Genomic DNA, 120203 nt, shown 5'->3' on the forward strand with positions numbered 1-120203 from the left:
ACAAACAGCCACACTCACAATCACACCTAGGGGCAATTTAGAGTGTCCAATTAATGTGTGTCACCGTGCCGCCTTTTTAAAAACATATTTCTTTTTTTTTTTTAATTTATCTGTTATATTAAATATTGCCCTGGGGGCTGAAACAGTGCCAGAAATTGACACAAAAGCATGGACACTGGAAGTGCTTCATCTTCAAGTGTTATTTTTTCAAAATTCCAGTGTTTTAGCTTCAAGTTTCTTTTTGTTTATATTTTTTGGCACAAACAAGAAAATGAAGGTGCGATGTGACCTGGAGACACGGTGTCGGAACTGGTTAGAGCATTGGTCTCACAGTTCTGAGGACTGGTGTTCAAATCCTGGCCCTGGCTGTGTGAAGTTTGCATGTTCTCCCCGTGCCTGCGTGGGTTTTCTCCAGGCAATCCAGTTTCCTCTCACATCCCAAAAACATGCAACATTAATTGGAGACTTGACTGTTGTCTGTCTTCATGTAAACTGTAATTGGCAAGCAACCAGTTCAGGGTGTGCCCCTCGCCTGATGACAGCTGGGATTGGCTCCAGCACTCCCGTGAGCCTAATGAGGATAAGCGGCTCAGAAAATGGATGTGACCTGGAGTGAAGTGGTTCTGCAGGTGGTGAACACAGATCATTTTTCTGTTCTCATCCTATCTGCTTTTTTGGGGTGGGGGTGGGGGGTCACTTTTGCCCACACACTTAGAGGTAGCCTGAGTTGGTTTCTTCAACCCACAGAAGGCCCTCAGGTAGTGCAGCTTATCCAGGATACAAGTACGCCAGAAGACATGGAGGGGGCTGTAGGAGGCCAACAACCCAGCAGCAGGTGCGATACTTGCTCCTTTGTGCAAGGAAGTACAAGACTAATAACCTCCAGCAGCTGACTAATGTACATGTTTCTGCTCAAACTGTCAGAAATGGATTCTGTGATGTGATGTATGAGGGCCCAACACCTACAAGTGGGGCCTGTGGTTATAGCCTAACACTGAGGAGGCCGATTGGCATTTGTCAGAGAACACCAAGATTGGTTAAATTGCTATTGGCACCTTGTACTCTTCACAAATGAGAGCAGACTCACACTGTGATGGGCTTGATAGAATCTGGAGACACCATGGACAATGTTCTGCTGCAGCCAACATCAATTGGGCGGTCGGACAGCCCTGCATGTGTGGGCCAGAGGTATCCTGACTGCCATTAGGTAATAGGTTGATATACTCAGACCCGTTATGAGACCATATGGAGGTGGAGTTAACCCTGGATTCCTTCTGATGCATGACAGTGCTAGAGCTCACGTGGCTGGAGTCTGTCAGCTGTGAATAGATGATGAAGGCATTGATGCCGTGGCGTTTCTTGCCCATTGCCCACACCTCAATCCAACTGAGCAGATCCAGGGCGCCATGTCTCATTCCATCCTCTGACCCCATGTTCCACCACAGACTGTCCAGAACAGATGCTTTAACCTAGATCTGATACCAGATCCCTCGGGAGAAATTTCCACTGAAGTTGGATCAGCCTGTGATAAAATTATCCACTTTTATTTCACGATAGATTTCAAGTCTAGACCCTCATTATATAATGATTTTAGTTTACATTTTTTATTTTAATGCAATTTTCTCCTCAACGTATTCCACTACGTAATAAATAAATATTTTCAACTGAAATGAAAAGCATCCTAGGCTGGTTTGCTCCGTGAACGCGCGTGCGTATGGGATGACAGCGGGGGCGTGCGCCTCGGTGGTCACATGATCAGGCACTGAGCAGCTGTGCTGCTTCTTCGGCCAGTAAACGGGAGTCGCAGGCGCTGAGCACACACAATCTCGCAGCCAGTTCAAAAGTGTCCGGTGAAAGGGTGCTAAATAAAGGAGCATCGTTTCCGCGAAACGACATGGGGGATCGAGTAGTTTTCATGCTGCTAGCCGTGGTGGCGTCGGCTCTGACTATCGAGGTAAGACGCGTTTTTATAACGTTATAACAACGTGCTGGACATGATTCCGCTGTAATGCGGCTATAATTGCAACCAAGCTTGCGGACGTTAGGTACAGCAGGACCGGACCAAAAACGTCCGAGCCTTTCACAATCATATAAACTGGATCGCAAGGGAACTCCGAAACTGGATTTTTAAAAGCCGTTGAATGGCAAACGGTTGAAATTAAATTTATGTTAAATTTACCCAAGAACGTGTTTAGCCAATATAGGATGGCGAAAATGCAATTTGGGATTTCACATTTACTTTTCTGGGAAAGAACCGGAAGTGTAGCGTTAGTAATAGTTTCTCCAAACAGACATCCATTGTTGAAATGCGATTTTAATACTTCACTAAGTATATGTCGCATTGCAAATTGTTATCAAGCGGCAGATGTGTGATATATGTCCGTTCCGTTTGATACGATGTTGTAGTGTATCGGTTTTCATACATTCTTAGTGGTGAAAAGCGTAAGGGCAAGTCTTGGCAACTGATTTTTTTTTTCTTTGAGACCATTCCCATGGATGGAGCGTTTTGATTTTCATCCTTTTTTTTTAACTTGGATTTTTTTTTCCGTAATATAAGTTAAGTAACACCCTGTTATCGCTGTATGGAGACTGATCAACAAAAACACGGTGCCGTTTCTGTTGTTTACAGCGAATACGCAGCCAAGATAAAAAGCGTTTTGTCTCCTTGTCCAGGAGCCGATGGCTAATTTTAGGGCGAGTGGGCGTGTTTGCCAGTGAAACTAGGCGACAACACGACATACGTATATTGTGTAAAAGATACCTGCGGCTTGAAGACGCCAAGTAAGGTCCCTGCGACGCGAACAACAAAGTAACATATTTCGGTCGTTTGCAAGAGAAAAGCCAAGTAAGATGGCGGCGGTGCATTGCAGTATCGAGAGAAAGGGGAAGGGAAGCAAATGATGCTACTGTTGCATTCCTGCTCTTTCCTCCTTTTCTTTTTAAACTACAACATGTGTTTGTTTAAATACTTTCCCCCTTAACATACAAAATGCAGTTTACGTGTTGAAGAAAATGACACATTTTTCCCTGCTTTGTTGACGCACACATGAATGTGAACAAAAGTCGGATCTCTCCCATCTACACTGTAAAAGTCATAATTTGAGTACATATTTATACCAAGTGCACTTCAAAGCCATAACAGCACGAAACAATCAAATGAAGAACATTAAAGTGAGACTATCATCATAAATATTCTAAAATAGATATTGTAATGAAAAGTACATATAACAGTATTCACTTCAATGTCTATACGAAAAAAAAAAGTGAGCAGAGAGAGCGCGTCATCCATGCACAAAGTTGCGCAATTGAGTGTCCCTCGACATCCAAGTGGTCGCCATATTAGTCGTGTCCTCTGTCCTTGAGGTCATCGTCACTTCCGCCTTTGAAAATGCGCAGTGGCTGCTACTATAGAAGCTGAACAACAGAGATATTCGTATTTTTCCGACGCCCCTTCTGAAACCGAAGCTCTTTTCGAAAAGGACAACACCACACAACCGAGTGAAGTTACTGGGGCAATATTACACTATTTTTTTCAGGCTCTCAGGGCTATATTACACTATTGTTTCAAGCCATATTCAGATGATATCCGATCAAGGCCAAACCGCATCCCGTCCGATCCACTTCCGCGGCGGAGATGAGCCATCGCAGCCGGCCGGTGTGGCTTATGACAGAACCGAGCGGTGCTGCTTTAGGGGGGTGTTCACAGTCGAGCTGGGGAGCTTTATGCGCGCACGCGACTGAGTAACGCATTCTCGGCTGGGTTCTTCGCAAAACCCGACGCGCAGCCTTCGCAGAAGCTGTGACCACCAAACGCGGCGCCTCACCCGGTGTGGCTCATTTTCGGCGCCGTGGTGGCATATAATGGAGCCGAGGCATGCTGCTTTTAGAGGGTTGTTCACAGCCACCGCAGTACCCAATGAACACTATCGAGACGAAGCTGAGTGAGACATTGTTGGCTGGGCGACGCGCACATGGAAACATTTCATATGCGGATTTTTTGTTACGTTATGAGAGAGACCGATTACGGGGTCCGCCCCAAACTATTATTTTTTTTGAGTAGCTGTATACACGCCTACCTTTTATGTGGAACCCACGAAGCGCTCGTCCTCTTAACCCGTGCAATCCATTTTTCACAACGAACAGGGTCTCTTTCAAACTTATAAAGGGTAATTCCATTCTCCCGAGTGTTCAAGCAATGTCCAGCAATGCAATGAGCTGGCATTTTGGCTAACATCAAGGAACAACGTGCTACCTTCCCGGAGGTAAAACTAGTGGAAACAAACAACTCCACGAGGGGGCGCCGCTGTCATTTACATCACTTCCTGCTTCTTCTCGAAAACAAATCCCTGAGAGGATTTACATGGCGGGAGTTACAAAAAGCTGTATACGTCAAAATCATGTTTTGTGGTGAAAGAACACATGGGACCATATTGCCTGTGGGTTTTTCATTAATAATATACCAAAAATCATCCATTTCATGACAGGCCCACTTTAAGTATACGGCTAAAACTGGGCATGCCTTTTGCCGCATAGCGTCGTATCTGTTGTGCGCCACATGTCTTTCTTAAAAAGTCAAGTGTCGGCACCGCTGTGTAACAAGTACATCCAAAAATGAATCCGTTCTGAAGAGTTTCACTGTAGCCTCTTATTCGGACATATGTCACTGGACTTACTCATGACAGGAATGAGTGAATAAGAAAGTCCCCTTTTATTGAACAGGAGGCAGAATATTTTCATTTGTCAGTTCATCTTTAGTTTGTAGGATTCTGCAAAAACTGCAAATACACTTTCCAGAAAAAAATGTAAAGGACCAAGAAATGTCTCACGGAATCAAGGATTTCAAATGGAATTTTACCTGGTAGGCCACATTCATCCGAATTTTCTCAAATTTTCCAGAACAGTATAAATAGCTATCCCAAATGTTACATTCAGAAAATATTCAGGTTTTTGATCATCTGTGACCTTTGAGTAAAAAAATATATATATATTTCCTAAAAACGACTGCAGTTCCAATACAAAGCGGTACTGAAAATGGATAAACATAGGCCGGCCCTAGCCAATGTAGCGCCCAAGGCAAGAATTTATACAGTTCCCACGGTCATCAGTGATTTATATAGGCTTTCAAAAAAAGTTGAATAACTAGTTTCTACCGTTGCCTCTAATTTATAAGATAACATGCCACATGTTCTCCCTATGCATGTGCGGGTTTCCTCCCACATCCACAAAACGTGGAACAGTGATTGGAGACTATAAATTGCCCCTAGGTGTGATTATGAGTTCAACTGTTGTCTGTCTCCATATGCCCTGCGGTTGGCTGGCAACCAGCTCCGGGTGTCCCCCACCACCTGCCCGATGATGGCTGGTATTGGCTCCAGCACTCACACTAACATCGTAAGGATAAGCAGCTCAGAAAATGGATGGAAATTTTCAGGTGCACCGCCATTTTCGCAAGTCACATGACTGATGTGCGCGGATGTGACGTGTACCGTGCTGCAACAAAGACTCGATGACATGGGACACAATTTATGCCCAGCGCTGATTTCTCAGATTTATCCTCATCTGATGAAGAAATAGCAATATTGGTTGGTCGGGAAGACAGAGGAATGCTTCCATACAGATTTGAACCTGTGGCTGTAAATGATGTTGAATATCCGGATGGTTCTTCAGGCGGAATGATGCAGAGTCTGACGAGCGAGGTCCGCCGAGTGGCGGAGCAGTGAGCTCACTCCCATGTGAGAGCTTATTATCAAGACAGAGTAGATATTACATGACCTATTGGATACATTGTTACTCCAAACCATCGGAATTTTCCTTTAAGTTTCATCCCTTACTATAAGGTGCTTGAGGACGTTGGCATCTGTGTTTTGATTGTACTCAGGATTTTGAGAACTATCTCGGAAAATGACGGAATGTTATTTTGAATAAGTCGTTATGAGAACGATATTACACAATTTTGTCATTTTTATGTCACGTTATAGCTCAAGATTTACTCTTTTTATTTCATTTTTATCCACAGCGATGTGGTCACTGTTATTTTAACTTTATTTTTTATTTCAACATTAACTTATTCAGCTTTTTTTTCCTTTAACCCTTTTAAGTTTTTCTAAATAAGATTATTATTGTCTAGTTGTGATTCATTCATTCATTACCAATAGACTAATCTTTACACATGCTCAAGTAATTATTGAAATTGGTCACTTAATGGGGCCATAGTTGAACAACTGGTTAAAGCATCTGCCTCACAGGTGGGACGATGGTTCAAATCCAAGCCCCACCTGTGCAGAGTTTGTATGTTGTCCCGTGCCCGTGTGGGTTTTTCCGGGCACTCCGGTTTCCTCCTACATCCCAAAAACACGCATTGATCGGGGACTCTAAATTGCCCTTAGATGTGACTGCTAATGGTTGGTTGTTTCTGTCTGTCTTGTGATTGGCTGGCAACCAGTTCAGGGTATACTCCGTCTCCTGCTCAAAGAATGATGGGATACGCTCCAGTACTTCCGTGACCCTTGTGAGGATTAGCAGCTCAGATAATAGATGGATGGTCACTTACAGTAATTACAGCATTAGCCGCAGTAACAACAACAACAACCAAGACTTCAAAATGAAGGCTCAATGGTGGTTTATTGTGAGAAAACATTTTGTTTCTTGTAAATTAAATTTTTTTTTTAATTATTGCTGCTTATTCCCTAAAGTTACATGCAAATTGGAGGAAGAAGAATTTTACTCTACAGTGGTAACTCTACTTACAAACGTATCAAGTAACAAAAAGTTTAGGTTACGAAATGCCTCCTTGGAAAAACATTGTTCCTAGTTACGAAGGACATTCAGGATGTGAAAGGAAAGAATAGGCGCTGGATTCCCCAAATTACACTGGACGTAAACATCCTGTATCTTGGTTTGTGTGGCGTGATAGATCTACTCCCACATTGGCTATCGCCAGAGCATTTTCCTGGAATCCCATTGGCTAGGAGGGTGGTCAAATCTTTCCCTATGATGCACTTCCTCTATCTTGGTTTGTGTGGCATGATAGAACTGCTCTCCTATTGGCTATCACGTGGCAGCTTCCTGGCATCCCATTGGCTAGGAGAGACGTCAATCTTTATCCATGATGTACTTCCTGTATCTTGGTTTGTGTGGCATGATAGAGCTGCTCTCTTGGACACTTGACTGTCACTGACTCATGTTAGTGCAGTCACAAGCTAACGCACATTGGAAAAGTGCAACTTTTTTGTTTGTTTTTGCAACTTTATTAATCTTTTTTCACCATCGGCCTCAAGAAACCTTAGTGGAATCAAGTTGTGTGGGCGTGTATGTTCGTACGTATGTTTTCTCTCATCTGTCAAAGTTTCCAATCCTCTGTCCACCATATGCCTTTTGGTTGTCACTCACCCTTCTCTTCGCATAGTCGGACAACGCCAATGGTAAATGAGCATACATTTTTTTTATTATTCTTTAAATTGTGTACTTTGAATGCTTATTTTTGGCGGTGGGGTTGGGTGTCATGGGGCTTGGAACAGATTACGCTATTTAGATGTAAAATGCGCTTCTACTTACGAAAAAAATGAGGTTACGAAACGATTTCCGGAACGAATTAATTTCAGAAGATACCCCTATACTTTATCTTGATCTTGAATTTCCCAAATTGTAACTTTGTAGTTTAAGGTAAACATGAAAATTCAAACTCTTTCCAGGTAAATAGTCAGATAATATGATCATATCTTAAATGAAGGACAAAGTAAGTCTAAATTACAAAAGTATGTGTGTGTGTGTGTGTGTGTGTGTGTTGAGGGGCATATTTCTGCCTTCAGTGCTTAAATGACTAATTAAGGGCCTGGTTCAAGGCGGGTGAGGGGGTGGCGGAATGTACATTGATAACGAGGCAGCCAGCTATCTGTGAGAAATGTGTCTGGTAAAAAATATTAACAGTGATAGTAATAGCTCGATACATCATCCCCTTGGGAACAGTTTATAGTTCACTCTTCATTATTTTTTTGTCAACTTACATGTGCCACATGCATCTTTGTTTCTACCAAGCAAGGTGGTAAGTGAAAGGGGAGCAAAGCTGGCCAGGATTGCACAATACACAGGTGTTTTTTTTTCTTTTCCTGTTTCTTTCTCCACTGTTCTCCACTTCGATATCCTTACGCCTACACCCCACTTGTAATCATTTCACATGGAATGAATCATTTGGGTTGCACCTTACACAGAGAAGTGTCTTTGTTCGTAATCCTTTGCCTACATGACTCATGACTGTTTTTACCCTCTGAGCCATGAAAACCTCAAGGGTCGAAATGAGGGAATCACGAGTAAGCCAGACTTCAAAAGATGTGGCCTTCTTAAAAACCTTGTTTAGGATTGTATGTGCTTTGAAAAAAACAAAAACAAACTACTGAAAGGAACTCTCGCGGTAGGCCCACCCTATATACAGGAGCCATGTACATCATGGGAGTTGGATGCTTGTCATTGTGTGTGTTGCAATGGGGAACTCAATGTGTTTCTACGTTAAAAACAAAAATCTTTCCTACATTTTGACAACAACATGAAATGTTTCAGGTCAACACTGGACAAATTACTTTGAGACATAATTGCCACAGTTTATAAATTATGTTGCAAATAATGGGTTGATCATTTCAAACAGCATCAGGGTTGCTTCTACAATGACTCATCACCATCCTAACTAACCCCACCCCCATGAGTTCCCTTTGTCCGTATGAGGATAAATCATTTCTAAGCTTTTCCATAACAAAATAAACAAAACACTGATAGCTGTGCCACCTGTACCTGGTACATAATTTGATATTTTAGGAATCTGACGGAATGTAATCCAAGAATAAATTTATCAGAAAAGAACCAAACCGCGGAACGGTGGATCAGCTGGTAAAGCGTTGGCCTCACAGTTCAGAGGACCCAGGTTCGATCCCGGCGCCACCTGTGTGGAATTTGCATTTTCTCCCCGTGCCTGCGTGGGTTGTCTCTGGGAACTCCGGTCTCCTCCCACATCCTAAAAACATTCAACATTAATTGGACACTCTAAATTGCTCCTAGGTGTTATTGTGAGTGTGGCTGTTTGTTTCTATGTGCCCTGCGATTGGCTGGCAACCAGTTCAGAGTGTACTCCAGCTCCTGCCCGTTGACATCTGGGATAGGCTCCAGCACTCCCCGGGACCCTCGTGAGGAAAAGCGTCAAAGAAAATTGATAAATGACTTTCTCCAAATAAAGCACAAATCCACTCATGGTAGTTACCCTGCATTTTTGACACATTTATCACTGTGATATCCTTGTCGTTCCTTATTTTTTGTCCCATACACGTGGACTTTTTGTTTTCATTTTGTTGGGTGTCATTCCCACCCCAAATGGAATGCTGTCTCTTTTAATTATGACTGAACTGAGTAAGTCGATTTCTGTTATACCTACTGTGTTTCTTTCGGCTTGTCCCTTTTGGGGTCGCCACACCGTGTCATCTTAGAATTTTTACGCCGGATGCCCTTCTTGACGCAACCCTTCTCAGTGAGTGGAGGCCCCAGTGGGATACGAACCCACAAACGCTGGTTTACCAAACCAGTGCTCTAACCACTGAGCTACGGGGCCAACTTTCTGTTATACCTACTGTTGTTGATTATTGTTCTCTGATTAATATCACCTGATCAATTTTTTCTAACATTTCATACAATAAAATGAGTAGATTATTGATGATTATTAGGTGGCATGGTTGACAACTGGTTAAAGCGTCTGCCTCACAATTCTGAGGATTGCGTTTCAAGTGCCAGCCCCACCTGTGTTGAGTTTGCATTTGCCAGTATGACTATTCTCCGGGGGTTTTCTCCCACATCCCAAAACATGCATTAACTGGAGACTAAATCAGTGGTTCCCAAAGTCAATCTGGGTCCGTACCCCAGTGAGTCGTTCAAAAAGCTCCTGGAACCCCGACCTCAACTTTCGCCAATAATGTAGTGCTGAACACAGCTATGCCATTCTGGTACAAAGAAATACTCAGTTTTAGTGTTTCACGTGCTCTTGCTTTTTATTTTCGCACAATAAATCAAAACGTGGTTCAATGCTGGAAAAGACAATTCTCACATCATGATTAGCTTCCAGACAATTTCCTTTTTTTGTCTTCACATCTAATAGAGTTGAAAACCCCGCCTCACACTTGTACGTAGTAACGAAGGGAACATAAAATTCCACGGCTGATTTGGCGAGTTTTGGGAACAGTTCCAACCCCTCGCACCAAAAGGTGCTGTTTGACTTGTTCTCAAATTGTTGACGGTGTCATGATCCTGGATTCCAGCCAGGGCTGGGCGTGGCCGTCTAATCGGAAGGGTCACACCTGCGCCTCATGACCTCCGATTAGACCCAGTACATATAGGACCCGGGGGACGACAGAGACTCTGCTAGATCGTTGCCTCTCATGCCTCGTTCCCGCACTACCGTACTCCTGACGTCTACCTCCCGTGTACCGACCAACGCCTGTCTCCCGACCTACCCCGTAAGCCTGCCGTTACTGATCTTGTTGCTTGTTTGGACTGACTCCCTGGTAACCGACATTGGAACGAATAAAGGCTTATTCCGCACTGCTTACCTCTCACCTGAGTCGTGCATTTGGGTCCACCCCCGAGTCTCGTCCGTGACAGAACGATCTAGCCAAGAACATGGACCCAGCCGACTCTGAAGCCATTCGCCGTGCGCTGCAAGTGCAGGGCAAACGCCTGGGTGAGCAAGAGGCTGCTCTCCAGGGTATGACTCACCAGATCCAGGAGCTCTGCACCCAGCTGCAACCGTGGCTAGCCTCCCAAGCTAGCGCGGCCACTCCTGTGCCTCCCCGTGCCACCATCACTCCGCTCTCTCGACCAGAGCGGTTCTCATGCGACTCCGGTAACGTCAAGCCCTTCCTGGCGCAGTGCGATCTCCACTTTGAGCTGCAAGCTTCCGCTTTTCCCACGGACCGCTCCCGGATCGCCTTCGTCATTTCCCACATGACAGGGAGGGCGGAGGCATGGGCCACCGCCGAGTGGAGCCGTAACTCGGAGACCTGCCGCTCATGGGCGAGCTTCGTCTGCGCGCTCACCCAGGTGTTCCAGTATGCGGCTCCGGAACGCCAGGCGGCGTCGTCACTCATGACAATTCGCCAGGGGCGTCGCCGCGTGTCCGACTACGCCATCGAGTTCCGGATTCGGGCTGCCGAGAGCCGCTGGAATGAGGAAGCCCTCCATGACGCGTTTTACGAGGGACTGTCCCCACAGATCCGTGGTCACCTCGTGGCCATGGATCTTCCGCCTTCGCTTAACTCCCTCATCGCATTGGCCCTCAAGGTGGACCAGTGCCTCACCGTGCAGAGACAGATGGAGGGCCTGAGGGAGGAGGAGAGGGAGAGTCGCAGTCCGGTTGTTTCCGCTTCCCGGCCACCCGTGTTGTCCGCTTCACCGGAAGCCATGCAAGTGGAGAGGCTTGGCAGCTCAGCGGAGGAGCGCTTACGTCGGCGACGAGAGGGACGCTGTTTTTACTGCGGGCGTTTGGGACACTTGATCGCCCGTTGCCAGACTCGACCAGGGCATTCTGACATCAGGATCGCTACTCCGGTGAGTGTGCGGTACACCGCAACGGGGTCAGGGAGGTCCCTTCTTCACCTCACCTTGGGAACGGACTCCCGTTCATGCTCTGTGACGGCTTTCATAGATTCTGGGTCGGAAGCAAACCTGATAAATCCCCGCGTGGTCGAGGAGCTGGGGGCAGCAACCTTTCCCACGCAACGTTTTCGTCACGCCTATGCCGCCAACGGCAAGTTCCTTTGTCGGGTTACACATCGCACTCAGACGCTACGTATGAGCTTTCCGGACGCTCACTCGGAGCGTATTAGCTTTCATGTCTTCGACGCACGTAGTAGCGACATCATCTTGGGCAGCCCGTGGCTCAAAGAACATAATCCCCACATAGATTGGACCACGGGTCAGATCAAGACTTGGGGAGAGGACTGTCTCAGTCGCTGTGTCGCTGTCCGGAGAGACAGGGGTATTCAAGTTGTGCCGGTTCGGCTAACAGAACCTACTACCGCCCTGGACCTGACCGCAGTGCCCTCCTGCTACCATGACCTACGGGAGGTCTTCTCTGAATCTAAAGCAAAGTCTCTGCCGCCACATCGGTCATACGACTGCGCGATTGAACTCCTGCCAGGCACCTCTCCTCCCAGAGGGAAACTGTTCTCTTTAACCGGACCAGAGCATCAAGCCATGAGGGACTACATCGAGGACTCGCTGGCAGCCGGACTCATTCGCCCCTCATCCTCACCAGCCGGTGCGGGGTTTTTTTTTGTCAAGAAGAAGGACTCCACGCTGCGACCCTGCATCGACTACCGAGGCCTGAACGACATCACAGTCAAGAACAGGTACCCTTTGCCGCTTATCTCTACAGCATTCAAACTCCTCCAGGGAGCCCGGATCTTCACCAAGCTCGACTTGCGCAGCGCTTACCATCTGGTGCGGATTCGGGAAGGGGATGAGTGGAAGACGGCGTTCAACACCCCCACAGGGCACTATGAGTATCTGGTGATGCCCTTTGGACTGACAAACGCTCCGGCCGTCTTTCAGAACTTCATTAACGACGTGCTTCGGGAGTTCCTGAACAGATCTGTCTTTGTTTATCTGGATGATATTCTCATCTTTTCAGCAGACCTAACCTCTCACATTCAACAAGTCAGAGAGGTGCTCCGGCGTCTGCAGCAGCACCAATTATACGTGAATATGGAGAAGTGTGAGTTCCATCGGGCATCCGTGTCCTTCCTGGGCTTCGTCCTGGCTGAGGGAGAGATACGGATGGATCCCGGGAAGGTCGACGCGGTGCTGCGGTGGCCTACCCCCACCAACAGGAGGGACGTACAGAGGTTTCTGGGATTTGCCAATTTCTATAGGAAATTCATAAGGAACTTCAGTTCCGTGGCCGCTCCTCTGCATTCGCTCACCTCGCCACATACCCTCTTCGACTGGTCTGGGACCTGCCAGGAGGCCTTCAGCAGGCTCAAGGCAAGTTTCACTACTGCGCCCGTTCTCATTATTCCGGACCCAGATAACCAGTTTGTGGTGGAGGTGGATGCATCGAATTCAGGAATCGGAGCAGTCTTGTCGCAGAGGAGTCCCAGGTATGGAAGGATCCACCCGTGCGCGTTCCTGTCTAGAAAGTTGACCCCGGCAGAGAGGAACTACGACGTGGGAGATAGGGAACTGCTGGCGGTCAAGAGCGCGTTGGAGGAGTGGCGGCACTGGCTGGAGGGCTCGCAAGTACCGTTCGTTGTCTTCACGGACCATAAGAACCTTGAATACCTGAAGTCTGCGAAGAGGTTGAACGCCCATCAGGCCAGGTGGGCCCTATTTTTCACCCGCTTCCACTTTAAGGTGTGTTTCCGCCCAGGCTCCAAAAACGGCAAGCCGGATGCACTCTCGCGGATCCACGAGGGAGCGCGCACCGATTCAGACGCCGCTACTATCCTGCCAGCGGGGTGCTTCGTGGCCGGTTTCACCTGGGCGATCGAGTCGTGGGTGAAGGAGGCTCTGGGAGAGACACCGTCACCTGCGGATTGTCCGTCGGGCCGCCTGTTCGTCATCCCATCTCTGCGGGGAGACGTCATCAACTGGGCCCATACCAACAAGACGGTCTGCCACCCGGGTATGGCGAAGACACGTTCAGTGGTCGAACAAAGGTTCTGGTGGCCTAACCTCAGCAAGGACGTAAGGGAGTTCGTCAACGCCTGCCCGGTGTGTGCTGCCAATAAGACTTCCCGCCTACGGCCTGTTGGTGAGTTGCAACCCCTGTCCATCCCCTTTCGTCCGTGGTCACACATCGCGCTGGACTTCGTCACCGGCCTGCCGCCTTCTCAAGGGAACACAGTGGTGCTGTCCATAGTGGACCGTTTTTCCAAGATGGTCCACTTCGTGCCGCTTCCGAAGATCCCGTCGGCCAAGCAGACAGCCCAGTTGGTATTAGACGAGGTCGTCCGTTACCACGGCCTACCCCAGGACATCGTTTCGGACAGGGGTCCGCAATTCAGCGCCCGTTTCTGGAAGGAGTTCTGCAACCTCATCGGCGCTTCAGCAAGTCGGACATCGGGTCATCACCCAGAGTCTAACGGCCAGACTGAGAGGATTAACCAGGAATTAGAGACCGGTCTTCGATGTCTGGCATCCAGGGACCAGAGCACATGGAGCCAGCACATCAAGTGGGTGGACTATGCCCACAATTCTCTACCCTCCGCTTCAACAGGTATGCCTCCACTCCATGTCGTGCATGGGTATCCACCGTCCCTGTTTCCTCCACTGGTCACAGAATCCACAGTTCCGTCGGCCCTGGCCGTGGTGCGACGCTGCAAACGGACCTGGGAAGCAGCTCGGAGGACACTGCTGCGCATGAGCAGCGCCTACAAGGCCGCAGCAGACCGCAAGAGGAGGGCTGCACCAGAGCTCAGAGTGGGACAGCGAGTGTGGCTCTCCACCAAAGATCTCCCGCTGCGGACGGAATCCCGCAAACTTGCTCCCAGGTTCGTTGGCCCGTTCCCTGTTTCCAAGGTTATTAACCCGGTCGCCGTCTCGTTGAAACTGCCCAGGTCGATGAGGGTGCACCCGACGTTCCACGTCAGCAGACTTCACCCGAATCGCACGTCGTCGCTGGCTCCTCCGCTCAAGTCCCCCCCCGCCCCCCCGCATGGTCGACGGTGGGTTGGTGTACACCGTGCGCCGGTTGCTGTCTTCCCGCCGCAGAGGGAGGGGGGTCCAGTACCTGGTGGACTGGGAGGGATATGGCCCGGAGGAGCGCTCTTGGATCCCCTCCCGCTTCGTCGTGGACCGCTCCCTCATCAGGGACTTTCACGCGGCTCACCCTGATGCGCCTGGGCCGTCCAGAGCCGGCCGTTGAGGGGGGGGTACTGTCATGATCCTGGATTCCACCCAGGGCTGGGCGTGGCCGTCTAATCGGAAGGGTCACACCTGCGCCTCATGACCTCCGATTAGACCCAGTACATATAGGACCCGGGGGACGACAGAGACTCTGCTAGATCGTTGCCTCTCATGCCTCGTTCCCGCACTACCGTACTCCTGACGTCTACCTCCCGTGTACCGACCAACGCCTGTCTCCCGACCTACCCCGTAAGCCTGCCGTTACTGATCTTGCTGCTTGTTTGGACTGACTCCCTGGTAACCGACATTGGAACGAATAAAGGCTTATTCCGCACTGCTTACCTCTCACCTGAGTCGTGCATTTGGGTCCACCCCCGAGTCTCGTCCGTGACAGACGGATGGCTTCTGAATGACGGATCAAATCATGACTGACATTGCTGATGACAAGCCTTCAGGAAGAGTCTTCATCACAAGAGCTTGCCTGTGTAATATGCAACGGGTGACGCTGACATGCAGAGCAACTTTTTTCCGCTAAGCTACCGGCACTGTAGGGATGGGGCGTGGCGCTGCTTGAATCACTCATCTGGGCTGGGCTCAAAATAGGATAGCTAGGAGGTGAGACATAGCGAGACAGAAGAAAACAAATTTTGTTTGTTCTTTTCTTCAGAAAAATGTTTTATTATTACTCTGTCTCAGACATCGTATAGTGGACCCCCTGGAAAGACGTTTTTCACCCCCTGGGGGTCTGTAGGCCCCAGTTTGGGAACCACTGCTCTACATTGTCCTTTAATGTGAGCGTGAGTCTGAATGGTTGTTCATGTCTTTGATCTCTGTGATTGGCTGGCAACCAGTTTAGGCTCGAGTACTGCCGTGACTCTTTGAGGATAAGCGGCTCAGATAATAGATGAATGTATGTATGATTATTCCTGTAATGATATCGATAAGAGCCAAATCTCAATGCTGTAAACTGTATTGAATCAGAAGTGGTAATGTTGGGTTGGGGCATTCCTATCAAAAGACTGTTGAGGGCGGACGAGAGGGTCCTTTTGCAAATAAAAATGTTTTTGTATAGTTCACATTTAAAAGCTTTTCTGAAACCTGATTCTGTTTGTTGCTCTGTAAAATGTGAACTTCAGTGTAACGTGCTATGCTTTTTTTTTTAACTTACTGGAACAAATGCAGGGATAGTTGGCTAAAAAATGTGCTCTATTTGGTCCAAAATGTACACTACATCCTGCGTATTCTCTGCAAGTGGCATCATTCATCACTGTCTGCGTTTGACACCCACCTGTAAATGTCAGCAGTGTACTGCCAGAGCATGCCCTTCATTTCACAGCTGGTGAGTAGGCAGCTGTTAGGGCCGGATTTGATTCATAATTGTGAACTGATTTGCACTGATCTGCCTCCTTACTCGGTACAGGCATGTTCGATGCACAGTCATGCGTATTCTGTCATTTCACGTCGCAATGAAGATGCCACCATACTGACTCTCACTCTGCTCTCATCAAGGCATATGTCGTGCCTTCCCTCTTTGAGGTCATTGAAATCAAATCAAATAATCCCTCTGGCCACATATACATCACTATAAATAACTGTGAGGAGGGTTTTTCCTGTTCCAAAGTGAGGTTGAGGGGGTGCCATACTGATCATTTGTATGCACATGCTGCAGACATAAGTTATATAGATATTTCTGTAACTATTCTTGTATAGCTGTGATTGGCTGTCAACCAGTTCAGGGTATACTCTGCCTTGCCCATTGATAGCTGGGAGAGACTCCAGCACTCCCACAACCCTTGTGAAGATAAGTGGATCAGAAAATAGATGGATGGATATTCTTGTGTGGTGTGTTCACTTGTGTAGCTGCTCCATTTGTATTAAAGTATCAGTTTTTAAGGGTGTATAGTTTCCACAATATCCAAATCTCAGCGCATCTACGGCGTTGCAAATTTTGTTAGGATTAAGACATCCAACTTTCATCAGATGAGATTTTGTGTTTCATTTTTACCATATTTAAATGTACAATGTTGAATTGACTTTTGTTGCATGTGGCAGTTTGACCGTATACTTTAACTGGGAGCTACAAATAAGCAAGAATACTGTGCCTATTATTTGGAGAAGTGCTCACTTAACTGCATGTAGGTTAAGGAATAGGGTGTAATGCTAGTTTAAGATATTCAAATTGACCTTGAACTTTGTCTCTGTAAATGCAGACATGCTTGATTGAGAAAAAAGTTATTTACTTTGATAATCCGTGAAATGCAATTGTTTGGTATTTATTCACAGTGACTTTTTTTTTGATGGTTTTAGGACCGACTTCAAACTGTTGAGTATACAGCCTCACTCTGAAGGAATGCTGTTATGCTAAAATTGCAATTATAAATAATATTGGTTATATAATAATTTTCATAATGTCAAAGCTTATCAGGCGGAGGTCACCCATGCAGGGTATGAGGGAGAGATGGAAGTACAGAGACCAACAGATACTCACAGGGCAATAGTTATTCAGTTGTCTGTGTGAGTAACTTACTGTATGCAAATTGCTAAACTACCAATGAACGTCTTAGCATTTCTTGAAAAAAAAGTTACACCAGTAAAGGTATGTTTTAATGTGTTTGGTGTCATCATGTTAGAGGGTGAGTGGACAATTTTGACACGCTCCAAAACTTTGTAGCATGTCTTGCCAAATGAGTGGAAGCTATCCTTTCAGAATACTTTCTTCCAGTACTATGTTCAACCCTAAATTACAAGTTGGACATGACCATTCACATGTATATGTGTGTATTCATAACTGCATCCATCAGTTTCTGAATTTTTTTCACATTTTAGTCTTTTAACAATGGAGTTGAACCTCCTCTGTGTGCGTGTGTTTATGTGCGTTTTTGACAAGCAAAGCTGTTTTGTAGTTAACCTCCTGCACCTGAGTTTAAAACTGGAAAGTTGGATTTTTGAACAAGAGGCGGTGAACACAATTTCCTATCGAATGCAGTTGTCTTGGTGTGAGCAAGTATGTTTCCATCCTGATTGTGCACTAGCAATCAGCTGCATGAGTCAGCAACTCAAACACTGACACATTAGACTTTTTATATAATGCATGCATCATTTGGATTCGTGCAGGTTACACACACAGACCCATAATGATGAAATTCATGCTTCCAGGTATTGTGAGTAAAGATGTTGTTTTGGTTGCCATGGTGATGATAGCAGAGAGAGGAAAGAGCTGTTAGTTTCCCAATGGTAGGGAGGGTGAATGAGTGCAGCCTCAGTCTCTATGGCAATTAACTCGTAGTGCCTCCATCCTATGGAGACAAATGCAGTTGGAAATGTTAAAGCACGCATCTAATCAAATTTCACGCACTTTTACAGTGCCATGGAAATGTATTTGTCCCCCTCCTAATTTCTGTTTTTGTTTTTTGCATATCTATCACACACAAAGGTCTCAAATTATCAAACTTATTATTACATCACGACGCGACATCACAAGTTAATACAAAATGCAGTTTTCAAATGACAATCCCAACTATTAAGGCAGAAAAAAAATCCAAACCTTTCTGACCCTCTGTGAAAAAGTAATGAACACTGTCATGAACGTTGACCTTAACTGAGGCCAGCAAGCCCTGCAGGTCTTTACATGTTGTTCGAGGTTCTTTTGTGACCCCCTGGATGAGTCATCGTCACACTTTTGGAGTAATTTTAATTGGTCGTCCTCTTCTGGGGTAGTTTGCCACTGTTCCCAGTTTTCTTCAGTTGTGAATAATGACTGGCAGTGGTTTGCTGGAGCCCCTAAGCCTTGGACATGCCTTTGTAACCTTTTACAGACTGTAGAATTTCATTTGATCATGGCATGATGCATTGGTTGACGAGATCTTGTAACCTACGAAATGTTCTCTGACAGAATCTATTTAAGTGATTTCTTGATTCCACAAGTGTGGTAGTAATCAGGTTTGGGTGTGGTTTGTGAAATTTAACTCACCTTTCCCAAAGTTGTGGTTGATCACAGTGACTTTGTGATTTAAACACGTAGTGGCAACTGCTATGGGAGAGGAACAACAGAGATTTTCAGATTTTTCCAACGTCTCTTTTGACATGGAAGGTCTTTTCGAAGAAGAGAACATCTCACAATCGTGTGAAGTGACCGGGGCAATATTACCTTATCGTTTCGAGCCATATTTACATGATATGCGGATCACTTCTAACTAACAACAGACTCCCCGACAGTATGACAGTATGTAGTGTACTCAGCCGCGAGCGACGGCAACAACGAGCGTATCACGGCTTCGGCTGGGGTGGCTCATCGCAGCGCTGAGGTGGCTCATCACAGTGCCGAGCTGGGCCGCTTTACGCCGTTGTCGTTGCTCGGGGTTGAGAGCGCCATCGTCGGTGGTGTTGGTTATTGTTGCCGCCGTCGGCAATGAGCCACCTCGGCGCCGTGATAAGCCACCCCGGCCGAAGCTGTGATCGGCGGACACAGTGCCGACGCATACATCGACACATTTAGCACCCGTGACTTACCTACGCAGATCTTTTGTTACATTCTGAGAGCCTCGACGAAAACGGGCAAACTCGGCTTTGAACTTTTCCGCAGCAGCCTGGTCTAAACTTGCAGCCTCCCTGTGACGAACACGGGAGTGTAACCAACTTCTTTTGCAGAATTTTTCAAACCATCCTCGACTTGCTTTGAATTCAAAGCCTTCAGGAACTAGACTAGGGTCTTTTCTTTTTAAATCTGTCGACAGCTTTCTAGCTTTCGTGCAAATCCCTTCTTCGCCAACACTATCCCCAGCTAACTGCTGCTCGTTTACAAAAATAAGAAACAATTTTTTGACTATCTCCAAGATCTGTGGCCTCTGCTTGGTCATCACGGTTGCTACTTTAGCAACATCACTTGCTTTGAGGGCATCCTTGTGTTTCAGAATGGTGCTGATCCTCAATTGTGCTATGCCATACTTCTTCGATAGCTCAGAAACACGCACACATATTTGTATTCAGTTATCAAATCCTTCTTGAAGTCGACCGTTTTATGCACCATTTTCCTTTTTTCAGCACCAGCAATTCCACTTGCCTTATTTGGAGCCATGATTGGAGGTTAATATTGCTCAATTGGAAGAATAAGTCACTACCGGTACACGACCGCGTGCAGGGGAGTGTTCGATAAAAAATCGTAGAGGGTCAGATGGTCGGGGCGTTCGAATACCGATTTTCGTTCGAAAACCAAATAAAAAATATCCCGAAATTTTCGTTTGAAAACCGACTTGTACAAAAACAGAGACGTTTGAAAACCGAGGTACCACTGTACGTCAAAATCATGTTTTGTGGTGAAACAACGGATGGGTCCATTCCAGCTGCCTTTTTTTTTTTCAAATTAAAAACATACTTAAAAATCATGCATTTCATGTCAGTGGAGCTTTAATGTTAGGTGAGTACAAAAATGTCAGATTATTTGCGTGCACTTCAGAGAGACCCCCAGACTTCCACCCTCGGATGGGAGTTAAAAAAACAAAAACGAAAAAAATAGCCAACAGCCCCTCCCATAACCTTACTCTGCTTCCTATGGCAGGCATGGGTTACACTGATAAGGCCACACAATTAATAGTACAGCAAGACTAAAGCACTAAAAGGGCGTGGTTGGAGTTGGGAACACTTCAGAGACTGTGTGCTGGCTTAGTTTGTTCTTATCATGCCCATGGATATATATTAAACCTTTTTAAGGCCGATGTGTGAGGAAGATGATGCATTGCGTGTACTAGGGATCGCAAAAAAACGCTTACTTTCATAACCGGGTTTAACCGGGCAGCTGTATAAAAAAAACGATTAACCGGTTTTAAATCCTGTACCATTGTGGTGTTTACATAATTCACCCGAGGGACCACGAGTTGGGGTGCGGGGTTCCGCACGGACTGTTTTTGTTGTTGCTCTTCCGAAGTGACGAGTTCACAGAGTTCCCCCCGTTATCCGAGTAGTGTTTTGATGTCTGCCAATAAAACAAGTTTTGTTCCTGTGTCCGACACTACGCCTCCGACTCCTTTTCTCCGGTGCTACACCATCGATCGTTAATTTACTCCGCGGTAATGGGGTATTTACATATTTAGATTTCTCTGAATAAATTCAGAATTGACCCCTCCGTGGATGTTGCCCAATCCGTGTCACTGACCAATCAGAGGCCAGAGATCTGCATAATCTCAGACTCAAATCTCAGACAACGCTGGCTGGATGGTCCAGTATAGCTTCTGTTCGCGTTTTATCGCGTATTTGGGTTCTTTAACAATAGATATGGTTAAGAGGTGAAGTCACGGACTTTGTAATAGTGACGACAGGTATCCTGAAAGGCTAGTTGGTGGAGTTCAATTCGTACCCTTTCCAAAACCGAAGACCCAGTGCGAAAAATGTCTTTGATGGATCAAACTTTGTGTAAGACCGCATCATCAACTGAATCCATCTCAAATCAACCGGAACAAAAGAACGAGTACGAAAAATGTCTTTGATGGATAAAACTTTGTGTAAGATCGCATCATCAACTGAATCCATCTCAAATCAACCGGAACAGAAGAACGAGTACGAAAAATGTCTTTGATGGATAAAACTTTGAGGAAGACCACATCATCAACTGAATCCATCAACCGGAACAGATATGTTTGCACGAAGGTAAACCCTAAATTTGCTTTTCAATACATGTCTCATATAAATGAATTAGCAGTTCTTCGCTTGCATAACATAGCTAAGTGTGAATGATTGACACACTTGATCTGTGTTGAGCGATACTTTGCGAGGACCTGACTGCACAAACGTGTCTCTTTCTTGGCGACTAGCGAGCTAAGCTAAACCGGACTAGCGAGTCCTAAAAGCCTTCGACGTTCACCGAGACACCAAGACTGAAGGAAGGATGTTTGAGGACACTAAAGTAGTGATTGTCGTACTCGGTCGGGACTTGCGCAGGTTCGGCACTAATTCAAGAATAATTATTGAGGGGAGCGCGTGACGTTACACAAAGAAAACGAGAGAAACAACTCGTAAATCAAGCCTCGCCTTCCTTTCCTTCGTACGGTGGTTCACAAACGGCTATACAGATACATATACAGATTCTGCACACAAGTGTGATATGTAACACGAAAATGGGAAACTGTCAATGACGAATTCGTCTTTGGGTTATAATATATTATATTATGTGGCTTCTCGGTCTTCCTCTGACTCTGGAAAGATCTCGCGCTAATATCAATGGTTTCTCCGTCGATATGCATGTAAATACCATTGAAATACCGCTCGCTGAAATACTTGAAGACCTGCTGTATGCTTTTCAACGATATTTCACTGTTAGCTAAGAAAGCGAGTGAGAAATCAGCCAGTAAATCGGACAGTTTCGCTCTATTCCTTTCTTGCTGGGCCGATATTTTTCCTAATTGTTTGTCTGACGTCAGCGCGCGTGGCGTGACGTCACTTCAGGAGGCGTGGTTAAGTGCCCTGTATTAGCAATTGACCCCTCTGTACAAGGCACTTAACCATGCCTCCTGAAGTGACGTCACCCCACGCTTGCTAACATCAGACAAACAATTAGCAAAAATGGCGTCGCAGGAAGAAAAGACGAGAGCGAAATTGTCCGATTTACCATCTGATTTTTCACTCTCATTCTTACCGAATAGTGAAATATCGTTGAAGAGCAGACAGGAGGGCTTCAAGTATTTCAGCGAGGGGTATTTCAATGGTATTTCCATGCATATCGACGGAGAAACCATCGATATTAGCGCGAGATCTTTCCGGAGTCAGAGGAAGACCGAGAAGCCACATAATATAATATATAATAACCCAAAGACGAATTCGTCATTGAGAGTTTCCTATTTTCATGTTACCTAATCTGTATGTGTATCTGTATAGCCGTTTGTGAACCGCCGTATGAAGGAAAAGAAGAAGGCGAGGCTTGATTTACGAGTTGTTTCTCTCGTTTTCTTTGAGTAACGTCACGCGCTCCCCTCAATAATTATTCTTGAATTAGTGCCAAACCTCCCTAGGTCCCGACCGCGTACGACAATCACTACTTTAGTGTCCTCAAACATCCTTCCTTCAGTCTTGGTGTCTCAGTGCACGTCGAAGGCTTTTAGGACTCGCTAGTCCGGTTTAGCTTAGCTCGCTAGCCGCCAAGAAAGAGACACGTTTGTGCAGTCAGGTCCTCGCAAAGTATCGCTCAACACAGATCAAGTGTGTCAATCATTCACACTTAGCTATGTTATGCAAGCGAAGAACTGCTAATTCATTTATATGAGACATGTATTGAAAAGCAAATTTAGGGTTTACCTTCGTGCAAACATATCTGTTCCGGTTGATGGATTCAGTTGATCATGCGGTCTTCCACAAAGTTTGATCCATCGAAGACATTTTTCGTACTCGGTCTTCGGTTTTGGAAAGGGTACGAATTGAACTCCACCAACTAGCCTATCAGGATACCTGTCAGTATTACAAAGTCCGTGACTACACCTCTTAACCATATCTATTGTTAAGGAACCCAAATACGTGATAAAACGCTAACAAAAGCTATACTGGACCTTGCGACTTTGTCTGAGGTAACGGCGGATGCCAACAAGGGGCGTAGTTTATGCAGATCTCTGGCCTCTGATTGATCAGCGACGTGGATGGCGCAATTTCTACGGAGTAGTCAATTGCACTCAAGGACAAGCCGTCCACAGCTGCTAACTTTGAGACTTCTTCGGTCATTGATTTTTTTCAGTAGATATTTATCAATATTACACGCACCCTTAACTCTTGCAACTTTTGAGTCTTTATCATCACACAACTTCAAGCCATGTACCTTCTCGACATGAGCAGCCATGGAGGACGTCAATCCCCCTGCACACTTGATAAGCTTCTTACATAAATTGCATTCACTTTCATCTTTCGATTCTTTACTTCTTGCAAAGTACTCCCATACTTTGGAGTGTTTCCTCGATGCCATGTTTGATGTTTCTTTGATTTAACTGAATGTTCTTTTGAGTCCAACTTTACTCTAACAGCGAAACTTGAAAAAACTGGAAATGATGTTGAAAAAATAGCGCAATTTGTAGTACAGGAACCGGAAGAAATGATTGGAAATTTTAACCGATTTCGAAAGTCCGATTACGGTTTTGGTTTTAAAAAAAACGAAAACCGGTTATAACCGGTTATTTGTAACCGGTTGCGATCCCTAGCGTGTACCCTTGCTAGTTGCTACAGGGTTATATTGTGATGCACCAATTCTCAAAAATCCTTCTATGTTTGAATGATTCCGAACCATATCTCCATCCTTACTTAAGGAAGCAGGGGAAGCTGTAAATAGACGCAAAATAACTAAAATATTTTTCCTACAAGTAAAAACTAATAGATTAGAAAGCAAATTGGAGATAAAAAATTAAATAAATACAGAAGAAAATACAATAAATCTGTCGGGGCTACTTAGCAAACCACTTTATTAGGCTAAATAAGAACTGAGTAGCATATTATCAAAAAAATAACAATGCTGCTTCTACAGCAACATGGACTAATTTTGAGCCCAATAATTAGCAATATTTCTTGCAAACTAACTAAAACATAAAGAAAAAACTAATTACAACCGTACAAGATTCAAATGGCAAATTTAGTCAATTGACACAAAATACATAAATTCTACAACTAGTATCTTATGTTCATCTCCCATTTATCTGATTAAAAATGACATTGAAACAATTATCAATAATCTAAACATCCCTCAATTAACTTCAGAAAGTAAAGTCTTTAGGCGCCCCATTGTCCCTCACGGAATTGGATAAGGCCTGAGGCAGTATGCCAAGATGTAGAGCTTTAGGCCATGATGGATGTTCCACAGAGTTTTATAAACATTTCTGATCTGGGACAGAGCTAAAAGAAAAAGGTCTAATAAGAAGTTAATAATAAATGGCAGTAAGCGGTATGATAAACAAGGCTTAAATACACAACATAATCATGGGACAACAATGTGCAAGAAGTGGTACACAGCCATGTTGTAAAATTATAACAATAAAAGTATTAAATATGAAATAATAAAAATATTAAAATGACATATAGAATTGGCTCATATTCATCTTTTAAGGTCAAACTTTAATGTTTCAGCAAAAATAAAGGAATTGACCACTAATTTTGAAATGGGTTGGAAACCGTTTTGTTTAGTGTCTGCTTTTGAGGCATCATGTATAATTTGAACTGCAGGAGAATTTGCAGGCCTTGCAGTTACGTGCCTGGAGTTTCTGCTGACTTTAACGGAACTATTTTCTCCAGGTCAAGCTCATATAACATCAGTCCAAATTCCCCCGGCTTATTCCCTGCAGATATTGCAACATATCTCATGCCGGATTAAGACTAAAGTCAGATATTCCTCCCAATTGGGCTGCTGTCCTAATCCTCAGTACCCAGAGTACCACACCCCCACACTTCCTTGTCCTGCTGGATGACAGCATTGAGAAGCAGCGCTGGAAGAGGATAAAAAAAAACCATATTCCTACAACAACAACCATTTATACTTTGTCATTTTCAAGTTGTTTTTTTGATTGGTTCTGATTTGAAGTGCACTCACTCAGTGTCACACCTCACTAGAATTTTTAATACAATTTTTGTGCACCTTTCCATATATTATTTGTTTGTTTATGCAGTGGGGATGTTTGAATCTCGGTTGGATGCAAGACATTCGCTTAGTCTTCTGAGTGCATCGTACATTTTTCCAGCGTTTAGCCGTCTGCTCACGATTGATGTCTAAGTACTCTTGGTTTTCTGTCATTACAGTTACTGTTGTCTCGCCACACATTCCCGACTCAGCTTTCATCCTGAAAAACTCATATATAAGTTTGCGAATGAAAGGTTTGGCCATCGCTTCTTTCTTCCACCTCCCGTAGAATCAGTAAAGTACAAACAGCAGTTGAGAAGCAGGAGGAAGACGATGGGCATGAATATTATATAGGGGCTTGAACAGGATGACACAAACAATTGTAATGTCAGTTAGCGGGTTGGCAAAGGGCTCTGTACCTGTGAGAGGCCAGAGGCAATGTGGATAAGGTAACCATGACAAATGAGTGATATGGATGAAAGGACATATCAAAGTTTCAGATGAAAATGACTTATAGTGATGAAAATAAGTATTTGAACACCCTGCTATATTTCAAGTTCTCCCACTTAGAAATCATGGAGGGGTCTGAAACTTTCATCATAGGTGCATGTTCACTGTGAGAGAGATAATCTCTTTTTTCTTTCGGCTTGTCCCGTTAGGGGTCGCCACAGCGTGTCATCTCAGACGAACGCTCATATTTGTTTGGAACAGATGCCCTTCCTGAGGAAAGACCTCTTGGGGAGTGGGGGCCCCAGCGAGAAACAAACTCACGACCCCTGGTTTACCAAACTAATGCTCTAACCACTGAGCTACGGGGCCCTGTGAGAGAGAGATAATCCAAAATGAAAAATCCTGAAATCACAATATATGATTTTTTTATGATTTGTGTGATACAGATGCAAATAAGTATTTGAACACCTGTATATCAGCTACAATTCTGACCCTCAAAGACCTGTTAGTCCGCCATTAAAAGTCCACATCCACTCCATGTATTATCCTGAATGAAATGCACCTGTGTGAGGTCGTTAGCTGCATGAAGACAGCTGTCCAACCCATACAATCAGTAAGACTCAAACTTGTAACATGGCCATGACCAAAGAGCTGTCTAAAGACACCAGAGACAAAATTCTACAACTCCTCATGGCTGGAAAGGGCTACGGAGAAATTGCCAAGCAGCTTGGTGAAAAAAGGTCCACTGTTGGAGCAATCATTAGAAAATGGAAGAAGCTAAACATGACGGTCAATGTCAATTGAAGTGGACCCCCATGCAAGATATCACCTTGTGGGGTCTCAATGATTCTTAGAAAGGTGAGGAATCAGCTCAGGACTACACGAAAGAACTTGGTCAATGACCTGAAAAGAGCTGGGACCTCTGTTTCCAAGGCATCATGGTTTGAAATCATGCATAGCACGGAAGGTTCCCCTGCTTAGACCTGCACATATCAAGGCCCATCTTAAGTTTGCCAATGACCATTTGGATGAAACAGAGGAGTCATGGGAGAAAGTTTTGTGGTCGGGTGAGGCCAAAATGGAAACCTTTGGTCACAATTCCACTAACCGTGTTTGGAGGAAGACGAATGATGAGTTCTATCCCAAGAACACCATCCTTACTGTGAAGTATGGGGGTGGTAGCATCATGCTTTGTGGGTGTTTTTCTGCACATGGCACAGGAAGACTGCAGGGTATTAAGGAGAGGATGCCATGGACCGTAGCCATGTATTGTGAGATTTTGGGGAACAACTTCTTTCCCTCAGTCAGAGCATTGAAGATGGGTCGTGCCTGGGTCTTTCAACATGACAATGACCCAAAGCACACAGCCAGGAAAACCAAGGAGTGGCTCCATTTTTCTTTTTAGATTATCTCTCTCACAGTGGACATGCACCTACGATGAAAATGTCCGACCCCTCCATGATTTCCAAGTGGGAGAACTTGCAATATGCCAGGGTGTCCAAACTGCACACCAAAAAAGATTTGGAGAAAATAAATGACTGCATTTGATCCTTTGGACACCTAACATTCAGACAGCAGCTCTCGAACCAGAAAAGCAGAAGTGTCAAATAACCCTGTGTTGTTCAGGTGGCTTTGTGTCAAAATTGTGGAGTCAGGTTGCCATGTTTTCCAGCAGAGGAGCACTTGACACCCTGTGAATAAGCAGTATTATCTACGTAGTTTAAGGGCACATTTTTTACCTAGAACTGGAACCTGTTCCATGCACCAGTAAAATGATTGCTTCCATCCATCCATTATCTGAACCTGTCATCCTCAAAAGAGTTGCTGGAGTGCTGGAGCCTATCCCAGCTGTCATCTGGCAGGAGACCTGGTACACCCTGAACTGGTTGTCAGCCAATTCCAGGGAACATATAAACAACTATTCACACTCACCTCACAAACCCATGCAGGTACAGGGAGAGCATACAAACATCATACAAGTGGGGGTGAAGGGGGGCAGGATTTCAACCCCGGTCCTCAGAACTTTGAGGCAGACACTCTAGCCAGTTGTCCTCCATGCTGCCATGATTGCTTCCATTAATTTCAAGTAAGCATAAAAAGTTGGAAAAAAAAAGCTTCACACACTTATTATACCATGCAGTCCATCCTCATTTGTTAAGGAGACTTTGTGCCTCAGACTGCTGTGTGTGAATCAGTCTACTGGGTGAAAAGAAGGCTCTCCATCTTGTAAAACATTTGTTCGCCTGCCAGGGGCTTGAAAACCATTAACAAGATTAGGGAGAGCACAATGGCACTGGTCCTTCACTTCTCTGTCCCACCCTTCAGTATTTGCTCTGATTTTGTTCAAACTGATTTGGAAGTACAATGCCAACAATGTTTTTTCTGAAATGTGCACACAAGCCTAAAAAGAAATTGCAAGTGATTCAATTCAAGCAGTCCTCTGTTCCAGCTCACGCACACCATTACATTGCTCTTGAAATGAGAGAGAAATTTCCCAGAACACGGTTCAACAGAGAGCTCACAGGAGAGGAACAACATGAAAAAGCCTGCAAGGGACAGAGGATGTAAGCTGGTATTAATGTTGTAATAGGTTGAGACTCTCCAGCCAGTTGTCATTGGAAATTGTCTTGCATGATTAAATCATTCCTATGTTTGAAAGTTGTCAAGTTGCCATTTTATTTGTATGTTTGCATTCCACAACAGAAGGCTTGAAGCACTTTACCCTTTGAACAGGTCAAGGACCATACCGGTCAGCCATTCTCTCGAGAGACGAGAGATGAGTCGCAGATAGATAGGAGTCAGAGATGAGAGATCGCAGCTCTCTCTCTCTCTCTATCTCTCTCTCTCTCTATCTCTCTCTCTCTATCTCTCTCTCTCTCTATCTCTCTCTCTCTCTCGCTCTCTCTCTCTCTCGTCTCTCTCCAGCTCCATCCATCCATTTTCTTAGCTGCTTATCCTCACTAGGGTCGCAGGGATTGCTGTAGCCTATCCCAGCTGTAAACGGGCAGGAAGCGGGGTACACCCTAAACTGGTTGCCAGCCAATTGCAGGGCACATCGAGACAAACAGCCCCACTCACAATCACACCTAGGGGCAATTTTGAGTGTCCAATTAATGTTGCATCTTTCTGGGATGTGGGAGGAAACCGGAGTGCCCAGAGAAAACCCACACAGGGACAGGGAGAAGATCCAAACTCCACACAGGCAGGGCCGGGATCGAACCCGGGTCTTCAGAACTGTGAGCCTAACGCTTTTCCAGCTGATCCACCATGCTGCCGTGTGTGTATAGATAGATAGATAGATAGATAGATAGATAGAAACAAAACACATCAAAAACAATAAGATAACCGTAATTAACCGTGTAACAAACAAAGCAAACGAGTCGATAAACAAAGCAACTGAGGCAAATAAAGTGGACGCGAGTCCTGACATGTCCTCCATTGATGCGCCGAACATTTGGAACGGATTCCGGCGACACAAACACTTTATAATATTTGTAGCATCAAGCTAGGACCTAGACAAGTGAAACAAATATATTATCCTCTATACATACTACAAAGTGCGAATACTCCTCAACAACGATGTAGCTTACCACAACGTATATCGGCGAATAGGGGAGGGGTGAAGACGGTCGCAGTACTTGGTACGGGAGGGTGTTTCCCCTCTAAGTGTACGTGGGTATGCATGGGCTTCATTGGAACATTCCACTCAGGGTTAATATGTCAGGCAACTATTTACAAATTTTGTGTGATTATAAAAATAGTAAAAAATGTACTTTTAACTTTGTTCCACATGTGACTATTTTCTCATATCGGGAGACTTAAACATTCATGTTAACAATAACATGGAAAAAACATCCATAGAACTTTCCGCCATACTAGACACCTTTCACCTCTTGCAACATTAAGAATCCAACTCACACTCAAGGTCACATCTTAGACCTGGTCATCTCTAAGGATGTCAAAATTCTATCGATTGACATGAAGGATATGGCTATTTCTGACCATTTTGGGGTTATTTTTTAATTAGAGATTCTTCCAAAAGTTCAGACAGCCTCGATGCCTTTTAAGAAAAGTTACATAAATGGAGACTGTAGCTGTGCCAAAGACTGTGAATGCGGACACAAGTTGATGAACTTTTGGACAATTTCAGCTCGTAAATCTCAAATGCCTTGAATGCTGTCGCACCTGTTAAAACGAAGAACATCCTGAGGTGACCCAGAACACCATGGACGAACATATTGATGGTCAAGTGTTCTAAATCAGGGGTCCCAAACTCAATTTACCTCAGGGCCGCTGGAGCTGGCGTCCGGCTGAGGTTGGGGCGCAGTGTTGGTGCACATCGTCTCGCTGCCAATTTAAATTGGAAATTTAAAAGAAAATTCAATCTTTTCTAGTATCTTATTTTTAAAAAAAAGTTAAACACATTAAGATAAACTAGGAGGCAGCACAGGGGTGCAACTAGTTAGACTGTTGGTCTCACAGTTCTGAGGTCCGGGATTCAAATCTCGGCCCCTTCTGTATGGAGTATGCATGTTCTCCCCGTGACTACATGGGTTTTCTCCGGGCATTCTGGTTTCCTCCCACATCCCCAAAAACATGCATTAATTAGAGACTCTAAATTGTTCTTACGTGTGATTGTGAGTGCGACTGTTGTCTGTCTATGTTCCCTGCGATTGGCTGACAACCAATTTAGAGTGTACCCCACTTCTTACCCAATGATACCTGGGATTGGCACCAGCGCCACCGTGACCCTGGTGAGGATAAGCGGCTCGGAAAATGAATGAATAAAAAACATAAACAAAGATGCTTGTGTCAACAAGTTGTGTACAAAACTACTATTAAAACGCAACATGGCAACGCTGCTGTAATTTTCACTCAGAAAAATATTTCTCTGCTTGCACGTGTCCAACAGCCATATACCCCACCATGATTGATTGGCTTTGCACACATCACTGTAAAAGTGTCATTCATGAAAAACTCGAGGGCCGCACTAACATTAAACTTTCATATTTAGGTCGGGATTACAAAATAGCAGGTTGCAAATGGCCCACAGGTCGCCAGTTTGAGACCACTGTACTGAATCAAACTGGAGGAAAGCAGAACGCAAGTGGAGAAAAATTAAACTAAAAATTGACCATGACCTCAACCGAAAGTGTCTTTGCAATTTTGACGAATTTAGTCAGGTCAAGCCAGCAAAACTTTTCTAAAATCATCTGTAAGAACCTCAAGAATACTTGCACTCTGTTTGCTGCAGTTGACAAGCTCACGACCACCCAAATCAAATAGCTCCAGAACTCAAAACAGCTGATAAATGCAATGAGTTTGCCTGTTATTTTAGTGAAAAATACACTCCATCAGGTTAGATATCAGCACAAATTAGCAAAATGATCCAATGATACTAAAACTGAAGTCACCCAGGGAAAGCTCTATTACCATGTCAGAATTTGATACAATTGACTTATTTTAATTTAAATGGTCGTTTGAACACATTTCGATCAGATTAGCCAACTCATCACAGTACAGAATCTGCTCTTATCAAAGTGTTAAATGAAGGTTGAATACTGACGCAAGAAAGGTGTCGATTTTTGTCTTGTTGGATCTCAGTGTGGATTTCGGCACAGTAGATCATAATAAACTGCTGAACAGGTCAAAAATTTGTGTAGGACTAAATGGAAAAGTCATTCAATGGTTCTGGTCCTACCTGGAGGAAAGGAGCTACTTTCTAACCATTGGAAGTCCTCAATCTCAACAAATGGCAATGACGTATGTGGTTCCTCAAGGGCCAGTTCTCCCCTAAGGTCAAATTTTTCAAAATGACACACTGCTGTATTTAGAATTGTCTCCGGATGACTATAGTTCTATTTAGGTGTTGGGCCACTGTTTAAAGCAGATAACTGGATGAGCCAAAATTTTCTTCAACTAAACCACAACAAAACTGAGACTGTTTTTGGCAATAAAGAAAAGAGAATTGGTGTTAGTAAATACCAGGACTCACTATCTTTAAAAACCAAAGACCAAGTCCGAATCCTTGGTGGTCTGATAGATTCCGACCTGACTTTTAAGTCATATCAAATCGATCACAAAAACTACCTTATACCATCTGAGAGTGAAGGCTTGTACGTGTCAAGCAGACCAGGAAAAGCTCATCCATGCTTTTATCTCAAGTAGACTTCACAACTCTAATGGTTTTCTGACTGGACTCTCCAAAAAGAGCATTAAACAGCTGCAGCTTATTCAGAATGCTGGAGCTCGGGTTCCGACCAGAACAAATAGGTCAGAGCATATAAGTCCAATATTTATGTCCTGACACTGGCTTCCAGTCAGCTTTAGAATAGATTTTAAAGGTCTGCTGCTGGTCCATAAATCACTAAAACTGATTTTCTACCTCTCTTTCTCACCTCATTACTTCCCCCTTTGTACTGTAGTGTTTCTGAGCATTTTCACTTCCTCCTCCAATCATTAGTTATTGTTTGTTTTATCTAAGAGTGATGCCTGCCCCTACATTATTCTAAAAAATGAGATTTAACTGCTTCCATTTGCTAAAAACATCTCTTTAAACCCCCTCTCACTCTACAGGTGCCCACAGATGGTTCAATGGGACTCTTGGCTGAGCCCCAGGTTGCCATGTTCTGCGGTAAACTCAACATGCATGTCAATGTGCAGAGTGGCAAATGGGAACCAGACCCTTCAGGCACCAAGAGCTGTGTTGGTACCAAGGAGGGCATCCTGCAATATTGCCAGGAAGTAAGAGGCTCTAAATCTGTGTTTCCTATTTGTGTGGGTAATATTGAAGGAAATGTGGAGGTGGGTGGGTAAAGGGTCGTTGCTAGATGAGCAGAGAAGTAATTTCCTTACAGGGCATTTTCATCATCTTCCCCTTTGATCCATTCAATACTTGATCTACGTTTAGCCTGTTGTTACTGTTATAACATGGTTATTTTTGTTGGAGTTGGCAAAAAAAGAAAAAAGATGATAAGTTTCCATTTACCTAGCTAATATAAGACACATTTTGCTTCAAATTGTACTTGTCTGTGTGTGTGTGTGTGTGTGTGTGTGTGTATGTGTGTGTGTGTGTGTGTGTGTGTGTGTGTGTGTGTGTGTGTGTGTGTGTGTGGTGTGTGTGTGTGTGTGTGTGTGTGTGTGTGTGTGTGCATACAGTTTATCACACCATATATACGCGCGCGTGTGTATGTACAGTTTTTACTGCCTTTCCTTTTGTTTAGGGCAGACATGTACTAAAGTGTCTTTTTGTGTTCGTCCATTTTGCCCAGCAAACAATCTGCTTAAATTTATGTAACTTCACTCCACTGGTTTAGTATTAAAACTGACAACCAAACAAACCCTTGTTAACCAGTACAAAAGATCATATTATCATATCACTATAGGGTTGTTGTTGGACTTTCATGGAACAGAACTTTTTTTTTTTTTTAACTTTTAGCCCATCTGTCACGACCCATCGGAACGGGAATAGGACCCAAATGCAGGATTCGGACGATGCAAGGTAGTTCGGGGAGAAACGTTTATAATTTCGTGGTCGGAGATCGGGCAGGCAGTCAGGTGCAGCAGCGGTAGTTGGGACGTCGGGCGGAGAGAGCAGGTGAGTGGGCAGGCACGAGTCGGTACACAGGAGAATGATCAAAGCAGACAGAAGTGCCAAAGGAGTCAGGCTTACGGGGTTGGTCGGAGAACAGGCGAAGGTCGGTACACACGGGTTGTCGATCAGGGATACGGGAGTACTCGAACGGGACATGAAGCTCAACGAACTGGCGCCGACCAGTCGTCATCCCATGAGGCGCAGGTGTGCGCCTCCCAATCAGCACAACCGTGCGGGCACCCACACAGCCGGGGCTGGAGCGGCAGGATCATGACACCAACAGGTTAATTTTCAGGAAAAACGAAGGATCGTGTCAAACCGCCATATGATGGAGACATGTCACAGAGTGAAAAAAGGGTGTTTAGAGAGATGACACTCGCATCTACAGTAGATAAACACTAAGTGTTCTATCAAGGCACCACACTAATACCTACAGCATTTCAAAAGTTCCATCATGATAAGGTTGCTTTCATAAGTCAACAGTGTGATAAACTGTGTCTGGAATAGAGCAGATTAATAAAACTCCTCACATGTGCAGGTTTATCCAGAGCTCCAGATTACCAATGTAGTGGAGGCCAACCAGCCCGTTAGCATCCAGAACTGGTGCAAGAAGGGTCGCAAGGAGTGTCGCAGTCACATGCACATCGTAGTGCCCTACCGCTGCTTGGGTGAGTTGAATTTAGTTTTTTACACTGACTCCCATAGATTTTTTTTCAATTTTTTCATTTGAAACTAGGGTTGGCAGACGGAAAGCAATTTGGATTGTGTATAAATCTCCTCGATTGTGTTTTACCAATAAGTTAAAAGCATTTTTCTGTGAAAAATGGAAAATGTTATGTTACTAGGCAACTGAAACTCATGATTCATTCATGGTTAAAGTACTTGGTTCAGTCACTTTTGGTAAGTGAACTTGTTTGAAATTGACCTTACATGTTTATGGTTGTTGGAGTAAGCTCAAGTACCTGGGAAAAACATGCAGATATGTGGAGAACATGCAAACCTTCATGGCCCTAAAAATTTAAGCGTGGGCAAACCTAGAATTGAACTTGAGACCTTGCTGTGGGGTAGCGGTGCTAAACACTCCTTCACCATGGTGAAAAACCTTATTTGAGGTGCCAATGAAGCAGTTTGTTAAACATAAGACAAAGTTTGTTTCGCTCCAAAAGGGCACAACACAATACACAGGTACAGTGATACCTCTGCTTATGAAAGTGTCGAGTAATTAAAAATTCAGGTTACAAAAGGCCTCCTTGGAAAAATATTGTTTCTAGTTACGAAGGAAATTCAGGATACGAAAGGAAAAAATAGGCGCTGGATTCCCCAAATTCCACCAAATGTAAACATTCTGTATCTTGGTTTGTGTGGCACAATAGAGCTGCTCTCCCATTGGCTATTGCCGTAGCATCTTCCTGGCATCTCAATAGGTAGGAGGGACATCAGTCTTTACCCATGATGCTTTTTGATTCCCTCAGACACTCGACTATCACCAACTCACCCAAGCGCTGTTACAAGCTAACTGGAAAAGTCCAACTTTTTCATTTGATTTTTGGACGTTTATTCATCTTTCTTCACCATGGGCCCCAAGAAACTTTGGTGGAATTAAGTTGTGTGCATGCATGCGTTCGCACATGTTCTCTCGGCTGTCAAAAGTTTGCCTCATCCTTTGTCCACCACGATGCCTTTGAACATTTTTTTGGGGTGAAGGTCTTGGAACAGATTACGTTATTTGCATGTTAAATGCCCTTCTGACTTTGCAAAACGACTTTGGGAATGGATTCATTTTGTAAGTAGAGGTACCACTGTACAGTGGAAAACCTTTTTAATGAGACTGAGCACAAAACATGGATAAATAGGGCTATTATTTTTTCTGCAGTGGGAGAATTTGTTAGCGACGCCTTACTGGTTCCTGATAAGTGCAAGTTCTTGCATCAGGAGCGCATGGACCAGTGTGAGAGTCACCTACACTGGCATACGGTGGCCAAGGAAGTAAGGACAGAGACACATACTATCCCCACTGAATCGGAGAGTAAAAATAGACCTTTGCTCTCTCACTTTTTAATTCTTAACAATTCTATAGTCCTGTACAGACCGGACCATGAATCTCCACGACTACGGGATGCTTCTTCCATGCGGTATTGACCGTTTCCGAGGGGTGGAGTTTGTGTGCTGCCCGACAGAGGCTGAGCGTGATGCTGACAGTGCTGAGCAGGATGGTGATGATTCTGATGTTTGGTGGGGTGGAGCGGAAGCTGACTATTCTGAGAACAGGTACATGAGGTATTAACAAAACGTTATGATTCTTGTATGAAAACCGAGCTGGGTAACTGAAAGATAATAATAGTGTGATTGATGCCCTGTAACTGTTTCAGGAAATGTTTAATACACACAGGTGATATAAGTGCACGTCCTAACCTGGTACCTTTACTCATGACTGGACTAACCCTAATAAAAGGAGGAAATGATAGTGATCCAGAAATACATTTAATTCCACAAAAAAATCTATACATCCATGCGTCCATTTTCTGTACTGATTATCCTCACTAGGGTCGCGTGCTGAAGCCTTACCTAGCTATCTTCAGGCAAGAGGAGGTGTACACCCTGAAGTACTCGCCAGCCAATGACAAGGAACATAGAAACAAACACCCACTCACACTCACATTCACATCTATGGGCAATTTAGAGTCTTCAATTAACCTACCACGGGTATTTTTAGGATGTGGGAGGAAACCAGAGTATCCGGAGAAAATCCACGCAGGCACGGGCGGAACATGCTAACTCTGCACAGGCGAATCCCGGACTTCAAAACTGTGAGGGAGATGTGCCAACCAGTCGGTCATTCTGCCACAAGGAAATTTGTTTAGTAAATAAACTCTGATGGAAATCTCCATCCTACCGCATTAAAGCTATAATCTGGAAATTCTCTCACCTCTTAGGCTGGAATTCAGCATCTCAGAAACTATTACTTCTAAATAATGTCAGTTGGCCCATTATATGTGTGTAAAATATTCTAAGATTTTATTATGTTTTGAAGGACAACTAGTGTGAGGGGCGTGGGGCGTAAATATGAATTATTTGGAATAGGCAGTTGGAAATTCACTAAACAGCTCCGTTTTATGTATTCATTGCTAAGATGTTCCTCAACTTGGTTTATTTTGCATCAGGCACTTTGTTTGCCAGCTAAGATGTTGGGAAGTGTTAATAAGTACTTGCTAATGTGCCCTGGCACAGTGTTTGGGAACCACTGCCTTAGTACACCAGTACACCAGTTCACTGAACAAATCACTTAGTTCACTAAAATCCCTCCGCCAGCTCCACGGTGCTGCCTGCCGCTGGCTGCTCATCGGTCATTTGCTGAAGATTCAGAAGTCACAGAACGCTTCAACAGTTCCTTTTCCGCAAGTACACATGTCGCTCGTTCCACGGCGATGGGGGGGGCAGCTGAGCAAAATGGAAAAAAAAAAATTTCATCAATTGATTCGGTTCAGTTTGTTCACGAAACAGATTCCTTCTCTCAGTAAATCGTTTGCGAAAGAAACAACGTCGAAGCTTGTCTGTATTTGTAATGAAGATACCAGATCGAAATATCTCTGCCAGTACAATGCAGACAGAGTGAGTTATTCCCTGTTATTTCTGCGTCTGTGCATCCTTTGTTCAGTGCGTATATTTTACATCAGCCTCGCTTGTTGGGAAGCTAAGCCTCATCAGAAAGTGTTTTTGTTTGTTTGTTGCCATTATTATTGTTTTCATTTGTACCGTAATTATTGTAGTTATTTTCTACTCAAGAAATGCAAAATTTTGTTCAATGACCTTTTCCCAAAATAAAAAAGGCTGCCCTCTGGCCGTTGCCGAGTCAGACAGGTTAATTCAATGTCGTCATTCTTGGTACAGCAGAAAGAAGACCAGCACAGGAAATTGATTGGGTATTCAGTCAATGTAAATAAATCAAACAATGAAAAATACAATTAGCTGTTAGCAAAGTTGATCAGCTGACCCAATAGCATTATGCCATCCCCTCTAGTTCTGTCTTGGTTGAATTTATTCATCCAGCCATCCATTTTCTTTGCCGCTTATCCTTACAAGGGTCGCGGGGAGTGCTGGAGCCTATCGCCAGGAGGCGGGGTACACCCTGAACTGGTTGCCAGCCAATCGCAGGGCACATTGAGACAAGCAGCCGCACTCACAATCACACCCAGAGGCAATTTAGAGTGTCCAATTAATGTTGCATGTTTTTGGAATGTGGAATGAAGCCCACGCAGGCACGGGGAGAACTTGCAAACTCCACACAGGCGGGTCCGGGGGTAAACCCAGGACCTCAGAATTGTGAGGCCAATGCTTTACCAACTAAGCCACCATGCCGCATGAATTTATTCTTTTTTTTTTTTTAAATACGTACTTCTGGTTTGAAGTGAGAAATCTCGGTAATTTGGGGCTCTTGATTAATTTTTGTTATTCTTTTTCCAACGTGGAATACTCAGAGTAGTGAGTTTTCAAAACGAGAATTGGTGGTTATAGACTGTACATACATATTTAGATATAAAAATATATTCAACCAAATCTTTTGGTGTGGGCATGAATGTTCTAGAACATCTTTTAACTTGATGTTAAAGCCCTAATCCAAGCCCTATTAACTTCTCATTGGAAGTGATTCTGATTTGTTTTTGTCCTCATCGTCAAGGTTCTCTGTTTCCTGTTTCATTATCTTTCATGTTCGTTCTTTTTCCTTCCTCATTTTCCATTCCCCTCCATCTCTCCTCATTGCACTTCTTCTCCTAGTATGGTGCAGGAGCCAGAGCCAGCAGAGCAGCAAGAAGAAACCAAGCAATCTGTGGTAGAGGAGGAGGCGGTAGAGGAAGATGATGAGGAAGAGGACATGCTGGACAACGATCAAGATGGGTATGGGTATGGGGAGGAGGAGGAAGAGGATAAAGAGGAGGAGGAAGACATTGACACACTTGATGACAATGATGACGAGCCAGCCACCAATGTTGCCATGACAACAACAACCACCACCACCACCACCACTGAATCAGTCGAGGAGGTCGTCAGGGGTGAGTTTGCTTTTATCTAGCTCATTTTCTTTCAGGAACGTGTGTTGTAGTCTTGTCTCATCTGGAAAGTTGTGAAGGGTATTGATGTTGGACTCAGATGAGCACCACAAATATTATTTTCTTGAATGTAGAATATTCTTCTCAATGTGTTTTTAATTCAGTTCCACCTACTTGGGTTATTATTTTTCTTTTCAAAAACTGGTTCAGAATTCAAGTGATAATGTCACTGATGAGCTGATGCAATTGGTGTGCATGATGACAGAATTGTTTGTGTGTGTGTGTGTGTGTGTGTGTATATGTGTGTACTCTCCAAGATGTGTGCTGGGCCAGTGCAGAGACTGGTCCGTGCCGGGCCATGCTGCCCCGCTGGTACTTTGACCGCCGGGACGGCCGGTGTGTTCAGTTTATCTATGGCGGCTGTGGAGGCAACAGGAATAACTTTGAGTCCGAGGAATACTGCGTGTCTGTCTGCAGAAGCGTCAGTAAGTTTTGCCAGCAGCAGATGACCCTCTTATCCAGAGTGCCACTTGTGTGACTAACCTCCTGCAAGATGCTAGCTGCTCCTTCTCAACATTCCCTGCCCCCTCCTTTGCTAATATTTAACCTTTCTTACCTTATGTATTTTTAATAGATTGTCCTTCATTCGACCTCATCTGACATTCATCTTCATGCTGCTGGAACTTATTTGAAGGTGCTTTGTCAGATCATTTGGTTGCAAGGACGTCAAAGTGTTACTCAAAGTTTGTTTTATCCAACTACCAGGAAGCTTTGTTATATGAGGACCTAATTTCAGTGCCTGCATGCTGTGTCTTGTCACAGTGACTCCTCTACTCATATCTTAGTTAGAGTGATTTAGTGAGTGTTGTGAGTGTAGTTCAAATGAAGAGTTTACTGCAATAGTCTATTCGTGCTAATATTCACATGGGTGTGCCAAGACTCTAAACATGTCTTGAATTGTTGTAGCTTGCCATGAATATGCTGGTGAAATCTTTTTTTTTTAATGGACGCGATGTTTTTGTAGCCGTTTTGGCACTTGACACCCATGAAAGTGAAAGGGCTCCTTTAGTTTTCTGGTGTGGAAATGGACTCTCAGGTGACAACCAATTTTAATTGATGTCTAACCTTCATGCCTAGTAAACACACACAAACACACACAGCAATAGCCACTTTTTGATTGGTCTTTCTAAAGATAATGAACTCTGCTGATTAATTCTGGTTTCATGCCATGTGTCTTGGCCAAAAGTTAACATTCAAGGCTGCTGACTGAGTTTGACCTCCGTGTTATCAAATGAGAGATACTCCACCCTGTCATTTAAAACTCTACGGGGAAAGGATATTAAGGTCATTATACAAAGGATGACAAGAGGCACCCATGAGGTGTTTGCTTTGTTTGTCTCCTTTTCTACTGTTTGTGTTTTCATTTCCCATCATGTTTTCTTCCTCTCTTGACCTATTTCGAGCTCTCTTTGTCCTCAAGCAGCCTAATTGGACAATACAGGGAGATTTTCTTGTAATCCCATCCTCATGTCATCTTGTCTTTCCTCTTTGTTGACACAGTCCCGACAGCCATACCCGGTTTTCCTGATGCTGTGGACCACTACCTGGAGACACCTGCTGATGAGAACGAGCACACTCATTTCCAGAAGGCTAAAGACAGTCTGGAGGCCAAGCACCGGGAAAGGATGTCCCAGGTATGAATGGAGAAGGATGCAAAAATATATGCATAAAATAAGATTAGGGCTTTTTTATACATTATTATTCAGTAGATACTTCCAGTAGAACAGTCAATAAAGTACATGAATAAATGATATTGTTGTGTAAAAACAAGAGAAAGATTGAAGCTGTGAGAATGTTCAATGTTATTGTTTTTGAATAGGAAAATGAGGGCAGCAAAGTTTGGGGGAAAAAAAGATAACTGCATCTGTTAATCCTCCCCTGGGTCGGATGCCTGAACCGATTCTATTTTAATTGCATTCCTTAATGAAGTGATTTGCAGCACAGTGTTCACAGCAACAGCTTCAAAGCTGTAGACGGGGAGACTTTGTGCAGAACTTGGAATGGCATTTCCTTGCGCTGGAGCTTGTTTCAGTCTGCTTTAGGTTGACTGGCTTCAGACCCTTATCATCAGGTTTTTCACAGTTGACTTCCCCTTTACAGACACTGCTATTTGTTGGATACAGTCCTGAGCTCATCCAGAGTTGAATCAGAGAGGATGCAAGAGAAGCGCAATATTACTTTTGAATCCATGCTTGCAGCCAGGAGTGGAACATTTGTATAATTTTCTGACTCCTTAGAGACACTCATGCCTACAAGTGCTGTTAGTACTGTATTACTTCATTTTATTATTCTTCCACTTGTCTCTCCAGACGTAAATTTGCAGCATAATTCATCATTACTTTTCCCTGTCCAAACACGTATTGCTTCAAATTGATGAGCTCACAGGTAGAAAAGCAGTAGTGCAGCAACAATGTTATCACTACAGCCGTGCTCCTAGGGCATATTTGCATGCAAATTTTGGATAGCAGTGATGGATATATTTGCTGAAATGCGTTATTTAATGTTAAACCCATTGTTTTCTCTCAGCTCATTAGTTGCATCTTTCAGCAGTTTTACAATTTCTCAGTTAATTGCATTATGTAGTCAATCGAGCGTATGTCTCGCGGTTTTGTTTTGAGGTGATGCGAGAGTGGGAAGAGGCTGAGAGGGAAGCAAAGAATCTTCCACACGCAGACAAGAAAGCAGTCATTCAGGTAACATGCGTTTTCTCATTTGAACATTTCAAATGATGGCTAAGGAGATTCTTGTACTAACATTACTCGAAATATTTCGACTGTGCATTAAGCATTTCCAAGAGAAGGTAGAAGCATTGGAGCAGGAAGCAGCCAGTGAACGCCAGCAGCTGGTAGAGACTCACATGGCCCGAGTGGAAGCTCTACACAATGACCGACGCCGCCTGGCACTGGAGAGCTACCTGACCGCCCTGCAGATAGACCCCCCCAGGGTAAACAATAGTAAATCCACTATTTGAAGTGTCACATTTCAGTGTTTTGTTCCCATAGCCCCTCTCACTTTTTTTCTTCTGTCTGAGGTTTTCTATGTCTTGTATATTTACAAGTGACATATTTTGAGTGCCTGAATATTCTTGTTACGATTTTAAGTATATTGTGTGTATTGTCCTCTCTCACTGATCTCCCTCAAAATGTCCCTATCTCCTGTGTCACTGAGACTGTGACAAGGCAAAAGTGCTAATGCAAAAGTTTGTGACTAATTCAGAAGCCTCAATTTCACAGTTCACAAATCGTCATTTCAGCCATCACGTCTTCCGTTATGATGTCCTGACTCTGCACCTCAATATCTGTCTTCTTGTGCCTGTTGCAGCCTCGTCACGTCTTCGGTCTGTTGAAGAAGTACGTACGTGCCGAGCAAAAGGACAGGCAGCACACCCTTAAACACTTTGAACATGTCCGTATGGTGGACTCAAAGAAGGCAGCCCAAATCAGGCCTCAGGTATCACACACAACAACAGAAAAAGTTGATATTCTCAAGCCATTTATTTACAGTGGACCTGCAATGCAGTGATTCCTAACCAGGTTGCTGTGATAGATCATCACCGATGCCACTGGAACTTATCCATTCGTCAATGCATTTGTCCAAATATTAGTCATTACAAATAAATATGTGTTCGTTTAACGATGCCTGTGAAGTATAGTGAAAGGCAGAACTTTTAAATGCTCTTCATTAAATGGCACATAGCACAAGAAACCTGTGTATCCACTTGTCGCCATTCAAACACAGTAAAGTCACAGCTTCTTGCCTTTATGTCAGCTTTGTATTCCATTAAACAGATCTAGATTTTACTCTGACTTACTTAAATGTTGTCATAAATTGAGAAATTACTGTTTTTAACATTTACATTTGGGATTGTGAGCTACTGAAAGATTTTTCTCACAATGCACTTTGTGTGCGTGCATGTGTGTGTGTGTGTGTGTGTGTGTGTGTGTGTGTGTGTGTGTGTGGGTGGGTGTGGGTGTGTGTGTGCGTGTGTGTCTATGTGTATGATATAGGTGCTGACCCACTTGCGTGTCATTGAAGAGCGCATGAACCAGTCACTCGGACTTCTCTACAAGGTCCCTGGTGTGGCAGACAACATTCAGGACCAAGTTGGTAAGTTTAATTTCATTCTGTCCTCGACTGTGTCATTCCCTCAGTGTTTCTTCCGAAATGTGACATTTAAATGTTTTTACAAAGTTCCTTGAGTTGTGTTGTTTCCTCACAAATTTCCAACCTCATGAGACAGATGTGACATGAGATGCTGATTGTGTTACTCCTAACAACAGTGGCATTGAAAGCTCTAAATTATTTTTTTACAGATAAGGACATTGGAGCTATTTGACCCAATTCTTTAGGACATTCAAATTAAACTGTTTGTTAGGAAGATAAATCTGCCATGCTGTCCCTCCGTTTTTCTTTTTTTCCTGTTTATTGGAGTTGCATGCGTCACACAACCATCTGTGTCTCTGAGACGGACAGTCTGTACTGCACTGTGGCTGATGCACACAAACATTAGCGAGAGGATAAAGCAATAATCAATGCTGAGCTAAAAAATATTAATGCATTCTGAGAACCTTGTATGGGTGTTATTATGTTGGATGCATTTCTTTAAAAGTTTCAGCAGTTTTACCAGCACAGGAGCGATCATGTGGATGCTAATTATTTTGTGAAAATTATCCAATAAGATAATACTAAAAAAAAGAAGATTGACACCCTTGGCCAATTTCTTTGTGATTTCTCCCCTCATCAGAGCTTCTGCAGAGGGAGCAAGCTGAGATGGCGCAACAGCTGGCCAACCTGCAGACAGACGTGAGGGTGAGCTACGGTAATGATGCCCTGATGCCTGACCAGGAGCTGGGAGATGGCCAAACTGAGCTCCTGACTCAGGAAGATACCCTGGGCTTGGGAGGAATCGGCTTTATCCACCCCGAGAGCTTCAACCAGCCCAACACTGACAACCAAGGTGATTACACCAGCATTTGGTCATTGCTGATATTCAAGGCAATGAGTAAAGGCTCTATCAAAATCTGTCCTTTAAAAACAAAATGTTGTCTTCCTTCCTCCAGTTGAGCCCGTCGACTCCCGCCCCAGTCTTGATAGAGGTGTCCCCACACGGCCAGGTGGGTCTCTCTGCATGACAGACTTCTCCCACTGTTGTTTTGGGAGTATTCCTTGTGGGCAGTAGTAGTGGACTCACACTTATTTGTGATAACCTGTCTCTTCATGAAACTTGCTCAACACTGAAGACCATAATGGCGCTGACAAATGGCACGTGGCTGACGACTGATGTCTTACCCTTGTTCTGTTGGTCCTCGAAGCTCGTTTGACCGGTGCACGGTGACTCACGGTCCAACTTGCAATCAGTGAACCGCCTGTCAATTTTGATAGCAAGGGCTATATGAGCGTGTCCAAGTCGGTGGGAAGATCTAAAGGGAGCAAGTGATCCTTTATAGCTGGAGATGGTCCTTGAAAAAAACGCATCAAATATCGCCCCGTTGTTCCACTGACTCTCAGCCTGTCGGATACGGAATTATATGACAATCTGACACCCTGAGCTTACCTTGCTGCAATGTGATTTAGTGATTTAATTCGCAGCCTTACGCTCGAGCATGGAATACTGGAAAATATGCTCCATCTTCTTCACAAACAGTGAAGTCCAAGAGTGACGAGTTGCAGCTCCATTCTGCAGTAGCCCACTCCTCCACACGGCCAGTCAGGTGAGAGATGATGAGCCCTATCTTCGCCCACTCAGTGAGGAATGGTGCTGCCTGCAGCTCAAAATTGAGTTCACACTCTCCAATGAACAGTTTAATAATCTCCCAAGAGTTTCTCCAGACGAGAAAGCTGTAGCCAAGCAGCAGCGGCAGTGGTAGTCTGCGGCAGGGCGGCTGGCTCGCGAGGGGATGGTGGTGGCATAGTGGTGTCGGGCGTTGTGCCGGCAACCTCCTTCTTCTGCATCATACCGATGAGCATATCGAACTGTGTGGTCAACTGTCTCATCACAATGTCTTGTTAATTGCAATAGTCCTTTAAGATGAAGAATAGACAGCAGCAAGTTGTTCCTCCTACTGCGCGATTTGTCATCCCTGCACTTGAAGGGCTTTTCGCACTGGATCTGAGTCTGCTGGGTCCATGTTCTGGCTAGTTCATTCTCTCGAGGTCAGAAGATGGGCGATGACCTAAATGCACAACTCGAGAACAAGATGCAGTTCAACAAGATGGTTTAATGGCAGGCAAAGGTCAGTACACAGCCACACAGTCCAGAAGGCAAGAGTTTCCAAATCGTGAGGCAAAAGGCAAAGTCAAAAATACAAGGCAAGATCAGATTACTATGACTGAAAAACGCGGAACAAGAAATGACAACGTGGCACAACAAACTAGTAATGAACATCGTTAGACATGACAAAAAGGACAAATCCAAATCAACAAAACAATAGTTTGACCAGAAGAAGGTTGAGGTTTTGGAATGGCCCATCCCAAGTCCAGACCTCAATATGATGGAACGTGTGGGGTGATCTGAAGATGGCTTTGCTCAGATGACATCCTTGCAATGTAACAGATTAGTAGCGTAATTGAAAAGAGTGGGCAGATATTGCCACCTACTCTCAAAGACTGTGCTGTCATTAAAGTTTAATGTGCTGCATCAAAGTATTTGAGAGTGTGCGTCACAACCCATCGGAACTGAGGTAGGACCCAAATGCAGGACTTGGGAGATGCAAGGTAGTTCGGGGAAAAATGTTTATTATTAGAAGGTCGGGGATCGGGCAGGCAGTCAGGTGCAACAGCAGTAGTTGGGACGTTGGGCGTAGAGAGCAGGTCAGCGGGCAGGCAGGAGTCGGTAGACGGGAGATCGATCAAAGCAGGCAAGAGCATCAAAGGAGTCAGGCTTACGGGGTTGGTCGGAGAAGAGGCGAAGGTCGGTACACACGGGTTGTCGATCAGGGATACGAGAGTGCTGGAATGGGACATGAACCTCAACAATCTGGCGGAGAACCAGGGGATAATCAGCCCGCATGAGGCGCAGGTGTGTGCCTCCCAATTAGCGCAGCTGCACGGGCACCTGCACAGCCTAGGCTGGAGCGGCAGGATCATGAAACAACAAGGATATTTTTATTATTATTATTTTTGTTTTTTCATTTGTGTTGTATAGGTTCTAGGTTACATTTATGAAAAATAAAAACATTTTTGTAATTTGTCTTGGTTTTGTTGTTTTACAACGCAAAAACCTGCCATTTGAACAGGGATGCGGAGTTTTTGTAGCCACTGTAGGTATGCAAAGCGCATGAATATCACCATCCATAATAAGGTGGTACTTTCCTTCCCTTGCCAGTGACTGGGATGAAGATGGAGTCAATTCCTGAACTCCGAATCGAGAAGGGAGACAGACAGAGTACTGAATATGAAGTTCACCACCAGAAACTGGTAAGCAAATGTACTCGTGAGACACTCACAGTACATTAATGTAATGTTATTTAAGAACCAAGGAAAAGATCCATTCACTGACAAGCTTGCCCTCCTTTGTGTTAAAAGTGAACAGGACAGTTTTGAAAAATAAAATAAAATGATTTTTTTTTTTTAAATCCCAGTCTTTTTAAAATCTAATTTAACATCCGAATGAGAGAATATTTGAAAAAACAATAACTTTCACCAGCTTGTTCATTATATTTCTTGTTTTGAAATGTAGTCAAGTGAATGTAGGTGGAAAAGGATTTGAAAAGCATTGAATTCTGTTTTTATTTACATTTTACACAACATTCCATCTTAATTTGGGTAGAAATGGGGTTTGCACACTGGACTTATCAATTTTGTCTCCCACAGGTCTTTTTTGCTGAGGATGTAGGCTCCAACAAGGGTGCCATCATTGGGCTGATGGTCGGTGGCGTTGTCATAGCGACAGTGATCGTCATCACTTTGGTGATGCTTAGGAAGAAGCAGTACACCTCAATCCACCATGGAGTCATCGAGGTCAGAAGCAGCTTACGCATGTGGTGGGCTTTCTGTGATGATCCCTGTTTTGTGCACGTGTGTAACCACAGTCTTTCTCTGACTCCACTCCAGGTGGATGCCGCAGTTACCCCTGAGGAGCGCCACCTGTCGAAAATGCAGCAGAATGGCTATGAGAACCCAACGTACAAGTTCTTTGAACAGATGCAGAACTGAGGGGGATGTTGTATCTGTGTACAGACACACACACACACAAACTCGCATCTCATTCCACACCTTAAGCACCTTCCTTCCCCCACCATCTTCCCAGAGTAGAGTGATGTCTGCAGTATGGCATGAACCAACCAGTGATGACGTATATGGAGCGTTTGTGTAGACATGTATTTTTTTCCCCACTACTGCCTGGCGAGTGGACAATGTGGCTGAGCAGGTTTGCACCACATTTGTTTACCTTACTGGCATAACATGCCTTTTAATTGGAGAGCATTTTAGTGTTGCCCGATTCGGGCCTGCTGATGTATGGAAGTGGCCATACATAGTGAAAGCCATCTCACAATTAATGGAAGAAGTCTAGTCTCTACATACTGATCCAGGGTCACTACGCCAAGTTTTCTTAGCTTTTAGCGAATTTAGGTATGAACAGGCAAATCTGGCCTCTGATCAGCACTGTTTCCTGGCTCCATGGGCTTCACATATCCCATATTTAATGAGCGGGAAAAACATGACCTTTTTTAGTTTTTAATAAATTGCAGCTTTAAGTAAATTAGCTTATTTCAGAAATGAGGCCCAGTCTCTATTTTTTTTTGCCCCTTCCTGTACAAATGCTGCGCTCTACCCTCCACGCCGCAGAATAAATATCCTAACTACCACCCCTGCCTTCCCCCACCCTCTCTCCATTCTCTTTTCTCTGTGCATTCTTATGACAGCTGGGCTGTGTTAAGTCACACACAGCTCTTAAGGCTAAATACCGTATACGGAGATGATAACGAATATGTCGATGACGATGCTAGTAATTATGTATTCTGAATGAGCTTTTTTTATTTTAGTTTTCTCTATGGGGTGTTTTGTTTTTCACAAAAGAAAGAAAACCCTAAAAAATGTTTCGTCATTTTTTTCAAACTTGTGTGTGATGTACTGAAGTAATGCTGAAGTTGTAGTCGTTCCTATGTAGTGCATGACAAAAATGACGCCAGGATTTTGAAGAAAAAAATAGTATCTTAACACTCAAAGTCTCTCACATAGATTATGCTAGCAAGATTGTACATATCGTATCCGCTCGTGATTGCGTGACTTCAAACGATGAAAAAATATATGTCTAGATAAACAAGTTCTGCTTTGATATCCAATACATCCTTAGAGATCTGTTTTCTAATTTTGGGAAAAGTAAGAGCTTTTCTTTGTTCTTTTCATAATTTGTTAAACATTCCAAGATTTCCTGAATTAAGTGGAGGAGCTGGCTTCATGGGTATATTATTTTTCATTTAATTCAATATTGTATAGTGAAAAAGTCCTTGTTGGTAGGCAATCACTCTTTTTTAATATTTGTTTTGGAGTTTGACACTTTTTGGATTTTTTTCCCCCTCAGAGATATCTCGCAGGGTGATGGGTTGCAGGAATCTAGCAAACGCTGGGTTAGAATTACATGTGTGTATTTGCCATTTTTGATCTGCTGTTTTAGCCTATCTTATAGCAGGCTTTTATCCAGTTTTGGTATAGCAATGATTTTCCTGTCAGTTGATGGAACAGGTGGAGTGCTGATAGGAGGTAGGACACACGAGTGAGGTAGAGAAGCAATGACTTGCAGTTCTGACTAAATAGCCAGGCTGCCAGGCAGTCTGTATTTATAATGGGTTTTGTACCATTTGCCAACCCCTTCCCCACCACAATTCCCTCCCCTCTCTCCTTCGTCTTTGTTTCTCTTCAGGTATGCTGCTTGCCTCCCTGACATCCAAGCACAATCGAGTTCTCTGCTGTCTGTATATTGCTGATTAGGTTGGGAGCTGGAAGGCAAAGGGCAAACATTATTTTGATTTTGATCATGACCAAAAGTCACAAAAGCAGAAAGCTCTTTCCAACGGCTTATTGCATCCCAATATCACAGTGAAAGTGTGACCTCTCACATTGTTAAACATTTGAAATTCTTATGTATGGTCATTGAATTGTTCTTTGGCAATAGATTTGCTGGCATGCTTTCACACAAGTGCTCACAAGTAGCATGACAGAAAGTAGAAAAAATGGATGCAGGATTTGTATTTTTTTTTTCAGATGATTGCAACTTTTTTTTCCACTGAAATGTTCTGCAGGCCATTTACATTGACTAGAGAAATGCTTTCTACACTGTATTCCATAATAAAGTTTTGATTGTACGTATAGATTGTGTGTGGGTTTTTTTTTTAATATAAACATGTCAGAAATAGTTATACGTATATGAAATTGCACATGATATACTGTGTAGCTAATATTGGGGAGTAACTAATTACATGGAATGAGGTCACATTTCATTGATAAATGTATGTAATTGTATTCCATTACATGACTGGGAGAAAATGTGTAGTTAAGAGTTGGTCGATAAAATTTTGATGATTACAACTTTTGTTTTTTGTTTTTCAGTGTTTTTTTCATTTCCTGCAAAAGCCAATTAATTTTTTGATTGGCTCTCTGGTCATGTGCCTTTCTACATTAGTTTCAAATGTTTCATATTTTTGCAAATATTACCTCCGAGCATAACCTAAGATTTTGAAAAGGTTACACTCATAATAAAACTTTTGTCCACATAAAGGAACATAGAATTTTGATTAGTTCATCTTTACGGACTGAATGGGGCCACACAGTGACGCAGCTATAAAGCCTTGTCCTCACAGTTCTGAGGACCTGGGTTCAATCCTGCCCCTCTCTGTGTGGAGTTTGCATGCTCTCCCCATGCCTGCATGGGTTTTCTCCGGGCACTCCGGTTTCTTCCCACATGCCAAAAACATACAATAATTGGAGACTGTAAATTGCCCCTTGGTGTGATTGTGAGTGCAAAGAAGCCAGCCCCTACTAGAGATGAGGAAGGACGAATAAGTTTGGAGAGTCATGGATATAGTCCTTCATTGCCTTTTTCTCAGGTCATGAAAGGTTGAAGAGAGGGTACCCAAGCAGGAGATTAATTGCACAGTCATATGGGCGCTGGTGTTGAGAAATAGTCAAGTCTTTCCTGAAAACAGAAGAGAGATTATAATACCACCGGATGAGGTTAACTTGTGTGGTAAATGGTGGTGATTACCAGGGGAGTGGGATGGCAGAGACCAGGCAGTGTGATTGGCAGTGAAGACTTGATCCACTAATTGATAAGTGCGTCCAGTCTATGGGGGTGTTGTTTTTTTTAATTAATTTTTTTAAGACCGTGAATCCCGAGGACTAATGGGTTCTCAGAGGAAGGACTAACAAAAAATGAAATCTACTCATGGTGATTCCCAGAAATAACCAGAGTGAATGGCAGTGTTTGGTGGGTGAAGGGATATGATTCAGCCATCCGGGGTTGTGAATTTTTTGCTGCAGTCACCATGAAATGTATGCAAGAGATTAACATCGACGAGCCGTGATATTGTGAGAGAATGGGACCTGCTTCTAAAACTATCCTCCGCTTTTATTACTTCCCCCACATGAATCGTCCCATGTCCCCTCTTCTGTGGGCTTGTGACCAGTGGTGGGTAATAATACGCTACATTTTCTGTTACATTTAATCAAATAACATGTTTGATAGATTGCACTTGTCAGAAGAGCATGGTGGTGCAGCTGCAGAGCGTTGGCCTCACAGTTTTGAGGACCGGGGTTCAAATCAAAGCATACAAAATTAATTGGAGACTCTAAATTGCCCCTCGATGTGATTGTGAGTGCAACTGTAGTTTGTCTCTATGTATCCTATGATTGGCTGGCAACCAGTTCAGGGTGTACCGCCACATGCCCTATAACAGCTAGGTTGGCTCCACAGCACTCCCGTGACCTTCGTGAGAATAAGCGGCTAAGAAAATCGATGGATGGATGTACTTGTCAGAGTAGTGTGAATGCACCATACGTTTTATTTGAGTATTTATGTGATGAAAAATCAATACTTTTACTCTGCTACCATGATCGACATGCCACTTGCTAATGTTATTTATCCATAATGGAGTGCGGGATCAATTTTTAGTTGACTGCACCAATCTGATCGGCTCGACCAGTATCAGATGATAATTGGCACTTTATGCACCCCAAAACATTTAATTAAAATGAAGGCAAGGTCGCTGAGATATTGCCATTCATTCACTGCTAATAAGAATAAAGCTATTTTCCACATTTAAATTCAGGAAGATGAGGGAACCAATCAAAGAAAAGGTACAGTATTTACGTTACATATTAATGACAAGTCGAGTCGTCTCAAATGCCAAGCGTAAAAAGACCAACTAGAAAAGCTTGAAAAATGTCCTTTTGAGCATTTTCAACCTATTCCATTTTCCAAGCCACTTATCCTCACAGTACTGGACCCAATCCCAACTGTCATCGGGCAGGAGGCGGGGTACACCCTGAACTGGTTGCCAGTCAATCACAGGGCACATGGAAAAAGAACACTTACAATCAGGGCAAATCTTTGAATGTCCAACTAATGCATGTTATTGGGATGTGGGAGGAAACCGAAGTGCCTGTAGAAAACCCTCACAGGCACGGGGTGAACATGCAAACTCCACACAGGCGGGGCTGGTATTTGAATCCCGGTCCTCAGAACGGTGAGGCCAATGCTGTACAGCTGCAGCACCGTTCCACCTCATCTTATAATTCTTGAGACCTATTTGATCATTTAACTAATATTTAGGAATCACTTTTAGTACATAAATATTTAGTCTCATGACAAGACAAACTGACAGAAGAACATGGTTCTGTACTTTTTCATGGATTATTTTCATTTTAATTGGGGCGACCTTCGATGTTTCCGATGACAGCGGACTGACCACCACCATCGAGTCCCTCCCACTCTCAATTTCCCACAATACACCGCGGTGCTCTACACTGCCTAGCTGCTTGTTTCGTGTCAAATTCAAGGTGAGTGTTTTTCTATATTCTTGGTTTGCCAGGCACTATGAGCTGAATGTTTGGAATATTGGTATTTAGAACGTCTGCCGTTAGCGTGACTGGGATTGAACTCCAGCTTTATTGTACGAGGTCCAGCTAGCTTGTTCGCTAGATTCGATCAATTCAACCAAGCTAAAGCTAACTAGCCGTTAGCTGAATTCAGGTGACCTTATATTGGTGAGTGGCTATTGATATAAGTTTCTTGAATGAACCATGTTGGTAACGTTTTTGACACGATTGCATGAACGCAGCGCATTGTTTTAGTATTCCCCCATAGTATTCCTGTTTCTCGTACTGTAACACCTCGCAAATTTATATCGTTTGTGTTTCCGTGACTTTAAAGTTCTGATGGGGAAGTTTATTCATAAGTTAAGCGTACTGTTAAAGGTCCATGCTCGGTTTTATGTCCATGATCTAAATAGCGTAATTATTGTCTATGTGACCGATTGAGGTTATGGACTTGGTAACACTCCACCGCGTCTTCGCCTTCAGATGGCGCTTCACCGCTTGTCCATGCTGCCTTCCGCGGTCAACTTGGCTCTACGCAGGAACATCGGCCTCTCAGCTGTGCTCTTGAACCCGGCCAAAGAGCTGGACCCCGTGCAGAAACTGTTTCTGGACAAGATCCGAGACTACAACACGAAGAGCAAGTTAGTTAATGCAACACAGAGAGCATGATGCATTTTAAAGGATTTGCATTGTATTTGGGTCCAAGTGCTAAATTATGATTGACTCGACCCCTCCATGTATATTTTCAAAAGACAATGTAATATGGCCCATGCTCTTACTTTCCATCGTGTTTATTTCGGAAGGGCTTGAGTAAACTTGGGTTCAGATACAGTATATCACTCATCTATTTTAGCCAGATCATAAAGGAAATGTCATGACATGACTCATATGCCAAATGTGCCACAATACATGAGAATTATCCCTTGAACCATCAAGTATAAACTTAGCCTTATGGAATAGCCTCTGATGTGTTAAACGTGATTGTAAAACCTCACAGTAGCTACAAGCTACTGACTTTATTTTTTCAGAGTAGGTGATCACATTCTGCTCCTCTCTTTCCAACATTTGATTACATGGCTCCTCCAGGGCTTCCGGTGGTGTTGTGGATGCAGGACCTGCATATCAGAAGAACTTGTCCGAGGAGGTTTCCAAACTCGAGAGGTTATATGGTGGGGGAGACCTTTCCAAATTCCCTGACTTTAAATTCCAAGGTGGGATAATGTTTGTCCACTATTCACACCATTTGAACGTGTGAGCCAGAATATGTCCAGTGTATGTTCAATCAGGGAAAAGATTGTGACCTTAGCATACAAAAGTTCTGATCTTTGTTTCGTTTTTCAAATGAAAATTTTTGGGCTACGATTTATCTTGATCGAAGAATAGTCGAGTTGTGATTACATTCAAGCAGGTTAACTTTAGACTTTTTTTTTCCTGTATCTGAAAGTTGTTTTGAGGCCATTATGTTTGAAGTTCATTATCTTCAATTTGGTTCCTTGTTTTTACCTCTATCACATTTGTTCTGGTCGAGAGCTCCATTTGTTTCTGTTGCCCTTAATGTTTCCCTTTGCTTCCTCCCTAGACCCCAAGCTTGATGAAGTGGCCAAGTGAATGCTGATCTTGTAAATCACCAATGTATTATATTTAATAAAAAATAAAGTGGTTGAACCTTTGTTTTGTTTTCAATGTATTACTGTGCAACAAATTAGAGCATTTGTAGTCAGTGTAATATTGTCACTGCATATATTCATAATTTTCCACACCACTTATCCTCAATGGGTTAGAGTGTGCTGGAGCCTTTCCCAGCTGACCAGCCTCGAGTCAGGGTACACAATCGCCTGACGTTCATTCACACCTACAGGGAATTTAAAGTCTTCCATTAACCTAGTTTGCATGTTTTGGGGATGTGGGAATAAACTATAGTACCTGGGGAAAAGTCACAGGTACTGGGAAAAATCAGCAAACTGCACATAAGGCAGACTGTATTTGAAGGTGGGTCCTAAGAACTGTGAGCCAGATTGGAAAACTCGTCAACACTGCTGCACTCCAAATAACCGCATGATAAATGTGTCATTGCTAGTCTTGGGTGAAAATTGGCTTTGTTTTAGCTATTTCTATAATTCTTTAGAGCATCAGCCTCACAGTTCTGAGGACCATGATTCAAATCCCAGCTCCACGTGAGTAGAGCCCAGTTTGCATGTTCTCTGTGCTTGTGTGGGCTTTCTCTGGGTACTCTTTTCCTCCCACATGCAAAAAACGTAGATTAATTAAAGACTCGAAATCGCCCTTGGGTGTGAGTGTGAATGGTTGGTTGGTTCTATGTGGCCTGCAATTGGCTGGCAACCAGTTCAGGGTGTACTCTGCCTCCTACCCGAAGATAGCTGGGTTAGCCTCCAGCACTCTGCGGTACTTGTAAGGATGATCAGCTCAGATAATGCATTTATAATTCTCGAAAGAATAAAATAGAAACTGCTTTAATAGGCTAAAATATTTTTCTTGTGTTAGTTGCCCATCTTTCATTTGAACAGGGTGACCGGTGCCTGTTTTACATTGGAATGAAACTTAAAGCCTTTTTATGTATGCCTATATACTGAGAAAGTAGAGTAATAGTGCCGCTTCCTCTCCAGCTTGTTGTAATAGCATAAATGGAAACTTGCTGATGACATCTGCAAGTGAGCCAAATGTCAACTGACCTAGTTGAGGGTCTGCTGTCACTTTGTATTGGTCTGAACTGACATTACTTTAGGGTAAAAATCTGAGATGCCGTCTATCCTCTCCAGGATGAATATTTGAAGCTGAAAGTCATGTCACACAGGGCAAATTTCCAGCTGAACTGTTACCTTTCTGTGCAGCTTTAAAGTCTAGCCCTGGAGACGCACCAAACAAAAGCTTACTGTGATCTGTGGATATTGTGATCCAGATGCAGAGGATGAATAAAAATAGAAGGGTATAATGACATTTTCCAGTGGAATGTAGGCTTTGAACAGTGGCACGTCAAGCTGTTAGTTGGCATGTAAATGTGTTCTCAATCCTACTGGGGATATGAAAGTAATATCACCTTGTGTGTTGCAATACCGAGGGAACGAAACACAAAATCAGGATTACTCATTATTTTGGTACCAATGATGTAAATACGACAACAGACGATTTCAATAGAAAACCTTTTTTTTTTTTTTTTATATAGTATTACTGACACAACATTCAAATAAAACTCTGAACAATCCATTTACTGTCTATAAACAGACACACATTTTGATTAACAGTGGCACAAAGAATATAAAGAGAAAAAAGTAAGGCTTTTTCTTTTCTTTTTTTTTCTTACAAAAAGAACTACCCATTGATAAATAGACAAATAAAAAAGGCACAAGGTATAATATTGTATATATATATATATATATATATATATATATATATATATATATATATATATAAAAGACCATGCAGGCACATTAGGATGGTGTGGGATTGGTCTTCATAAATGGCAAGAGTGACTTATTTTCCTGGGCTGGGTTTTGTCTTGTAACCATTAACGCAGTGGACTCTGAGGCCACAGTGTTACAGAATGGAGAGCAGAGCAATACTGAGGTAAATGGCTTTTTTGTTGTCATTTCAAAAGATTGATACTGCAGTGCTGCGTCATCACAAGAGGATTGTTTCAATGCATTAGAATTTCATTCGGGAGTCAGTCTTTGGTCAACAAAAACAGGTAGCTCAAATTGACCAGTTTAGGTAAAAAAGAAAAAAATAAAATCTGTTCCAATATTGGCCGCTAGAAGGAAGCAGAACGACATCAAAATACAATGCATTATTTGTAGCCTGTCCATATGATTAAGCAGAAATGAACAGGCTACCCACACAACAAAGCAACAGTATAAAAGCCTTGCAAGTGTGAAATTGGCCTGTCAGCCCCCCACCCTTCCTGACAATAGTTAATTGCAAAAATTAGCATATAATTGGAAGATCAAGAGGTCATTCAGAGTCTGCAAGGCTGAGAATGAATCCAGAATCCAGTATTGGCACCTTGTCAACAGGGTGATTGATGTCTTGTCAAAAGGAAGGCCAGCTTCTCAGAGCATGAATGACTGTGTGTGTTTGAAATCCTGTGGCTGGAGGAGACAGAAAAGGGGGTTTGAAATTCAGAACAATAGCTCAAATATTTGTCAGTACCCCTTGGTGACGAGCAATGTTTTTAAATTGATATCTCTTTTTCAAGTCAATTTTATTTGTCTCACCATTTATCGCAAAAGTGTCTCAAAAGGTTTCACAGGCCCACAGGTGACAACGATCGACAACATCCACTGATCTAATCTTCTCAATCAAGCAGGAAAAAAACTCCAAACACCATTTGGGGAGAAAAAAAGAAACCTTCCATTCACGGAATAAAACAGCAATAAACACTATTACCTTATCTTTTGGGTTGAGTATTTCTCTGATTAATAAAGAAAAGAAGAAAAAAGAAAAAGAAGAAAAAAAGAGACATTATGTTTCCGAAAGATTATCTGGGGTGATTATCCTTCTCAAGTTCTCAGACTTTTTACACTAAGTACAGCCTCCCAGAAATATTTGGCACCCCAAGCACCACCATAATATCCGGGGTTCAATCCCGCCCCCCCCTTGTGTGGGTTTTCTCTGGGCACTCCGGTTTCCTCCCACATTCCAAAAACATGCAACATTAATTGGACACTCTAAATTGCCCCTTGGTGTGATTGTGAGTGCGGCTGTTTGTCTCTATGTGCCCTGCGATTGGCTGCCCACCAGTTCAGGATGTACCCTGCCTCCTGCCCGTTGACAGGTGGGATAGGCTCCAGCATTCCCCACGACCCATGTGAGTATAAGCGGCCAAGGAAATGGATGTATGTATATAGCAGCATAGTAGTGCCAAGAGTTCATCCAAAAAGAGGCAGGGCTTTTATTCCTAAAAAGTACAAGTTTAAAGGTCACCCTACCATGAAAATATGTTTTCCATTTATTTTATGCATAACATGTCAAAATGAGTCTGTGACCTTATTTGAGTTTGTTTGACACCTATCCAGTGTGTCGAGTGAGTGCAATAGCCATTACATGTTGTTTGCAAACAACAGCCTTTGAAATTGCCATTTTTGTGACATGGGTTACCTACGTTTTACGTCCCCTGTCAAACTCAGATGAGTTTAGGAGTTAATAGTTTGTTCATTTTTGAAGAAATTCCCAAGCATTTTGGAACCAGAATTGTGCTGTGTTAAGGCCCATTTCGTGACAGATGACTTTGTATAAATGTTCTTCTACACTCTGCTGGTTGTCCATTTCCTGCTGTGGAAGTCCATTTCTGGGTTTGGAATGAATGACCCAGTTGGGTGCAGCTGAGCCATGCAAATTCACTATAGAAAAGCATATGAAGGTGTTTATGGCAATACTATTTATAATATTGAAAGTAATTGTCCCCTCCTAGAAGCCTTCACCTTATTGTGGTGGACGGGTTTGTGTGTTCCCATGATCCTAGGAGCTCAGTTGTCACGGGCTTCACGCAACCAGGTCCTAGATGAGGGACCAGACAAAACACGGCTTTAAGAGACCTATGATGAAAAGAAAAAAAAATGCATCGAGGTTTCCCTCGCCCTGACACGGGTCCTCTGGAGCAAGGCCTGGTGATGTGGCTCAAAGTCAAGCACCTGGTGGCTGGGCCTGCACCCATGCGGGTCGAAAAGGGTTACGTTGGTCCCCATTCCCATATTGTCCTCTCGCCACCTGTGAGAGGGGCCATAGGGGTCAGGTGTAATGTGACCTGGGCCGTGGTGGAAGACAGTAACCTTTGTGATCTGATCCCTGGCTACAGAAGATGGCTCTAGCCACGTGAAACTTCACTTCTCTGGTGGGAAGGAGCCCAAGCTGGTGTGTGAGGTTGAGAAGTTCCAACTAAAGATAGTCGGATTTGCCTCTACACACCGCTTGTGCTCTGGTACCAGTCCTCTTGTGAGGGGTTTGACTGTCTTCCACTCTGGAGTTGCTCACGGTGAGAGGCACCAAGTAGGCGTGGGTATACTTATTCCACCCACATTGAGACCTGTACTGGCGTGATTGGAAGGAAATCCTCCACCTCCACCCCCAATCAGAACTCGAGTTGTGTTCTTTTATTGGACTTCTATGCTCATCACGGATTGTCCATAAGAAACATCATATTCAAGCATAAGGGGACTTGGCACCAGGACACCCTAAGTTGCAGCTCAATGATCAAACTTGTGGTCGTGTCATTGGACTTGCAGCCACATGATTTGGACACTCATATGAAGAGATGGTCAGAGATGTCAACTGATCACCACCCAGTGGTGAGTTGGCTCATATGGTGGGGGAAGATGGCGGTCCGATGTGGCAGCTCCAAACATATTGTGAGGGGCTGCTGGGAATGACTGTCAGAATCTCCTGTCAGAAAGAGTTTCAACTACCACCTTTGACAGAACTTTGCTCATGTTCCAGAGAAGGTGGGTTACATCAAGTCTGAATGGACAATGTTCCGTGCCTCCATTGCTGAGGCGGCAGACCTGACCTGTTGACGTAATGTGGTCGGTGCCTGTCGTGGCCGTAATCCCCGAACACATTGGTCGACACCAACGGTGAGGGATGCCGTCAAGCTGAAGAAGGAGTCCTAACAGGCCTTTTTGGCCTGTGGGACTCCCAAGGCAACTGATGGGTACCAGTTGGCCAAGTGGAATGCAGATTTGATGGTCACTGAAGCAAAAACTAGGGCATGAGAGAGATTGATGAAGCCATGGAGAAAGACCTCCAGATGGCTTTGAGGAAATACTGGTCCACCATTGGGCATCTAAGTCCAATGAAGCAGTGCACCATGAACACTGTGTATAGTAAGGGTAGGGCACTGCTGACCTCAACTCGGGACATTGTGAGTCGGTGGGGAGAATATGTCAAAGACCTCAATTCCACTGACAAGCCTTCCTATGAGGAAGCAGAGTCTGGGTTCACTGAGGTGGACTCATATTTCTGGGGTTGAGGTCACCGAGGTGATTAAATAGCTCCTCAATGGTAAGGCCCCAAGAGTGGATGATATTTGCCTGGAGTTCCAAAAGGTTCTGGTTGTTTTGCGGTTGTCCTGGTTGACATACCTCTGCAACATTGCACGGACATTAGGGACAGTGCAGTCTGGCAGACTAGGGTGGTGGTCCCCCTTTTTAAGAAGCGGGGGGATGGTGTGTTCCACTTGAAGGGGTATCACACTCCTCAGCCTCCCCAGTAAGGTTTATTCAGGGGTGCTGGAGAGGAGGGTCCGCCGGGACATTGAATTCCTGATTCAGGAGGAGCAGTGTGGTTTTCATTGTTAGTGTGGAACAGTGGACCAACTCATATCCAACCAGTCTACATGTGTTGTGTGGACTTAGAGAACACGTTTGGCTTTTTCCCTCAGGGAGTCTGTTAGTGGGTGCTTCGGAAATATGGGGTACTGAACTTGCTGATATGGGCTGTTTGGTCCCTGTATGACTAGTGTCATAGTTTGGTCTGAATTGCTGGCAGTAAATCAAAGGTTTTGACTCCGCCACAGCAGCCATTTGTCACTAATTCTGTTCATAACGTTTATGGACAGAATTTCTAGGGGCAGTCAAGGCATAGAGGAGGTCCGGTTTGGTCACCTCCACATTGCATTTGTGCTTTTGATGTGGTTCTGTTGGCTCCATCAAGCCATGATCTCCAACTCTCCTTGGGGCGTTTTGCAGCTGAGTGTGAAGCACCTGGGATGAGAATCAGCACCTCGAAATCTGAGACCTTCGACCTCAATCGACAAAGGTCCAGGTCAGGGATGACATCCTGCCCCGGGTGGAGGGGTTCAAGTATCTTGAGGTCTTGTTCACAAGTGAGGAAAGAATGGAAGATTGATAGGCAGATCTGTGCTGGTGCTCCGTTGTGGTATTGAAGGAGCTAAGTCGAAAGGTGAAGCTCTCTGTTTACTGCTCGATCTATGTTCCTACCCTCACCTATGGTCATGAGCTGTGGGTTGTGACCGAAAGAACAAGATCCTGGATATAAGCAAGTGAAATGAGTTTCCTCCACAGGGTGTTGAGGCTCTCAAAGATAGGGCGAGAAGCTCGGGCATCCGGGAGGGGATTATTTGATTTTAGGTAGGAATTATTCTTCTCAATTGCGTTTGAATTTTAAAGGTTAGATTTTTTTATATGGTGAATTTGTCAACATTGAAAAGTTAAATTGAAATACAGCTATTGAAAATGTGATCACATTGAAATAACAATGTGAATTTTACATCATAAAATTTCAAGTGGCATTTTTTATTCAAATCCTTACTTCCATACAGATTGCTGTTTGCGGTCAACACCGAGTTGGGTCGAGCCACAGACTCTGTGACTGTGACATGAAAGTGACAATAGAATTCGAAAGCAACCTAAACCTGGAATTGTTACCAGACACAAATAGAGGAGCAACTATTTGTTTCAAATGTCAAATGTCTAACAAGTCATTCACCACAATAAAAATGACAAGAAGAGTTTGCAATATAATGTACCTACCAGATTAGCGAAGAGTCAGCATAGCTTCTTCTGTCTTTTCACCGGATACTGTTTTTGTGTCTGACATAAAAATATTGCTTTGCCACCATCTGGTGGCATCCTGGTGCTAAGCTGCTATGTTAAACAGACGAAACGTCATTTAATCAGGCCATCACCTTGTCTAATCGAAAAGAGTACTTTGCTGCCATCTCGTGTCATGTATCAGCTATTCTAAATGTTTTGCTTCACTGTACAGTATAATCATACAGTACATCCAACCATCCATCCATTTTCTGCCCCATTTATCTTCTTCCATAAGGGTCACGGGCAACCTAGAGGCTTTCGCAACTGATTTTTGTGCAAGAGGTGAGTTACACAAACAACCACTCACATGCACATTCATACCCTATGGAAAATGTAGAGAACATGCAAATTTCACATATGAAGGCAGGATCCAAGATTGAAACCTGAACCCCATAACTGTGAGCCAGATGTGCTAACCAGTCAGTCACCCTGCTTGCCAAAGCACATTTGTTAGGAAGAAAAAAAACTTACTTCTTGGGGTGGGGGGATATAGTTCACATTGGACCTGAAAAACAAAGAGATGATTAGCACCAAAGTTCAGACTGTCCGACAAGAGAAGAACCTTGATGTCCATTAGCCTTATCCTGTCTCATATCTTATCCTGCACAATAGCATTTATCAGTTTCAGTTTCTGTCATGCCCCTGAGCGTTCCACTCACGTGTCCTCAGTTCTGTTCAGGTTTTGGCTGCTGATGTGAGCGGCACCATGACACTCGGAGATCCAAAATGACCTGTTGGGGGTGGGTGGGGGTTGGTCAGGTTGACTGCTTTAAACTTGTTAAAAAAGTGGGCCTGATTTGGGACTGGCACCCCACACCATGCTTTTTATAAAGTTCAGATCATTAGCCGAACATGTACACCCATGCAGCCAATCACGATGCGGCAGTGCCAATGGAGATGCAAAGGTGAAGCGGTCGAGTGATGAGCCATTCACATGCAGCAATCCAACCGATTAATGCTTATTTGACTGTCTCTTTTTTTCAGATATTGTGTTGGTGCTACCTAAGGCTCTAGTTTAGAACTACTCGATTCTGTGTTTGTTTTCTCCTAATGGTGGTGTGTGAGATGTCCATGTTTTTGAGAAATGTCCTTTACGACCCGCCTGTATTGGGATAACATTTAATTTCACTTAGCATTGAGTTGAAAAGTCAAACTACATCATTGAGCTCCCTCCCTGCCCTATTAAATTGTGCTTACAAATTGTTCGTTGACAATCGTGTTGCATTGTCTTGGAGTCTTTGTGAAGAAGTTGGTTCTATAAATAGGAAGTTGACACTGACAGCTCCAGTTAGCTCAGTGGGATAAGCATCAGACTTTAACTCAGACAAAGAGCTCTCGCATCAGCGCTGCCTTTCTCCCTGTCAAATGCTGCACAGTAACAAGCGACTAATCAAATAAAGCCAAGCGAGATGGGCCAGTCACACCACAGCGTGCATTTCTGCATCTATGGTCAGCAAGGCCTTTATTGTACTGCATATGACCATCCTGTCACAGTGTTGTTATGGCAACGTCTCAGTCTCTGAGAGATTAAATAATCCATTTCAAGCAATCTGTCCAATCATTTTAATAGGCTGCAGTGATCTCAAATTTCCCTCCTGATTAACAGTAAGTAAATGTTGTGCAATTAAGCCATGCTGAATGTTGCTCTTGTCCAGTGTAATACCAACTGTTAGGCAAAGTTTTGACACAGTTTCACTTGATGAACTGCGCACATACTTCTGTCTGCGCCAAATGGGCAGCAGAAAGCAAGCCACCGCTAGGGCTCATAAATACACACACAGACACACGCATAGGCACAGCTGTCACTCTGCTCAGGCCTGACTCAGCACGCAGACGCTCGTCTAAGTGCGACAACAACTCACAATCCCCCTGCCCCCCACTCCACTCTCCCCCTCAACCCTCTGTGTTTACGATATTAGGTTGTGTTTGCTCACGTCAATGTTAATGCAATCACAGAGCTCTTACCTTCCTCTGTGTCCTGCTGGTGGATGATCCAACACAGCCAGAGAAGAGAAAATGAGTGGGCATCACTTTTTATTCAGTAAAAACCAGGCCCCCAAACAATTAATGTGTCCATGGAATGATCAGAAAGAGACAATGGCACAGAAAAACTCACGGGTGAAGAAGCCATTACGGTGCATTAGGAACCCCCCACATCCGCAGACCACCACCAATAGGCAAATTACAACTACTGCCACCACCACACTTGTGACGTTGACATCCTCTGAAAGGAAAACACATAAACCTTCAGTTTTGCAAACTGTGGAAGCAACTTGGGAATTTGTTGAGTCAACGATGCGGTCACGGGAAAATTTACAAACATGCATTTTATCTGAGATCATAAAATTGGACCTTATTCTATTCTCACTGCAGTCTTTCATGCTACCAGCTAGTTGGTAAAGGTGAGCACTGTTTAATATTTTAGAAGCATGGTGAAAAATGTTTGTGGGCTTTTCCTCTTCACTGCTCCTCTGAGTTTGTCCAATGCTGAAAGGTGTGGGTGCAAACACACAACCAGACAGACAGACACACACACACACACACACACACACACACACACACCTATCGTCATGTGCCTGCCCTCACACATCGTGGGCTTCCCCACCCCGTTGGAAGCCCGGCAGCTGTAACGCCCACTGTCCTCTTTAGCCACAGCTTTGAACTCCTGTGGACCAGACATAGAGGAGGCTCAAGACTGATGAATGAGCATCTGAGGTGACATGTTGCAACACTGGTTCCGCCATCAAACAACATTGGCTATCTATTGTGATGTTCAATGACTTTGTCATTTTTCCGTGCACACAATCACGTCATCTCACTCACTAGTAATCCAGTTATTGTGTTGATAAGGTAGGTGGCGTTGGCATGGCGTGGGGGGATCATTAGCTGGTCGTTCTTGTACCAGGCGTATGTAGCGGGGGGGATGCTTTGGTGGTCCCTACAGCGCAGCTGCACAGAAGAGCCCGTCACTGCCGCACTCGGGATTTCGCAGGCCGGTGTATTGGGAGGAACTGGGGGAGTAGACAAGTAGACTGTACAAGCCATCCTGATGAATATTTCAATGATGACTTTTCAATAGGCCCTACCTAAGACTCTGAGTGTGACGTTGGTCTCGCCCAAATTGACAGAATCGAAAGGAGCGCTGATCTCGCAGCGGTACTCTCCGGCATCCTCCTGGGTCACCTTATGCAACGTCACTGTGGCCCCATCGATACTTGCCCGCCCCTCAAATGGACCTGAGGCAGGGAAGTGGTAAAAAGGTAGGACCGCTGAACACATGTCACGCACCTTCATAATTACAGCAAACCTTTGTTCTCAACAGCCACATTTATTTGTTTTGTATTGAATATTTGTATTTCCAATACATCAATTCTTAAAAAAAAAATATTACAGGAGTCTTCATAACGTCAATGCTCAGTTAGCCGGATTAAAGACGGGAGCCCATGGGCCTTAAATTGCCCACCCCTGATATTGAAGGGGAAGACTGTAAGACCATCAACTTCCACTGCTGTGAATCTTCATTTCTGTGTTTTAGCAGGTCGTCTGAAGTTGTCACTAAAAATGACTTGACAATGTAAAAAGCACAACACACTCTCTGAGTAACTGCCTAACTAAGATTATGGCCAGGAGAGGACCACGATTCAGTATTTATGTCACCTATTAAATCCTTCTCCCTAAACCTTAATGAAGATGGATAGGGGTAGGACATGTTATGCCGTGGCACCGGTGACCACTCGGGCAGGGATTGAAACATCACTGAGTTTAGGGAGTAGTGAGCTCTACTCAGCAGACACAGCAGGCTGATTAAAGCAAAATGTGCTCCGTGTCACCGCCGAACGATTAAGAGCAACAGGGTGCTGTCTTACCTCGAAAGTGTCCATCAAAGTAAACAAAAGACACATCTTTGCCCTTCTTCTTCCACTCAATGCGTGGATTCTGGTCCCTCTCAGTGCGGAAAATGCAGGACAGCACTGCATCTAAAATAGGCAAGTGATGAGATATTTATGGCACTAGTCACGGTTAAAAAAAAAATTGAGTTCTATTTAAAGCCTTATTCTGACAAGGAAGCCTCAACTTGAGAGGGGCTGGAGATGGGCTGCTTTTTTTCTCCTCCTCACCTGCAAACTCACGCACCTCCACCTTTTGTTTGTTGGTCGACACGGTGACTGGAAGTGAGGGAACACCTGGAAGGGCAAAGAGGAGAACAAGGAGTGTTAACAAGAAAAGAACTGGCAAGGTGGCATGACTGTCTGCAGAAGGCAATATTGCTTGTTATCCATTAGGGGGCAAGGTGAATTGGATAATGCGCACCACCTTGCCTGCCGACTGCACGAGGAGAATGCTTAATGCTGCTGTCGGCCAGTGTCGCTTTGAGAGGGATACGAAGGCGGGATTACTCCCTGGTCCGCTTTAATCCTGCTGGGTTAAGGAGCAGACAGCCGTATGTCTCCTTAAATGCTGGTTAGGATAAAGGTGCCAAACACCTCACAAAGCTCACTGCAACAGCTTGCCCAGATAAACCTGCTCTACCCAGGTTGGGAGCATCAGCTTGGCCCCAAAGATGTCGAGGTTTGCTTCCTCAACTGGCTTTGTGTCACTGATACCTCCCACCCAAACAGATAAGGGAAGCAGCCAGAGGCTTTCCTGCATACTGATAGCTTGATGAGTCTGATTATGGTCAATTTTACAGGTTGAATGTGGGTGAAGGTCACCTGAGGGGAGAAAGCGCTTAGAAGTGTTGCACATGGCGAGGACATTAGACTGCTGCCTCGGGAAAGCTGCTCTCCCGTAGGTCAGCAAATTAAGGATGAGCCATGCAGTTTTTTTTTAAGTACATAAATATGAAATGAGTCTCGAGAGAACTTGCTTCGCATTAAAGCTTTGAAAAAATGTGAATGTGATGCTGTCCATTTTTCACAAGGAGTGCCACACTCACATCCTCGGTTCTCATTAGTTCTGGACATGACTCATGCAGAAAAATCTCCCGTGTTCTAATTTTGAGCTCACTTCCACACTTCCTGAGCAACGTCCTGTGCACTGGCCCATTGTCTGGGACTTACCATGGCTCAGTGTTATTGGAGGCCTGAGTACAGAGTCAAGGGTCAGTAAGTGTAGATGCAGAGCAATAGGAAGACAGAAATGTTGGCTTCACTTTGTTTTCCCTCCTAGTATTGGAGTGGTAATAACATAAAATCCAAAGGTAGTGGGCGTTGAAATGCTTTGCTGTTGGACTCCATTTGCACCACCCTCACTTGTCAAACTTTCAATTAAGTGAATTAAAACTGCATCGTCGCTGCCCTCCCATCCCTTCCGCTCATCGTGCAACGTGTCGACTAGCGGAAGTATAAAAGGATTAAGATTTTAGCTACGACTCACGCACCCCTATGCCCTCAGAGAAGCACTGTCTCGCTGAAGAATGAACCGGAAGAGGGTGGCTGATAAAATGAGATTAAACGAATGAACGACAAAGAAGGGGCGATCAGCCCTGAGAAGAGATGACACGATTTAAGGGAGTGAGGGTGGGGGTTGGGGGTGGGGTGCAGGGAGCCTGAGGAGCATGAATAAAAGTGGGATTGAAGGCAAGGAAGATTCTCTTAGACAGGGAAACAATGAATGGGAGCATCTCTTGTCACACTGTGAGACCCAGCCCGCCGCCACCTTGAAGAGTGTCTCTTTGTGGACTGGCGGCCGAGCTGACAACATGCCCGACCATGTCGCACGCACATAGACAAATGAGCAAAGCGTTTGTGGCTGCGTGTGAGCTCTCACTTGCTTTTCCCTACGACAAACGCTGTCAGCTTCGGTGGCCTCAATTAGCCACGATGGTGTTGGGCCTGACAACGAACACATGGCCTCCTTAGTCACCCGTGCACCGCTAACTAACGTGATTTCAAGACTAAAATCAGAGAGCTTGGAAAGAAGAGTATGGAACTGGATCACTGAAGAGTTTCTCTTTCTAAAAGTTCTTCTGCACTTCAGAGCAACGGCACTCTGGGGGCACCAGGTACGACGCCAGCGGTGTCGATGGGCCCGTTGTGCCTGCGAAGGCGTCAAGTGAGCACTGCGACAGCTCGGGCTCACCCAGAGACAGCCGCCCGCCTGCCTGAACAAAGAATAGAAAGATGCCACGCTTGCTTCTTGGCACACAGCTGTAGCCTCATTACCAGAGTGTTAAAGACGGGCGAAGGGTGTTGACTGGGCTGTGACTGGGTCAAAAATCATGGCGCATAAATAATGAAGGCACTTATTCAAATGAGAAGGGAACGCAAGCAAAAAAAAAAAAAAAAGGAGGGAGATGGACTCACAGGAAGCACCCTGCCTGGCTGTGTGACAAAGATAACGGCACACGGGGTCAGAGGGAAATCAGGGCCAGGCGAGTGTGTGTCTCCGTTCGAACAAAGCCTCTCTGTAACCCTACAAGCAACAGCTGTCACCCTATGTGTGTGCGTGTGTGTTAGTCAGACGGCTTGCGATGAGAGATGTTGCCACAAAGACCCACCCTCAACACTTCCTGCCTAAATCCAGCTACAATGCAATCTTCGTCAGCTTGAGTGGATGTATGAACAATCAGAGTGGACTGAGATGATGACTGAGATCTGCAGGGCTGCACAAACACACACACACCTGTGAACTCCTGACCTGACATGTGGCAAAATGAGGACAAAAGTCAAATATGCGTCACTCACTGCGCTGTCTCATCACATCCACGTCAATGCCACATTGCCACTTCTCCCCCCACAGTGCCAGTGCTAATGCTCCCTTCCCTTGAGTGGACCAGATTTCTTGTTCACGCACACATACTTTGCAATTTGTACCAATATTATCAGAGAGCCTGGTGGCAATCCAACTGCTGACCTCATCCAGCAAAGCAGGTTTCACCAGGCCACCAACCGCCAAACTGCCCACACCCTAAGGGGTGCCGAGCACAAGTTGGAGGAAAACCTGCAGCCTCCACGGAGGCGCCCAGCAGACAACTTGAGCGTAGAATTCATGTGATGAAGTGAAGGAATCAAACATCCCTAGCATACAAATGATTTTTGTTGTCGCTGTTGTTGTTTGTTTTGGACTGAACACGCCAAGCACAGATCAAAACAGTTAGTTGTGATGGAACGCAAGAGTTTCGGTGGCCCACTTACATTGCATGAGTAAAATGACAATCGGAACACACAGGGACCTCCTCTCCATGGTCGCGCACAACTGTCGCGGAGTCTTGTCTTCCCGCGACGAAGCGACGAGGCGGACGTGGAGCCTCAGCTTTCTTCTCGCACTTGTTCCCAACTCCACAATAATTCATCCAGCTTCCAAAGGGCGAGACTCTTCTCTGTTGGGATGGGTGTGTGTGTGGGGGGGTGGGGGTGGGGGGGTGGGGGGTTGTCAAGCGAGCGGACCGACCCGGCGCGGTCGTTCGGCGGACGAGAGTGGGCGAGCGCCGCCGCGATGCCGTGTTGCTGGCCAGGGGAAGACGGCGATCTGCGGCGGAGAGCAAAGACTGGGGGGGGGGGGGGGTGTCAGTGTCCTCTCTCGTCTGTCGCTTGTGGTGGAGATGGAGATGGAGGTGGAGGGACGGGGCGGGGCGGGGTGGCGCTTGGTGAACGCCAGCAGAGTCGATAGCGCAACGTCGCGTGAGAGACGCGCACTGCAATACCAAGTGGACGCTGCATCGATAGGGAACGGCTGGACTGAGATGAACCAGCCTTTCCCGGCTCGGCCCATCGGATACTGGCTTCCATAAAAATCTTTAGATAAATGAAAGAATATTTTGCAAAGTGTTCCATTGATGGGAAATCCATGGTACAGCCCGTTTGGTTCGAGATATTAATACAGCGCTCATAGAACGTTTGGTGGTTAGAATCGTCCCCACATGACAAAGAAAGCAGTGGAGGTTCCAGACCAATTTTACTGACTGGACCTGGCTGGCCTGGGGCCAGGGGTTTTAACAGTGGGGCACGTTCAATCCTATTCTGTCGTTAGTGGCCTTACTACAACACAAAGGCAAGCAACCTGCAAACAGTCGCTATTTATAGACCCGGGTTCTGTGGATTCCTCTCAGTTGCTCAAAATGAACAAAAATGACATAGCATCTCATTTCCGCACTATAAAGTTGAAAATAACTGAAATAGACCCAGATCGTGGTGATGAGAGACCTGAAAAGAGACGCAGAGGACTTGGGTGGTATGGTTTTCAAATAGAACACAGAGCAGGAAAGAGGGATATGAAGATGCCAAAAGTGTGCCGGCTGACACTATTCATTCTTCTTCTTCTTATTATTATTATTAATCAGTCAATCCACATCACATCTCGCGGGAAGCGACTTTTGTAGCCCTGGGACAATCTGATGAAAGTGTGGCTGCAATTTTGTGATTACGGCCCCTCAGAAAACCACCATCAAACATCCGAACATATTCATTCATTCATGGCCAATGTGGGTTAAGAGTCTTGCCCAGGGAAACAACAAAAGCACATTTTCTCTGAGCCACGTCACCCAATCTATAAATAAGTGGATCCACAAGTGCGGGAAACTCTTGTGACATTTGCCTGCTTAATATGCTATTTTTATTTAAAAAAATTAAAATTAATTGATTATTTAACAGGAACGTTACAACATTGCCTTTAAAAAAATGGCAGTTCAGTCAGGTTACTCTCATAGTTAGCCACATTTTTCTTTTTTTCTAAGAAGTCTTACCTTGTAAAAATATACTGTTTTTCACGGCAATATTTTAGTTAGTTCTGCCTCTTGTCTTGCTGGTAACTGAGCTTGTGGTGCATATCAACAAAGTCCCAAGTTACTAATGGTAGGGAGGGGGGTAACCAAGCAATCAAATCAGCAGTACATTTTCAGCAAGTCAAGTGAGTACTTGGTTAATGCAGCCCTATGGGGGCACAAACCAGTGCGATCTGTAGGCAGGTCCCAAGGCCGGATAAATGCAGAGGGTTGCGTCAGGAAGGGCATCCGGCGTAAAAACTGTGCCAAACAAATATGAGCGTTCATCTAAAGAATCCCATACCGGATCGGTCATGGCCAGGTTAACAACGCCCGCCCCCGGCACTGCTAAACTACAGGGCGTCGGTGGAAATTCAGCTACTGTGGGTCGAAGACAAAGAAGAGGAGGAAACCGGATCCATCGTCAGAAGAAAAAGAGGAATGCACAGAGCCTACAACTGAGTGTAGGGACTTTGAATGTTGGGACTATGACAGGAAAAGCTCAGGAGTTGGTTGACATGATGATTAGGAGAAAGGTTGATATTCTGTGCATCCAAGAGAGCAGGTGGAAAGGAAGTAAGGCTAGAAGTTTAGGAGCAGGGTTTAAATTATTCTACCACGGAGTAGATGGGAAGAGAAATGGAGTAGGGGTTATTTTAAAGGAAGAGCTGGCTAAGAATGTCTTGGAGGTGAAAAGAGTATCAGATCGAGGGATGAGACTAAAATTTGAAATTGAGGGTGTTATGTATAATGTGGTTAGCGGCTATGCACCACAGGTAAGATGTGACCTAGAGTTGAAAGAGAAATTCTGGAAGGAACTAGATGAAGTAGTTCTGAGTATCCCAGAGAGCGAGAGAGTTGTGATTGGTGCAGATTGTAATGGACATATTGGTAAAGGAAACAGGGGCGATGAAGAAGTGATGGGTAAGTACGGCATCCAGGAAAGGAACTTTGAAGGGCAGATGGTGGTGGACTTTGCAAAAAGGATGGAGATGGCTGTAGTGAACACTTATTTCCAGAAGAGGGAGGAACATATAGTGACCTACAAGAGCGGAGGTAGAAGCACGCAGGTGGATTATATTTTGTGCAGACGATGTAATCTGAAGGAGGTTACTGACTGTAAAGTAGTGGTAGGGGAGAGTGTAGCTCGACAGCATAGGATGGTAGTGTGTAGGATGACTCTGGTGGTGGGTAGGATGATTAAGAAGACAGTTTTTGACCAACTTATTCAACAGAATACTACCGGGCGAAAAGATGCCTGAAGAATGGAGGAAAAGTGTTCTAGTTCCCATTTTTAAGAACAAAGGGGATGTTCAGAGCTGTGGGAACTATAGAGGAATAAAGTTGATGAGCCACACAATGAAGTTATGGGAAAGAGTAGTGGAGGCTAGACTCAGGACAGAAGTAAGTATCTGCGAGCAACAGTATGGTTTCATGCCGAGAAAGAGTACCACAGATGCATTATTTGCCTTGAGGATTGTCCACTATTCATATTGGATATAAAAGTAAATGTTTTTGCAACTTTTCATGACACATAACCTGCGCAAAGCATTTGCAAAAAATAAAAATCTTTTATCATAATTAGGGATGTCTGTGTTGTGTGTCATCTCATTTCGAAGCACATGGAGATTCCGTTTCATATGCTGTGGTCTCAGTTATAAAAACATAGTTCAATATAACTATCACACAGCGACACAACAGATGCCATTTTAATGGAGACACATCTGCTTGTATTCACCCGGAGCTCCTCATAAGTTGTACTGTACTCACCAATAGTGGAACACAATTTTGCCAATGACTTTTATTGATGTAATTGTCATGGAAAGCCTACACAGTGTACCTACTGTAGATGCACCTGGCATCTTCTATCTTCTCCACACATTTTTTTTTTAAATCTCCACTGACCGCTAGCAACGCTGCTTCACTTCTTCTGCATTCAGTGATTGACATTATATTTTATGTGCTACTTTCGGCTCTCTTATTTTTATTTTTAATCATCCCAAACCAGTCTATGAAAGTTAATGTTTGACCAGCTTGGTAAAGTGTTAAATGAGCTTACGTCTTTGCAAACCATACAGGTTGTCATCCTCATTTTGCAGACATCATCGACAAAAACATTTCTTGAATCAAAATTCACCCCCCAGCTCTCATTTCTTTCAAAAAACATGAAATTGTCTAAATTAAAATGCAGATTTCCAACTCCAAATGGGGTTTGTCAAGCCATGTAATTCAAGTCAAAGTCAAGTCATTTTCTGAGCCATTTAACCTCACGAGGGTCGAGGGAGTGCTGGAGCCAATCTCAGCTGTCATCGGGCATGAGGCGGGGTAGACCATGAACTGGTTGCAAGCCAATTGCAGGGCACATGGAGACAAACTGTCGGACTCACAATCACACCAGAGGACAATTTAGTCTCCAATTAATGTTGCGTGTTTTTGGAGATATGGGAGGAAACCGGAGTACCCAGAGAAAACTCACGTAGGCATGGGGAGAATGTGCAAACTCCACACATGTGGGGCGGCGATTTGAACTGCGGTCCTCAGAATGGTGAGGCAGATGCTCAGCAGCTGCTCCACCTTTCCGCTTCAAGTCAACTTGCAAGTCAAAAGTGGCAACTCGTTTTGTTTTGACTTTCATCTGTGCTATGTCACAATTTTTAAAAATTACAGTACTATATAATCTTCTTTTGGGGATGATGCTGGGGAATAAGAATTCATTTGATATACCACTGACAGGAAGGCACGTTCAATCACCACCATACATACTTTTTTTTAATTTACACGTATGGCACGTATTTGTCACAAACATTTACTGTTTATTGTTGTCCATGCAACAAAAATTACATAAAATTAGTCAGTTTTAAACCAATACATATATGCAGCCCTAAAATTCTCAATAAATGATTAATTTGTAGTGAATTGAATTGAATATTGGTTGAACATGATTTGCAAATCATTGTATTCTGTTTTTATTCATGTTTAACACAACACCCCAACTTCATTGGAATTGGTATTGTAATAGACAGTGCTCAATCTTGACATAGATTATCATTTTTTTTTTAATTTGTTGATCGGCCCCAAAAATCTGAATCTAGCGTGTCTTAAATGTGATGCACATTACAGAAATTGTGAGTAGTGTTATGCTTGAGCACTGGTTTCATGTATAGAGATGGTAAGGCGAACAGGTATATGGGCCCACAAGGGATGTTGGAAGCCAATGGAAGCGCCCATCCTTTGATGGAGATGAAAAGAACCACCTACTTGTGGGAGACAAAAATTTCTGTAGCACTTGGGTTTGTAGGTTTCAAAGTAGGCAACTACGAGCACCATGAGGAAAAGATGATTTGGAGGATGAGATCCATAGAGAAAAAATGAAAAAAAATGCCTACACCGTAATATTTCACGTTTTGCATTAAGAAAAAGTGAGAAGCAGTGGGAGGAAAATATTGGAGATACTGCAGATGTGGGATGACTGTGCATCTAAAGAGAAGCCGCAGCTGATTAACAAACTACCAAATATTAGGAAATGAAGTCAGATTTTATAAGAGTTGCTGTGAGAAGTTCAAGAAAATGTCTCAAAACAATCACCAATTTTACAAACAATCCCAAAATTTTATTTACCACCATTGACCATATACAACCAGGATTTTAACACCTTCTCTTTTTTTAAAAAATAATTACTGGTTTTAGGTGACTGCACCACTCAAAATATTAAATGACCAAAGAAGTGACATAGGTATTCATAAAGTAACATTGTTGGTTCTGCTGGAGTGTTCTCCGATTGGCTGGCAACCAGTTCAGGGCACCTCCTGCCCAAAGATAGCTGGGATTGGCTTCAGCACTCCCATGAGCCTTGAAAGGATAAGCGGCCGAAATAATGGATGCATGGTTCTGGCAGATCTAAAAACACCTGGTCAGCCTCTCTCATGCTGTACATAAATGGTTTTCTTCACGAGCTCACTGATGGAACTTTGATGGCAGGCTCTTTTAAAAACCCCGAAATAAATGGTGTGGCTCAAGGATCAATTTTAAGTCTTGTCCTGTTTAATTTTGTCAGCCGTATATGAATCTGGGTGTACCTCATGCGTTGTCAGGTTGTGTCGGATAGGTTTAGATGGTCGGTGGGTTTGAAACTTGAAAACAGCTACAAGGCGAGGAGATTTCTTCAGGCCTCGGCTGTTATTGCCACACCCCTTGAGGATTTTGTGCGTGAAAGGCTGACAAAATACGCTCAGGAAGATGTTCAAGTTGAAAATGTTTAGGCAACCTGAGAAAAGTCTTACGGCTGCACTATCTCCTACTTTCCATGAAGCTCAAATATTGAGAGGGGATTTGGGAAGTGATGAAAAGTTTGGAATTGTACACGAATCCATAGATTTTCTCCGTAGCCAGCTGTCTACAAGACCCTTTACTGTCACACATGACTAAATTGCAAGTAATAAACTCCACAGTCTTTTGTCTCGTGCTTTAAAGAGTTAGAACAGGCCAAAGCCAAATCATTTATGCAGAATCCCATAGTTACAGTAAACAAAACCAGAAAAACAGCATGGGGGGAAAAACAACCTCAAACTGCAGCTCTCTCTCTCTCTCTCTCTCTGTATATATATATATATATATATATATATATATATATAATATATATATCCTTTTTCTGAGATGCTTATCCTCACATGGGTCACAGGAGTGTTAGGGTCAATCCCAGCTGTCATCGGGGAGGAGAAAGGGTACACCCTGGACTGGTTACCAGCCATTCACAGGGCACATTGAGACAGAAAACAGCTGCACTCACAATCACACCTCAGGGGAATTAAGAGTGTCCAATTAATGCATGTTTTTGTGATGTGGGAGGAAACCGGAGTACCTGGAGAAAACACATGCAGGCACAAGGAGAACTGCATTTGAACGCTGGTCCTCAGAACTGTGAGGCCAATGCTCTACAGCTGCGTCACCTTGCTGCTGCAAATGAAGCCATTACTCCAAAAGAAAAATTAAAAAGCTAATTACAGTTTGGAAAAAAAAGACACCAAGACAAAGATCTTAACTTCTGGAGACATGTCCTGCGGTCTGATGAAACTAAAGTGGAGCTGTTTGTGGAGCTATAATGACTCACGTTACATCTGGAAGAAAAGAGTGAAGCTTGTGGATCTGAGAACACTACACCAACGGGGATGGATGCTGGTGGATGCCTCATATTGTGGGACTGTTTTGCTGCAGCAGGAACAGCTCTTCATAAAATAGACAGCATCATGAAGAAAGACCATTACATGGAGATACAGTATTAAGGGAAGGGTCACCAACCTTTTTGAGCCTGAGGGCTACTTAGTGAGCTTAGTGAGTGAATGAAGGCCTGTATGACCTGTTTGCAGCAAACTTCAGTCAGATTTCATTTGATAGTACATAAAATATTTTTGTTTTAATTTTTTAACATTATAAAACATTTAAAAAATGTAATTAATGCAAACATGTTAGTGTCAAAATTTAAAGCGCAAATAATAATTTGTGACCCAAGCTATTTTTTAGAACATGCCTCGCGAGTGCCTTAAGTGGTCCTCTCCCCCATGAGCCCGCGGGCCCCATGCTGGTGACCCCTGTATTAAGGCAACATCCTAAGACATCAGGCATGAAACTAAAAGTTGGGCCCATATGGGTTTTCCAAATGGACTCAGACTGCCAATTTAACTGCCACCGACCTGCCTACAGTGTCTCCAGATGACTACAGTTCAATTGAGGTCTTGGGGCATTGGGCCACTGTCTAAATCAAATAAATAACTGGATGAGCCAAAATTTTCTTCTACTAAATCACAACAAAACTGAAACAAGTGTTTTTGGCAATAAAGAAAAGATAATTGCTGTTAGTAAACACCTGGACTCTATCTTTAAAAACCAAAGAGCAAATCAAAAACCTTGGTGTTCTCATTGATTCCGACCTGACTTTCAACAATCATATCAAATCAGTCACAAAAACTGCCTTCTACCATCTGAAGAACATATCTAGAGTGAATGCGTGTATGTGTCAAGCACACCAGGAAAAGCTCATCCATGCTTTTATCCCACGTAGACTTGACTCCTGCAATGGTCTTCTGACTGCAAAAAAAAAAAAAAAAAAGAGTACTAAACAGCTACAGCTCATTCAGAATCCTGCAGCTCACGTTCTGACCGAAATAAAGCGGTCAGAGCATATAACTCCAGTCCTAAAGTCCTTGCACTGGCTTCCAGTCCGCTTTAGAATAGATTTTAAAGTTCTGCTACTGGTCTATAAATCACTCAATGATTTAGGTCCTGAATACATGAAATAAATGCTTACAGAATACAAACCCAGTAGAGCTCTGAGATCGACTCTCAGGTCAAATAGTGGAGCGCAGAGTCCAAAGCAAACATGGTCAAGCAGCATTTAGCTATTATGTTGCACAGAAATGGAATAAATTGCCAACAGAGGTGAGGTCAGCCCCAAGTGTGAATGTTTTTAAATCCAGGTTGAAAACTCTTCTTTTTTTCTCAAGCTTTTTAGAATATATCCACTTTTTGGTCATATTACTTGAACTGTATGTGTTTTTAACTCTATTTTTTAAATATTTTGTTTGTCTTTTTATTGTTTTTAATCTCATTTTAAATGTTTTATCTCAAACATTCCCACAATATGAGGCATCCACCTGCATCCATCCCCGTTAGTGTACTGTTCTCAGATCCAAAAGCTTCACTCTGTTTTCGAATGCCTTTAATTGTGTCAAGCACATTGAGTTACCTCGTCTATGAAATGCGCTATACAAATAAACTTGCTTTGCTTTGCTACACAGGCAGTGTGTGGGACAATGAACGCTTCTTCTGCTTACAGATGTGACATGCAATTGTTCCGCACTGCCTTGTGAGCGCCATCATATGGTCGCTGACATACACACTAAAGTACTTGCTGGCATGCATGCTGACAGATTGTAACCAGTGTGTTTATGTGTACTTTGTTGGACAAATTACACAGGAACATTTGCAAACGTTGGACCTCAGTATGCACATAAGATGCACCAGATTGTAAGGCACAATGTCTAATGTGGCACCTCATGTATTTAGAAGAGAATTAAAGACCTTTACGATTTTGAATAGAAAGTAAATGTAAAAAAAAAACTTGGGAGACCAAGATTCCACTAATATGCGGGGCCACGAATGGTAAACTGCGAAATGGCAAGGGCACACTGTGTATATATATATTTTTTGGTTTATTTCAGTGTTTACTCATTAATCACAAATTATCACAATGTATGAAATCCGATGAATCACCATTTATGTTGATCTCTCTCTCTCTTTCACACGCACACACACACGCACACACACAAACTGTGTTTACCTTAACTGAGGATAGTTATCTGAAAGACGGCTCAAGTTGCTATCAGGTTAGTGATCAGGTTGATGCTCACCAATGGAAAGATGAGTGAGAAGATTTGTTCACTTGCAAGCGTATTTCTCTTCGGAAGTCACTCCAATAGGACTTTTGAAAAAGGAAATTAGCATAGTAGTTTTGTGCTGAACTCTCTTCTCATCAAAGCAAACATTTAAAATGCCATCTCAAGCAAAATGTGCTACTACTTGTGGTCTAATTGACACCTTTAACATCGATTGACCAAAATTTAAGTGATTGATTTAACTTTAAAAAAGAAAAACCACTCACAATTAATGTCACTGTATCCCTATTACACTGGTAAGTGGAAAAGAACAACTTCTACCAATGAACCTAGCATGAATAGAGTTGATAAGATTCTTAAAATAAGAGCCATTAGTCTCTCTTTCTGAAAGCTTAAATCAAAATTGTCTTATAAGTACAGTCAGATATTTTCACTAGAAATAATAGAACTTCACGAGGTATGGTTTTGAGTTTTTGCAGTGGCCTTTCTTCAGACAAACTACAAACAAGTCCAATTACGTTGGGACGTTGTGTTAAAAACAGAATGCAATGATTTGAAAGTCATGCTAAACCTAAATTTAGCTGAAGCTGTACATCAAGCAAGAATGGGAAATAATTTCAACTGCAAAGCTTCAACAATTATAGTCCTCAGTTCCCAAACCTTTATTGAATGTTGTTAAAAGTAAAGGTGATGTAACACGGGGGTAAAGATGACCCTGTCCCAACTCCCAAATATGTTTGTAGGAATAATTATGAATATAATTATAATACATCTGCTTCCAATAAAGAAATGCTTTGCTCTGCTCTAGATAACGTGGCAGCCGCCTAGCAGGATAGCACAAGAACAAACATCTAATCATCAGAACTGTTCGATACCAGGATCACCTGTCTGTTAAAAAAATGACAACGCATGTACTCAACAATCTTACACACACACACACCACACACACACACACACACACACACACAGTACTTTGTTTCCAACTATGTTTTGCTCTACACTTTGTTTTCAGCTATGTTTTGCTCGCCCATCTCCTTTTTGTAACATCCATTTAAATAAGGGGTGATTTGAAACTAAATAAATAGAGGTGCTCAGGAGAAGATAATCAGAGAGTGCAGTGAATTGTACGAATTGTGTCTCCTCGCAAGCCGTCAGGTTGACCTAGTGTCTTTGCTTCCTTATTTGTCCTGTTTTAATTAATGTCTAATTGGTAAACCTGACAATGTTCCAGCCATAAAATTCTAAATTAATGATTAAGTAAAAAAAAACAGTTCATCAGTTTCAACTTTAAATATCTTGTTTTTGTGGTGTATTCAATTTCAAATCATAGTATTCTGTTTTTAAAAAGTCCCAACTTCATTGTTTGTAGTTCATTGCATGCCACCCATAACTTCAAAACATACATTTGTACAGTCACGCAACTGAGAAGCCCATTCTAACTTCACTTTTCAAAAGGAGACTTTTTGCACTTATGCCTTAACCTTGCTTTTAAAAAGATACCCTTCTACCAAGGTATGACACTGTAGGAAGCTCAGAACAGTGCTTTTGCAAACTGTTACATCATCACAGTGACTGCATAAAACATAACCACTGCTTCTGAAAGTTTTTCACATTGTACTAATTCATGAAATGTGTTTGAGGTCACGACAACCTTGCCTACCAATCTAATCACTTCTTATGCAAATGTGCATGGATGCCAGGTTCAATAAAACTGCCTGAAATGTTGTCGTTAAAGGAATATGTGTGTTGGGGGGTTGATGACAGGATAAAAATAGGTATGATAGTTATCTGTCTTCTGATCAACTCTGGGCAGAAAAACTAATCAGCGATCCCCCTTCAGTATTGTCATTTGACATAAACATTAACAAGTGAAAGTATATGAAGCTGACAGAAAGCAGGAGTGTTGGGTATGTAAACATAGGCTCACATGGTCTGACGGTAGCCTCAGAAGAGTCAGACAGCCATCTGTCTAATAAGTGACACAGGCGACAGTTGCCAATAGGGCGACCTCCAGTCAACACTCACTGCGTTTGTTGTCGCAAATCACTCAAGCACACGTGTAGAACACAAGCTTCCAATATCATGGTCAGCTCAACAAAAACACCAGTGATTTAATTTTTATTAAAACCAAGTTGAATTGATCCATCCATTTATTTTGGCAGTTTTATTCTTCAAACAACGCATCAAGTGTGTAGAATTCTGGTGTTACTAGCTGGTTGAATTTGGTGCAGGAGCGCCAATGAGTGGAGTCACTTGCTCAGGCAGCGGGACCTCCACCTGTGGACCAAAAATGGGTGATTTAAAAAAAAAAAAAAAAAAAAAAATCCTAGCTTGCCTCACTTCAATATACTGTGTATATATATATATATATATATATTATATATATATATATATATATATACATACATACATACATATATATAGGGAGACGCAGAGGTAATTCGGGAAAAACGTTTACTAATCCAAGGTCTGGGATCGGGGAGCCAGTCAGGTATAGCAGCAGTAATCAGGACGTCGGGCGTAGAGAGGAGATCAGCGGGCAGGCAGGAATCGGTACATGTGAGATCGATCAAGGTAGGCAGAAGTGTCAAAGGAGTCAGGCTTACGGGGTCGTTTGGAGAACAGGCGGGGGTCGGTACACACAGGAATACGATCAGAGATACTGGGGTGCTGGAACGCGGCATGAACCTCAATGATCTGGCAGAGGACCAGTCGTCACCGGGACCTTTAAGTACTGGGCGTAATCAGCCGAAACAAGGTGCAGGTGTGTGCAGACTAACTGGCTGGCCACGCCCAGCCTGGGCAGGATGCCAGGAGCATGACAAATGTATTATTTTTTTAAATGAATTATTTGTGTTATACAGCTGCAAGTAAGTATTTGAACACCTGAGAAAACCAATGTTATTATTTGGTACAGGAGCCTTTGTTTGTGATTACAGATGTCAAACACTTCCTGTAGTTGTTCAACAGGTTTGCACACACTGCAGGAGGGATTTTGGCCCACTCCTCCACACAGATCTTCTCTCGATCAGACAGGTTTCTGGGCTATCGCTGAGAAACAGTTTCAGCTCCCTCCAAATGTTTTCTATAGGGTTTAGGTTTGGAGACTGGCTAGACCACGTCAGAACCTTGATATGGTTCTTACGGAGCCACTCCTTGGTTTTCCTGGCTGTGGTTCGGGTCATTGTCAAGTTGAAAGACCCAGCCACGACCCATCTTCAATGCTCTGACTGAGGGAATGATATAGAGAGAGCAAGTGAGGAGCGAGAGCGAGGGAGAGAGAGTGAGCCTGTCATTTGTAATTAAAGGTGACATTATGGGAAATCACCTTTGGAATAGACATGGTTAGGTTTCTGGAACTCCTTTAGACCCAACTTTTGAAATTAATAGCTAAATTGACAAGGTGTGGGGTTGACGCAAGCGGCATTTACTTGCAGTTTGGACTTGGACTCCTGCTTTGAAGAAGGCTCCAGGGGTCGGAAACCTATGGCTCACGAGCCATACCTGGCTCTTTTGGTGGTTGCATATGGGTCGCGGAGCCCTCATAACGACATACTGTACATGTGATTTCATGATGGAAAATCAAATTGAATTACGTTCACGATCAACGGATGGAAATGTCAACGTCTGCGTGAAGCTTAATCAAATGACATAGGAAACAGACTACAAAGCAATCAGCAAAACCATGCAGCACTAGAAGTCACATTAATGGTAAGAAGTACTTTTATAATCATTGGTTAGCAACAGCGTAACTATGTTATTTAAAACAATTCTGAGTCTTATTGTACTCTCAATGTTTTGGTCTAACATAAATGCACAAATACACCTTAGTCATACTTCGCGTTTTTCACATTTCGTGGGGGGTTATGTTCCGCATTACCTGCAAAAAACGAGGGATTACTGTACACCTGGAAACTGTCCCTCCCAAAATGGAGAATACATTTCTATTAAAGCATGTTGGCATTAACACCCTCCACCAAGGCAGTTTCTGGCTTCTCTGTTTTCTCCTACTGATTGTGGGAGTGATACACTGGGACAAAAAGGACACCATAACATTGCAAGATGGATAACATGACGTCCTCAAAAGACATAAAACAGGGAGAAGCAGCTCTCCATGCTAATCCTGTACGTGTTAGAACCACCAAGAACTGATCCACATATTTGCTCTTGACATCGATCCAATTCCATAAGTTTGTCGTTCACAAAGTGCAGTTTCAATTCCCCAAATAACAGTGGCGCTGTGAAAAGGAAATGTAGGCCGCGGAGCATCGTATGTCATCAGCTGCCAAATCAAGTGTGCCTATTAATGAGTAGTCCTTCTACCGCACTACACACAGTCAGTGATGCACAGAGAATGCCAGAAAGGCTGCAGCAGAATATATTCTGCCTAGATGCCTCCATCCAAAATTAACTCAGCCTAGTTTAAATAGCAGGAATTTATGCATCTTTGGTGCTTTAGTCAGAATTGACTAGTCGCCATGAATCTCGTGAAGAGGTTTAAAAATAGGTTTGGGGGTTCTTCTTTGGTCTGTTTAATGTGAACTTTAGAAACAAGCAGTTTGTCCTTCATGAGAAAGATGAGAGTCCTTTCTCAGTTAGTGCCAGAAAGGAACGCAGAGCCATAAAAAAGTAGACATTAAATCCTAACCTCTGGCTCCAGTTTGAAATCTAGAGTGATGAGGGGCATCACGGGTGAGGGCCTGGCTTCATTAAGAACATGCAGTAATTTGGACTAGCATCAAGCATGGAGACCAGAGCACTGGCTCGCTAGTAACGGACCTGCCTGGGCTGGCAGCCTCACTTTAGCTTTGATGTTCTCTCTGTTACGCGTGTGTGCGTATGTGTGTGTGTGTGTTCCTTCTTCTTCTCACCAGTTTCTCTGCCCGCTGCCTCAATTTCCTCCAGACTGTGTGGTGGGCCTGCAGAAAAGGGACAACATGACGAGCAGGCACATGCAGACACAACTCTAGGCTATCGCATGACAGAATATACCAATGTATTATAGGCACATCACTCAAAATGTTGTTTTCATTCGAAACTGCAACATAATGAAAGTGGCATCCATCCTACCTGGAGCTGCAGAGGCAGCGAGACGCCCTGTGCGCGGCGGTGGAGGCCCCAACACCCTTGGCCCAGGCTGTGGAGCGCAGTCACCTCGTACTGGAAGCACAGGCCAGTTCTGGCCACCAGGGGGCCCCCGCTCAAAAGAACATGCTCCCCACATCTAGGAAAGATTGAAGGAGGTAGCGAGGCAGATCTAGCATTAGACTTTGCATTTTTCATTGGTTCGGACAAAAGTAGCAATTTGCAGTATATGACTTTTGACAGCTGGGATTGGCTCCTACACTCCTGTGAGCCTCGTGAGGATAAGCAGCTCAGAAGGTGGATAGATGAATAGCCTGACAATGATTCAATTGCACCAACCCTCAACTTCAGCACTAATGTGATTATTTTAAAATTTGTGAATATTTTTTTTTTTTTACGTTGTAGTCAATTTGCAAATGAAGAACCTCAGGGCAATAAGGTTTTCACAGCATGCTGTCAGTTCAAGTCAATTTTATGTACATGCATTTTACATATGGAGCAAGGCTACAACCACGGTCATACCGTACGCAAATAAAAACCTACCAAACACTGCATGAGCAAGAGGGTTAAAAACATAAACCAAAGACTCAAATTTGAGATATGCAGCTCTTTAAGCAAATGGTTTGATTTGGAGAGCAAAGGATTTAAACTGCATGGATCAAGTGACAATTGCAGCGTTTTGCTCCAAAATGGCACAATTGGGATATGCATAAAGGCAGGTTGAACAGAAACTGGAACCAGGCCTCTTCCAACTGTGGATGGAAAACTGCTATACATCTCATATTTGCCAAGGCAAGTGATGCATAAATGAACAGATTGGATACAATATAATTTATTGTATGAGAATTTTCTTTTTTTAATTTCCAAGGATTTCCACATTTTCCTCTCTCTGACTCTTCCAGCCTCTCTATCAGAGTGGCCAGTTGTCAGGGTGTCTCAGGGGTGGGGAGCGGTGGGTTACTCTCGGGCGGACCCCTGGTCCCGGTTTGTGTCGTCAATTGATTGGGTGATGTTTATCACCTCCGCATGGCGGACACAGCAATTGTAGGACATTTCAGTTGGTCTTTTTGCATTTACTGTAGTGTGAATTCACTTATATGTGTCTGCAGGCACACACCCCTGGTGTTCTCTCATTGGGTGTAGGGCTACTCACTTATTGCAATTAACGATTCATACGCTCTTCATTCTTGGGTTTGTGTTCTATTGACCTCTATAATTTGCCAGTCCCACCACATTCCAGTTGTATAGCCAAGTTCGCAATCCTTGTCTTACATGCTTCTCCTGTCCTCATCCTATCTTGGTGTTCGCTATACCCTTGTTCTTCCTTAACAGGGTGGAGCACTAGAATCTGAAATCACACTAATTTTTGTTTGTTTAAAGATATGGAATGATTTAGTTTCTTACTCTGTTTGCAAATGGCCCTTTGCCTTTGTCTTTTTTTTCCCCTCTCTCTCACTCCTGTAGAAATTCTGTTCTGGTTGACTGATTGGCACTGATTAAACCTCAATTAAAAGACAGATATCCCAGAGGAAGGTCAAAGAAACTCCTTTGTAAGAAAAACTGTTCTGGTATAAACGGGATGCAGATACTCCATTCTGCTTGATCTAACAGCCAATCAGGACACAAAAAATAAAATAAAATTTAGAAATTATAAAAAGTGTAGAAATGAGAGAAATGTGAGAAAATGTCCATGTTAGGTTAACAGCCGTAAAGCATAATAAATGTGGGGGGAGCGCAGAAAACTGTACATAAAAAAATTTGTAAATGGAAAACAACCTGTAAATGAATAATAAGGTTATTAATAAGGTTTTGGAGTGGCCAAGTCAAAGTCCGGATTTAAATCAATTGAAATGCTGTGATGTGACCATAAATGGGCAGTTCGTATTAGAAAGCCCTTCAATAACAATTCTGCAAAAAAGTGGGACAACATTCCCCCAGAGCAATGTTAAAGACTCATCATTAATTGTGGCAAATATTGGTGCCAAGGGTGGCACAACCTGTTATTAGGTTCAGGTTACTTTTTTTTTTTTTTAACAAATGCTCAGAAACGTTTGGATTTTTTCTTCGCCGTAATAAATTTAACTGTCATTTGAAAACTGCATTTTGTATTTCCTTGGGTTGTCTCTGAGTAATATTAAAATTGGTTCGATGATTTGAAACCTTTGTGAGAGATTTGCAAAAAAGAAAGAAAAAAATGAAATCAGGAAGTGGCAAATACTTTTTCACACCACTGTATGTTTGGAGTTCAAAGAGACACCGGTTAATTTGTAGCCTTTAAAATCAGCTCCACTGACTTACTCTTTTCCAATTCCCACCCATTGTTGTTTTTCCCTCGTGCTAAACCATTTTCCCTACCAGGTTGAAAGCAGTTTAGCTGTGATTTTTTTTTTGCCAAGATGATGTTACAAACATGGGGAGCCTCACCCCAACATGGAGCTCACCGTGTGTCTACTCAGTGACGGATACACCCCGAAAGGAATCTGGAGCGGGAGGAAAGCCACGAGATAAACTTGAGAGTACTATGGACTCCTAATGCGTATGTGTTACTTGGCGATGGAGAAAAACAATGGCTGTTAGAAGGCTGCAGTTTGTTTGTTTCCATCCAAACTTCCACTTGCAGCCAATGTGAATGACGCTATAAACGCTGTGATTGCAATATTGTCATTTTTGTATTTCGGTATCCTTATCGTGGTTAGTGAGGTGTTGTTCTCTACTATCAAGTTCATAATGTGGATTGTGCAACGAGAGGGAATCTAATTCTAGAGCTCATGTATACCAGATGCCAATGCGAAGGGAATGCTTCATGTATATTTTAAGTAGAAAAGAACATTTTATTCATTTATCTGGTGATTGAGGTGTCCTTTTACTTTTATTAGTACTATTATTGTTGGGCTGACCCGATCCAATCATGTGATTGGAAAATTGGGGCGGATTTTTAGCCGATTGGTATTGGGTGAGAACAAGATAGAATTTAAAAAAAAGTTTGATTACATTTTAAAAAATCTTTGATAACATCGTATAATCTCCATTTTTTATTCTTCACAGGTTATAAAGGGCTGTAATATGTAACGGTATATTGTAGTGCGACATAAAAATATCCTATGATACAACCATCATTCGGATCCATATTTTTTATGGGGTATTGGGTTAGTTCAGTTGCTACATTAAATTAGAATCCTCAAAGGTAGCACAACAACAGTTGCTTTAACCCAACTGTTACATTAGTCTAACAGTTAGATGCACTCTATAACCGCCCCCCGCACCCATGCACTTCTTAATGTATTGCCGAGGATACTCAAATTCAAGTAACTTAGAATCGGACTTTGTGCAAAAATGTGATTGGGATCTCTTTATTTTTATATTTAGTGTGGTTTGTATTATGTTCAATGTGATGGACGATAAATAAAGTTATGCCAAAATGTTCCTAATTACAATTTTTGTAAATAGCAATGCATTTTAACATAATTGTGTATGGAAAAACATTTTTCAAACTCAGGTGTGTATGCAATGTCACCTGTATAGCATCACTGTCTGGTTTGGATTCTGTGCTGCCTTCTGCTCCACCGCTTCCTGTTGACATCTTAGACAGAGATAAATCGTTCAAGTCTGGGTGTGCGTGTGTGTGTGTGTGTGTGTGTGTGTGTAAGAGAGACATGTAAACGGATACCAAGAAGGAGGACAGCGGCACAGAGTATGATGGACTTTCATTTACCTACTGTGTTTGAAGACTTCGATTGCCACAGAGGGGGCTACTTCCAGAGGCTCCCAGGGTATGTCCTGGAGGATGAGCTGCTGGGCTCCTCTCGTCAGAGAGCGCAATGACTCCTGGATCACAAACAAGCAATTTGAGTTCCAAAAGACATAATTCATATTGTTATTCCAGCAATTAATAACCCCTTCTTGAGCAATCACGTTATCGTGGAGAAGAGGTTTGTCTGGGCAGTGGCTGAAGGCAGGGACCTTGGCGATCCAAACCCCCAGCTACAGAAGCTGGCTCTAGGGACATGGAATGTCACCTCCTGGTAGAGAAGGAGCCCGAGCTGGTGTGTGAGGTCAAGAAGGTCCGACGAGATATAGTTGGGCTGTCCTCCACACATGGCTTTGGCTCTGGTACCAGTCCTCTTCAGAGGTGTTGGACTCTCTTCCGCTCTGGAGTTGCCCACAGTGAGAGGTGCCGAGCAGGTCTGGGTATACTTATTGACCCCCAGCTCGGCGCCTGTATGTTGGGATTCACTCCGGTGGAAGGGCGTGATTGGGAAAAACGGTCTGATGTTGGAGGAAGATGCCGGTCTCACATGGCAGGCCCAAAAGTATTGAGAAGGGTCTGCTGGGAATGATTGGCAGAATCCCCTGTTCGAAGGAGTTTCAACTCCCACGTCCAAAAGACCTTTGCTCATCTCCGGGGAGGCAGAAGACATTGAGTCTAAGTAGACAATGCGCCAGGCCTCTATTGCTGAGGTGGCACACTGGAACTGTGGGTGTAAGATGGTCAGTGCCTGTTGTGGCAGAAATCCCTGAACCAGAGGGATGCTGTCAAAATGAAAGACTCCTGTCAGGAATTTGTGACCTGTGGGACCGCTAAGGCAGCTGTTGGGCAGTGGCATACCAAACTTTGATGGTTGCTGAAGCAAAAACTGGGGGTGGGGGGGGGGGGGGGTGTTGGTGAGACAATGGAGAAAGACGTCCGGACGCCTTCAAAGGCAGGGACCTTGGCGATCCAAATCCCGAGCTACAGAAGTTGGCTCTAGGGACATGGAAAGTCACCTCTCTGGCAGCGAAGGACCCCACCATCCAGCATCTAAGCAGGGAAAAGAAAAGTACTGTCAACACTATGTCGAGTGAGGATAAGGCACTGCTGACCTCGACTCGAGACATTGTAAGAGGGTGGGAAAAGTACGTCGAAAACTCCAATTCTACCGACACACCTTCCTATGAGAAAGAAGAGTCTGGGTTCTCTGAGACAGGCTCTACAATCTCTGGGGTTGAGGTAACTGACGTGGTCTATAAGCTCCTCGTTGGCAAGAGCCTGGGGATGAATGAGATTCACCTGGAGCTCCTAAAGATTCTGAATGTTGTGGGGGTGTCCTTGTTGACGTGCCTCTGAAACATTGCATGGACATTGGGGACAGTGCCTCTGGATTGGCAGACTGCGGTGGTGGTCTCCCTTTTTAAGAACAGGGAGAAAGTCAGAAGCGGGATTTTGCCACTTGGCAATGGAACAACATAACCATAAACCTCCTAGGGACAAGTGTTACAAACATCATGACTGAGAAAGCTAGAAGCGACAACAGGACAAAGACTGTGAAAGTTGAAGGTAGAAGTATTAGAACCCATATTTGATATATATTATATATATAAAATTTTCAATACAGTACTCAGACGGAAAAGGTTGGCGTGCCCTCTCCAGTTCAGGGTTGATAACGTGCCCCGAGTGCAGGAGTTCGATTATCGGGTCTTGTTCACGAGTGAGGGAAGAACAGAAAGAGATTGACAAGTGGATAGGTGCAGCGTTTGCAGTAATGCAGACTTTGTATTGGTCTTCTATGGTAAAGAAGGAGCTAAATTGAAAGGTGAAGCTCTCAATTTACCAGTCGAACTCCGTTCTTACCCTCACTTATGGTCACAAGCTGTGGGTCATGACTGAAAGAACAAGATCCCGTATAGAAGCAGCCGAAATGATAAGTCTCACAATAGAGACGCTGCTCCTCCGCATTTAGAGGAGCCAGATGAGGAGGCTGGGGCATCTGATTCGGATGTCCCTTGGATTCCTCCCTGGTGAGGTGTTACGGGTATATTGTAGCTGGAGACAGGGCACACTGGAGGGACAGAGTCTCTCGGCAGGCATGGGAACATCTCGGGATCCCCCCCCGAAAGACCTGGAAGAAGTGAATGGGGCAAGGGAAGTCTGGGTGTTCCCGCTAAACCTACTGCCCCCATAGCTTGACCTCAGATAAGTGGTCGAAGATGGATGGAAGGATGGCATTTGAAAAACAAAAATTATCAAACCTCAGAAGGAGACCAAGAGTCCAGTTGAGCGTCCAGGATGAAGTCACAAAGAAAAGCCCCTGAAGTAACTGCACGGAATTAATTTGTGAAAAAAGATCAAATCAAAATCAGAAATGGTAAAACCTTTAGCTGCATGACAAATCCAAACAAGGACAAATCTAAATAATGAAATAATAAAGAAGCATTTACCTGGCACTTCTGGTGTGCTGAGCAACTCCACTGACAAATGGTCCTTGAAAGCCGTCTCCAGTACCTGACCGAGGAGGGCAGCACAGGAACGCCAATAAGCCTGTGAATGGTGGTGGTGGGGTTTACAAAGTTGGTAGGATTTGGGGTGACTCACTATCCCACAGAATGGTGGTTTTAATAGATTCTAAAAAGTTGTGGGTCTAGAATGCCTGCCCAGCCCTCAAGTGTGAAAATAAACGGGAAAGTAAATCTTTTTTATACACATTTCTGAACATGTGCATGTGAGCAAAGCCATTTTGCACTTCTATCCAACTACTGTGTGAAAGTGAGACACATTTATGGAATCATCGCGCCCACATCACGTTGATGATTGCTAACAGCAGATCTATACCTTCCTAAAGCATGTAAAGGGGAAAGGTTTTCAACTTTTGGTACCACGGGCGAAAATCACCGTTTGCTTTGAGATACATGGACAGACTAGTCTAATGTTAGAACTTAGATCAAGTCAAAATAAATCACAATCTCATATTTATTATGGTTAGATACTGAAAAATTACCTGTGTTATATCCCAGAAATGTTTCCGGTGTAACTGAATTTCTTTTGACATAGCTCATAATGATGACTTTCGACGTAAATGTGCTCGCAGTACGTGAAGAAGCGCCGAACATGTGCTTTTGGCATAACTTCCGAATGTCAAGACCAACGTTCCCTCTAATTTTTTACGTCTGAGCAAACACACTAGGCCCGTGAGCGCCACCTTTGACCACTGTGAGCAACAGACGTATGAACTGTGGTCAGATCAGTGTCATCCATCGAAGTGACATGGCTCATTCAAAGATTCAGATTAGAGCAATTACATTCCCAACAGAACACTTTTAAGAAAAATTTTGTTTTTGAAAACTTATAATGAAAATGTCGTCAAAAAAAAAAATACATTGCTAACTAAACCAAGCCAACTATGAACTATTAATTTGAAAGGTCGCTCGCAACTTTGTTTCATTTTTTTTAACCCAATGATATCCCTGTCTATTTTTATTTGTGTAAAACTGAATTATTGCTTGCAGAATATCTTAAGCAATCCATGTTGAAAGTTGAATGATGCTCCCAAACAGTTTTAAGGTTAATATTATGTTGCCTCCGATATTTAAAATACAGAATTAGCTTTTTGTGCACTGTATTATCTCCGCTTTCATCCTGGATCAGGCTGTGCCAAGGTGGAATTTTAACATTATACACCGTCTCATCCTGTACTTTCTATTTTGGCTTCAGACCAGACCTTTTTTTTTTTTACTCAAAAAAAAAAAAAAAAAAGAAAACCTCATCCACTTTCACCACTTTTTCTTCTTTCACATACCCCGACATTCATTAAAGCAAGAGCACTTCTTTTTATTTTTTATGTTTACCATTCTTATCCAGAGTACACACAAGCAATATGTCTCTCTTTGCTCTACATTGCCCAGACGGTGTTGCTAAACTAAAGCACTAGTGGTGTTTTTAATTATGACTGTACCGCTTTAAGAGCCAGATGGTGGCAGAGTCAAGTAAACAAGCAGGAGAGTTTGCTTCAGTGTTTTAAAAAAAAAAGGAGAGAGAGAGAGAGAGAGAGAAGAGAGAGAGAGAGAGAGAGAGAGAGAGAGAGAGAGAGAGAGAGAGAGAGAGAGAGATAGAGAGAGAGAGAGAGAGAGAGGAGAGAGAGAGAGAGAGAGAGAGAGAGAGAGAGAGAGGCTGTTGTTCACTGTGCTGGATCGGTTTTCATGTGCGCTGAGAATGTCGATGTATTTCTACTCAAAACAAATTTTACGCGCGTGATTTTTCGTGCTCATGCGAGTGCCTGCGGGCACGATCGCGCCCGTCAAATCACAGTGACTGGGATACATATAGGTAGATAGGTCTCGATACAGTGCCATGAGAAAGTATTAACCCCCATCCTGATTTCTGATTTTTTGTATATCTATCAGAAGTTTCAAATCAAACTAATTTTTACATTTTACCAAAGTAAGTGCCTCCTGAACCTAAATACGGGTTGTGACACACTCCGCAGCAATAACTGAAATCAAGCCTTTGCAATAATTGGTCATGAGTCTTCAGCCCTCTAGATCAGGGCTCATAAAAGGTTAATTCAGAAAAGTCCAACATTTTGCTCTTTGTACTTGAGTGTCATAGCTGTGTATTTGGGGGGGGGGGGGGCATTATTCTGTTAACCGCTACAGGCAAAGTCTTTGCAATTTTTACCAATACTTAGTAAGGGCTATATGAATATGAATATATGAGTGTTAATCTAAAGAATCCCATACCGGATCAGTTGTGGCCCGGGTTAACAACGCCCGCCCCCGGGACTGCTAACCTGCAGGGTGTCAGTGGAAATTCAGCTACTGTGGGTCGAAGACAAAGAAGAGGAGGAAACCGGATCCATCGTCAGAAGAAAAAGAGGACTGCACAGAGCCTACAACTGAGTGTAGGGACTTTGAATGTTGGGACTATGACAGGAAAAGCTCAGGAGTTGGTTGACATGATGATTAGGAGAAAGGTTGATATACTGTGTATCCAAGAGAGCAAGTAGAAAGGTAGTAAGGCTAGAAGTTTAGGAGCAGGGTTTAAATTATTCTACCACGGAGCAGATGGAAACAGAAATGGCGAAGGGGTTATTTTAAAAGGAAGAGCTGGCTAAGAATGTCTTGGAGGTGAAAAGAGTATCAGATCGAGTGATGAGACAAAAATTTGAAATTGAGGGTGTTATGTATAATGTCGTTAACTGCTATACCACACAGGTAGGATGTGACCTAGAGTTGAAAGAGAAATTCTGGAAGGAACTAGATGAAGTAGTTCTGAGCATCCCAGAGAGCGAGAGAGTTGTGATTGGTGCAGATTGTAATGGACATATTGGTAAAGGAAACAGGGGCGATGAAGAAGTGATGGGTAAGTACGGCATCCAGGAAAGGAACTTTGAGGGACAGATGGTGGTGGACTTTGCAAAAAGGATGGAGATGGCTGGAGTGAACACTTATTTCCAGAAGAGGGAGGAACATATAGTGACCTACAAGAGTGGAGGTAGAAGCACGCAGGTGGATTATATTTTCTGCAGACGATGTAATCTGAAGGAGATTACTGACTGTAAAGTAGTGGTAAGGGAGAGTGTAGCTCAACAGCATAGGATGGTGGTGTGTACGAAGATTAATAAGACAAAGGTAGAGCAGAGAACCAAGTGGTAGAAGCTGAGAAAGGAAGAATGTTGTGCGGCCTTTTGGAAAGAGGTGAGACAGGCTCTCGATGGACAGCAGAAGCTCCCGGAAGACTGGACTACGACAGCCAAGGTAATCAGAGAGACAGGCAGGAGAGTACTTGGAGTGTCTTTTGGTAGGAAAGGGGAGAAAGAGACTAAGTGGTGGAACCCCAAAATACAGGGAGTCATACAAGGAAAGAGATTAGCGAAGAAGAAGTGGGACACTGAGAGGACTGAGGAGAGGCGAAAGGAGTTCATCGAGATGCGACATAGGGCAAAGGTGGAGGTGGCAAAGGCTAAACAAGAGGCATATGAAGACATGTTCACCAGGTTGGACACGAAAGTAGAAAAGGATCCCTACAGGTTGGCCAGACAGAGGTCTAGAGATGGGAAGGATGTGAAGCAGGTAAGGGTGATTAAGGATAGAGATGGAAATGTGTTGACTGGTGCCAGTAGTGTGCTAAATAGATGGAAAGAATACTTTGAGAAGTTGATGAATGAAGAAAATGAGAGAGAAGGAAGAGTTGAAGAGGCAAGTGTGAAAGACCAGGAAGTGGCAATGATTAGTAAGGGGGAAGTCAGAAAGGCACGACAAAGAATAAAAATGGAAAGGGAGATGGTCCTGATGACATACCGGTGGTGGTATGGAAGCAATTTGGAGAGATGGCTGTGGAGTTTTTGACCAATTTATTCAACAGAATACTAGCAGGCGAAAAGATGCCTGAAGAATGGAGGAAAAGTGTTCTAGTTCCCATTTTTAAAAACAAAGGCGATGACCAGAGCTGTGGGAATTATAGAGGAATAAAGTTGATGAGCCACACAATGAAGTTATGGGAAAGAGTACTGGAGGCTAGACTCGGGACAGAAGTAAGCATCTGCGAGCAACAGTATGGTTTCATGCCTATAAAGAGTACCACAGATGCATTATTTGCCTTGAGGATGCTAGTGGAAAAGTACAGAGAAGGTCAGAAGGAGCTACATTGTGTCTTTGTGGATCTAGAGAAAGCCTATGACAGAGTACCAAGAGAGGAACTGTGGTACTGCATGCGTAAGTCTGGTGTGGCAGAGAAGTATGTTATAATAGTACAGGACATGTATGATGGCAGCAGAACAATGGTGAGGTGTGCCTTAGGTGTGACGGAAGAATTTAAGGTGGAGGTGGGACTGCATCAGGAATCAGCTCTGAGCCCCTTCCTGTTTGCAGTGGTAATTGATGGGCTGACAGAATAGGTTAGACTGGATTCCCCTTGGACCATGATGTTCGCAGATGATATTGTGTCTGCAGTGAAAGCAGGGAGCGTGCAGAGGAAAAATTAGAAAGATGGAGATACACACTGGAAAGGAGAGGAATGAAGATTAGCCGAAGTAAAACAGAATATATGTGGGTGAATGAGAAAGGTGGAGGGGGAAGAGTGAGGCTACAGGGAGAAGAGATAGTGAGGGTGGAGGACTTCAAATATTTAGGGTCAACAATCCAGAGCAATGGTGAGTGTGGTAAGGAAGTGAAGAAACGGGTCCAAGCAGGTTGGAACAGCTGGAGGAAGGTGTCTGGTGTTCTATGTGACGGAAAAGTCTCTGCTAGGATGAGGGGAAAAGTTTACAAAACAGTGGTGAGGCCGGCCATGATGTACGGATTAGAGACAGTGGCACTGAAGAAACAACAGGAAGCAGAACTGGAGGTGGCAGAAATGAAGATGCTGAGGTTCTCGCTCGGAGTGAGCAGGTTAGATAGGATTAGAAATTAGTTCATTAGCGGGACGGCCAAAATTGGATGTTTTGAAGACAAGATTCAAGAGAGCAGACTTCGATGGTTTGGACATGTTCAGAGGCGCGAGAGTGAGTATATTGGTGGAAGGATGCTGAGGATGGAGCTGCCAGGCAAAAGAGCGAGAGGAAGACCAAAGAGAAGGTGTATGGATGTGGTGAGGGAAGACATGAGGGCAGTTGGGGTTAGAGGAAGATGCAGGAGATAGGCTAAGATGGAAAAAGATGACACACTGTGGGGACCCCTAACGGGACAAGCCGAAAGGAAAAGAAGAAGAAGCGTTAGTAAGGGCTAGACATCAACACTTCTGAAATCATTAGTAAGAACTTCAACAATACTCACACTCTGCTTTCTTTGATCAACAACTCCCGTGAATCAGAGAGCTCCAGAGCTCCTAACAGCTGATAAATGCAATGAATTTGCTTATTTTTGTGAAAAAAAAAAATACAATCCATCAGGTTAAATATCACCAAATGAACATGATATCACTGCTGAAGTCAACCAGGAATATCTATTACCATGTCAGAATTTGATACAGTTGACCAAAAAACTAAAGTGAAAACTATTCAGTAGCTGAAACCATGAACAACTTTACTTGACTCTACCATTTGACTTTTTCAGAGCTATTGCAAAGTCTATGCGAGATGATTTGCAGAAAATAATCAATTGCACAGGTGAGCTTCCGAAAGCTCTTTAAGTAGCTGCCGCATAGCCTCTTCTAAAAAACAGAGCACTGGATGCTTCCGTGCTCGTAAAATATAGACCAATCACTAATCTCGCTTTTATGACCAAGATTGTTGAGATAGTTATTTTTCATCAACTCAGCAATTTCTTGAATTTAAATACTTTCTGACAAATTTCAATCGAGTTATAATCTGCTCTTAAAGTGCTAAATGATACAGTGAAGAAAATAAGTATTTGAACACCCTGCTATATTGGAAGTTCTCCCACTTGGAAATTATGGAGGGGTCTGAAATTTTCATCATAGGTGCATGTCCACTGTGAGAGAGATAATCTAAAAAGAAAAATCCAGAAATCACAATGTATGATTTTTGAACGATTTATTGATGTGATACAGCTGCAAATAAGTATTTGAACACCCGTCTATCAGCTAGAATTCTGAAATTCAAAGACCTGTTAGTCCGCCTTTAAAAGTCCACCTTCACTGCATGTTTTATCCTGAATCAGAAGCACCTGTGTGAGGTTGTTAGCTGAATAAAGACACCTGTCCACCCCATAGAATCAGTAAGGCTCAAACTTGTAACATGGCCAAGACCAAAGAGCTGTCCAAAGAAACCAGGGACAAAATTGTACAACTCCACATTGCTGGAAAGGGCTACGGAGAAATTGCGGAGCAGCTTGGTTAAAAAATGTCCACTGTTGGAGTAATCATTAGAAAATGGAAGATGCTAAACATGATGGTCAATTTCAATCAGAGTGGAGCCCCATGCAAGATATCACTTCGTGGAGTCTCAGTAATGCTTAGAAAGATGAGGAATCAGACCAGGACTACACGACAGGACTTGGTCAATAACCTGAAAAGAGCTGGGACCACCATTTTCAAGGTGACTGTTGCCAATCCACTAAGTCGTCATGGTTTGAAATCATGCATGGCACGGAAGGTTCCCCTGCTTAAACCAGCACATGTCAAGGCCTGTCTTAAATTTGCCAATGACCATTTGGATGATACGGAGGAGTCATGGGAGAAGATTTTGTGATCAGATGAGACCAAAATTGAACTTTTTGGTCATAATTTCACTAACTGTGTTTGGAAGATGAATGATGAGTTCCATCCCAAGAACACCATCCGTACTGTGTTTTTCTGCACATGGGATAGGTCAACTGCACTGTATTAAGGAGAGGATGACTGTGACCATGTATTGTGAGATTTTGGGGAACAACCTCTTTCCCTCAGTCAGTGCATTGAAGATGGGTCATGGCTGGGTCTTTCAACATGACAATGACGCAAAGCACACAGCCAGGAAAACCAAGGAGTGGCTCCGTAAGAAGCATATCAAGGTTCTGTCATGGGCTGGCCAGTCTCCAGACCTGAACCCAATAGAAAATCTTTGGAGGGAGCTGAAACTCCGTGTTTCTCAGCGAAAGCCCAGAAACCTGTCTAATCTAGAGAACATCTGTATGGAGGAGTGGGTCAAAATTCCTCCTGCAGTGTGTGCAAACCTGGTGAACTCCAGGAAACGTTTGACCTCTCTAATTGCAAACAAAGGCCACTGTACCAAATAGTAAAATTGTTTTTTTTCCAGGTGTTCAAATACTTACTTGCAGCTGAATAACACAAATAATTCATTTAAAAAAAATCATACATTTGTCATGCTCCTGGCATCCTGTCCAGGCTGGGCGTGCCCAGCCAATTAGTCGGTTCAAATACTTATTTTCTTCACTGTATAAGGTTGAATACTGACTCAGGAAAGATATCAATTCTCGTCTTGTTGGGTCTCACTGCGGCTTTTAATACAGTAGATCAGGGGTGCAAAATCCATCAATCGCGAAATTAATGTTGGTCGATGACATGATCGTGTGACCAAAAAAAAAAAAAAAAAAAAAAAACTGCCTATCAACCATCCCGTTGCTTGATTTAGGTATGCCCAGTACGTCGATCGCGTCAACTGACAGTCGGTTTGCCCAAATCTGGCCTTTTCTAATGTTTCGATGCGGATGTGTACATAACACTTCTAGCAAGCTAGCGAGTGGGCCTCCAATTTACGTCTTCTAACTTATCAGTATAAAAATGAGTGGGGGGAGCTGGATGAAAAGAATAAAATCGTAAAAGCCTAAATTGTACCACTTCTATACGGCAATTACATTAATAAGTTGTGCAAGATTGTCTCAATACAGGCTTTTGGAAATGTATGACTTAAAACCATTGAATTATGATTTGTATGCTTGACAACTTCATATCAGAATCATCTTTAATGGACAAGTATGTAACAACACACAAGGATTTTGTAGTGTATTAGTGGTACGACATTCAGAACAAATAAAGGGGGAAAAAAAAAGAGAGACATTCTTCTAAGAGTCACAGTTGTGCAAGATGCAGTCTTCTTCATTTCGAGAAGAGTGCGTCAATGCCCCACATTATGTTAAGCTTATAAAGAGGTTGTACCTGTTCACGTTTCAGCTATAGACCAGTGCAATGACAATTGTGCAAAGATTTAAAGTGACATATCATTCAATAGTGTACAGTATATATAATTAATACTAATACTGATTGGACCAGCAGGATGTGAGGATGTGTCCCAACAACGCCGCAAGGCAGAAAATAGTACGTACGCTGATCAAAAATTTAATGACAAGAGGGGAATAAACTTTGAATGCCGGTTAGTTTTGATTTGCATTGATCGGTAGCGCCTACTCAACAGAAGGAGGTGGAAGAGCTGGTGGCCAGGATGTGGAGTGTCCGAAAAGATCCTGCCTGCTCTGGACCTAGTTTGAGTGGCGTGCAAGTCTTCAACGGGTGTACTTCAAGTGTTTTCGTCTCCCACTTCAGGTCCTGTGAGACTGTAATTCCCAACAACATGAAGGTCTCGACTGTTGGCACAAGACAGTTTGACAGCGTGAGGGTCAGCTGTGGTGAAGGATGCTTTCCTAAAGTCCACAATCATTTCTACAGTCTTCAGAGTATACACCACCAGGCTGTGTTTGCCACAGCCAAGCTCCAGTCTCGCCACGTCCTGTCGACGGCGGACTCATCGCCGTCTTTGATGAGGCCAATGACTGTGGTGTCATCCGCGAACTTCAGGAGTTTGACAGCCGGGTGGCTCGAGATGGAGTCGTTTGTGTAGAGCGAGAAGAGCAAAGGGGAGAGGACACAACCTTGGGGTGACCTGGTGCTGATAGTGCACGTGGATGAGGTGGTGTCCCCCAAGTATCTCTTGCCGTGTCCCACCTGTCAGGAAGTTGTAGATCCACTGGAGATGGCAAGCGAGACACTGAGCTGGAGAAGTTTGGAGAAGAGGAGTTCAGGGATGATTGTGTTAAACACAGAGTTGAAGTCCATGAACAGGATCATCTCATAGGTTCCCTAGCTTTCGAGATGTTCGAGGATGAAGTGCAGACCTATGTTGACGGCATCATCCACAGACCTGTTAGCTCGATAGGTAAACTGCAGTGGGTCCAGCTGGGGACCTGTGATGCTCTTGAGGTGGTCCTCCACAAAGCGTTAAAAGGACTTCATGACCACAGATGTCAAGGTAACAGGCCTGTGGTCATTAAGACATTAGACTGCTGCTTTTTTTGGGACCGGTATGATAGTGGATTGTTTGAAGCAGAATGGTACTTAACACAGTTCTAGAGACTTGTCGAAGATCTTCGTGAAGACAGGAGCAACTTTGTCTGCGCAGACTTTGAGGCAGGATGGGGACACGAGGTCTGGGCCTGACGCTTTGTTGATCTTTTGTTGTTTGAAGAACTGCCTCACGTCCCTTTCATAGATGTTAAATCGTGTAGTAGACAGTGGTGCGGCTTGGTGGGTGTGTGGAGTCAAAGTGCCCTTTTCAAATCTGCAGTAAAAGCTGTTGAGGTCCTCGGCTAGTCCGCTATTATTTTCTACTGGAGGAGGTTAAGCGTAATTAGTGAGCGATTGTAATCCGTGGCAGACTGATTTGGAGTCATTAGCGCAAAGATGTTTTTCCAGTTTAGCTGCATAATCCCTCTTTGCAATGTTAATTTCTATAGTCAGCTTTTTTCTAGTGCAATTGTAGAAGGCCCTGTCACCACGTTGATATGCAACCTCTTTAGAATGGCAGTTGCCACAGTCTGGCTGTAAATCACTGCATATTGTTACTGAACGTGCGAAAGGTTTTTGTTGGTACACACACCTACTAAAGAGCGAGAGGAATTGCGCGATGTGTGTCTTTAATGCAAGTACAGTAGTGGTCTAGAGCATGGGTGCCCAGACTTTTTTACCCGAAGATGTACTTTTCAAGCAGCCAGGGTCTCGCGAGGAACCGAGGACGGGGGGGGAATATGTTGATGCTCCCAAACCGTTTTAATATTAATGTTATGTTGTCTCCGATATTTAAAATACAGAATGAGCTTTTTGTGAACTGTATTGTCTGTGCTTTCATCCTGGTTCAGGCTGTGCCAAGGTGGACTTTTAAAATTACACACTATCTCATCCTGGACTGCACTATCTACTTTGGCTTCAGACCAGACCTTTTCCACTCAGAAAAGAGAAAATCTCGTCCAGTTTAACCACTTTTTCTTTGATTATTCATACACTCTGACAGTCATTGCATCTGAAAACAACAGCATTTCTTTTTAACTTTCTCCATTAATATCGAAAGTAAACATAAGCAGCATGTCTAGAGTGTGGCGGAGGAGCGTCGTTGTTAAGAGAGATTTCCGTGTGCTGCCTAAAAAAGTGTCAGTGGCTTCTCATTTTTTTACAGTACGCATGTGAATTGTGCCATTGGATGTAACAACCAGTCATCCCTCACTCATTGAAACACATTGCAAAATGCCACAAACTAAATAGCTGTATGTTATACTTTCAATTTGCATTGGATTTTTTTTTTTTGCGCGGAACACAGAATATCTGCGAAGAGAGTGCACCAGTGGTGCACAATTGCACATGCGCGCAGTTTAGAGGGAACATTGGCTGACGTCTTTTTTTTGGCACGCCATTTCGCGATCAACCAAGATTGCCGCGCGATCGACACATTGAGCACCCCTGGTCAAGAGTGTTATTTTCCCCCGTCTGACATTTTATGACCTGTTTGTATTTAGGGTGTTCGTGGTTAAGTTTAGCAGTGTTAAAATCTCCTAGGGTAATGATGGGTGAATCTTCTGTTTTTATATATATATATATATATATATATATATATATATAATATATATATATAAGAGAGAGAGAGAGAGAGGAGAGAGAGAGAGAGAGAGAGAGAGAGAGTGAGATCATGAAATATAAAAGTAAGCGATAAAATGCGTGATCTACAGGGCCAGTGCTACAGATAGGCCTAATTGTATTAACAGTTGTCAATTATATAATATTTGAAAAATTTACATCCAACTCACCTTTGTGTTTCCTGGTTTGGATATGCTCCTGGATAAGTGCACAGCACTTTTTGTTGGGAACGTCCACTTTTCTATGTGTTTGATTAGATGAGTTGATACTGTTTTCGTTCCTATCTGCACGGTTACACTTTTTTCAAGCCATGCTCATCTGAAACAGTTTTTTAACCTGTGGTTTTTAATCAATTTCCCTGGCACGATCTTCATCTTTTCGCTCCAAGACTTTCACCATACTGGCAAACGTGCAGACTGCTCAATAACATATACGTACGTATGTCTATGAGTTATAACTATGCTGTAGTAAACAGAATACTTCTCTAAGAAATGTTAACATCAGAGTGAAAATACTGATGAAATACTGTAAAAATGCTGCTGGAAATCAGAATGTTGTCATTATAAACACCAAATGGAAACAGGTAGCAATGCCGTACACAGGTAGCAATGCTGTTATCCGCTATCACAGCAGTGACTAATTTCACGACGAGCGTTGCCGATAAGATGATGGCGACCGGTCGGTCTTGATCACAGCCTTGCCTCGCGTCAAGCCGTACCCCTTCCCCCCCAAATTTTCTCAATAAATCTACACGTTTCACAACAATGACATTTTCATCTGAAAAAACTCAGAATTCCGCAAATCCGCGGAAAATTCTCATCCCTGAAATAATTACAATCTTCCTGTGTGAATATCAAATTTTTATAATATACCAGTGTATAGTATATATGCAGTGTATGGTCTAGGATGGCTCTTGTTGGGGGATGGGCACAGACTATTAACCAGTTTGGAAAGGTGTCCGGAAAATACAGTACATGAAGGGATTGATTTTTCTGAGATGGATACACCAAGTTAGAAACAAGACTCAAAGCAAAGTACTGGGATGCAAAATGCTACAAGCAGACATGAATGGACCAGACAAAGAGGCACAGGACGAGTGAAAAAGAACATAAAATGAAAACTAGGAGACTGAAAGAATCTGATTCTGCTGGTGAAATTATTTACTAAAAAGCGTTGAACTACATTTGTAGTTTACTGAGTAGTTTTTATTTTGTATTGTACACACATTGGACTTTTGTTGATTATTTTATACAATATCAATCAGAACTCCTGTATTGTTGCTTACCTGGTTGATCAATGTGGGATCACAGTCTTTGAATGTAAGCAACTTGAGCGTGCAGGATCGGGTGAGCGGCTGGTGGAGAGGCCACGGTTCTCCATCCACGAGCGCCAAAGCAGAGTTGGTCACGTTATGCTCTGTCAGATCTGTGGGACACACAGATGGGTGTCTTTCCACTCCACTATACATTCAATACTTGCAGAGACCAAATAATTGTGTCAGGACTTGGAACTGTTCCTTTCACTCACGCTTGGCACAGTTATGGGGCGTTGACATGCCTCTGTTCATGATGAGCAGAGTACCATCCAGCCCCGGGCCCTGCATGGACACTTCGATCTTCTCCACACGGGGGTAGAGAGGCCCGCTGCCTGGCCTGCTCTCTGGAGAAGACTGCATTGCGCTGGCTGAGAGCGTCAACATGCGTTGCTGCTGCTGTTGACCTGAAGCCTGTGGGGATGGGAAGATTCAAAGGTGCTGGAATGAATGGATGCCAAGAATACATCAAGATGAAGCCATATCACCAACTTCGATAGACTGTTAGCATACATGTACATTTTTAACATCAATACTTCATTTGTCCACATTATTTTCATACAAATGTTTACTGCAATTATGACTTTACTAGTGGGTAACAGTTTAGTTAGATTTACGATGCGTTACAACACAAGCACAAGATTATAGTAGCAATGAAACCCTGGCGTAAACAGATGAGGCACGCGTATTTCGACTGGTTAACAAACGGAGAAAATAATCTGAAGCGGATGTTGACGTTGTTCGATTTGACTTTGACGGTCTGTTCTGTGACAGCCAAATTAAGAGGAACAGTCTTACAAATGCAGCTTCTTTCAGTATTAGCTTCCAACAACACGATATTGACCGAAACCTGAATAATTCCTGTATGGTGATGATAGTAAACGTATATTTTTACTCAGTATGTATCGGTGAGGCGCATCTTGCTGGATACCAACAACGCTACGGCCGTGAGCTTCTATCCAAGGGACTTAATTTCATTCCAAGCAGTGAACTACTTACGCATTTGAAGGCACTGGCATACAGTCCTGATTAGCATCGTGAAGATTATTTCGACACTCGAATAAAAAACTCACAACGATTATTCTTTTGATCTCATATTGAAGGACACCATGCCAACGTCTTGTGCCCCAATACTGGGTCCGAAGAGGAACTAAAATCCCAAACGTCTGTTCCGCTTGGGCCGAAAGGAGCACAGTTCTAACTGTGACCGGTAGACGTCGCAATTTGGTCTGAGTTCTGCCATTACGTAACTAACTGCTACTTACTTGAAGATGGAAAAATCAGGGCGTGTCAACCGCACAACTTACATCAAATCGCCACGTAATGCTTTCACATAGAAACGGCCTTTTACCCCAGTATCACCCCCTGATGACCACGGCGAACTGTTGCACTCCTGCTAAGTGGATTGCAAAGAAACTTATGATCTTGGCCCTCATGTCCGATGTGTCCTCCAGTTTCATTCTCTAATGGACATTAATGACACTTGAATGGAATTTGACAATTGCTAGACTTTGCAGGGCCCAAATAACCAGTAAGTGCTGGAACTAACGGCAGCAGTAGCAGTGCAGGGACATCATCTGCAGGAAAAAAAAACATAAATCATCTACATCACAGATCATCTATTAGGCAGAGAAGGCCTGTTTTCAGTATAAGACTGGAAGATATCTCAAGTTTGGAAGGAGGCCAGTGATTCAAAGTAAATGATATCCAGACGGAAAAATATGTGGAAATTTTCTGGCCCAATTTATTTATACTTGTTTGCTGAGTCACACTTACTGGACACTCATATGCACATCAAGAGGCTTCAATTTACCTAAAATGGGGTACACCCATACCGAGAGTATTCAAATGTTTAAAATTTGATCGAGCCCATACACAATGAGAAAAAAAAGGCATGCGTGGTTTATGCCGTACCCGAGATTGCCAATATAGCATACTACATATAACCCTTTCCCCACCAAAATAATGAATTTCATGGAAAAGTTTTGTTATTTCCATAATTACATTCTAAAAGGCAACTTTCATATGTTAAGTACCCACACTTTATATGATTGCATGTACATCTTGGCACCATAGTGGAGTAACTGGTTGGTGAATTTGGCTCACAGATCCGAGGACTGCAGTTCAAATCACATCCCCACTTGTGTAGAATTTGAATGGTCTCCCCGTCCCTGTGTGAGTTTTCTCTGGGCACTCGAGTTTCTTCACAAATTCCAAAAACATGCAAGCTAGGTTGATTGGAAACACTAAATTGCCCTTAGGTGTGATTGTGAGTGCGACTGTTGTCTATCTCTGTGTGAGCTTCCTTTGGCTGGCAAACAGTTCAGGGTGTACACATCCTCCTGCCGGAGGATAGCTGGGATGAACTCCAGCACTTCTGTGACACTTGTGAGGATAAGCAGCTTTGATAATGGACAGATCGATAGAAGTATTTCGTTTCTTTTACATCATTTGGGCATCCACCTCATCTTCTTTTCCTTTCGGCTTGTCCCGTTAGGGGTCGCCACAGCGTGTCACCTTTTTCCATCCAAGCCTATCTCCTGCATTTTCCTCTCTAACACCAACTGCCCTCATGTCCTCCCTCACAACATCCATCAACCTTATCTTTGTTCTTCCTGAAGGTCTTTTGCTTGGCATCTCCATCCTCAGCACCCTTCTTCCAACATACTCACTCTCTTGCCTCTGGACATATCCAAACCATCTTTGTCTGTTCTCTCGAACCTTGTCTTCAAAACATCTAACTTTGGCTCTCCTTGTAATGAGCTCATTTCTAATCCTATCCAACTTGCTCACTCTTAGAGAGAACTTCAATGTCTTCCTTTCTGCCACCTCCAGCTTTGCTACCTGTTGTGCCTTCAGTGCCAACATCTCTAACCCGTACATCATGGCCAGCCTCATCACTGTTTTAAAAACTTTGAAGGGCAGGGACGAGAGACTTCTGCCACACATAACTCACCAGATACCTTCCCTCAGCTGTTCCAACCTGGTTGGACCCATTTCTTCAGTTCCTTACCACACTCACCATTGCTCTGAATTGTTGATCCCAAGTATTTGAAGTCATGCACCCCCGCTAGCTCCTCTCCCTGGAGCCTCACTCTTCCCCCTCCACCCTCTCATTCACACACATAAATTCTGTACTACTTCAGCTAATCTTCATTCCTCTACTTTCCAGTGCATGCCTCCATCTTTCTAATTAATCCTCCACCTGCTTCCTGCTTTCACTGCAAATCACATCATCTGCGAATGTCATGGTCCAATGGGATTCCAGTCTAACCTCATCTGTTAGCCTATCCATTACCACTGCAAACAGGAATGGGCTCAGTGCTAAGCAAAGGCAGGATCCAAAAATGTGAAGCAAGGTCTGATAACTAGTAAACAAACTATGAACTAGGATTTGACAATGGAACATAGACTAAGACAGGACTAAATCGAAGTGGCACAGAAACAATGTGACAAGGATAGCTCAACACTACACTATTTTCAGTGGTGGAGATTCCTACTGTCAGTGAATGCAACCCACCAACTCAGGGCACAACGAACAACAAAGTGGCGGATGCCAGTGACCAAAACTCCATCTCAAATACACAGTCTAATTCCAGTCCCAATGTGAAACAGCCGTGAGCGGTGACAGGTGTCACCGCCCATAGCAGTGGCCACGCCCCTTCCAGGCCACCCAAAGTGAGGCGTCCTGCCGGGCAGAACAGGAGGTCGGCCCAGACGCCAATGAGGCGGCCTCGTGCCGGTCGCCATTGAGACAGTGGTGTGAGGCGGCTGCTTGCCAGTCGCCGTCGAGACGGGAGCATGAGGCAGCCGATGAGCCTTCGCCGCCGGCAGGACAGGAACGTGAGGCAGCTGACGAGGCTTTGCCGCTGCCAGGACAGGAGCGGGAGGCTGCCACAGAGCGGTCGCCGCCACCTGAGCAGGAACGTGGGGCGGCCGAGTCGTTGGTTCCTGGATGGCCGACGACCCTTCACCACCACCTGGACAGGAACATGAGGCGGCCGACGGGCCTTCGCCGCTGCCTGGACAGGGATATGAGGTGGCCGATGCGCCGTCACCCCTGGTGGGACAGGAGCATGAGGCGGCCGACGGGCCGTCACTGCCAGGAAGTCTTCACCACTGCAAGGTGGGTGTGGCATGGCAATGGGTCAGTCTCCACTGCGACGTGGGCTTGGGTCGGTCGCGGATCGGTGGCGTGAATATGGTTTGCCAGGAAGTCTGTCGACACCACAATGTGGATGTGGCATGGCAGTGGGTCAGTTGCCACCGCAATGTGTGTTTGGCCTGGTAGCAGGTCAGTCACTACCGCGATGTGGGCATGGCTCGAGTAGTAGTCTAATTTCCGCCAAACCTGGTTTGTGTGGGCCACAAGCTCCACCCTCTGCTGTTTTAACTGCTTCCGCATAAAGCGATAGGAAGCCCAGTGGTCCTCGGATCATTGCACCTCAGGGGTTGCGAATCCCTCCTCCCCGTGGGCTGGGTTGGTCGTTGGCAACGTGTCGGCAGGAGCCGGCTGTGGCTTGGTCGCTGGCAAAACGTGGGCAGATCTCGGCTGTGGATCGGCCGTTGCTGGATCGGGAAGCCGCTGTGGCTTGGTTGTCTTGGTCGCCACGCTGCGGGAGACACCAGGTGGCACCCTGCTTGGGCGTCTCCTCTGGCCACCACGCAGAGGGCCCGGAGAGATGGCCAGGCGGGTTCCCAGGAAAGGATTAGATGAAGAATATTTGGGCTCACAGGGCGAAGACACTCGGAACCTGGAGTCGGGAGACCGCGCAATGAAGTCATCGAGACTCATTACCGGGAGGGAGAATTTGTCTTCATTGTCCGAGTCAGAATCAGGCAGCAAATCATAGAAATTTAAGTCTTCCTCAAAATCCGAAAAATCCGAGTCCAAAAAAATATGCGGTGGTGAGCGGGTCGTGTTCGGGGCATAATCATGACACGCGGGCCGTAACCTCCTTTGGATTACATCGTCTGCACAGAATATAATCCACCTGCGTGCTCCTACCTCCATTCTTGCAGGTCACCCTATGTTCCTGCACTTTCTGGAAAAAAAATGTTCACTACTGCCATTTCCATCCTTTTTGCAAAGTCCACCATCATCAGTCCCTCAAAGTTCCTTTCCTAGGTGGCATACTTACCTATCACTTCTTCATCGCCAGTTTCCTTCACCAACAATCTGCACCAATCACAACTCTCTCTGTGTCTGGGATGCTCAGAACTCTTAACTGTTCTAAATGAAGAAGACTCTGCATCTTGCGCAACTGTGTCCCTTACAAGGAATATTTCCTATTAACTAAATGTCTCTTGTTCTTAGCTCTTAATGTCGTACCAAGGCAGCACAGACGGTCGGAGACAAATTCGTTGTGTTTTGTTACATACTTGGCCATTAAAGCTGGTACTGATTCTGAATTCTGAACTACTTCATCCAGTTTCTTCCATAATTTCGCTTTCAACTCAAGGTCACATCCTACCTGTGGGTCATAGCAGCTAATCACATTATATGTAACACCTTCAATTTAAGGTTTCAGCCTCATCTCTTGATCCAATACTCTTTTGACCTTCAAGACATTCTTAGCCAGCTTTTCCTTAAAAAAAAAAACAAAAAACAAACCCTACTGTATTTTTCTTTCCATGGTAAAATAATTTAAACCCCGCCCCTAAACTTGGCTTACTACCTTTCAACCTGCTCTCTTGGATGCACAATACATCAACTTTTCTCCTAATCATCATGTCAACCAACTTCTGAGCTTTACCTCTCATAGTCCGACATAGGCCCAGGATTCAAAGTCCCTACACTCAGTTGTAGCTCTGTGCATTCCTATTCTTGTTCTGCTGAAGTATCCGCTGTCCTCTTCTTTGTCTTCAACCCACAGTAGCTGAATTTCCACCTACGCCCTGCAGGTTAACGGTGCCAAGGACGGAAGATGTTAACCCGGGCCATGACCGATCCTCTACGGGATTGTTTAGATAAACGCTCATATTTGGCAAAGTTTTAAGCCGAATGCCCTTCCTGACACAACCCTCTGCATTTATCCGGGCTTGTAATCTGCCTACAGATTCCCCTAGCTTGCGCCCCCATAGGGCTATATTGGGTTTGTACCTCATGAAACCCACAAAATCACGAATTCCCAAAATTGGAATTCTGGAAAAAAAAGAAATTGGGCTCTCAATAAATAAAATTATGGTACTTTCAAAACAATATGTTAATTCTTGGTTGGGAATCTATTTGCTTTAATCACTGCCTCGATGAACCGTTGCTTTGAAGCAATCATTCCATGACATTGCCTGGGAGTTATAGAAGCCCAGATTTCCTTGATGCTTGCTGTCAGTTCTCCTTTGTCTTCGGTTCGGGTGCTGCTCATTTTCCTCTTGATAATACCACACAGAATCTCAATGGGGTTTAGCTGGGCAGTCAAGCACTGTGCTGGGATGGGCATCCAAGCAGGTTTTGGTACTTCTGTCATTATAAGCAGGTGTCAGGAACGAGACTCGAGGGCGGACCCAAATGCACGACTCAGGTGACAGGTAAGCACTGAGGAATAGGCCTTTATTCCTTCCAGCGTCAGTTACCAGGGAGTCAATCCAAACAAGCAACAGGATCAGAAACGGCAGGCTTACGGGGAAGGTCGGGAGACAGGCGTTAGTCGGTACACGGGAGTTAGGCGTCAGGAATACGGAAGTCGTCCCCAGGGTCCTATAAATACTGAGGTTAATCAGTCAGGATGAGGCGCAGGTGTGGGCCTCCTAATCAGCGCTGGTGTGCTGGCCACACCCAGCCAGGACTGGAAGGCAGGATCATGACACCAGGTCCGACTGGAAGATTAAATCTGCATCTCCATACAGATCCTCAACAGAAGGAATCACAAAGTCCTCTAAAACATTCAGACTGTCACAGGCACCTTGTATTTAACAAAGCAGAGTTTACCAGCACCTGGATTGTACATTTCGCCCAAAATCATGTGATATAGATTTTTCACACTGGAACTCAAGTAGCTTGGGTTGTGTTCTTCGCCCATCTCCCACCAAATCCTTGGCCCTTGCTTCCCAAATAAAAGGCACATTTGACTTTTATCAAGAAAAGAAGACCTTGGACCACATAGTCCACTCCTTCTTCTTCTAAGCCCAATTAAGACACTTCAAACTTTGGCTCAGATTCAGAAGCTGCATGACCTGAGGAACCTGACACTTGTAGCCCATCTCCTGGATGTGTCTGAAAGTGGGGCTTTTTCAAGCTGAGACCCTGCCTGATTCCACTTTTTCTGAATTGGTGTTAGTTTTTTGAAGAGCTGAAGCCCACTGTCATTTCTTTTGCCTGTGGATCTTCTGCCACATTTCGTCCTTCCACTAGACCAGGGGTCAGCAACCCATAGCTCCGGAGCTGGATGCATGTCGGATTGAAGTGTATGGTATTTGTCTCAAAAAGGTGTATCATGTCTTCTTATAAAATCAAAGTTTTTAACAACTTTCTTTAAATCTTTTGCAATTTTGATAATCACCATTTGTCTTATTCAAAGACATTTGACAGCACTTGATTTGTCAGAGGACGATTTGACAGCGGGCATGCATGGTGTCAGATTCCGCTTATCCGCAGTACTAATCTGGAAAATGTCCTGACGGACTCTCCAATTAAAGGGTTTAAGTCTCCCCTTCTTCCCTAGCAGGCTCTAATGCCGTGTATGTAAGGGGATGGGAGTTTTCTTAGGCGGTGTCGAAATGAATTCGCCTTGGTTTGCTAACTGCCTTTAGTTTTACAGAGCCAATCCAGTCTGCCCTCACTTATTAGCCCTTATTGAGTAACCATACAGAGTAAAAGGATAATAATGTGATCACTTCGTTTTTACAGCAGCTTCATCTCTTATGAATCGATTGCACTTGTCATTGACCTCGTAAGTTTAACAATCCTTGTTAGAATCGTACGGATTTGTTTGATATACAGTATATTATTAAGCTGGAGTTTATCAATGAGTTACTTTTTAAGATGGCATTCCGAATAGATGTTATCAACGTCGTCGCTGATCATGCATTAAAGAGATTGAGGTTAGTATGAGACAAATCATATTATAAGAATGACAATGATAGATGGTAGTGAAATTAAGATATTTAATAATATGATGGTCAAAAAGTACAATGATAATATGACAGCATGGGTAAATAATATAAAATAAATAACAGTAAGAATATAATTGATAAAGTGAGAAGAAGTCAAAGTACTCAAAAGTATTAGATCAAAAAATTGAAATGATCCTGTCGGTCCTGTCATGTTGTCCTGGGATGATTCCTCACCTTTCTAAGGATCATTGAGACCCCACAAGGTGATATCTTGCATGGGGCTCCACTCTGATTGAAACTGACTGAGCTTCTTCTTTTTTCTAATGATGGTTCCAACAGTGGACCTTTTATCACAAAGCTGCTTGGCAAATTCTCCATAGAATAGGACTTGGTCAATGACCTGAAAAGAGCTGGGACCACCGTTTCCAAGGTGACTGTTGGTAATATACTAAGACATCATGGTTTGAAATCATGCATGGCACGGAAGGCTCTCCTGCTTAAACCAGCACCTGTTCAGGCCCATCTTAAGTTTGCCAATGACCATTTGGATGATACAGAGGAGTCATGGGAGAAAGTTTTGTGGTCAGATGAGACCAAAATTTAACTTTCTGGTCATAATTCCACATACCGTGTTTGGAGGAAGACGAATGATGAGTTGCATCCCAAGAACACCAACCCAACTGTGAGGCATGGGGGTGGTAGCATCATGCTTTGGGGGTGTTTTTCTGCACATGGGACAGAAGAACTGCACTGTATTAAGGAGAGGATGACCGCACCCATGTATTGTGAGATTTTGGGTAACAACTGCTTTTCCTCTGTCAGAGCATTGAAGATGTGTCGTGGCTGGGTCTTTCAACATGACAGTGACCCGAAGCACACAGCCAGGAAAACTAAGGAGTAGCGCCGTAAGAAGCACATCAAGGTTCTGGTTTGGCCAAGCCAGTCTCCAGACCTAAAACCAATAGAAACTCTTTGGAGGAGCTGAAAACATCAAACGCTAGGATCTACACATCCTGCAAAACGTACGTGTTGTATATAACGAGGATAGTGAGTACCAATAAGAAGTTGGGAAAGTGGAAACGCCAACTGAAACTTGCTTATCGGCCTAGTATTCCTTATCTTAGCTTGATAACAACAAGACACGTTTGTGATCAATTCGTGGATGTTGAAGAAATATTGAACATGAGTAACTTCATAACTTGTACGACGAGGGCCGTGAGGACTTGGGAAATTTAAAAAGTCTTATCTTGGTACCCAAATTGGTTACATATCATTTGCGTTGAAGCTGCTCGGCCCAAGTTAGCCTAGCGTGCTAACGCTATTACCTTTGTAGAGTATACAACGAGGACAGAACATCAATCGTCGAATCAACCTTGAACTACAAATGAGGGCCATTGTGGTTTGAATCCCCTCCATTCACCTATCCTTTAAATTGCCATATCCTTTATATTTTGAACACAAGTAGTATGTGATTTGTGTACCTTATGTGCTGACTGTGTTAATTGTGATTGCTTTCATTTGACCTTAACTTTAACATAGATTAGATAGGATGTAAATTGTATATATTTTGTGCTGACTTTGCTTATTTGATTGCTTCTTTTTGATTATCTGCAGCCCGTCGGGCAGCACACTATTGTGCTACCTGTCGGTCGGTGCCAAGCCCGGATAAATGCAGAGGGTTACGTCAGGAAGGGCATCCGGCATAAAACTGTGCCAAACATATATGAGCGTTCATCATACGAATTCTACAACAGTTAGGTTGTGGCCTGGGCTTCCTACACCCGCACCCGGAAATGTTAATCTACAAGGCGTAGATAGAAATTTAGATAATGTAGGTCGAAGACAAAAAAGAGGAGGAAAGTGGCTTAGTCGGAAGAAGAAGAAGAGGAATGCAAAAACCCTACAGCTGTATGTAGGGACTTTGAATGTTAGGACCATGACAGGAAAAGCTCAGAAGTTATTTGATATGATGAGAAAAAGGTTGATGTATTGTCCATCCAAGAGAGCAAGTGGAAAGGGAGTAAGGCTAGAAGTTTAGGTGGAGGGTTTAAATTATTTTACCATGGAGTAAATGGGTAGAGAAGTAGGGGTTATTTTAAAAGAAGAGCTGGCTAAGAATGTCTTGCAGGTGAAAAGAGTATCAGATCAAGTGATGAGACTAAAATTTGAAATTGAGGGTGTTATGTATAATGTGGTTAGCGGCTATGCCCCACAGGTAGGATGTGACCTAGAGTTGAAAGAGAAATTCTGGAAGGAACTAGATGAAGTAGTTCTGAGCATCCCAGACAGCGAGAGAGTTGTGATTGGTGCAGATTGTAATGGACATATTGGTAAAGGAAACAGGGGCGATGAAGAAGTGATGGGTAAGTACGACATTCAGCAAAGGAACTTTGAGGGACAGATGGTGGTGGACTTCACAAAAAGGATGGAATTGGCAATGGTGAACACTTATTTCCAGGAGGGACAGGAACATAAAGTGACCTACAAGAGCAGAGGTAGGAGCACGCAGGTGGATTATATTTTCTGCAGACGGTGTAATCTGAAGGAGGTTACCGACTGTAAGGTTGCGATGGGGGAGAGTGTAGCTCGACAGCATAGGATGGTTGTGTGTAGGATGACTCTGGGAGTGGGTAGGAAGACTAAGAAGACAAAGGTAGAGCAGAGAATCAGGTGGTGGAAAATGAGAAAGGAAGAATGTTGGGTGACCTTCCAGAAAGAGGTGAGACAGGCTCTAGCTGGACAGGAGGAGCTCCAAGAAGACTGGAATACGACTGCCAAAGTATTCGGAGAGGCAGGCAGGAGAGAGCTTGGAGTCTCTTTTGGTAGGAAAGGGGAGAAGGAGACTTGGTGGTGGAACCCCAAAATACAGGGAGTCATACAAGGAAACAGATTAGTGAAGAAGTGGGACACGGAGAGGACTGAGGAGAGGTGTAAGGAATACATTGAGATGCATTGTAGGGCAAAGGTAGAGGTGGGGAAGGCTAAACAAGAGGCATATAACGACATGTACTCCAGGTTGGATATGAAAGAAGGAGAAAAGGAGCTCTACAGATTGGGCAGACACAGGATTGAGATGGGAAGGATGTGCAGCAAGTAAAGGTGATTAAGGATAGCGGTGCAAATAGGTTGACTGGTGCCAGTAGTGTGCTAAGTAGATGGAAAGAGTACTTTGAGAAGTTAATGAATGAAGAAAATGGGACAGAAGGTAGAGTAAAAAAGGCAAGCGTGAATGACCGGGGAAGTGGCATTGATCAGTAAGGGATAAGTTAAAAAGGAAACTGAATAGAATGAAAAATGGAAAGACAGTTGGGCCGGATGACATACCAGTGGAGGTATGGAAGCAATTTGATGAGTTGGCTGTGGAGTTTTTGACCAACTTATTCAATAGAATACTAGTGGGAGAGAAAATGCCTGAAGAATGGAGGAAAAGTGTGCTCGTCCCCATTTTTAAGAACAAAGGTGAGGTTCAGAACTGTGGAAACTACAGAGGAAGAAAGCTGATGAGCCACACAATGAAGTTATGGGAAAGAGCAGTGGAGGCTAGACTCAGGACAGAAGTAAATATCTGCGAGCAACAGTATGGTTTGATGCCTGGAAAGAGTACCATAGATGCATTATTTGCCTTAAGGATGCTTGTGGAAAAGTAAAGAGAAGGTCAGAAGGAGCTACATTGTATCTTTGTAGACCTAGAGAAAGCCTATGACAGAGTACCAAAAGAGGAACTGTGGTACTGCATGCGCAAGTCTGGTGTGGCAGAGAAGTATGTTAAAATAGTACAGGACATGTATGATGGCAGCAGAACAATGGTGAGGTGTGCCTTAGGTGTGACAGAGGAATTTAAGGTGGAGGTGGGACTGCATCAGGGTTCCACGCTGAGCCCCTTCCTGTTTGTGGTAGTAATGGATAGGCTGACAGACAAGGTTAGACTGGATTCCCCTTGGACCATGATGTTCGAAAAGGATATTGTGATCTGCAGTGAAAGCAGGGAGCAGGCAGAGGAACAATTAGAAAGATGGAGATATGCACTGGAAAGGAGAGGAATGAAGATTAGCCAAAGTAAAACAGAATATATGTGCGTGAATGACAGGGGCGGAGGAGTAAAAGTGAAGCTCCAGGGCGAAGAGATAGCGAAGCTGGACGACTTCAAATACTTTTGGGTCAACAATATAGAGCAATGGAGAGTGTGGTAAGGAAGTGAAGAAACGGGTTCAAGCGGGGTGGAAGAGTTGGCGAAAGGTGTCTGGTGTTCTATGTGACAGAATAGTATCCGCCAGGATGAAGGGCAATGTTCTTAAAACAGTGGTGAAGCCAGCCATGATGTACGAATAAGAGATGCTGTGGCGACCCCTAACGGGACAAGCTGAAAGAAAAAGAAGATTATCTCTCTCACAGTGGACATGCACCTACGATGAAAATTTCAGACCCCTCCATGATTTCTAAGTGGGAGAACTTGCAATGTAGCAGGGTGTGCAAATACTTTTTTTCACTCTATATAAAATTGTTATTTTTGTCACTCAAAATATGCGTCACGCTCTCCGAGACGCCGACACGGCTCACAGACAGCAGTTTACAGTACTGCAATACTTCCTTCAGCCCTGATTTGCAGACGCTATGCTCGGATGTTCAGGATCAGAAGTCCCATTAACCATGTAAAATCAATATTCCATCAGTTATTTTGCAAATATTTATTGTCATTGTTTGGTGAAATACAGTAGTGCTCTTTTTTTCCTTTGGATTTTTAAATTTATGTCCACTACACGCTCCAAAAGCCCAAAGGATGGCGGTTTTTGTTTGCTAGATCGATAATTTAACAGCTTTTTAATTCATTTGAAAGACACCTTCAACTCTGGAATTTTTTGGGGGTCAGAGTTCAACTTCATTTAATTTAAAAAAATGCAGCCCTATGGGGGCACAAACCAGTGCAATCTGTAGGCCGGTCCCAAGCCCGGATAAATGCAGAGGGTTGCGTCAGGAAGGGCATCCGGCGTAAAAACTGTGTCAAACAAATATGAGCGTTCATCTAAAGAATCCCATACCGGATCGGTCGTGGCCCGGGTTAACAACGCCCGCCCCCGGCACTGCTAACCTGCAGGGCGTCGGTGGAAATTCAGCTACTGTGGGTCGAAGACAAAGAAGAGGAGGAAACCGGATCCAGCGTCAGAAGAAAAAGAGGAATGCACAGAGCCTACAACTGAGTGTAGGGACTTTGAATGTTGGGACTATGACAGGAAAAGCTCAGGGGTTGGTTGACATGATGATTAGCAGAAAGGTTGATATTCTGTGCATCCAAGAGAGCAGGTGGAAAGGTAGTAAGGCTAGAAGTTTGGGAGCAGGGTTTAAATTATTCTACCACGGAGTAGATGGGAAGAGAAATGGAGTAGGGGTTATTTTAAAGGAAGAGCTGGCTAAGAATGTCTTGGAGGTGAAAAGAGTATCAGATCGAGTGATGAGACTAAAATTTGAAATTGAGGGTGTTATGTATAATGTGGTTAGCGGCTATGCACCACAGGTAGGACGTGACCTAGAGTTGAAAGAGAAATTCTGGAAGGAACTAGATGAAGTAGTTCTGAGCATCCCAGACAGCGAGAGAGTTGTGATTGGTGCAGATTGTAATGGACATATTGGTAAAGGAAACAGGGGCGATGAAGAAGTGATGGGTAAGTACGGCATCCAGGAAAGGAACTTTGAAGGGCAGATGGTGGTGGACTTTGCAAAAAGGATGGAGATGGCTGTAGTGAACACTTATTTCCAGAAGAGGGAGGAACATATAGTGACCTACAAGAGCGGAGGTAGAACCACGCAGGTAGATTATATTTTGTGCAGATGATGTAATCTGAAGGAGGTTACTGACTGTAAAGTAGTGGTAGGGGAGAGTGTAGCTCGACAGCATAGGATGGTAGTATGTAGGATGATTCTGGTGGTGGGTAGGAAGATTAAGAAGACAAAGGTAGAGCAGAGAATCAGGTGGTGGAAAATGAGAAAGGAAGACTGTTGTGCGGCCTTTCGGAAAGAGGTGAGGCAGGCTCTCGATGGACAGCAGAAGCTCCCGGAAGACTGGACTACGACAGCCAAGGTAATCAGAGAGACAGGCAGGAGAGTACTTGGAGTGTCTTTTGGTAGAAAAAGGGAGGAGACTAGCTGGTGGAACCCCAAAATACAAGGAAGTCATACAAGGAAAGAGATTAGCGAAGAAGAAGTGGGATACTGAGAGGACTGAGGAGAGGCGAAAGGAGTACATCGAGATGCGACGTAGGGCAAAGGTAGAGGTGGCAAAGGGTAAACAAGAGGCATATGAAGACATGTACACCAGGTTGGACACGAAAGAAGGAGAAAAGGATCTCTACAGGTTGGCGAGACAGAGGGATAGAGATGGGAAGGATGTGCAGAAGGTTAGGGTGATTAAGGATAGAGATGGAAATGTGTTGACTGGTGCCGGTAGTGTGCTAAATAGATGGAAAGAATACTTTGAGAAGTTGATGAATGAAGAAAATGAGAGAGAAGGAAGAGTTGAAGAGGCAAGAGTGAAGGACCAGGAAGTGGAAATGATTACTAAGGGGGAAGTCAGAAAGGCACTACATAGGATGAAAAATGGAAAGGCAGTTGGTCCTGATGACATACCGGTAGAGGTATGGAAGCAATTTGGAGAGATGGCTGTGGAGTTTTTGACCAACTTATTCAACAGAATACTAGCGGGCGAAAAGATGCCTGAAGAATGGAGGAAAAGTGTTCTATTTCCCATTTTTAAGAACAAAGGTGATGTTCAGAGCTGTGGGAACTATAGAGGAATAAAGTTGATGAGCCACACAATGAAGTTATGGGAAAGAGTAGTGGAGGCTAGACTCAGGACAGAAGTAAGTATCTGCGAGCAACAGTATGGTTTCATGCCTAGAAAGAGTACCACAGATGCATTATTTGCCTTGAGGATGCTCGTGGAAAAGTACAGAGAAGGTCAGAAGGAGCTACATTGTGTCTTTGTGGATCTAGAGAAAGCCTATGACAGAGTACCAAGAGAGGAACTGTGGTACTGCATGCGTAAGTCTGGTGTGGCAGAGAAGTATGTTAAAATAGTACAGGACATGTATGATGGCAGCAGAACAATGGTGAGGTGTGCCTTAGGTGTGACAGAGGAATTTAAGGTGGAGGTGGGACTGCATCAGGGATCAGCTCGAGCCCCTTCCTGTTTGCAGTGGTAATGGATAGGCTGACAGATGAGGTTAGACTGGAATCCCCTTGGACCATGATGTTCGCAGATGATATTGTGATATGCAGTGAAAGCAGGGAGCATGCAGAGGAACAATTAGAAAGATGGAGACATGCACTGGAAAGAGAGGAATGAAGATTAGCCGAAGTAAAACAGAATATCTGTGCGTGAATGAGAAAAGTGGAGGGGGAAGAGTGAGGCTACAGGGAGAAGAGATAGCGAGGGTCGACGACTTCAAATACTTGGGGTCAACAATACAGAGCAATGGAGAGTGTGGTCAGGAAGTGAAGAAACGGGTCCAAGCAGGTTGGAACAGCTGGCGAAAGGTGTCTGGTGTGTTATGTGACAGAAGAGTGTCTGCTAGGATGAAGGGCAAAGTTTACAAAACAGTGGTGAGGCCGGCCATGATGTACGGATTAGAGACGGTGGCACTGAAGAAACAACAGGAATCTGAACTGGAGGTAGCAGAAATGAAGATGTTGAGGTTCTCGCTCGGAGTGACCAGGTTGGATAGGATTAGAAATGAGCTCATTAGAGGGACAGCCAAAGCTGGATGTTTTGGAGACAAGATTCGAGAGAGCAGACTTCGATGGTTTGGACATGTTCAGAGGCGAGAGAGTGAGTATATTGGTAGAAGGATGCTGAGGATGGAGCTCCCAGGCAAATGAGCGAGAGGAAGACCAAAGAGAAGGTTTATGGATGTGGTGAGGGAAGACATCAGGGCAGTTGGGGTTAGAGAGGAAGATGCAGGAGATAGGCTAAGATGGCAAAAGATGACACGCTGTGGCGACCCCTAACGGGACAAGCCGAAAGGAAAAGAAGAAGAAGAAGTTCAACTTCATTTAATGAATAAAATCTTATTTTCTGAAACATGGATGACTGCTTGAATTTCATCAGCAACACTATTTTACCCATGTAAAGAAATTCTTGAGAGGGCGTATGGACACACCAAAAAAAAAGTATTGACTAATATCTTCATTTCAGTTGTCAAAAAGTGTTCCCAGTGTTATCTTTCCTGTGGAATTAGTCCAAATGGGTCTTTGAGTGTTAAACGTTGCCAATCCCTGCATTAGACTTTCCAATGACATGCTTAGATACAGCACTCTGTGAACAGTCAGCCTCCTTAGCTATGAACCTCTGTGGCGGTATTCTTCTGGCCAGTTGTCAAGTCTTCCCCAATTGAGACAACTGAACCTGAACCGGACAAAGCACTAATTATTAAGGATGATAACAGTAAATCATTGCATATCTACAATAATGAAACATTATACATGAGTGTTGCATGGGGCTGCAGCGCTGCGTCCTGTGAGGGAATGACAGGACAATATTGAATAGGACAAGGATAGGAGATGAATCATGCAGGACAAGGGTTATGAACTCGGCGATACCATTCAAGTGTGGTGCGATTGACTAAGTGAATTATAAAAGTATAGAAGGACACGAGATTGAGTGAGCAATTTGCGTATTCATGAGTTATTTGTCACAATAAGCGAGTTGCCCCACACTAAATGAAAGAGTCCCAGAGGTGTGTCCCTTTGGACATGTGCAAGTGAATTGACAGTTTTGGATGCACAAAGACTGAAAGGAGTGTCCAGGAAGCTGGGGATCCCACCCAATCAATCGAGGGGTGGGATCGGGTCCAGGGGTCCACACAAGAGCAGCCAGATGGACAGGGCATATCCCACACCGAGGGACCCAGGGCAGTCCGCCAGGCCCTCCGAGGTGCCCCGAAAACTGACCACCTGGTGGAGGCTGCGGGGACACCCCATGCCCTCACACACCCTGGTACCCCACTCCACCCTCAGGAGAGCCAGACGCTCCCCAAAACTGTATATCCCACCATGCAGTCAGTTGCTGCCCAGCTAGAGGGTGGGAGGGTGTGCCTTGCTTGTTGGAAAAGAAAGCTTATAGGGGCACCCAACAAAGGAATGCTAGGGAAAGGGGAGGGGGGCGTAAACCCCTCTTACCCCCTGTTAACATGGGGCTGCGAGACACTGCTGCCCAACAGCCAAATCCTGCCCAAATAAGACCCACCGTCTCCCAGGGATGGTTTTATGTGATGTATTAAAATCCAGGAGACAGACACGTTAGAGGGGCAGGGCGCCCAGACCCCCGAAACAGCACAGACATGCTGAAACCCGGTCTGACACCTACATTCTCATGCCCAACATCCACATGCTCATACCCCATACAATTGCCCACAGAACCTGTGGATATGTGGCCAGATGTGGCTACTGTAGTGGAAAAATTATATCCAGAAAGTGGCATGAATGTGTTCTAAGTAAGCGATTAAGAGGCATGGCTCCTGCACGTGGGGCCCATCAGGCAGGACAACCACCGACAAAGAGGGGCGCTCTACCCAGCATCGGAGCACTGACCCCGGGACACGCTGCACATTCCCGCCAGCACTCAACACGCCCCTAAGTGGGCGGTGGCTAGCTCACACCATCAATGCTCCCCGGCATGTCAGTGGTTCTTGAAGCATTTATGGCATTTAAGACTTGGGGCAACAAATGGGAGTTTGATGTTGTTGCAGTTTGTTCCAATCCTAGCCAAAAATAATACTCCTCATTGTGGTGCAAACATTTGATGAGGTAGTAAGGTAACTTTAAACTGCTCCCTTTGCACAATTGACATTGGACTTATTTATAACGAGAACCGCAAACAGGTGAAGGATTTTGTACAAGTTTAACACAGTGTGGGATGTTAACACACTTATCTATATAGATTTTACATATTGCACGTCTTATAAGGAATAGTTCCTATTAACAGAAATGTATCTTGTTCTTTGTTCTGAATGTCGCACCAGGGCAGCACGGACTGATGGAAAAAAATTCCTTCGGTGTTTTTACATACTTGTCCATTAAAGCTGATTCTGATTCTGATGTACTCGGTTTGCTAAATCCAGTAATACTGTTTAAAGTTGGGAGTATTTAGGCCTCCCTTTGTTTGTTTTTTTGAAGAGTGGCTAGTTCTGTTTTTCTTATTTTTGGAATAAACATTTATTACAGCAGAATTTAAGGTTTGAAACCACTTAAATGTGGTCTTAAATGGAATAAGTGGGATTAAATAATTAATTTGTGGTTTTCATTTTTATTGTGGCTATTCTTTCCACAAGTGATACAGGCAAGTTATTCCAGCATCTTAAAGCAGATGAATTTTTTTCCAGAAGTGATGTGTAATATATAGTCATTAGCGCTCTGAGTTGGGGAAAAACATTAACACCTTAATACTTCATGCTTTCTAAAGTAATAGGGTAATATGGGATTTTATCTGCAGTACTCAATGCCTTTGCTGTTATTGGGATTATTGCTGATTTTGTCCAGTTGATAGAGCAGTCTTATATCTATGAAAATGTTTTAAAGAGATTGAAGACTGCCCGAAGAGAATACTTGGGTTCCTGTAAGAGTAGAAAAGGGTATCATCACCATACAAATTGGTTTTGTGTTCTGTCACGACTGAGCAGAAACCGTTAATATTTGCATTCTGACGAATGTCTATTGCAAATAGCATTGGTGAGAGTGGACGTCCTTGTCTGGTTCTTCTTTGTAAAGTAAAACTTTGTGAAGTAATCATGTCAGGGGCGAGGCCAGGCCACTGGCTGGTGCACAGCTGCCTTTGGCAGCACATCCTCACCTGTGCCTCATTGTCTAATTATGACATGTATTTAACCCTTGTGTGTTGCACCGTTAATTGCCACTTTGTTGTTTGAGACTGCTTGAGTGCGTGAGCTTTCCATTGTTGCCACGGCCCAGCGTTCATGTGCCACTATAGCCAAGTATAAGTCAAGTCTTGTTTTTGCCTGGTAGGTATCTGACTTCGATGACATGTGTTTGGACTTTGCCTTATACCATGGTTTTTTTTTCCTTTTTTTTTTTTTGCCTTTTTGGACTGTTTACCTGTGTATGAGCTCAGCTAGGAATAAAACCACCCTCAACATCATGTCACTGACTTGGAGTCCTGCATTTGGGTCCAACCACTTGTCCCATGTTCGTGACAAATCCTATTTGTGTTGACTGTTAAAAATTGTATAATGTTGATATTGAATGGATTAATGAATCTGCAAAGTACTGCATACAGGAAAGCCCAGTAAACTTTATTGAAAAATTTCTCTGCATCAAATGACATGATTGCATTTAGATTTTTACCCTGTGATATGCATCATTGATATATATATATATATATATATATATATATATATATATATTCTTTTGATGTGTTTTGGGAGCCACTAACACTGAAATTACTAATTTTACTGTTATATGGTTACTATGCACAAATTAGGATTGTAATTTTGACAAAATAAAGTTTGCCTCATCAAGGAAATAAAATTGGTTTGACAGTTCCTTACTTTTTGGCCCCATGTAATACATGGTATGCAATAAATGGACATGATCATCCAGCCATCCATTTTTTTTTAGCCGCTTATCCTCATGTGATTCAAAGGGACTGCTGGAGCCTATTCTAGCTGTCAACGGGCAGGAGGCGGGGTACACCCTGAACTGGTTGCCAGCCAATCGCAGGGCACTCACAATCACTCCTAGGGGAAATTTAGAGTGTCCAATTAATGTTGCATGTTTTTGGGATATGGGAGGAAACCCACAGAGGCAGGGGGAGAAGATGCAAACTCCGCACAGGCGAGTCCAGGATTGAACCCAGGACCTCAGATCTCTGAGTGCAATGCTTTCCAGCTGATCCAGTGTGCCGCCCTGATCATGATCAATCCATTAATTTTCTACTCCGCTTATCCTCACTAGGGTCACGGGTAAACTGGTGCCTATTCCAGCAAATTATACACATTTTAAAAAGTCATATGTACTGAACGTGAAAGATGCGGGTGGGGTGGGGAGAGTGATGAGGGGCTGCAGAAGCTAACTCGCGATAGGAATTGCGAAGAGTAACGGAGTAGCTAGTTTTTTTTCCCAATTGACAAATGAAGCATAAAATGGTCATGCGTTGTGATAGTAATAGTTCATACAAGGAAAGATTGATGTGTGACCCACATCAATGAGGCAATGTTAATTGACATCCCCATGAAATTATGTCATCTCGGAGCAATTGCCAGTTTTCCAAATATTTGCCCCTCCTTGTGCCTGTTTTTCATCTCAATGGGATCTCCGGTGGGAGGAGCTATCATGTAAACTGAGGATCATGGATATTGCAAACATACAGCACTGACAATCGTGTTTGCTCCCCCAAAGCAGATCTTTCTTTTATAGTGC

The 120203-nt window shown here is 43.7% G+C and overlaps 4 protein-coding genes across 18 annotated transcripts; 2 read left to right on the forward strand and 2 right to left on the reverse strand.

Annotated features, from left to right (window-relative positions):
* Window positions 1-1766: 1766 nt before the first annotated feature.
* appa (amyloid beta (A4) precursor protein a) lies at window positions 1767-48906 on the forward strand. Of its 7 annotated transcripts, XR_009792476.1 has the most exons (18): window positions 7402-7421; window positions 32474-32641; window positions 34030-34159; window positions 35365-35477; window positions 35569-35768; window positions 38265-38539; window positions 38854-39021; window positions 40097-40230; window positions 41215-41289; window positions 41382-41540; window positions 41918-42046; window positions 42604-42703; window positions 43341-43553; window positions 43657-43710; window positions 44186-44307; window positions 44426-44829; window positions 45921-46012; window positions 46409-46454. XR_009792476.1 is itself a non-coding variant. In XM_061803335.1 (17 exons), exons 1-17 carry the CDS (start codon window positions 1895-1897, stop codon window positions 46748-46750), a joined length of 2319 nt encoding a protein of 772 aa, XP_061659319.1. In that variant the 5' UTR covers window positions 1767-1894; the 3' UTR covers window positions 46751-48906. The 7 variants fall into 7 exon arrangements, 5 of the variants coding, with proteins under 5 accessions (XP_061659319.1, XP_061659337.1, XP_061659328.1 ...); XM_061803335.1 differs by lacking the exons at window positions 7402-7421; window positions 44186-44307; window positions 44426-44829 and adding exons at window positions 1767-1954; window positions 46649-48906 and having other exon boundaries at window positions 46409-46555; XM_061803353.1 differs by lacking the exons at window positions 7402-7421; window positions 44186-44307; window positions 44426-44829 and adding exons at window positions 2763-2781; window positions 46649-48906 and having other exon boundaries at window positions 46409-46555.
* Window positions 48907-51285: 2379 nt separating this feature from the next.
* Window positions 51286-53301, forward strand: atp5pf (ATP synthase peripheral stalk subunit F6). The gene is made up of 4 exons (XM_061810854.1): window positions 51286-51592; window positions 52115-52272; window positions 52718-52842; window positions 53211-53301. Exons 1-4 carry the CDS (start codon window positions 51398-51400, stop codon window positions 53237-53239), a joined length of 507 nt encoding a protein of 168 aa, XP_061666838.1. The 5' UTR covers window positions 51286-51397; the 3' UTR covers window positions 53240-53301.
* A 1520-nt stretch (window positions 53302-54821) lies between these two features.
* Window positions 54822-67545, reverse strand: jam2a (junctional adhesion molecule 2a). 9 transcript variants are annotated; one of them, XR_009792480.1, is made up of 12 exons: window positions 67332-67545; window positions 64314-64379; window positions 64062-64172; window positions 63282-63431; window positions 63019-63206; window positions 62758-62860; window positions 62312-62419; window positions 62161-62176; window positions 60855-60926; window positions 60667-60700; window positions 57067-57142; window positions 54822-55734 (listed from the first exon to the last, which is right to left on the reverse strand). XR_009792480.1 is itself a non-coding variant. In XM_061803379.1 (11 exons), the coding sequence occupies exons 1-11, from the start codon at window positions 67378-67380 to the stop codon at window positions 55696-55698; spliced, it is 933 nt and encodes a 310-aa protein (XP_061659363.1). In that variant the 5' UTR covers window positions 67381-67545; the 3' UTR covers window positions 54824-55695. The 9 variants fall into 9 exon arrangements, 3 of the variants coding, with proteins under 3 accessions (XP_061659363.1, XP_061659355.1, XP_061659379.1); XR_009792479.1 differs by having other exon boundaries at window positions 54822-56985; XR_009792484.1 differs by lacking the exon at window positions 60855-60926 and having other exon boundaries at window positions 54822-56985; window positions 62161-62173.
* Window positions 67546-78421: 10876 nt separating this feature from the next.
* mrpl39 (mitochondrial ribosomal protein L39) lies at window positions 78422-100900 on the reverse strand. Its single transcript, XM_061803425.1, is given in 11 exon segments — window positions 78422-78561; window positions 81156-81203; window positions 81355-81508; window positions 84884-84949; window positions 85082-85194; window positions 87376-87443; window positions 87565-87664; window positions 99702-99841; window positions 99944-100052; window positions 100054-100142; window positions 100728-100900. Coding segments are annotated over 11 exon segments (993 nt in total). The 5' UTR covers window positions 100765-100900; the 3' UTR covers window positions 78422-78492.
* Window positions 100901-120203: the final 19303 nt, after the last annotated feature.

This window comes from Syngnathoides biaculeatus, chromosome 2 (assembly GCF_019802595.1).
Source record: "Syngnathoides biaculeatus isolate LvHL_M chromosome 2, ASM1980259v1, whole genome shotgun sequence".
Lineage (NCBI taxonomy): Eukaryota > Metazoa > Chordata > Actinopteri > Syngnathiformes > Syngnathidae > Syngnathoides > Syngnathoides biaculeatus.

What these genes read in the sequence shown, in the direction of transcription:
- appa (XM_061803335.1), top strand. Translation starts at nt 1,895, where the DNA reads ATGGGGGATCGAGTAGTTTTCATGCTGCTAGCCGTGGTGGCGTCGGCT. An exon ending in AGTCGAGGAGGTCGTCAGGG is followed by an intron (nt 38,540 to 38,853) that starts GTGAGTTTGCTT and finishes GTACTCTCCAAG; the next exon opens with ATGTGTGCTGGGCCAGTGCA. An exon ending in AGGTGTCCCCACACGGCCAG is followed by an intron (nt 43,711 to 45,920) that starts GTGGGTCTCTCT and finishes TTCCCTTGCCAG; the next exon opens with TGACTGGGATGAAGATGGAG.
- atp5pf (XM_061810854.1), top strand. Translation starts at nt 51,398, where the DNA reads ATGACAAGACAAACTGACAGAAGAACATGGTTCTGTACTTTTTCATGG. An exon ending in TGTTTCGTGTCAAATTCAAG is followed by an intron (nt 51,593 to 52,114) that starts GTGAGTGTTTTT and finishes CTTCGCCTTCAG; the next exon opens with ATGGCGCTTCACCGCTTGTC. An exon ending in GACTACAACACGAAGAGCAA is followed by an intron (nt 52,273 to 52,717) that starts GTTAGTTAATGC and finishes TGGCTCCTCCAG; the next exon opens with GGCTTCCGGTGGTGTTGTGG.
- jam2a (XM_061803371.1), bottom strand. Translation starts at nt 67,380, where the DNA reads ATGGAGAGGAGGTCCCTGTGTGTTCCGATTGTCATTTTACTCATGCAA. An exon ending in CGTCACACTCAGAGTCTTAG is followed by an intron (nt 63,207 to 63,281) that starts GTAGGGCCTATT and finishes CTACTCCCCCAG; the next exon opens with TTCCTCCCAATACACCGGCC. An exon ending in ACACAATAACTGGATTACTA is followed by an intron (nt 62,861 to 63,018) that starts GTGAGTGAGATG and finishes TCTGGTCCACAG; the next exon opens with GAGTTCAAAGCTGTGGCTAA.